The following is a 144,179-nucleotide window of genomic DNA, read 5'->3' on the forward strand; positions in this document are numbered from 1 at the left end:
AAATATGGTAGATTGAACAACATAGCATCTCCTTATGTGCTGGACAATGGTGTTAGTTGGCAGTGACTCAAAATAAAGCTGGCTCCCAATGAGCTACTATCATCATATAGTGAAGTATTTAATAGCAGTACTTTCAACAAATTACAGTTTTCATCACATATGATCTAACTGCTTCTGGACTACATTCAAGATAGTGCTTCTCACCTATTCTCTTACATTGCTTTTGATAACGTCCAGCGCTCTACCTAGAATTGCTTCCTATTTCATGAGTTTGGTTTTCTAATATACATAAAACCTTCTAAAAGAAAAACATTCGACACTTTTCAACCCCCAGTGGCTTTTCTGACCTAATTAAATAAACCATCACTTAGATATGAACAGAGAGGTCAAAGTGCCAGGCAAAAATATGATGTTTTCAAATCATTATTAAAAATCTCTGACTGGATGTTAATTTGGTGCTACCATTTGGAAAATAAAATAAGCTGTTCTTTTTTTTTTTAATGGAGCCAGGAGGAGAGAAGTCAGACGACACCTAACAAGCTGCAAGACAAGCGCTTATAGGAGAACAAACAGACTATACTACCAAAGGAATATATGGCAAAAGAAGAGGCGTAGGATGATGATAAAAGTCAATTTAATTTACATGCTTAATACTCAGTAGAAATAAAATAGGAAATAGACGTGTGTTTGATTAACAAAGTACGTGGGTGATGAATCAAGTTGGTTGCACTGGGGGATATTATTGTCTTGATACAAACAATTTAAACAACAACAATCTTTCATCTTGAACTTGGGAACCTGGGACTACTGGTAGAGATATTCTTACAACACTTGTGTCATAGATATTTGCTCCCTCTGAGACATGGTCTAAATTCTTCTATTCTGAAGATCTACCTAGTACAACACAGTATATGAAGTCTAGTAAGTAGTGTATGCTACCTGGCATATCAGCAATAACTCTACTTCTCTAGCCATAAGGAGAACCTAAAGTTCTATTTCCTTTTAGTGTCATCATATTATATAAAAGCCAGATTCCAAGATGTGGACACTTCCCTACCAGACCTACCAGCCTGTCTGCTAAATCTGGCAGAAAGATTAGTTTGGGAGCATAATGAAGTCGAAGAAAGTTATTTTAGACAAATTCTTTAGTCTAAACACCCAGTTCAAGTCTCATCCCATCGCAAATTAAAGAGCTCTCCAACACCTGGGAGGTCTCTGAACCAGCAACATTCATCCTGTACAATTTGGGATCTGAATGGAATTATCTACAAATAGAGCAGATTAATAAATACCATAGCTAACGGATAAGTGAAGTTTTACTTTACTATTATAACTATGGCCTTGCATATAGGAAAGCCAGCATACTGGCTTTCAGGACAACACTGGATATGCCAGGTTTCTGAAAATCTGAAGATCTGCAAGATCGAAAATCCTGCTTATAGATTTTAATGTGCTTTTTCTAACATATCAACTAATCAGGGATTTGGTCAATAAAAATGCAACTTCAGAATCAGAATTTGAATTAGAAAACATAGACTTGCATTAAAAGCAGGAAAAGCTGAGATAATTCTTCAATGTGTATTTAAGTGATACAACCTGTACCTTGCAGCCCACAGGGACATGGGTTGTATAGATACTCTCAGATTGCCTTTCTTGCTTCTGGTCTTCACTATGGCCCTCTGCATAATTTAGGCTGTTCTGAAAACTTAATTGCAGCAGAACCAAAAGTCTTTACAGCACTCTGTGTTGTGATGCTGCCTATGAGGCACATCCAGCCCATTCTTCACACATCCAGCCTTATTGCTAATGTGACCTTTATGCAAGTGTCTTTGCAAGACACTGGAATAGCCTGCTGCCCTTCCCACTTCTCGTGTTGGGAGAATCCTTCCACAGGTGTGGGCCTTTATAATCTTTTTTACTGCTTTAGCATTCTTATTTCACATGAACAGGAGATAGTAGGGCAGAGAACAACTTTCTAAATGAAATGTAATAGTTTTTTTCACATTTTATACATACACACCCACATGTACATGCATATGTGAACAAATGCTATATGTATATATGTGTGTGCACATGTGTGTGTATACACATATGTGTATATGAATCTCCAGATAACAGAATCTGTTTGCATTGCAGATGAAAACATACAGCTGATACATACAACAGGACAGACACTACCAGCAAGGGGCTTCAGTCAATAAAGGGCTCCATCCTGATTTCCTTCAATTTATGAACAGAGGTACATATGTCCCCAAATAAGATTGTTTATTTAGAGTCAGACTCAGTGTCACTTCTCTTTTTGTTCTAATTTGCATCCTGTGCTATTAAAGGTGCAGCTTAAAATATCTAATTTCTCTGACCAATAACTGTGGGCCCCAGGGCTCTTAATTCAAACTCTCGTACTGCATGTGCCACCTGTATAACGTAGGCTGTCTCTGACAGCATCCAGTACAGGATGGCTTGGGAGGCACAGGTAAACAGGCTCTATCTGCAGTGATCTTCCTTTGTAATACTTTCCTAACTTCCAGAAGTCAGTAAACTAGGGCCTTCCTAAGCACAGAAAGCTGCTTTGAGACTGTTGGATTTAAGACACACATGGATCTATCTTCCATTAATTTCCAAATCCCTTTATATGTCCTCTATATTATGCACTGGCAGTTAGTCCACAATATAATTATATCCTGTGAAAAAAAGAACTTCATTTTTTCTAATGTAAACTTAGAAATTCTACTGTTTTTTAATATAAACAAAATTGTTCCCTATTCTTCTCTGCATCATTCATGATTTTTAACCTCTGTCATACCTCTGCCTCCCTCAGTTTTCTCCTTTATGAACAGAAGGGTCTCATTCCAAGGAACTAACTCATTATAAGAGAAGCAGCAGGATGAGAGGCTTCAGAAATAAGTTGGAACATGGGAAATTCTGACTTACTATAAGAAAAAAAAATCACTATGAGGAAGGCCAAACATTAAAACAGGGACCCAGAAGACTGTTGGATCTTCATCCTTCGAGGTATTCAAAACTGTCTGGGCATAAGAACCTGCTGTAACTGGACCTGCTTAGAGCAGGAGGTGGGCCCAGATGTCCGCTATGTCATGAATGTTTTTACTGATTTATTCATCGCTTATACAACAACATTTTCTGTTCGGGTCCTAATATGTGGTAGGTTTCTCTTTTCTTTTCAGATCCTAAGCATTATACAGGCATTTTGACAAATAAGCTGACTTTTCTTACAGACAGCAGTCATTTTTGAGCCCAACACTCTAAGTGCTGAGTTTATTTCTTCCTATTGGCTCCATCTTAGCCAAATCCAAACCCCATATCAGTAGTAAGTTTTGTCATCTCTTTATTTGCCCCTAAATTCTAGATTATTTAATTTAAACAGCACAAGTGTCAGCGTAGAGCTGTTCACTGGAGGAACAACGAACATCCTCTTCCCCTTTATGAAGAAAACTACCTCATAGGTTTTTTAAAGAAAACATACCGTTGCCCTTTGAGAGCTCTATCTTTAATGATCTATTTTCTCATGAGAGCTTTCTTTTGTTACAAGCATGCAGTGCAGAATCTTATCAAAAGCACTTTTTAAATTCAAGCATTGCCTGAACTGCTCTTATGTACCTGAATGCACAGGTGAGCAGCAGATAAATATTATAACATGCACATGGAGTAAACAGAGTCCGCTAGTTCTGACTTGAGAGAATTTGAAACAGTGCTGGCTCTTAGCCTGTGTTGCCAGCACACTGATGAGAGGGGTAATTTGTACTAGCTGAGAAACCGTGTTTACCAGTGATAGACTAGACTGGACAAGGAAAAAAAAAATCTGTCAGAGGGAAGTGTGACATTCTTAGAAGACCTGATTCAGACATTTTAAACCTGACAAATTACCAGATGAAACCAGGAGAGGGCAATGAGCACATATAATATCACTGATAGCTAGGAAGACCCAGGTTCCCGAATGGTATGAAACCGCTTTGGATCAGTACTTATTTGCTGCAATATCAGGCCTGAAAAAGCTGCATTTCTGAGACTAAGCATCATTATACTACATACGGTAAGTCTAAGGCTCTCTCAAAACGAAACAAAGGTTTCCACATGGATCTTGCTTAAATAAAAAACAAATTGGAACTGCTGCCGAGAGTTTCCTCTTGGGCTGAATGGAAGAATGTGTTTAACTGGACAAATTCCCAGAATTAATGCCACAGAAATTTGCATTAACAAAACCAACAATCATCATTTTGAAGTGGAAAAACCATTGCAAAGATCTGTTCTAAGAAACTGCTTTCACAACAACCCTGACACAAATGCACTCTGAGTTGCTTCTTTCCCAAAGCATATTATTTTTAAGAAGCCTATTTAGTGCATTTTGGTCTTGTACAGAATGTTTAACTTTTGGTGAACTCAATCTGTCCATTAACAAAATGAGGGCAGCATTTTTTACTTCCAAAAGGGAAACTGGCTACTATGTGCATTGCTGTTAGGTCCACTGTAGACATAAACAACAACAAACTGTCCTACTAGATTCAGGCATATAATTTTCTTTGTTTTCTTTAACAGGAAGCTCCCTTTAAAAAGACTGGGTAACTTTTAATTTCAAAGATGCTAAAATACAAAGAAAAAAAGAGCTGCTTTGGTTGAAACAAAAATAACCTTTTCCAAAAGCAAATGAATAAGGTACATCTTTAGTCTCAGGTGTAAACAAGTGCAGGAGTTTAAACTGGAGCTTTTTATAGCTGAAGTGGAAATATGTTCCATTAAAAAATTCTTCAGAAGCTTGAGTCTTGATTTTTTTATTTTTCAACCTTCTTTAATAATCTAGGTGGCATGTGTTGGATTCTGTTTTTGTCCTAAAGGTATTGGTTTAACATTTTATAACATAATATTTAAAGTCCTTCTGAGGAATTCAGAATACTTTTAGTATCCACAAGAGCAAACAGACACATATTGCCTGCATACCTAATAGTCTAGCGGTTTACTGTAATGAGAAACCGCCCACCACATTTTATGATTTAACCTCAGTGCTTAGTTTTTTTTTATGGGTCCAAATGAGTTAGTTTGTTTTTCTCAAGGATATTACTATATTACTATAATACATAATATAATATAATATATAATATAGATAACATAATATAACATAATATGCATGCTACAAACATATATAGTTTGTTCACTGTTTGGAACATCTTTATGAAATAATACATTTAAAATATTTGTATAGCATATGCAAACATGATTTAATGTAGCACAAATAATAATACATCCATTTTATGCCACAGAAAATTACTGAATTGTATCCTATATTTTGAAACAAAAGAAATTTTATTATTTATGAAAATATTATTTTTCTGGTAAGGGTGTTTCCACAGTGATTAAGATAAAAATGAAGGTAAATCTACATGAGAGGCATTTAAAAACCTGAAGAGATAAAAGGTGCTCTCTGGAAGCTACAAGGTCATCAAAGGCTCAAAAAGAAGAGGAATGGATGTTTCAATAGTTCCATTCTGGTTTGTAGGCTTCTTGGATGAAATGTATCTTAGGACAAAGTTTGAGGAAATGGGAGTGTGGAGGCACATAGGACAATCCAGAGTGCACAGGACTGAATGGGACAGCACGTGAAGCTGAGAATGAGAGAAGACTGACTGGGTTAGATGAATCAAAATGGAAATTTGTCCTTTGTTTCGTTTTCTGATTGCTATCTCTCTTTAACCTCTAAGAAAGGAGTCTTGTTAGTTTTTTTCATATATAAGATACAGTTTATCCAACATATTTTAAGCTTGGGTGAAATTTGTGAACTATGAAGTAGAACTACATCATATTTGAAGTCCTTCTGTAGAAGGACTTCTCTCCTTGGAACTTTGCATTCAGCCAATTCTCCTCTGTGCAACTCTGTATTCAACCAATTTTTGAGCTGTCCTTCTATCTAGTATGCCTTTCCATTAGAATGTGGATTCTGAATGAATAACATAAGACAGAAATTTTTAGAAACAGTAACTATGATCATGTGTTGTGAACATAAATTGCGAGTGGTTAAGAAAATTGAACCTTTTCAAGCTCTGCAGGATTCACTCTGCTGCCAGTATTTAGAAAGCATAAAACATGTAACAAAATGGAAGATTTAGTAATTTCTCTTACCAAACTAAACTGCTTGATGACTTCATGAGAAGAAGGGGTCAGACTGTATCTAAGTGCTTAGACAACCAAACTTCCTGGTCTAGAAAATGATGCTGGAGAATAGGTGGCTCTCTGCTGTTAGTTGACACTCATTAGTGTTTTTATCAGTCCAGTAGCACTGTATTGCTTGGAATGAAGAAAGCAAAGTTAAATAAATATGTTTTCTGCTCACCAGATGTCCCACCCCAAACTGTTCCTTTACAGCAACGTGCTCCTTTCTCACAGGCAGAAAACCCATGAAGGGTAGCCAGTCGAGAGCCCGAGATTATATAAGGTTCATTATAAAAGGTGCTTCAGAACAGCACTGGCAGTCTCTCATCAAGCAAGCAGCTAGAAGGAAAAGGTAAAGGATCTTTCAAGGAAAATGAACAAAATTCAATTTGATTTTTTTTGACTTTTCCAATCATCACATGTTTAAGACACCACCATGGTGTTAGAAGGGGCCTTCTTACTGCAGGTACTGTCTTTAAGATAATCACCTTGGTAGAGGTGTTCAATTTAGATCAATAGGGCACAGTTTTGTTTTGTTTTTAAGTGAGGGGAAGAAACTATTGCATCTGCTGACTTTGGGATGTGGTGCATTCTCTATCATTTGAAATCTTTAATCCAAGATTCACTTTCTAAAAATGATATCTTAGCTCAGCTACTAATTACAAGCTTTATGCAGAAATTACTGGGTGAAATTCTATGGCCTGTGTTATGCAGAAGATCAGACTATATGGTTATATTGGTCCTTTTTGGCTTTAAAGTCCTGTAAATCCAAATTCTCATCTAAATTCTAACACATGTAATCTTACTTATAACTTTCCCCAGAGGTTTCTAAAAAAGACTATTTCATACACTTCCTATCCAACACTGCTCAGCAACATCATTTTAATATAGATGACATGTTCTTCCTTAATGGTAGGCAAAGAACAGATGGGGGAGTTGGATCTTCATGATGAACAATGTAATAAAAATTAAAGTTACTACTCATCATTGTTTAGTCTCTGTGGAATACTAACCTGTGAGGATAGTTACAGTAATGATGGAAAGACAAATGGTACTTTGAGAGAGTATCTTGCCATTATTAATTAGATCAGATATTTTAAATTGTGCTCTGTTCCTACTTCCCACCATAGCAAAATATAAACTTTAATTAGCTAAAGTTTTACAGCAGAATAGTGTAGGAAATCATTCTACTTGTAATGTAAACTAAAATGCAAAGCCAGAGCTACAATAAAAAATGTGAAAAATACAGCATATTAAGGAATTTGTGTTCTTTAAAAAATCCATTAAATGCTCTACTGACTGCTGTGAATTCCCACCCTAGTATAACTCAACTGCTTTCCATGGGAGTTGTTCACCGGAAATAAAAGTTGCCCACAAAACTTTAAATATGATTCTGCTCCAGACACACTGGATTGATCGATCATCTCCTGTGTGCCTGTGGGGAAAACACTTGCTCCTGAAACCACACATTCAGTGTCATCCTCCTCAAGCAGCATCTTTGTTCCTGACACTTGCCAAAGCTTATTCAGGTTCTCTATTCTACAAGGTCTCTTTTGTTGATACAGTCCATATAGGAGCTAACGGCTCTGCTCCTTACTCACACTCCTTGAGAGGTCCAAGCAAGACACTGAGCAAAATAATGCCATCAAGTCAAGACTATCTTATTCCTTACTGATTTCTCATGGCTCTTCAGGGAAACTCTTACTCACAGCACTCATCTTACTTCTTCTATGAAGCTTGATTCCAGTGGAGCAGTTGCAAAGACCTTTCACTGGGAAAAGCAGAACACGTAGGAGCTGGAACACCTCTCTACTGTCCTTTCTGATCATAATACTAGAAGCTGTAATCTGGTATACAATGACTGGCAAGAGACACACATGCAATGCAGTTTAAACCAGTTACTGTTTTAGACTTCCAATCAAATGGAATAAAAACAATAAAATCAACTTGGCATACCATGACAGTTTCTGTGCTTACTCTCAAAGACTGGTCTTCAGTTAGTAGCTGCTTGATTCTGTTGACTGTGAAAAGAAAACAGTCTTAACTACCGATTTTTATCTTGGCTCATCAAAACCAAACAAGGACTGTCTAAGTGTACTGTTTTGCTACTATTCTTAGTTGGTAAAGTAAGTATTACAGGCACTGCCCAGTCTTCAACATCTTTTTGCAAACACTCCTGCCAATCTAACTGCACTACTTAATGTTTTATTTCAAATAATTTCTTGAATTATCTGAGCAAAGACAAGAGCTAAAATGAAATCCAATAATTACCTGGAAGCAGTGATTTGGTTGGAAATGCATTTCAAATAGATCTGTTACAGAGCTACAGAGCAGAACAGTAAAAAAAAAAGTTCATAATATTGGTATGTAAGACAAAATACTAAGATGAAAATTAGACCAAAGAAAAAACTGCTGTGGGTGTTTTACTTGAGTCAGAATTGCAGAGTGACAACTTCGTTCAATAATACACACAGCTGCATGAAGGCTTTCACATGTTCTAAATGTTGCATCTGTTCAAGACAACAGCCTGTATTCAATGCTATTCATATTGCAGTAGTGGCCAAAAGTAACAGTCAGACTCAGTATCCTACTGTGAGTATCACTGAACCTGTACCTTGGAAGTCGTGGTCCCTGCCCTGGAGAGCTTGCAATCTGGCTTGAGAAAGATGCAATAGCTGGGAAAAGCAGGAGAGGAGTAGGGAGGAATGATAACGGTACCAAGATCATGCAGTTAGATTGGGTAGGAATAGGAACAACAAACAATTTCTCAATAGGTTTAGTACTCTCCTTGCCTTATAAGGAAGGTAAATAAATAAAGCTAGCTTTTCCCAAGACTCACTGAATTAGACATTACTTTTTTCAAACTTCCCAGAATAGTTACACTTGGATATGCCTTGAGATAAGGCATATCCTGCAACCAAGAAATGCTTACCAGTACAGATCATCAGTTTAGGCAAACTGACATGTTGTATGTATGTTGATTTGTTCCAGGAGTAGAAATGTATATGTTTTGCAACTCATCTGTTTACTTAATCCTCACAGAAACTTCACTTTTTCAGGATGTATAGATGAAACCTCCTACACATAATTCTGTCTGATAAGCAAAAGAAGGCTAACATGTCTCTTGACAATATCAAACATTTGCTTGTTAATGTCAAGCTAGGAATCCAGACTGAGTTGAAAATGTAAGGCTATATCTTTACATTTTGTTCTCTGAGAAGACACATTTACCTTGGGACAATACTAGATATAACAATACTAAGATATCTAGGAGGGATTAATGGCATAAAAATGCCTAAATCACATTGTTTATCTATGGGAATTTGACCTCTTTAAGACACCTTCTAAGTCAGAACTCAAATCTCGCTCCATCTGAAAAAGACCTTTTTATCAGGTAAGTTTCTGTGTTCTGCCAGAAGTAGATTTCACTGTAGAGAAGCTGGCTTGTATCACTTGTTTCTGCTCTCCCCTCATTTCTTTTTGAAGGCAAATTGCAAACTGTGTTTCTAATGTCCTTGATGCTCAGCTAGAAGAACAGTGTTGCTAATGCAACGATATTATGCTTTTGTTGTGTACTGACTATATATTCTTCAGGGAAATCCAAAGCAGCGGATGATCCAAATCCTACCTATAAGGATACTGGAATTACTCTGCAAGTTCTTAACTATCTCTATCACCATCCCACCATTGTGCATTTGTCATGTACGCGTATTTTATGAATGGCATTATTGATAGCTATTTTGATTGTAGCTCTGTATGCACCTCATCAGGGTTCTTTCCTACAACAATTCTGAAAATTCACCGTGGAATTTGAAAGTGAGTTCTCCTCATATTCTCAACCATTGAGGTTCAACAGAGAAAATTACCTATCTCTGTGATAACCAGGCAAACAACTCAGGAATGATTAAGAAGATGAAGACGTTGTATACAAGATAGGAAAGAACTATAGGACTCCAGGTATAGAGGACAGTTAGAAATTATTTCTAGTTGTAACTTGTAACCTAAGTTCATAATATTGGTATGTAAGACAAAATACTATGATGAAAATTAGACCAAAGGAAAAACTGCTGTGGGTGTTTTATTTGAGTCAGAATTACTGAGTGTCAACTTTGTTCAACTTCAAAGACTTTGTTCAAGTCAAAGACTTACATATGAAAATGAGTGAGACTGTATGAATCTAAAACTCCTTTATGCCATTTTTACAAAGTTAGTTTTGTTTTAGCGATATCGCTGCTGCACAGTGTAAATATCTTTGATGAGATGCATAGTGAAATCATGTTCCAAAATTTCTGCAAACATGTTCTGTTTTGAGGTTTGCTGAACAGTGTTCCATCTTGTAAAAGATTTACAAGGACTTCTCCCCTGCTGAAAAGGAAAGGAAAATGACTGATCTGACAGGGCATCCAGTCCTCTCCTTCCATAACTAATGTTCTTATTCTCAGAACAGTTCGGTGAGTGTCTCAATACACAATTAATTGTTTTTTTCACTTCTTCCTCAGCTTAGACTTACTAGCTGTGTTTTTGGTCTTTTGTGCAAAATGTCTATATGTAGAAGGGAAGACTCTCACTTCTGGAACCCTGCCATGACATGGACATATGTGTGTACAGAACTGTTCAAGCAGGATTTTTTTCTGAACTTACTTAGGCATTTCTGGTTTATCATGATGTCCCCTTTTCAATATTCAAAAACTTCAATGAAATTAGTAGGCATTTTGAGATGGTAGGTAGTTCCAGAGTGCATGTGCTCTGCTTATATAGACAATTGAGGACTGAACTCCCGAAAACCAAAAAAGTACTGTTGATACACATGTTGTACAAATCTAATTTCATTAATCTTGCTAAATGAAACTCATCACCACCCACCAGGGACATCAATGTATAGACAGTGGGCTCTTAACTCTAAGTGCCTTGAACTTCTATTCTTTTGTATGCGTTACCACATAATTTATTAAATTCAAAGTAGACAAAGTCACAGAATCACAGAATAGTTGAGATTGGAAGGGACCTCTGGAGATCATCCAGTCCAATCCCCCTACTCAAGCAGGGTCACCTTGAGCACGTTAGACAGGATCGCGCCCAGACTGGTCTTGAATATCTCCAGAGAAGGAGACACAACAATCTCTCTGGACAACCTGGTACAGTGCTCTGTCACCTTCACAGGAAAGTTCTTCTTATATTCACATGGAATTGCCTGTATTTCAGTTTGTGCCCATTGCCTCTTGTCCTCTTGCATGGGACAACTGAAAAGAGTCCAGCCCCATCCTCTTGACATCCTCCCTTAAGTCATGTGTAAGCACTGGTAAGATCCCCCCTCAGTCTTCTCTTCCCCAGGCTAAACAGGCCCAGCTCTCGCAGCCGTTCCTCATAGGAGAGATGTTCCAGTCCCCTAATCATCTTCAGAGCCCTACGCTGGACTCTCTCCAGTAGCTCCATGTCTCTCTTTACTGGGGAGCCCAGAACTGGACGCAGTACTCCAGATGTGGCCTCACCAGGGCTGAGGAAAGCAGCAGGATCACCTCCCTTGATGTGCTGGCAATACTCTTCCTAATGCACCCAAGATACAATTGGCTTTCTTGTCTACAAGAGCACACTGCTGGCTCATGGTTAACTTGTCCACCAAAACTCCCAGGTCCTTCTCTGCAAAGCTGCTCTCCAGCAGGTCAGTCCCCAGCCTGTACTGGTGCATCAGGTTACTCCTCTCTAGGGTGCAGGACTCTGCACTTGCTGTTGTTGAACCTCATGAGGTTCCTCTCCACCCAGCTCTCCAGCCTGTCCAGGTCTCTCTGAACTGCAGCACATCCCTCTGGTGTGTCAGCCACTCCTCACAGCTTGGGAGCATCGGCAAACTTGCTGAGGAGGCACTCTGTCTCCTCATCCAGGTCACTGATGAAGAAGTTGAACAAGACTAGACCCAGTACTGACCCCTGGGGGAAACCACTAGCTACAGGCCTCCAACTAGACCGTGCTGCTGATGACAACCCTCTGAGCTTTGCCTTTCAGCCAGTTCCCAACCCACCACTGTCCACTCATCTAGCCCACACTTCCTGAGCTTGCCTAGGAGGATGTTATGGGAGACAGTGTCAAAAGCCTTGCTGAAGTCAAGACAGACAGCATCCACTGCTCTCCCCTCATCTACTCAGCCAGTCATGCCATCATAGAAGGCTCTCGGATTGGTTAAGCAGGATTTCCCCTTGGTGAATCCATGCTGGCTACTCCTGACCACCTTCTTTTCCTTCATGTGCTTAGAGATGTCATCCAGGATGAGCTGTTCCATCACCTTTCCAGGGATGGAGATGAGGTCGACTGGCCTGTAGTTTTCTGGGTCCTCCTTCTTGCCCTTTTTGAAGACTGGAGTGACACTGGTTTTCTTCCAGTACTCAGGCAGCTCTCCAGTTCTCCATGATCTTTCAAAGATGATGGAGAGTGGCCTAGCAACAACATCCACCAGCTCCCTCAGTACTCGTGGGTGCAACCCATCAGGGCCCATGGAACTGTGGGTGTCAAGTTTGCTTAAATGATTTCTAACCAGATCCTCCTCGACTTCTTCCTTTCTCCAGACTTTCTTTCCTGTCTCCAGGCTCTGGGATTCCTGAGGGCTAGTCTGAGTAATAAAGACTGAAGCAAAGAAGGTACTCAGTAACTTTGCCTTCTCTGGATCCTTTGTCACCAGGGATCCCACTCTGTTCAGCAGCGAGCCCACTTTTCCCTAATCTTCTTTTTGCTACAGATGTATTCAAAGAAGCCCTTCTTGTTGTCCTTGATATTCTGTGTTGGATTTACTTCCAAATGGGCCTTAGCCTTCCTCATCACATCCCTGCATACTCTGACAACATTCCTGTATTCCTCCCAAGTGGCCTTCTTCCACATTCTGTGTACTTTCTTCTTCTGAGTTTTGGCAGAAGCTGCTTGCTCATCCATGCAGGCCTCCTGCCCGTTTTGCTGCACTTCTTACTCATAGAGATGCACCCCTCTTGAGCTTGGAGGAAGTGATGCTTGAATACTAGTCAGCTCTCTTGGATCCCTCTTCCTTCTAGGACCCTGACCAATGGGATTCCTCCAAGTAGTCACCTGAAGAGGCCAAAGTCTACTCTCCTTCAAGTCCAGGGCTAAAATCCTACTTATTGCCTTGCTTCCTCCACTATGATCTTGAACTCCACCCACTCCACTCTCATGGTCACCGCAGCCAATGCTGCCCCCAATGATAATTATCATCAATGATAATAATCATTGATGGTAAGTTTTGCACATTACAACGAATACTTCAAGGACAATAGTCAGGGAAGCTTTCATTACAGGTGCTGATACATAAGAAGACGGAACCCCAATGGATTTTCAGATCTCTAATTGAAACTGCAGCAGCTGTCTTATTTTTTATGCACTTTTTAAGAAACGTCACCTGTTATAGGAACTTTTGTGAGACCAACACGGAGTTAGAAAACATTATTCAAAGATGAAGCACACTATAAATTCAGAAGAGAGAAGTTTTCTGTTTAATTTTCACTATGATCTTTGTATATCTAGGTTCAGGTAAGAAACCAAGCAATTACATGTTGTGAAATCATTCTTATTCAGCTTTACCAACACACCAACACTCTAAACCTTAAAAATCCTGCTATTAAAACCTCAGTGCAAAACCCTAGCTTGATAAAAACTCCACCGGCTTCAAAGAGCTTTTATCCTCAGGCATTGCACAAGACCAGACCAACACCTACCTCAGATTATTCAACCTTTTTTTTTTTTTTTTTTTTTTTGACTATGCTCTGAGAGCACTGCAGAGATGCATAGAACCACATAGAACTGCTGAGGTTGGAAGAGACCTTTAGGGATCATCTAGCCCAAGTCCCCTGCTCAAGTAGGGTCACCCCCAGGGTACACAGCAAAGTAACTACAGAATAATTTTGTAATGCAGGTAGATAAACCAAAAATATTAGACAGGCACCAAGGAGGTGACATTTTGACTGATGATCTTGATGTGAAGAGATAACCCACTAATTAAAAATTCTGATCATTTTTGTTGTTTGATTGATTGATGAGAAGTCCATTACAGAAACAAAAATCTTTGCATTCCCTTGTAAGTTCACAGCAGAAACAAAGAAGTTTGAAAGTTTACTTCTGATCTATATTTATGATTATAGAAGGCTGCATGATTAAAGATTTTAAATCAGACCTAAAAATTGCCACTAAATTTAACTGGAAGATTAGCTTTGGTTAAAGTAAATTATTACAGAGTCTGCTTCAAAGCCTACTGATGTCAGAGAGAGTCTGTGACTTCAGTCCGCAATTAGGTTGGTTTGTTAAAAAAAATCTCATTAAAGACCTGAGCCTGTAAATACTCAGAATCTTTAGTTTCTAGTGACATTCACATACCAGAATGACTATCTTAATATTTTAATTCAAATATTAAGGGGGAATTCATTACAATTAGGATTCTTTTCATGCAATGTACCTATAAGTGAGTTTTTATATAAGGATACATGGATCTGTTGTTAAATACACTTCAGAAAAATATGCAATATTCTGGTATGTGACAAAATTACCTGATTTGAATATTTGAATGTAAAAAGAACAAGTACAAAAAGTAAGATCAGTAAGATCTACAAAAGAAGGTAAGTTTGAATAATCTAGTTACAACTCAATGTTTATGCAAGCAGAAACATCAGAGGACATATTTTGCCTACTTATGCATAACTAATGGATGAGTAAACTAAGTTTTTCTCAAATGCAGAAAGCCCTCAAAACTCTTCAAGCTAAAACCACCCACTACACATGAAGACTTTTCTCAAAGCAACTCCTCAGCAAACAACAAAATGGCTTTACTTTTGATCCCAAATGAGTAAATACCAGCTTCAAGGAACTGCACAAATATAAAATTTGTCCAGTTTCATGTAAGGATTTTATACAACTATTTATATTTCTTTCTTCATGTATCTGCCTCTAGCTAAGCATCTCAATTTAACACTAAGCAAAAACAAACTAGTCATCCTTATACAATTCAGTTTTATCAAAAATGCATCTATAACAATACAGTTGATAGCTTTTTTAAAAAACAACATTAAACATAGTGTATGTTTTGATTGATATAAAAATACAAAATCTCCCTATGCTACACCATCAGAGTTTTTTCATCAACAAAACAAACAGTAGTAAGCTTAAAGGTCCTTAAGATGTCCTTCTTAAGACATGCCTATTTAGACATAGCAAACTCAAATGGCTTTGGTTCCATTTTTTTTTTTTAATTCAGGTTAATCTTCCATTTTTTAGATTCAAAATTGCTATTTTATAGTGGTATACTCATAAGGTGAACACCAAGTGCTCCACATGCCATTGAAGACATTTTTCCATTTCTTACCTTTGAATGAGTCCTGCAACAATTTACCAGTTAGACTTAAATATAAAATACCTCCTAATCTCAGGTTTTGAGAAATGACTGGCTATACTTATAAAGTATTGACATCTATTTAAGTTGGGACCACAGCCAGTGCTGGATTTTCTAATGGCCTAAATAGACCAAGTCATGAAAGACAGGTGTGATTAGCAACCTTTGAGGAGAGAACAGTAGTTGAATGGACATAAGCATCTAACAATAAAGGACTTGACTTTCTAGGGATGCTGCTAGTGTTTTTTATGATTTATGAAGCCTAAATTAAAAAAAAAAAAGTTGTGCTATGGAAAAAATTATAAACAATGTAAATGGCTGATAAATGGGCAGGGGTATCCACAACTATATTTTCTCCAGTTTTATGAAAAATAGTTGCTTAATCAGGCAAGGCATAAAGAATTATGGCTAGAATCCCAGGGTGTGGAAACATTTTCTAATATCACACACTGGGAAACAACCTGCTGTTTGTAACAGTAGTAAGAATTAGAAAAAGATTAGAAACACAGAAACCTCATTTCTTCAGCATTGTATTTTCCTCATTTTTAAGCATTTCATCTTCTTCAGTCTTAGTCACTGTTCCAGACAAAACCTAAAATGAAAAATAACATTTGTAAAGCCACAATGAAAAATATCTGCAAATATGATGAGTAAGAAAACCCCAACCCCAAAACCTCTGCAGTGGTGGGCTATCCAGAAGGGTGCTAACTGGAATGTCTGGCTCCTCCATGTCAAAAGTGACTGGTTACTTATTCCATTTGAAGGCTCAGTTCAGCAGATGCCCCCTACTAGCCCAGTGCTCACTAGCAGTGATAATGAACATGCATTCAGCCAACTGGAGTATTCCAAGAAGGAAGGCTATGCTTTCTCGGATGCATACCTTCTTCACGCTTTCCAGAGTGTTCTCCAGCTTGGGAATGTTTAGGGAAACTATTGATTTCCCAGTGATTTTAACCCTTAGATTATCTAGATGACTGCAGAGACATGAACAGTGCTCAAGTAAGTCCACTAGGCTGCACACTTGTCTGCAGCACAGCTCTCCTGAGATGAACAACGGAGTAAGCAGAGAGCGTGCCTCTGGGAACAGTCTACACCAGCCACCAGGCTTAGATTCTAACCCACTTGTCCACACGGTAACTTTAACACCTCAGATAGCACCATTGATTTCAGAGGCTATGCAGAGCAACTTTAAAATGAAGTACTACTTATACTGCTAATCAGATAGCAGATTAAATCAGCACTCACAATCCTCTGCCGCAGGATCGTGTTTTGCAAGATTTGGTTATTAAGTGGAATCCATTTCAAGTAACGCGTAATTAAACTGCAGTATTTTTTTTTTCAAGAGAACTATACGAAGATTACTAGAATGCAATTGTAGGTATCTGCAGAGCCAGTATCACCTGGACTGTTAACCTGTGAAACCTGGCTGCATCAGGAAGGTGCTTTCAATTTGGTAAGATAAAAACTTCCAGCCTACAACAGCAAGGTTTCACAGGGTGAAAAGTCCTCACCATCATCAAACTTGTGGTGAAGGAGTACTTTTGTATTCTCCTCCATTCCTTTGCAAGGATTCATAAGCAAACAGCCCTTGGAAAAATACACCCATAAGGATTTCTGGCTGAAATCCATGGATCTTAATTTGTTCGCCTCACTGGGTGATCAGACTTATCAAAACAGAGCATTTATGAGCTCTTGTAATAGCAGGAAGGAAGAAAGCCACATTTCAGATCACAACCTACCACTCTTCTCCAAGCACACTTTCGGGGAGATGCGCTCTGAGCCAAGTTTATTTGTTCTAGTGAAGGCTAAGTCTCTCCCATGCGAAACTTCATTTTTCATTGAAAACTTACTCTGGGAGGAGCACTGGTAGTATATTTCTCGTGTGACTCATACGAAGAAAACCAAAAGTCAATAGTCAAGAGTTTATTTGATGAAGGTTTTCTCCTAATTAAAAGGTCATTAAGGGAATCTGACTGTTGCTCAACGTTAAATGAAGGTCCCCGGCAGGCGCTCCAGTCTGAGAGATGTGCTGGCCAGCACATTTTTCCAGAAACATGTTTCCTTTCTTACTAACGCCCCCCTCCCCACTGCCCCGCTTCTGGTCTCTGCAGTGCTGATGAGCTAATAGCATTTTTCCTTTTGCATATTTTGGCGTTGCCCCACGGCATACTTTGGCGCTGCCCCGCGGCCTGGCAGGCTCCGCGCGTCTGAGCGCGCCCAACGGCCTGCGCGCGCGCGCGGCGGCGCGCGGGGGGAGCCCAACCGCCGCCCAACGGCCCGCGCGGCCGTTATTGCCCCCTCTGCCTCAGGCCGCCCCCGCGCGGGCCGGGCCGGGCCCGAGGGCTGCGGGCAGCCGTGGGGGAACTGTCAGGCTCGCACGTTTCCAGTCGCATTACGTGAACAAATAGCAGGGGAGCAGCCAGCCAGAAGGGCTTGTGTAACTTTGCAAATGTGCCAGAAAGTTTAAAGTCCCTCATCTCTCCTCCTCCTCCTTCCCTCACTCCAGACACCAGCACGAGCCGGAGGAAGATGAGAGGCTGATTGTTTGCTCCGGCTCCTATTCGCATCCCCTCGCCTATAAATACCGGGGAGAAGAAAAGCCGCTCTCGCCTCCCTGCCCCTCGCCGGGTTTTCTTTTCCCTCGCGAAGGGCCCGCGGAGCCCCTCATGGCATCGCCCGGGGGCAGCCCAGCCTGAGCCCCGTTTCCCGCCTTTTCCTTCTGAACGCGCGGCCGAGACCCCCTCCCCCCCGGGCAGGAAGACGCCCCCCGCCCTCCTCCTTTCCCCCCCTTTTCGTCCTTTTTTTTTTTTTTTTTTTGCCCCTCGCGGATACCTAGGAAGAAGAAGAAGATGCATTTCGCGCCCGCGGGGCTCCTGCTCGCCCAGCTCCACGCGTGCATCTACTGGAGCTGCCTGTGGCCCGCCGGCTGCCAGCCGCCGCCGCCGCCGCGCCGCGACCCCCCGCCGCTGCCCCCCGCCGTCTGGAAGCAGCGGATTCAGTGGGAGAACAACGGGCAGGTGTACAGCCTGCTCAGCCTCGGCTCCGAGTACCAGCCGCCGCGGCGCAGGCAGGCGGCCGAGCCCGTGAGCGGCCCCATCCTGCTGCTCCGAAACAACGGCACCTTGCCGCGGCGGGCCGCCGCCCGACCCGGGGCCGCCGCCGCCGCCGCGCAGCCTCAGGCCGCCGCCGCCACCCCCGCCGCCGCCGCCGCGGGCGGCAGCCGCGGCTCCGGCGCTCGCCACTGGTTCCAGGCCGGCTACCAGGCTCCGAGCGGGGGCCGCGCCTCGGGGCCGCGGAGCCAAGGGGCCGCCACCCCCGCGGCCAGGAGCCCCTCCTCGGGGGCGTCGCGGCCCAGCGCTCCCACCGGCGGCCCCGGCGACAACCGGAGCAGCGCCGGCGGCGGCAGCCCGCCTCCCCTCAGCAACTTCAGACCCGGCCGGGAGGATGTCATGGTAGGAGACGACCCCTACAACCCCTACAAGTACACGGACGACAACCCCTATTACAACTACTACGACACCTACGAGAGGCCGCGCCAGGGCAGCAGGTACAGACCCGGCTACGGCACCGGCTACTTCCAGTATGGTAAGAGTCCCCCTTCCCCGCGCACCCCTCCCGCGGCCCCCTCCGCGCGCCCCGGTGCCCCGCGGCGAGGCGGAGCCGGCGCCGGCGCCCCCGCCGCGGAGGAGCGCGCGGCCCCGGCGCTGCCCTCACGCGGGGCGAGCTGCGGGCAGCGCCGCAAGAACCCGGGGCCCGCGGGCCCCGCCGGAGGCGGTGTGCTTGCAGTGCGGCTTTTGAGTGAAAGCCAAGGTGTCTGGGCCTGACCACAAGGGAGAGAGCTTAATGGGGGCAGGAGCCCATAGCAGAACGACGGCTCCTAAAGATTGGGAGTGAAACCAAGTATTTGCAGACGTGTCCTGGGTTGATCTTGCTGTTATGTGGTTGGTTTGATGAACTGCAGGTCTCCCTGACTTAGTCCCGGATCCCTATTACATCCAGGCGTCCACATACGTCCAGAGGATGTCTATGTATAACTTGAGATGTGCAGCTGAGGAGAATTGCCTGGCAAGGTAGGCAGCGCCTTGGCTCTTCCCTTTTCTCTGTGGGCTCTTGTGTCTGCGCTCACCCCGAAGTACCTGAAGCCACAGAGAAAGAACAGTATAGAAAAGTGAGGCTAGAGGGCCTGACCAAACACCCCAGCTTGGAACACTTTCCTAACTGTTTTCCTACATGCGTGTTTTGCCATCTATTTCGACAAAGTGCGCATACAGGAAAAGATACAGCCATATTAGAAAAACTAAAGATGCTTTGAAGAAACTACACTTTTAAAGAAATTATACTGCACATTTCTATCATCAGGCTCATTTGAACACATCTGAATTATGCAAAATGGCGGTCCTCCAAACCTCACTCAAATCTGGTCATTTTCATCTTCCTCTTCTAATCCTATCAAATCACATTCTACCCTGTTTTTTTAAAAAACATTAGCAACCAGCACAAGCTACTATTAAAATTGTTTCTGGACACATACACTAATTGTTTTTGGGCATATACATTGTAATGTCTCTTAAAGACTAAAATCTATCTGAAAAGTATTTTCAAAGCCTTTTAAGAGCTTGAAATAACAGCTTTGCTATCAAGTTAGGTCCTATCCACTTGGCAAAGAAGGAATTTTCCTGTTTTGTTTGGAATGAAATCAGGCATGTCTGTTTTAACCATTTTTACTTGTATGATACCTTATCACACAAAACAGATTTGTTTATTTACCAGTATCATAAATTGATGTCAGACTGTTTCCAGGGTCATGCTCTTGTTGTTTCGTGCTTGCTCCAGCACGAAAAAAGGGCATAAGAAACAACATGCTTTATGTTAACTTTAAAGACTATTTGAAATGTTCTTGTTGACTGAGATACCAATTGATTAAAATATTCAATATTTATAGGACTGTAGTTTAGAGCTATGTAAAATAGGATAAGCCTGAGACAAGTTATTTTTTACAACAACAGAAACAAACGGTTTGTGAGTATGAGATCACACAGTAAATTATTTTGTTTTATAACAACTAGTGAAATTGCTTTTTGGGTACCAGAGCAATTTTACAGCTAAGCAGCACCTCTGCATAAGAGCTAGAACGAAAGGGTCAATGATCAAACTCTGTTTACATTATTAGAAGCAGATCTGAATCTTACTCAATTCTTGGTCTGATACCAGGCACTTCCGAACACATCATGTGGAATTCTTGTGCATCTTTAACACTTGAGATTTAGGGGTCTCATTGGGGGCTACTTAAGAGATCTATGCTATTAATGTCTTCTGAAACAATATAATTTTGTAAATGTTTTTTGCATATACTTATGCCTTTTTTTTGCATTATTATAGTTCAGCTTATCGAGCAGATGTTAGAGACTACGATAATCGAGTGCTCCTGAGATTCCCCCAAAGAGTGAAAAATCAAGGCACATCAGATTTCCTACCAAGCAGACCCCGATATTCATGGGAGTGGCACAGCTGTCACCAGTGAGTGAAGTGCCCAGTATGGTATCTTCTGATTATCTTTTTCACTAGCAAATTATCAAGTATAGTGTGACATGTTCTAGAACTGCAGTGAATTGAGGGAGGAAGTATGGAAATCTTAGGATTTTATTGGCTCATCCATTTTTATGGTAGTGGTAATTACTCTTTACATAGCTACATGCATCAAGTCAAGATGGATGATAGGAAGTTTATCTATAAATATAAAATTTTAACAATTATAAATTTTGTAAAAATACAAATCTCAAATTAGTTTTGACGATGGAACCATCTCTAATTATATTTTATATAGATTACTATTCAGTTACATTTAAGTGGAACTACTAAATACAAATCCCACTGTGTTAAAATTACTATGTAGGCCCCAAAAATGTACATTTACTAATGTGTTCCCTATAATAAGTCATCTTAAACATGGAACTATATTTCTTGACGTAACTTTCATAGGTTAGTTGCTGACAAGCAACATTCTGATCAATATAGAAAAGAGAAGGTATTGAGTTGATTGACCTCATCAATATCCACATCATATGATATTTCCACATAGCAGTATTGCTCTGGAAAGGCAAAATTTCTGGAATCAAGGCAAGAAAAACATAGGAGAACATTTGTAACGTTTTGAGAGCAGGTAACACTGCAAACTTGCACTGTTTGTGAAAATTTGCATGTAACGGTTTGCAGTTTAGCTCTAAGTTTACCTATTTCATAGCAGGAGCAATTCTAAAAGACTAGAAAGCCTACCTTATTTCCAGCTTACTTAAAATATTATTCTAATGTCACAGATGCATTATTGATCATTTAGTATTACTTTACTGGAGAAATGAATATGTAATGTGGGCTTGATCTAAAGCCTGCTGGAGTCAATGGAGTATTTCTCCCTTAAAGCATCAGGGATATTAAGTTTATAGTGTTGTAATCAAACTCAGATGAAAAATCTCCACCATTCAAACAAATTCTTTCAAAGAAAGGATGATATTACTAGCTTACAAATTTTAAAGAACAGAGAGCTAAAACCAAATGAAACAAAAAAGTCTCTATAAATGCTCTAGTTATAGTATAATGCTCTGCCTCCCTGCAAATTCCACCTGGTGCTTACAAAGATTAGAGAGAACAGAGAAAAACTGAAATTTTCTGTATGTAAAACAAGCACGTTCTTACTCTGCCACTATAGTCCAGCTATAACTATACAGATGTAAAAAAGCATCTCTGATGCTAATTCAGTTCTTGGACAGAAAACACATTGCCAACAACAACAAAAAATAATCCATTTCTCATGCTCATTTCCATGACACTGAAACAAGTTCATTTGGAAATGAACTGTAACTATCAATTATTTTGGCCAGTCATCAAATTTCAGTGTTAGTCATCATCTTCTGTGGACCATTCTTAGTGATCTTGTCTTGTAAACTTGTGAGACTTGTATGCGTCTCTTCATTTAAAAGAACATGATTGAATTCTATTTAATTACATCTTTTTCATATGCTTACTGGGCTCATAGTTTTCATTATCAACAGAAGTCAAACACTGCACAGACAAGATGCTGAGGTGTAGTGCAAATTTACTTTTCCACTTATTGGGAAAGGTAAAATTTTAAGATTAGCAGCTGTTCAGGTTCACAGTAAGAGCTAGAACTTACTGTCTATGAGAACTAGAAAAATACATCTCTCAGCCCACGCTGAAAGTATACATGCTTTTGAAGTAATGATACCACTTTAAGTACAGATTACAAAAAAATAACATCACTATTCAGTTTCCATTAGTTCTTAACAGTTAACAACAAACTAAAGAGATCTGTAAAGTCAGTACACAGAGGCTGATTTCTTTATGCAGAATCTGTTTTCACAAGTACTATGAATGTGTTACATCTATCGAGGATCATGGAAATGGGAAAATAACTAACAGCAGCAAACTTTCCTGGAATTTATAGCATGTAAGGTAAGCATTCCTAGTCAAACTCTCCCTAAAGGCAAAGTTTAAGATATACAATTCAAATATGAATTATTTAACGCTATTGTTATTGTAAAAGAGAAGAGGAAGTTTTGAAAAAGTGTATTAAAACCTACTACTTTTTTTTTAATAGTGGATAGCATTTTTATAGTCCCTGAAAATTAGGATAATGAAAATAAAACTTAACTGAATGGCCTGTAAAAGGAAAATATACTAACACATCAGTTGTGTGCACTAAAGAAAGTTTGGCCAGATCTGTTGGAAGGTCAATCAGGTGTATATATATATGTGTGTGTGTGTGTGTGTATATATACATATATATAAACAGAATGATATTGGCAACATCTGATCCATCTTTAATAATGTATCCATCGTCTTACAGACATTATCACAGCATGGATGAATTCAGCCACTATGACTTGCTTGATGCAAGTTCACATAGAAAAGTTGCTGAAGGACACAAAGCAAGTTTCTGTCTGGAAGATACCTCCTGTGATTATGGCTACTACAGGCGATATGCATGTACTGCACATACGCAGGTAGGAGGTGGTTCAGGGATAACCAAGTTTCTTTTTCCCTTTATCTTCATGTATCTTTCTATACCAATTCAGGCTAAATCATCTGTTGCCCTAAATGGCTCTGAAATTCTCCATCACAAAGGCCAGGGTAACAACTTGGAAAATTATGATCAGCGCAGGGACTGCTGAATGTGGGTGTCTGGGGACTTTCAATCTCGAGTCACTGGTAGCTGACCTAAACACACTACAAGTTCTTGCTGTTTGTAGGACTAGAAAAGAAAGCTAAAGGGAGCTCCAGACCGAGTCAGTAAAGAAATGATTTTGGTAGTCTTCAGACTGCTTGGCAATGTCCTTGGCTGTTCCAAGAGTTAGTATTCTAGTTAATATTCCCTCCTTCTCAGAGCCTGAGGCTGCAAGGTGCTGATTTCCCTTAAAACCTAGAGCTACTGAGTAGCAGTCCGATACAGGAAATCTATAGCATTGTTGCATGCATGTATAGAAGGCCATTAAAGAAAATGGGGGCCATGTGAACATTATGATCAGATACAAATCAACAGCAAGATGTTAGGGCTTATTGAAGAATAGATACAAAATGGAATATATCATTTTGATACCACACAAACTTGTGATAGATTTTCACCCTGAATATTACATACCATTCTGGTCACTACATCTCAAAAAGGTTTCAGTATCCCTCCCTACCCCCATCCTTGGGAGAACAAGGATGATCAGGAAGGTAGTATGGCTCCCTGGCCAGTGATAATTTCTTTTGGAAAAATAGGGGAATAATAGCAAATCTTGAATGGTCTTGGATGGCAAAAGTATCTGTTGAAAATTTACTATTTCTGACAGTTCAGGAATTTAAGGATATCCAAGAGAACTATCACATAACAGCTTTAAAACAGAAGAGTGCTTTTGTCACACACAACTAAATTGTTAAACTTGCCACAGGATGTTGCAGAGACCAAAAATATATACGTGGGTTCCAATTTAGAGTAGTAGAAGCCATTAAACAACATTAAACACAAGAATCTGAAGGCATTCTGTCTCAAAAACTATTAAATGCCTGATGGAAGGAATTTGCCTGGGCAAAAGACATTACATATCCCATTTCTTATGTTCTTTTTCTTCAAGCATTTGCTGCTGACCACTCTCAGGGACATGACATTGAGTTGATGAACCTGTGGTCTAACTCAGTGTGGCCATACTTATACATAAATTTGTATCCCATACTCCGCAGTTTTTAATCTAGTAGGTAGTTATTTTATTGCAGAGAAATGCCTGCTACGCTCCATCGGCTGACGTGTCCACACTTGAATTTTAAATATAATGAATGATCTACAGTGCTTTGAAGAGGTTTTAAAAATATCTTTTCTGCCTTGTGTAGACTATGACATCTAACTAAACAACATACATATTTTACAGCTGGAGTATTTATGTCACTAGAATCATGGCTGTGTCAGCATTTCCACTGGAAGCCCATATTTCAGGGGTTTGTAATTGGACTGTAAAACTTTCCTCCAGCCTCAGACTTGGCACACATAAGCGAGTCTGAGCTGACCACCAGCTCAGGTGGGTCAGGAGGGAATTCCTGCAGGACTTCGTTCTGTGCACTCTGCGTGCTGTCAGAACGTACCAGCTCTGTCTAAAGCCGGCTATATTGGACATGATTTAAAGACATCAGATTTGAACCACTGGTACATTTGTGTATGGAATTTGTTGTAACGTTCCTAATAGCAAAGAGGTTTTCTGAAAAGACATCTGGAAGAAAGGCTACTTTTTAAATTCTCACAGAATTCTTGTGTCATTTCTTAAAGCTTTTCAAAGTCTGTGTTTGCCTGAACAGAACCCCACTAGGCCATTTCCCTACAAAACTATACGTAAAAATAGCCCTCAAATTCCATGATTTTCCTATTCAAAGAAGGCACTTCAGCAGAGTACATCTAGGGTGAAGAGTAGCATTACTCCTAAAGGGTAATGAGAGGTTCCAACACTGGTGATCAAGTTCATACTAAAGAACTTCCAAAGCTATTCACTTGAGAGTTGCAGACACTTAGGTGCTGTCTTTGGTCAGATTTGATTTTATTATCTTTGGTCTGGATTTATTTTATTATTTTTATTTTGGTCAGATTTTATTTTATTATGTACCTTTTGTACATAAGAGCAGGTTATACCATCAACAATATTTACATAATAAGGGTACTGTACCATAAATGATAATAAAATACAGATAACTGAGTTTTATAGGAGCTGAGCAGTAAACAGATTTTTAAATATCCAATTCTTTTTGTGTTGGAAAATGTTTTTTTTTATTTTCCATGAAGAAGCATCTTTTGACCTTGGATCACTTTGACTTTTTTTTTTTTTTTCATTTAAGTAAGTGGGATAGTGTCAGAACTCAATCTTAGAAAACCACAGAATACTTTCACCATAAAGCGCAGTGTCTTCTGCTCTTACTCCTACTGCTTATGATACTCTGCCAAATAACCATTCCTGCACTACACTAGTCATGCAGCTAGACTGACTGGATAGTCTCCCACTCACCAGAAGTCTAGTTCAGAGGAGAGCAGAAACGAGACACACCTAAACAACACTTCTCAGTGTTGCAAGAACTTTTCGATATTTTAATATTTGTCTCTAAACAGCAGATGAATACAGGTAGCTCACAGATACACAGCTAACAACAGTATAGCTGTGTATCTATTTTCTATATAACAGTAATAAAATGGTGGCTTTAAAATTGCTGTGTCAGAGTTAAGTATTCCAGTTCAGATATCCAAATAGAATGCCAAGAAAAACTAAGCCTTATTCCCTCAGGTAATTTTCCTTAGTGAAATGCTGTGATGGTTAAGTGTATTTGAGTCTGTTAATAATTTCTGGAATGTTACTATCCCTAAAAATTCTTTGATATCTATCTAACTTCGTTTTTAAGGGACTGAGCCCTGGCTGCTATGACACTTACAATGCTGATATAGATTGCCAGTGGATTGATATTACAGATGTAAAACCTGGAAATTACATTCTGAAGGTAATGTTTTTGGGCTTATTTGGGGAAGAAGGGTTGCTTTTTGTTTTTTAAAAAGCAATCATGTATGTTTACCTTTTTGAACTGCTTTGGTATGTTATCAACTCAAACAGAAATAAACAACACTGCCTTCTTCTCTCAAGGTTAGCGTAAACCCCAGCTATTTGGTACCTGAGTCTGATTACTCCAACAATATAGTACGCTGCGATATACGCTATACTGGCCACCATGCATATGCCTCTGGCTGTACAATTTCACCGTAAGTACATTCCTTTTTCTTTGCTACTGTTATTTTTATATTATGAAGATTGACAAACAGATTTATAAAGCTTAGAGATTAATTTTATATTGAAAAATAACTTGCACTATGAATTTCAGTGATAGCAGTTTCTTTATTATGTCATTTCATGAGTTTTGGGATCTAGTATATTAATTAGAAATACAGATGGTACTTTTCAAAGGTCTGTTTATGACAGGAAAGATGGGAACAGTTACTTTGCTGATAATTGCATAGCTTTCAAATCCTTACCTCTGGTAATTAAAATTATTTCTGTAAGTCTAGCACTGAATTTTTAATATTATTTAGGCTTGAAAAAAGATCATAGGTTTCCAGAATTTACCCTTCAGTCAGTGCAGGACTCTTACCAGAAGTCTTTGTTGGAGAATTTTGTTCTTGCAATCTTGCTATCAGAATATATAGCACTTACAAAACTGCTGCTGCTGCCTGAGCTCCCAGACATTACTGTATTTGTCCTGAAACTTTTCCATGCTCATTCAATATCCGTTTATAGCATTTACACAGAACTGTTGAACAGATAGCGACAGGGCTCTTAAAACATTTTGTAAGAACCCACATACACGTTATTTGCTGCTTCTGCCACAGCAGCCATCCTTCCTGGAGCAGTTCTTCCAGTCACACTCCATTTACAGTTTCCCATTAGCTCTTCAGATGTTTAAACAATGACACAACTGTGCCTGTCTCTCTCTTTTTTCTCCCCAAAAAGGGCAAATATACATTTAATAAATGTTCATACGCTAGACCTACTGTAGTTCAGTGAAGCACACATACAAAAAAAAGGCAATCAGTCTTTTGTAACACAGAGGTAAGCAGTTCCTGGGATAAGACGTAATTACTTGTACAAAATATTTATTGAGTTGTTTCATCTGAATGGCACAACAAATGTAAGACGTATTATAGAGCCATGAATGAAGAGTAAAAAGAAAAAAAAAAAAAAAAAAAGAATTGTAGAGTCTGCTATAACAGCATTAAACAATTATACTGCATTAATGAGAATACTGCTTACTTAGCCTTTAAACTGTTCATTCTTCACTTTGTATCAGGATACCAGTAATGAAATGAGGATAAAATGAGAAACATTTTTTCACCCCTGTGTTGAGAGCTGTATTTATAATCACACTTAGGTCATAAATGCAACAAGTTAAATGGCTTCAGCATAATCCTTTACTTGTTCTCAAGGTATGTTGTAGGAAACAAAGACAGCAACAGTGTTCTGCAGGTCATGAGCGCTCATTTTTGGCAGACGTGAGAAGGAGCTTTTAAAGCATTTCTCTTAACAGCATAGGACTGACTTAATTGTTACTTCCATAAACACCTACTCATTCACATTCAAGCTGAGGAGAAATTTATGCTTCATTCCTTTAACTTACAGCCTCCCCACCTTATCTCTATAAATGTAACCAAATACATTTATGCAGATGAAAAGACAAAAAATTCTTTTTATCCTTTGTTAAGCTGCATCTTCAAGTTGAAAAAGGGATAGTTAACTGGCTATCATATTGTATTCATATTGTATTTATTTAGTCACGTGCATAACGTTTATTTTGTTTTTTTAACAGATACTAAGAAAGAAGCAAGAAAATGGATGAGCAATGCCAAGTGTTTTGAACTGAAGTATCATTATATAAACTTCAACAGGATGTAAACACTATAGAAACAAAACTACAGAACATACATGCATACACCCACACACCTTATGTGATTTTTGAAGCACTTCAGATGCTTCTCAACAAAATCTGTAACTGGAGTTTAAGCATTTAAATTGGGATTCCTTTTTAAACTATTGAAATGTGTGGAACTGGTGATTCATGCACAATTTTTTGTTTTTTATATTTTGAAAATCTAACTCATTCATAGAAACGTGAGCATTTCTTAACTCCTGAAAATTTGGAGGTCAACTGATAATAGACTTCAGTCAGACTATTACTGGTGAATGAGTTGAACATATTCTAAAAAGGTAGCAAAACTTTATGTAAAATACATTAAATAAAATGTGATAGAATGTAAAATGCCAGCTATCTCAGAAAATAACAGAATGAAAATCTGAGAGTAATGCTACAATGCCATTAAAGTAAAACTCACTAGGATACATTGATATGAATGAGAAAAGTATGTTCAGTTTTCAAGGGATATTAAAATATAGCAGAGAAATACATATCCATTAGTTATTCCCCTGTGAGAAAAGTTGTGTTTACATTTTTAATACATTAGAAGTTCTACTTTTTTTTAATCGAACACAGATGGGTTTTTGAAAGAAGCCTTTTTATCTTTGACAATCGAATTAAAAAATAACTGATCCACCTTTTTATGTTGAAATTTTCAGATTTTCAAGGTGGGGCTTTTAAAAAGATTTCTGCACACATACTGGCAATCAAAATAAATACCTGTCAAGAAGAAATGGGGCTCTTGGAAGAGATGAAGAAGAGTCCTTGATGTAGTCATCTCTGGAAAAGTAACCAACTTGAACAGGTTAACCATTAAAATAATGCAGGCAATTAACTCAGGTGGCACCACAACAGAAGTAGGTCAGTCTCTAACATGGAATTATTCTTGTGAAAAAGCCTACTACCTGCTTTCCCCTTAAGTACTGTACTTGACTTAAAATGTGTATCTCAGCATTCAAACAATGAAGTGGAAAATATAGTATATATAGAGGGAGAAAAAAAGTGAATATATTTAACATATCCTACTTCAGGCAGTTCAGGAATCGAATACAACATTGTTCAGGGGAAAAACTTCAGCCCAAATTACCTACTGGTGCTGGATATACCACCCCACCCTCCTCCCCCAAATTATTTTGCTTTTGTAGTGCACCCTGCTGTAAGCTAAAGTAGCTGTGATTTTGTTCTTAAACTGTGAAATAACTTATCACAAGAAGATCTGGTGTTTTTTTCAGATGATCACAGATCATGTAAAATTAAGAATTTACTTTTGAAACAAAGTGGCTTAAAAGTAATTGATACTTGTTGTTTAATTGGTAGTTCAAAACAGCAAATTAAACATCAAAGCTCAATTTTTTTTTTTGAAAAATGTGCATTGATTATAGTTAAAAATCTGAGAAATATGGAGAGGCTTTGTTATCACTTCTGAGAATACTTTGTCTAAAGTATTTCATGCGATACAAATTTAATTTGGAAGTTTTATGAATTACAATGTCTTTGAAGGATCAACTTGTTCTTTACAATGTATATTTAAGTTTATTTCATGATTATTAAGTATTTCCATCTCAGTTATAACTATGCTACAAACTTGCACAACTAGAAAGTGTACCTAAAGAAACAGAATGTAAGAATCAGCAACTCAGTGCTTACTGCCCAAGATTAGATGTGGGTTCAGAATGGATACAGCTTACACCTGCAAAGCCCCTCTTGTTCATTCAGAGATCCAGTTTAGTAATCGAACATCAGTATGGGCACTTAACAGAAGTGAAATTTGAAAACTGGATGAGAAACCCATTTGTTATATGCAGCTGCAAAATGAGGGTTTGTTAGGAGTTTAAACTTCTGAAATCTCAGCCCAAAGGCTTTTTAATAAGATAAAAAGGTTTGCGGGATGAAAGTGCATTTTCATCCGTCACCTTTGTAGAAACTTAGGTCAAAGATAGTGTGGAAGCTGGGCCACAGATCCAGAAATTACTGTAGTGCAAACCAGGCTGAGAGCAGAGACTGCTTCCTAATAAGAGGTCACACATGTTCACCTTGTGCCTGATGGCAAGCATGGGATAAGAGAACACCGAGTGGCCAGAGAACAGCTAGCAGAAATTGAGTTTACACCAGAGCTTACAAGGCAGTAACCTGTTCATGTGCCTGTAATCCAACTGCCTGCAGAATGCCGCTGAAGTCGGTACAGACCAGAGGAGCACAAGCAGCTGCACAGGTGGAGCAAGTTCTTAGTGCTTTCAGTAGGAACAGCCTGATGTGGGAAAGTGTTGGACACCAGTAGCTTTAGAAAATTGTTGAGGCACAATACATGGGAGTAAGGTAAACCGCATTACTGGGGGAGCTCTGTTCCAGGTGAATGGCATCTACTGCCTGTTCATGGACTAGCATTTGTGGGCTGTTGTAGCTACAAAGATGTTCTTTTCCTTAGCAAGCTATTGTACAGATTTTTGAACGGTGTGCTAAGCAGCCTGGCACTGCTGTACAAACTAGCACAAAAATTGCTTAAGGTAACAGGGACCACCTATTCAAAAGGTAAGAACCAGGAGTTTTAACATTTTAAATGCAGAAATGTGTCTTTAACTTCCCCTATTGAGCTATAATAAATGCAGAAAAAGTTGAGCTAATTATATAGCACAGGAGGAAGCATTTCTAAATAGGGGACTGCCAACCAGTATTTCCAATAATTTGGCTCTGCAGTTTTGACCCAGACACCTTAACCTACTTTTTTCATACTGGAATCATATTTAAGAGATTACTTGCATTTTTGCTGAAAAACATTTATAAAAATGGTTTTGATCAAAGTGTGTTTTATAAATACTACTTTGAAATCCTTTTTAGCAGGCATAGGGCTTGTTCCTATTGTCTATGAAACGGGTCTTGCCATTAGTCTAAGTGGGAGCAATAACAGACTTAAATTTTGTGAAAATTCTAGTTCAAAATTGATGTTACAGTCTCTGATTTCCTTGAAAGGCCAAACTGTTAACAATGTGCGTGAAGCCGTTACCTCCCACATTTCAGATCTTTAGATTAAAAAAAAAATGCACATAAGGAATACTCTGAACACCAGACTCATTACAGAAGGGCTTTTTAATATTTTTTTAAATCCTGAGATACACTTGATATTTGCATATTTCTAGACAAAAGTGTAACAAAAATGACAGATTGGTCACTAATTGAACCAACATATTGTGTAGATGATGTTTTTATGTTAGTAAAAGCCTATTCATTTTCTCTCTGCTCCAGAGTTTACTATGCAGCATTGAAAGGGTGCAAAGACCAAGGGTACCCTCTTAGTCATTCATACATGGTTTATATTGTACTTACTCAGACCAGCAGCGCAAATTTCATAAATGAGACATTGAAAGATGGTTTATCCTGTGTCTCATATTTTTGCCAATATGGCATTTTCATATTCTCCAAATTCTAGAAGGTGCTGAAATATTTTAACTTGAATTAAAACTGAAGAGTATGCTATTGGGAGGTTTTTATTATGCGACTAAATGCTACAGATACAGTGAAATGCCACTTGTTTTTTGCAACTTTTTGAAGGGTTTTCATTATTTCCTTCACTTCTCTTCCAAGAGTCTTAATTTCAAAACCTTTTCATCTCTATCTGAAGAGCTCTTATTTATAATACTCAGACACTAGCTTTGTATTCTTCATTGCACTTTCATATTCTTGTGTTACATGCCCGTATTATGGTTGCAAGTTTATGTGAAAATGACTTGAATAAAATGTTTCAAGCGTTCAACTTGTCAAAGTATTTATTGTAGGACTTTATAAGAAGCCAGATCCATCTCTCAATGGAAAAGCCTCCAAGTGGTGTGCATCTGTATAGAACTGGAAAGGATGGCCATTTGACAAGTGTTAATTGAAAGGTGGGTCTCAGTAAGAAATGTTCTGAAGTTGGCCTCTGTCAAAGCCTCTGCTGACTGGAGGTAGACTGTATTAGAAATCAGCACAAATGCAGGATGTTTGTTTAATGATTGTGTTTAAGTGCTAAAAGGGCAGAAATTCAGTTTTAAGCCTCTGTTTTTCTTAGTCATTCCATTTTTCTGCTAAACCTTTGCCTCAAAGGTCTTTGTCTGTAAAAGAAAACACCTGCTGACATATGCAAGAAAAAGAATAGTGCTTGCACGTAAATGATTGTAAACATCACATTCTTGGAAAATAAATAATAGAACAACATTACAGAGCAGGTTCAGTTTAGGTAATTGGGCAAAAGACTTTTCAGCATTTCTGTGAAAATATCAGCCATTTCATGCAAAATAGTAGTAAAAACTGCTCTTCAATACGATGTTACTAAAATCCAGCCTTGGTAGTGATTTCATAGTTTCCATGATGGCAAATACCAAGAAAAACAAAGTCTCTCTCTCTCTTTCTCTCTCTCTTTTTAATACATGAAGCATTTCCATTTCTCTTCCTTTAACAACAGCTTTTGGGGAAACATCTTCTAACAGGAACACTGTGGTTTAAAGCAGTCTTTGTTCAGAAACAAGCATGAACAAAATGGCTTTCTCTTGGCTTTTTCGTTTTTAGACATGAGATATTTCATTAATTACATTTTTGATGTCTTACCTGTCTTCACAATTACTATCAAGCACACAGCGCTACAGACACGGGTCACTCTTCTAGCACACCAAAAGCCCCAACAAAACACAGACTCGAAGACAAGTTTGTCTCCTAGCTGAACTGCCCCTACCGCATTTGTGGGGCCACACGACTAATACGGTTCACGGTACTTACTATTCTGTAATTCTGACTTGGTCTCAGAAAAAAATTCATACCAAGTTAGAAACAAAAGAAAGTAAAAAGTTGCAGTGGATGACAAATTACCTCTCAAACTATACTGAGGCTTAACAGTGAAGGCATAATAGAATGACTTGTGGTTCATCTGGATACATATCATATTGTTAGAGATTACCTTACCAAATTAGCTGTCTCTATAGACACAGGCACTTTGTAACCAACTTCAGAATTTTTGCTCCAAAAATGTTACCCTCATGGAAATAAAGTTTAAGCTATGTTAGAAAGTCTGTTTAATTTAGACAACTGCTTAACACATTTAACATGAACAGTTTATCCTTCGTGATCTACATTTTCTGAATACAAAGCAACGTTCTGCTGCCTTCTCCAATCTGTATGCTCCATTGACTAAATAGGCTGAAGTGTGAAGCATTTCTCCTCCCTTTACTGAGGAATTAATACAGAAGGACATGATTTAAGAACACTGAAATGTTCCTTTACGTAACAGGTTTTCAAATATTTAAGAAATATGGATTATAGCACTCCTACCTTCAGATAAATAGCACACTGACAGAAAAAAGGTGTTATCTTTTGAAGTTAATAAAACAAATGTAGAATTATTTCATATTTAATGATTCTGTAATTTAACAAAATTATTCCAATATATTCTAGACTAGGAGCTTCAAACTGATTAGAAAATTAAGTGCTAGTCCTAGAGCTCAAAGCTCACTGTGAATGGGAATCCACATAAATAGAAAAATGCAATCAGAACAGTTAATATGTATTTATATAATTAATGCAGAAACTAGATTCAAATTGATTGAAAAGTAACTAACCCCTCTAGTTTCCAAATATCCGCTACCTGTGTCTCATTCTGGACGTTGTGTTCACATTAAATCACTTGCCTCGTATCACAAAATCAGGTAGCATCATTCTACAATTAGGAAGTAGCCACCACTTTCACTTAAGAAAGAATGACTGCAACTGAATTTGAATTCAATTACTTCTCCTTATTTAACCCATCCATAAACCTAACTGATGAAAGAAAGAAATCTGCCTGTTTGGAAATCTTTAACTCAGGATAACAATAGTCTAATCGTCTTCTAAAACATATTTACAACATTTAAACTAATGCTGGCTCTTCTGAAAGCTACTGAAAAATTTACTGAGATTATTTTATCAATAAGGTTAAAGTGAAAATATATCCGAAAGCATCTGATAGCAGAATCTCACAATATGTATGCAGACTGAGAACCTATCCCCCATGGTATGCTACTGAACAGGAAAGTATAGTAGAATTTGCAAAGAGTTCTTAATCTAACAATCACAGAAAGAAATAACTTTCCATATCGCTATAAAAATAAACCGATAGTACTTTGAGAGGTCTCTGTCAAAGCAATGTCACAGATAAGTTGCATTAAAGTGAGGTATATACTGAAAATGTTATGTTATCATAAGGAAGAGAAAGATTTCTGAACTTTATCAGGAAACCCCAGATAAATTAATTAGGTTTATCAGTTCACAAAGATTGCTCAGTTGCACATGTATAATATTATCAAGTCCAAACCATTACTACTCGTTTGTATAGTGCTTAGCACATTAAGGCTGTGATCCAGGTGAGTCACTAAAAATCAGCTAAAAAGCAGTAATAACTGATTAAAATATGAAGCAAAGTTAGTAACCTAATCTCTCTCTCTCTCGTTCATATCTGAAATATTTTATCAATTCTTTTTAGCAGAAGTGCTTTTGAAGAGGAGGAAAAGGATGCTTTGGTAAGTCAGGCTTCCTCCAGGAAGAATTCTATGGCTAGAAACTTACTCAAATGCCAAGATAAACTAATAGCCCTAGACACTAAGTACATGCAAAAACGCAATTTAGAATATAAATGCCTTAATTTTTACTGATACAGTTGTAAATAGTCCTTTTTCCCCCCCTCCCCCCCAAAAGTGCAATCTTTAACTTCTTGGTCTTTAATATGAGTCAGTTCCTAAAATATGGAACTCATCTACTCAGGGAAAGATTAGCTGTCCATGAAGAAATGTTTTATAACCGATGACAGTTAACAAAAGAAATGTTTCTTGCTTTTATTGAAACCAGAGAAATTGCATATCAAACATTTGTTTGGACTCTCATTCGGCTAGTTTTATTTTTTTTTTTATTATTTTTTTTTAAATGTTAGGTACTAGTGTTGGGGTCTGGAAAACTCAAAGAGTATTTTGCATACCTCTAGTAAATTGATGGCTTTTCCTACAAAATGTGATCCTTTCCAATGGAAAATCACGACAAACATTTCTATGTTTCACTTTGATGCTTCTGCTCTTCAAGTCTTCCTTTAGATCTGGCCTAGAATTTAAGGTTGTTCTCTATAGCACAGTAAGAACAACAACAATAAAAAAGGACAGAAAAATGAAAGGTTATTTGAAATTCAGATTCCTCTGAGTAGCTATACAATTCAGGGAGATACTACTACATTTTATCCATATACTCACATTTGCTTCAGATACAGAAGAGAAAATGAAAAGGAGGGGTGAAGACATGCCCACATTATAACAAATAAAATGAGCAACAGACAATTTAGCCTTTAGGAACTCAACAGAAGGATGGATGGATATCCATGGGATGCATACACTAAGACACAGACCACACATGAGAGAGAAGAGGCCAAGGCTGCTTCGACTCATCTCCCCAACCAGTTCTTCCTTGTTCATCAACATAAGGCCCGGCAGAGCATCTCCCCTCGTTGGCTCCTCAATCACCTTCATCAGAAAGTTAGCATCAATGCTCTCCAGAAAGCTCCTGGATTGCTTGCATCCTGCTTTGTTGCCCTGGTTCAAACACAGCAGTTCAAGGGCGCATCTGCAATAATAAACCTAATCACTCAGACTGAACATTTGTGGAAGCAACCAGAGAAACACAAACTGCAAAGCTGTGCTCTATTTCCAAATGGAGAGTCACGCTGAACAGAACAATCTCCTCAAAACAAGGTGACAATTCTTGTAGATGGCACGGAGGTATTTCAGGGTGCTGTACTAGAGAGCACGCGCACCGAATAATCCTGTTTTAACAATACAGATTTGAGAAAAAGCAAAAGAAAGCTGGCATGACTAAACAGTAAGATTAGGGAGATTAGAGAGAGCATCTGTGAAAAAGCTGCAGATGTATCAGAAGAAGGAAAATGAGAACAAACCATAGCAAAGTAAAAATACCGTAAGACAGGCCAGAAGGAGCAAGCCTATCAAAACCATTAATATATCTTTTTCAAAGCACATCAACAATGACACTTGCCAGTGTCTGTAGGACAATGGCACTGGAGGAAAACTCAGCGCAGAAAGTCATAGTAAAAAACCCCTTATAATTTGCTGTGTAGTAGCTATGGAAAAACACGTGGGTTCCCACAGCAGCAATCGAAGTTACAGAGGTTACAGAACAACAAAAAAAATGGACAGAAGCAAGTCACCAAGGTCAGATGGTACTGATTCAATTCTAAAGAAAGGTGAAGTTGAAAGAGCAGTTACTGAGTGTGCTGCAGTTCATCTTAAAAGAAAAAAAAAATCACACCAGCACTCATGGTTGGAAGGCAGTAGATTTTTTGAAATTGCCAATTTTTACTAGAGTCTTGAAGAGGCGATTCAGGCAACTACACCCTTACAAGTCTAAGTCTTGTATGTCTGAGGCAAATTAGTAAAAAGGAGAGGAGAATTAGAAACATAAATATAAGATTAGCAAAGAGTCAACATAGCTTTTACAAAGGGAAATCATGCCTTAAAAGCCTGCTGGAATTTACTGAAGGGATTCATAAGCATGGAAATCTAGACGACACCATGCAGCTGGATTTTCGAGAGTATCCTGACAAGTTCCTTTGGCATAGGCTCTTAAGGAAGCTCAATAACCACAAAATCAATGAGAAGGTTCCTGCATGGATGAATAATTAGCTCTGAAGTAGAAAATGAAAGATGGGACTAATCGCTCAACTTTCAAAGTGGAAGGTGGTTACCAGTGAGTCCACCATGACCTACCCTGTTCGGTATATTTACAAATGACTTAAAGGAGCAACAAACTTCCAATCAAAATTTTGCAAATGATACAAACTTATTCAAGGTAGTGACCGAGACCAAGTGATGAGGCATTGCAATAATAGTTAAATGTTATGTAGATAAATTTAAAGTGCTACAATAACAACAATTCTGTCTTCGCATATATTTTGCAGACTGCAAAAACACCTTCAGTTATCAGAACAAAACATGCAGATTATAATTGCATAAGAATGTTAGTCCAAATGCTCAGACACAGTAAAATAAAGCAATTTCAATATTAGGAATTACTGAGAAAGGAATAAAGAACACACCAGAAAACAGTACTACGATGCTGTATATACTGCACGACGTATCTGCACCTTGGGCAGTGTGTGCAAGTGCCTCCTCTGGCCTCCCATTTCAACAGGGGCTCATAAGAACAGACATTTTTTCAGGCAAGATCTGCAAGGACAATCTCCTGCGAAACTGTTTCTGTAAGAGGAACAGTTAAGAAAATAGGGGTCTTCAGTCAGTACAAGAACTGACACGATGGTGATATAACAAGACATCCATAAAACCTAAGCGGCGCACAGGCTGAGTTAAGAATCTGTCGTTCGTTGTTTCTTCAAATACAGAAGCCAGCGGCACTGAGTAAACCTAGGTCTCTACAACGTGCTATGTGAATTGCACAGTACATCATCTTACACCCACAGCAATCACTTACCAAGTTTCTGGATTTGTTTAGCATAAGATTCTGAAAGACAATTATATTTAAACAAACCACGCAGTAGAAGATTAATTATCAGCTCAGAACTTACGTTGCTATTAACCACTAGCAAAGGCCTCTGAAGGAAAACTACAGTGAAGGTTCTCATATCTCAAACTCCAAAACAGAAATGCCACTTAAACCAGCCAAATGCTCCTGAGCGTGCAAGAGAACTTCATTTTCAACATTGTCTGAGAAATAACCAAATCCTTCTGACTACCAAAGGCAGAATGTTTATGAGAAGGTAAGGTTACGACTATTTTCTTAATTACCAACATGAAGAATAATAAAGATGACTTTGAATTATGCAACAAGCGCAAGACATACATATTGGAGCACTCTGACATTTTCCGGAACAGGAATGTTCAAAATATTTTCAGTTCTTTAAACTGGCAGCATAACCAAAGAAAGATAGAGATCACAATTTATACAGGCCAGTATTTTATTGATACCTAGAATTTTTCATAATATGAATATTACTGATCTACTTCTCTAACAGAAGCATGGATTTATGATGTCTGTTCAAGTTTAAGAGGTATCTTACCTTTTCTCAGTTGAGATGCATATAATAATGTATTCTTAGGATTATTTCTTCAGTAGTTAATGTTTTACCTTATCCCCTCTCTCTTTACATCCAAGGCCTCAAACAGTCTTCAGTATATTTTTACTTAAACAAAACTCCAAATAATTCAGACTAAGAGCATAAATGATGTTCCTCAAAGCATTCACTCACGTTAGGGTGCATTTCATTAATGGCAAAACTACGCAACAGAGCTTGCAAACCAACACCACGTGACCTCCTGTTAATCAAGACAGCACACCGCATTATTTAGATAATCTTCATTAGAAACAGATGATTACTTCTAGGAACAAAGCTTTTAAAATATCATTTTACAGGCTTCAAAGGATAAGGACAGTTTAATGAAAATAATTTAGACATCTAAATATGGCTAAGACATGAATTCTTAAAACTTGTAAAAATATTATCTCAGTGAAGACTTTAGTCCGTCTTCCATTTTTATCACAGAGGGGAGGAAAAAAAAAAAAAAAAAAAAGGTGTTCCAACACCAGTTGTTACTCCATAAGAAAATACCACCAGATGTGAATCTATAACAATCATCTTTTAAAACCTGAATTTACATAAAGTCTAGTCATCAAATTTAATCCTTTTTCCTTGGAATGCTGTAATTTGAGACATTTGTTCCCGACGTTTCTTGCTTGCTTCCCACGAAGGATGAAGAGGTTGTTCTAAAACTGCTTTTTTGTTTTTGCATTTAATACCTGCAACTTCAGCAAATTGCTGCTTCTTGAGCTGTGGTTCCTTTTTAGGAAAAGCTGTATAGAAAATACAATATCAAACATTAACTACATCATGAATGTTCATAAAAATGTGCTAAAATTACCTTACCAAGGTAGACATCTACAAGAATATTCTAATGAGACACAGCTAATGTTTATCTGAGTGTTTAAAGGAGACTAGTAAGATAGGTTTCCTCATCTTGCAGCTGAGTAATTGTCACTTGGTAGACCGCAGACACTTAAGATCTGTTATTACTGACCACATGCAAAACCTGTGTAGACTAATATTCATCACAATCTCTACTTGTTTTTCTGTGCACTAATGTAACTCAATATGACGGAAACACTCTTTTTGATTTAAACTCTCTTGATTTAATGAGTTCAAAAATTGAACTATACGCTGTAAGTAGAATAAAATATTGAAAGAATTAAGTAATCACTTTTAGGCTAAACTACATGTTAGAGATAAATATCAGACAACCTTGTTTGTGCCCAGGTGGCACTAACTGCTCAACATAAAGACAGATAGAAAAGCAGTGTGCCTTGTGGACCCTTCTTTAAATATTTCTAATATTCCAAAATAGGAAACAAGAGCATACAATATCCACAGGTAAAGTTCGATAATTTTACCATTTTAAGAACAAGTGTTAGAATACATACTACAACACTGAAACAAAACAAGAAATAACCTATTGTGATTAGACTACAGAAGTAACAAAATCTCAGCACGTTTTTGCACTCCTAATTTTATCAGATTAAGTAATACATACCTGTTCTTCTGTTTTTGAGAGGCTGGTCTTCAGTATTTCTAAAAATAAAAATATTATTTAGGATTTTTCATGAAATTAGTAATAAGAAGCATTTGCGAATAGAGAGTGGTCATCAAAATACTTGTGTAATGACTTTAAGTCTTATAACATGCAAAAAACATTTCTTCCTGTTTGTTAAAATAAGTAAAAAAGAAATAGAAGTATTCAGATGTGATTTAATTGAGATGCGTGTTTACTAAGGAATGCTAAATGTATGTCAGGACTAATGCAAATGTGAAAAAAATGCAAGTGTCAACAAAGCAGTGAAAGAGTGGGTTAAGTGAAAACATTGTAAGCTGTAAGTTTGTCTGAAGTTCTGCTTATTTGCTGACAGGTACCAACATAAAAAAAAAAAAAGAAAAAATAAATCACAACAATTTCCCTTACTAGCGGAAAGCAGGGAACAGAGAACCCCACAAAAGAAAAGGGTTACCTTCTATTTTGGGATTTCTGATTAGGGGCAGACAGCAGACTGCAGAACACCGATTCCAGTTTCTCTGCTTTTGCATGTAGCTTTCCTTCTTCTCTGACCAAATCTCGCGCTGTCCTAGGCACTGCGTTCTTTTCCTTCTTCAGTGGTTTTCCCTGTGGTCTGTTCTTTTCATTTATTGAAGAAAAGTCACTAACTGCTGCTATCTTTTTCTTTCTTTTTACTTTGCCAATGAAGAAATCATCGTTGCTATCACTGTCAGAGTCCGACGTCTGGTTATAAAACCTTTCTTCGGTACTATCATCAAAGTACTCTTCCTCATTAAGCTGTTCCAGGTCGCTAACATCACCGACAGACTCTTTCGTTGCAGTGAATTTGTTCATGCTTATGGGTTTTTTCCTCTTTAGATAGTCAAATTTCTTTCCCCCATTATTCTGAGTGACTGCTCGCCCTTCTACTGCCTGTAACGAAGCTTCTTTCGGAGAGCACGCTTTCTCGCTTCCCACAATTTTCTGCTCGTAATCACTCTCACAAAGTTCTTTCTCTGTGTTGGCTCCTATTTTCGTACTCGTTTTTGTTTTGTCTTCACATGCTTGCTGGTTTTGAACGACTTTAACAACTTGGTCATCCAGATTGCTATTGGGAGGTTGTGCCGACTTAGGGTATTCTTCTGATTTATCTTTTATTGAAAGATGGGTGTTGGCTGGTTTCTTTCTTGCATCCTTAAAAGCTTTTACAGCAGCTACAAACATGGCAGAAAAACATCTTGTTCGCATTTACACGTGACAGTATATGCCTTATCCTAACAAAACATTTTTACGAGTTAAATTTATTGTATTAAGTATATTTTGAATGTCTATCAATCAGTTACTGAACATATGGGGCAAAGAATGCCTTAGAGTATAATGGCAATGAAAGTAGGGAAAAAAAACAGCTTGAAATTATTACTGAGTCAATACACTGTTTTTGAACTTAGGTTTAACTGTGAGCTCATCTTTCAACAAGTTATCTGCAGTTCATAGTCATGCTCGTTTAGGGCAATACCTTGCGTGTAAAATCTGCAAAAAATAGTAAATTGCTTAAATATAATTAAATGGGTATTTGACACAGTTTCTTATTAATGAAACAACTTCATGGCATTATCACGAGGATTTTACCCTTTTTAACATCAATTTTCATTGGAATATTTGAGTTTACAGAGAAATGCAGATATCTTAAAGAACCAGGAACAATTCCCCCAGGACCTTGGGAATAGTTTCTAAAGAAGCTCAGTGGAGCTATTTGTGAAATCTTTTTGATGTCTGAAAATCCAGCTGTAATGCTCCTTTTACCACTGTATCTACTTGTTAGTATTCTCATTGCCAGTTCAGTCTTACCTATTTTAGAGATATTCCATCACAACCATTGGCCTTTTAGAATTCCCATTACAAGCACTGCTTGTCCTACAGTCCAGACCTTAAAATGCTATGGCATACTGTCATATATGGACCTGTTTCAACCAATATACATGACTACAAACTTGTCATACTCGGTTCACTGCAGCTAGTTAAGGTGGTAGCAGAAGCTGATAATACCTACTGCGTGTTCATGTCAGGAATATACAGGAACACAGTAACATCTCTGTAAGCTACACAGTAATAAACAAGTTAGCATACTATTTCATACCTTTAAGGTCAGCAATTTTGGATTTCAAGATGGGGTGTGTTGCAAGTCTTGCAATGGCTCGCTCCGTTGCGGTAGAATTTGGCTTTACAAAAAAGATTAAAAGGAATGAACTCAACAAAGACAACTTGCATAGGTATGAGTTACACTACCATGCTTCCTCAACCCATTCTGGACCAGTGACTGAGGAGGACAAACTTGTTACACAGTCATGCCTCAGTATACCTTAGCCCTCCCATACTGTCGTAACTTTGAATAAGGAACAAATCTAACTGCACAAATATTGGCAGAAGCATAACAGGTATGCTCTTCTGCAATTTCTCAGTTATTGAATAGGCAAAATATGATTTCTATATTTAACGTAGACTACACCATATGTTTCAGGCCTAAAACACATTCACTGATTCTTACACACGTAAAGCAAATTTATGAACCTCCCGAAAAGAACGTTGTATTGATAGAAGGCATTCTGTATCAAGGAATAAGGCAGCTTATGAGTAGAGCAGTCCAAATGCCATTAAAGTCAGCAACATGATATAGCAGATACTGAAGGACTATACAATAAGTGTGGGTAAGTAAGGGGGAAAATCAAATCTGATCTTAAATAATCTTGAATGTGATGTGGTATGGGAACTCTGTAGACTGATTCAAAGATCAAACGTTATCTTAACACGGGTAACTACATACTGGAAAAGCTAGTTCAGTTTCAAGTTCTTGTTATCACTCTGTTAAAGTGCGAGAGTGGTATATGAGGTGACTTCAAATATATTTTTGGCTTTTGTTTGAGGGGAGGGGAAGTGGGCGTACAGGCTTGTAAAACAAATTCAGCAGGAGACTTTCTTAAAGCCTGCAACAGAACTCTTTGGCGGGGGGGGGGGAGGAAGACACCTTCCCCTGCTCCTCCAAATGGTACAAGCACGACCTAGCACATCAGCAATGCATGCTCAAGTATCTCTCTGTGGGACACAAGAGTGCTTAAGGGGGAATCTTACCAGGCTATATGGACCTTTCCCTCAAGGGCAGTTTTCCCCTTAATATAAACAGTTACATAATCACTGGCAGAGACTGATGGGCACTCGATGCTGAGCACTGATGTCGAGGACTGTTTCAGTGCTTGGGTCTGAAGGATCACAAAACTTGGGCTCTTACAAATTCTTGCTAGATTTCCCAATAATGAAGACACTATACCAGATGTCTAAGTCTTTCTAAATGCAGAGGTGTTAAATTTGGGGCACAAATGCTTCTCAACCAATGCACAAAGCACATTTAACATTTTTTCAACTTAGCTCTAGAGCTTATGGAATACTGTTCTGGATATGTTCCTTTCTCCTCAAGTCCTGTTATTACCAGATTATTTCTTCAGGTCAAGGAAAACTGGAAACCATTTCCTCTGTAGCCTGCCTACAGTGCTACAGACTGGTTTACTCTCAGGCTAATCTAGCTTTGCAAACTTGGAGACTGAACTTTGATTCCCATGAGACAGTGCTGCATGCTGCAACCAGATTCCTGGGACAGCAAGCTCATATTACTGAAGATCAAATGGTATTTTCTTTGGAGATTTTTCTATAACTGGAAAATGTATTTCTGAACTTAATTAATATACTTTTCCCCTCAGCTACTTCCTGTGGGTTTTGAAAGAATATACCATGAAGTTCAGTAAGCAGCAGCAGCAGCTTCTGTGCAACATCTGGTGTCCTTTAATTCAAGTATTTATAGAAAGGGCTTAAGCATATACATGCCAATTTATATGGAATAAACACATTTTTTCCTTACAGCAAAATACTTCACAAGCACTATTTACACCGATAGACTGCAGCCAACAAACATACAATGTGACATACACATTCTTAAAAACTTTTTATTCTTTGGCAAATCCAACGTTAAATTCATTTCCCCTTAAGTATTTTCCAGTACGTAAAATATTGTCAGAAAATAAAATATAGTAGAAAAATGTCAACTTTATCTACAGCAAGAGCAACATCCTTCCCCCTCCCCCATGTCTGCTTACGCAAATACTAGATTTGTAATTACTTATTCTCACAAGTCCGTGCTACTGCTTGCATTACTTTGCACTAATACTTGTTTCTTTCATGCAAGAATGTCCTAATATTTTCCATAGGAACTTCTCCTCATTCAGTACCCAAGCGAGAAGCTGCAAAATGAACAAAGCAACTGAGCAACTTCCCAGTGAAAGGTTTTAAGCTACCTGCAGAGGAACCTCAAAGTCAAAGTTTCCTCAAACTTTTAATGTTGGAAAGTGATGCATTATTTCAGCATATACTATTAAAGATGCTTATGTGTCATCACTGCTACACTTCGTTAAAACTCCATCCAGACATTCAACAGAATTGACTGCAATCTTCCAATTTCGAGAGGTCTGAAAATACAAAAGCTTGCATCAACAAGCACTTCTCATCCTGAATGCTAAATGTTGACAGAAACAGAAACCTCAAAACATAACCTGCCAGCTATAGCATGATAAGATAGCACAGTACATACTTTTATTTTCATCTTTGATTTTTGCACAAGAAGCAGTTGCCTGGCTATAAGTCTCACCTGATAAAACCACCTAGACTACTACTAGAATATCAGCTAGATCACAGGACAGTGCTGCCAAATGGGTAATGTTTGGTGGCCCTGCATCTGTCATGTTAAATAATCTGTTATTTAAAATAACAATATTGAAATGAAGCCAGCTAGAAACCCCACAGATAAGTATATGGTACGTAGAACGCAACAAAACATATCACATGAAGCCTCGAAGCATGTTATGCTCAAGTTCTTAAATTAACGGTAAAGGCAGTCTAACATAAAGCGCCTAACAGCAATCCCAAATTCCCAGCCAAAACAAGATGTCATTGCAATAGTAGCAGCTTAGGGGAGGAGCTATTTCTCTACTAACCATACAGAATACGTACTAATCCCTATGCTCTCCCCAGAGCTGTAACTTGTTACAGCTGTCTTTCGTAAGAGCAGGAAAACTGTGGATACCGTTAGCTCCATCCTGCTGTGGAATACGACCCTTGGGAAGCAGTTATTTTCTCACCATGAAACGCTGCTAGATCTCTGCCTTATGCCTGTAAGATACGCGGTATACAACTTGGGCTATCAGCCCAAATGAGACTTCGGAGTGAGAGGCACGTGGTTATTGATACCAGCTGTAGTAGCAGATTTTCTCCCAGCTCCTGGCAGGGAGACACAGTTTGTTGAGTGGGTGCCCCTCGTAGTAGAAGGACGGAGCAATTAGGGAACACGTGAAACTGATCTTGACTGGATGTGGAAGGAGTTTAAAAGAGAGCGGATCTCCCAAATATAGCACTAGCAGAGAGGAATCCAGGAGTATGTATAGGAAAGAACTAAATGCTTCAGATTCTGCACTGGAAATGCAGGTATTGTCAGTCTTATTCAGCTGAGTCAGTCTTCCCAGCTTTCCATGTAACTTCAGAGGCATGACTAGGGATGATGGTAAAGGGGTTATGAAGGATTAGTTACACTAGCATAATAGCTGCACAGGTGGGACACTCTCTTACAGCAATTAAATCAGTATGAATCTCAAGGCAACTTTTTTTTTTTTTTTTTTTTTTTTAATAGACTAAGTAAAAGTTTTCAATTGAAGCTAGAACACACATCCCAGAAGATCTATTACCTTTGCAAAAACTTGTCAGGAAAATGTCTTTTTATAAAAAGCTTTACTGACCAATTTCACAAAAAGCATCAGGATAACCCTTACACCTTCCCCTTGAGTTGTTTCTTGTTCTTTTCACATCTAGGAAAAGCTTGCATCAGTTCACACCATCAAGGTAATTGTATCAGGAAAGTATCTGGATTTGTACTTTTACCTTGCAAGTTCTACAGGACTTGAAGATCCAAAGCAACACGGGGTACTCTAGGCTATTTTTTAGTTCACCTGCAGAACTACACCTACCCCTGCAGCAGGCAGGGCTTTAGAGAACTGCCTGGCTGACCTTGAACTGAGGACAGTATAACATTGATCGGCATCTCATCACTGACTTTGGAGGAGGTTTCAGGAGGAAGCATCAAATTCTTCTAAATAACATGGAGGTGCTTACACTGTTCTAATTCCATTTGCGTATTTGGATCAAAGCTATCCTTGGCCCCATAATTTGTTCATTTAGATTTACCTCCACACCTACAACCAGTTTGGCTCATCTTAGTTCTCCTATTAAAAAGGAGAACATTTCTATTATTTCTGTTGTCATCTCTTCTTCTTTCAAAATGAAGAATTTCAACATATGAAAGAAATTCAAACACAAATTATCAGATTTCCTTTTGTTCTCCCCTCCATGCACGATGAAAAATACATTCTGTCCAAGCAATTTAAATAGTCTAAAAGCCCTTTAAGCAGCCCAATACAGCACTTCAGTGTTACAAATTTTGTTACAAAACACAATTTATTAGGTGTATAGAAGAGTCAATAGGTTTTCTCTGGATTAGCCTGCCACAACTAATTTAGCTAACCATACATTTCTGAGAGGTAAATGCTTATTTTTCAGATTGGGAAATGGTCAAAAAGAAATGGAGCGTTTCATCCCAAACTGCCATAGTGGTCTACAGCAGAGCTTGGCATGAAACCCAGAGCTGCCAAAGTACTAATTACGTACTTAGCCTAGTACTAATTCTTTCCTTCTTTTTATCCCTAAAATCACTGCCATGCTTGTTTCGATAAAAAGATCCAGAATAAGTTAGACATGGATTCTTAATCATCTTATCACGGTGAGCAGGATAAACCAGGTGCAAGCTGAAACTGCAAGACTGTGGGAGAAACGCAGTTGCTGCTGACTCTTCCTCGCTTCTTCCAGGGCTAGTAAGACATCGTCTCTACAAGCCTATCAGTTTGGCATCTCATACAAAGACGAGATCCATTTTTGAAGAAAAAAGTGCCCATTTCTCAAGGTGATGAAAGCAGACATAGAGCAAGCACTGTGCCAAATCCCCCACGCAGTGATCCCCAACACTGAAACCTCTGTTGGCTGTTAAGAAAACCTAAAGTCACACTGAAGGGCATTTTAAGCCACTGTATAACATGGACAAATTCCCGCTCCAGAGCGGCTGCAAACAAAATATTCTTCATATGGGACTTCAGAGATTCCTTATATTGTTTTAAATTTAAAGAAGTTATCTAGTTGTACAGATATATCTAGTTAAATTCTAAACACTATAAAAAATTGCAGTTTTTCTTACTTATAAGAATTCAAATAAATAAAACAAGCAACAGTACAAATACTACATGCTTTTACATTTTATGTATACCTGTGTATATAATATGTGCCCATTCTTTTGATATTTGAAGCACTGTAAATATCTGAGCTTTGCCAAATTGTGTAAAATAATTGGGCAAATAGCACAATAAAATAGATGCCAGTTTTTTTTTTTTTTTTTTTTCTTAAAGGCAAAAAAACAATGATAATGAGAAAGAAAACAGGCAAGTCTAAATATGATGAAACAGAAATACCAAAGCAAAAAACATAATTTTGTAGGGGATGAGGATCAAAATGAAACTCAGATCACGCACAGTAGCTATGAACAATACATAAAGAAAAGGTCTTTGCTACAAAATTCACATAGACTTCCTCAGAGGAACGTCATGAAATTTGGAGGAAAGCTTAAGGTTTATATATAGATTAATTTGACAACCACTATATATTACATCAGAAACCACACTGACTGTTTCCCAAAAAATAAGCATATTGAAAAGCTCACAGACCATTTGCTAGTAACTGGCCACCTAGATTGAGGGCCTGGAGGACCAAAATAAGCAGTCTTTTCCAAAAGAGGTGTTAAACTGGCCAATATTAATAAAAAAAGACATTTGAAAAATACAGTTTCTACCGTTTGAAAAAATGAACAAACAAAATCAACTATCTATACCTGCTTATTTTTAAAAGAGAGAACAGAAGCAGAAAGTAGACCACTAATACTCAGCAGTGTTGCAAGGCAACAAGGAAACAATTTTACGCGTTAGCCACAACCTGAGCGCCTCTGTGTCTCCCAAGATCCGAGTGTGCATCACAGACATACCCAAACACACTGAGTGGAAGCTGATGGTAGAAAACAAATTGGTGAGACAGAGGGATGATCTCTAACATATTAAAACAGCTTAACGGGTTAAGAAGTTCGTAACACTCAGCCTTTGACGAAGCCGAGGAGTTCCAGATTTGAGTCCTCCTCCAATCTCCTTATGAAGTCAAACTGGTGACAAAATTCTGTGCGTGACTTCTAGGGATTGTAACCTTGAGATATCACTGCAGTATTTCACTGCAAGACAGGTGTTCAAACCATGAAGTATAACTTGCCAGCTGCAGCCCAATAAAGTAACATACGTGTATGAACAAATGCAAGAAAGTTTGTAACTTTTCTTAAGTGGTATTAATGGAAAAAGTTGGCATACTTCAGATCTTCAGATTTTAAAAGAAAGGCAAAGCTCTAGAACTAAGTAATAACTGAAAATAATTGCTTAGCATTTAACCAGATATGTACCACATGACTTCTAATGGAAAAGGTATCAAATTTATCCCTAATAACAAACCTTGTATTGCTTAGACCTTCACATGTACAAGTATTCCAAGCAACACTTCACTCATACATAAATGATGTATTGTCAGGTCAATGTCTTCTAATAAAACTCTAGAGAGAGATGTATTTATGTTCAAAGTACTACTGAAAAAACTAAATACAAGAGCCAGGGATTGAGGGGCACAGAAGACTTGCAGACTTCATGGATACTGCACACACTAACCAGGGATAGGCCATCTTAGAATATGCTATTCAAAACAAGACAAGATTTCTTGGCATGCTACAAAGCAATTTTTGTGCACAATTGAAAACAGATTTCTTTTAATCTATATGTTTTTCAAGCACTTTCTGAAAAAGACAATGGAAATACAAATTCAGCTCACTGAAAAACTATTAAACATCCGAGATAAACATGCTGATTCCTTGGCACCAAAACACAGATTTTCCATCATTAAGTCTATTGAAGGAGTAAATGTATCGTTAGAACTTACTCTAACGATAAACACATGTCAGATACATATGGAAGCCCTGATATTGCTTGAGCAAATTAGCAACAGATGAATACAAAACAAATGGAAATCCTGTATGACCACATTTTACAGCAGGTATTTTACCATATGGCACACAGAACAATCAACTTTACATGTAGAGACTCCCAGGCATCTTCTTACAATATTATTAGTTAAGTCCAGAATGCGGAGGTTTTCCAGCATGCAATCACTCAGCTGTGTCAATCATCACGCAATTACTTGTATTCCAAAAGAAGGAAAACGAGATCATTACCCTTTAAATTTGGTGCTGTTATACTTTTGCTAAGTGGTTAGTTACTTCACATTTCCCATATAATCTCTTATCTAGTGGTCTCGCCACCAACTACTAATACATTATAAATCTGTGCTCTCAGTATACCTCACCATAGCTTTCTATGTAGCCAGGCTTAACAGCTATATTCAATGCCAACACATCACATCATTTTTTTTTTTAATTCTTGTAATTCAAGAATGTATCATTTATATCTTCTACAGTTAATTTTTAAAAGTTTCAAGCACTAGTGCCTCCACCACTTATTGTATAGTATTCCAGTGTTAACAGACTGATAGGCCTCATATTGAGCTGAAAGAGCCCTCTTGATTCCATAACGTCTTTTCTTTTTCCTTTTTTTTTTTTTTTTTTGTCTTTATAGCTCTTAATTTCTTAACTGTGAGCTACAGCACTTTAAAAACTAATCTGAATAGGAAAGGTGGGGAGGGAGAAATCAGAATGGTTTTGTACTTTATTTCTATATGATTTATAACAAAAAGCTGAAAGACTTTCACATAAAAGTAAAAAGAGCAAAAGACAGCAGCAGCTGTTTTTCATTTTAGAAATATCAGGAATGTCAGAGATTTGTTTTTTGTGATCTGTAATGCAATTCTGAGTCACAGTACAAAGTATATATACACACACAAAGAGTTTTCTGTCTGTAATATGTGAGCAGCTGATAATCAGTTTTCAACATAAGTAATTACAATTGTTTATACAATATCAGAATTAAACATAACTTAACACAGTACGTTCTATAAGCAACAGAATAATGAAACACTTAACAGATGTATATTCCATTTTATATCCTCTTTCCTTGCAGAGATCATCTGTGCCAACTTCATGGTGTCTCTCAAAATAAGATGAACTACAGTTACCTTTCCCTCACTGGCAACACTGAGGTGTTTCTCAACCTTTTCAGATGGGAACTGTCGCACACAAATAACCTGCTGGAACTTATCACCCTTAAAACCAACCTTACTAACCTTATTAACCCTTAAAACCAACCTTATTAGCCTTGGCTGACACTCATCAATGGGTACCATTATTTAGAGCATTAGTAGATACACGGACAACACATATGTGTGCCCCCTTTCCTTAGAAAATCCAGCTAAGGATGGTATTTTCAATGAATTAAGACCTTTCATCATCAGATGTACTTCAGCTGCTCGATACGCGGCACGACAATCCTGCGAGTTCTTCAGTTGTCTACACAGCACAAACAGACTGCCAAAGAAATGACCGGCAAGACACGGAAAGCGTTTTCCTTTCTCGTTTGGTTGAAACGGGGATTCTCTTGTCCTAAGGGCATATTCCTGACCGCTCCTCCCAGTCTCCCTTTGGATCAACTTTACCATTTGACTGCTTTCCCTACAGCTACATAAAGGATACAATTTTAGGATTTCTTAATAAATGAATGAATGAAGGGTAGCTGAAATCTCGTGTTACTATTTGTCCTAAATTTGTAGCTTCTCTCATCTCACTTAATGTTTTCTGCTTGCTATCATCATTCTGACTGTGGGTTGTAGTAGAATACTAGTATCACACTTTTATTATTACAGTTGGAACTTCCATTTGTAGTGCTTCTCTCTTCTCGTGATAGTTTTATGGTGTAACACACTTAATTTATTCTTTCACAACACAGCACCACTCTCATTCGCATACATCCTAACTTATTATCCCTGTAAAAATGGTACTTGGCAACACTATTTAATTAATTATCCTCCTGCCAGCTCTTCAGAATATCTATTGTATCAGGGATGTTGCTTGATGTCAGGTAGTCTCATTTCCCCCATTTATTTTAGGTTTAGCAGGTTGTCTAATTTGCCTTCATTATTTATTAGATCAGGCCATTTATTTTCCTCCTTGGCCTTTAAGGGAAGCTGAAGATTAGCCACATGCCCCTTGTTAGTTAAATCATTGAGAATCAAGTGCTCTTCTGTGCATGCAGTCTTTCATCATTTCTTTAGTTTAAATACTCCCCTATAATCGTTTTTGTCTGTAATGACAGCCTGGTTCAGCTTTGATCAAGAGGCGGCTCATCTTTGCGACACAGCTTTCACTTATCCCTGAAGTTTCACTATTTCCTAAAACATCTAAATCTCTCCTTTCTATAGCATGCATTCATCCATGCATTGCAATTCTGGATCTCCACCTGTCTCTTGGGTATTGCATAGAAGTCTGAACAGTGTTTCAGAGAATGCTATCACAGAGATCCCGGACTTAAGTATTTTGGCTTTATTCAGTCAAAAGAACCCAAAACACACACACAGAACCTTAGACATCTCCTGTGCATTTTCTTCAAGGAAAGCATAAGAATATGAATATTTAACATTTTCTTGTTTTGTTCCCCTGACAGCTCATTTACAGTAAAATATTTATATGTATCACAAATACTTATTGAAAACAGGAATGAAAGTTGACTGCTTTCATGGGTGCTGTGATAATAGTCTTTCTGGGCTGGAAATAGTACAGCCATGTACTTGAAACATGATGCTTTAAGTCCTCACCAGCAAGAGAATATCCATGCTTGGAGCATTACTCTTCCCCACCTACCTTTTCATCCATTTATACTCTTATAGGAATATTTATCGTGTCTGAATTATCTACATGATCCCAGCCACACACTGTTTGGAAAAATGAGTACTGATGGCTCTCTGAGCTCTACTGGGAGCAGTCTGCCTCCCCACGTTCCGCCTGGATGCGCCAAATACCCCAAATGAGCAGCAAATCAAATCACTTTTGAGACTGGTCCCTGTCCAAGGGTAGGAATATCCTTAAATAATTTTGACCAATCAGTTTGGATGGGCAAACTTAAGTGATACAGCTTCTTCACGTGGATGCAAGTGAATGACAGAAAGATCCTCGGATTAGTAACTTAAATTTGACAGGAAACAGGCTTTGTGTGTCAGAAATGCACATACCATCTCCAGGAAAAATTGACAAAGGTATTAAAGTTTATTTCAAAACTGAAAGGATTCGAAGACTTTAAAAAGATTCTTTCAGTAATGGGCAAATCCTAACCTGAATTCATTGCAATTGTTACTGTGATGTTGAAGATGACTGTAACTTTAGGTCTAGTCATCAGACTGAGACCATCTCCTTGCTCTGAAATGGTGACTCTGCTGAGCTTAGGGATGTAGGAAGCAATCTGATTTGAATGCAAGAGGACTAATAAGGAAGAAATAGGCGAATTAGCCCAAAGAAAGAAAAATAGAAAGATTGGGTGGGGGAAAAAAAACAGTGAACCAAAAATGAGAGGGCAGTGGACAGAATGTGGGATAAACAGAAGGAGACTGATCTCTCCCATAGGAAGTGTAGGAAGAGACTGACACTGGTTAGACCAGCAGACAGAGAAGGAGATAGGAGAAGAGTGGAGAAAGATTTGTCTAAGACTGACAGACTGTTAATTTTATACTGACATAAAAATAGAGGTGCAACCACAGCAGTAGGTTATGGCCTCGTCTACACTATGGCTGTACCAGACTAGGCTCTAAAGTATAAAGAGGGACTGTATAAAAGTATGCATAAAAGGCATGCTAAACATCTCACAGTTCAAGTGATACTAGGAGCTCTTGGGTAAAAACAGCTACACAGAGAAAAGTATTTACACCTGAATGTGACATTCATCATGGAATGCAAAATTCTTCACTTCATCAGTAGTCTTCAGAAGACCGCAGTCATTCTTGTTTAAAGTTAACATCTGGTGTTTGACATGGAAAATTCTCAGGAAACAGTGGTTTCATACATCAAGAGCAACTTCCATTCAAACAGATTCAAAATACTCAGGGGAGATCAACTCTGCAACACTGATTCCCAGCATCAGTCAAATTATTTTAGTTTGTGTTACAGGAAACTGTGCTATTAAATCAATGCAATACACCTTCAAAAACAAATGTTGGTGACATATGCAACTACTGCATACAGAAAGCATATCTAGTATCTGATATGCAAACGGCTACCTTTACTTCCATCATGATGCAAGAAAGGAACTGCAACATAATATCATATCTGCAGGAACAGGAATGGGTAAGTGTTATTTTAGTACCTACAATATAAACACATTGTTGGAGAATGGACACATCTTTGTGCATAACAAGAAATATATATTCATTCTGAACTAAAAGTGAAAAATGCCAATTCATAAATTTGGACATTTAGAAACTCTTAAGTTGATAATGTTTGTAATAGTTGTTGCTTAATAAGCAGGAAATAAAAAAAAAAAAAGAGAGAGATGGTTCTCATGACTGAAATCCAGGTTGGTGAGCATTAAGTTATTAAATGTTTAGAAACACATTCTCACACTAGTTACACACTGAATACCCACACAGGATTTCTAATTTAAGGAAAGTGTTAACAACAAGAATTTAGATAATGAAAAACAGAATAAAAAATATTCATGAGTCCCTCAAAAAGAACAGCTGCTTTCCTCTACCACAGCCAAAGTCAATTCACAGAAGAGCTACGTGCAAAGAATTAGTGATGAGCATACAACACAAAACAGACGGTCACATCACTATTACACAAAGACTGATTCATGCAGTAGCCCTTTTGCAACAGCTTATTGATTGCAAACAAAATATTTTCATAAGCAAAGAATGTTAAAAATCCACAAAAGTAATTATCTAGTTATGCTGCTATTAAAGGCACTAACAACAGAAATAATTTTGATATCAATTAGAAGCTCTAGCATAATTATAATTTTTTTTTTTTTGTAGTTAGTATAATTCTTGGATGGGAGGAGGGCAGGGAATGGAGGGAACTGTGGGAAGATCCCCAAAAGGGCCAAGTGAAAGGTAGCAACTACTCTGTCCTCGATCCAAAGCCTTTGAAGTTAAAGTCTTAAATTAAACTGCAAGGGACTGAGTCAGGCCCCTTCTATGGTTTATTATCTTTTCAAAAGTTAAATGCATGGAAAATACAGGTTTTGATTTTACATATTTTCCATTACAAAACATGTATTTTTAATAAATTAAAGCCAGGTTCTCAAGTATATGTTTAGGAACATCAACTAAAATAAAACCTTTATTTTTTTGAAAATTAGGAAATACAGATACAATTGTCCTCCTTGGATGCAGCTGGGTTGTTTTTTTTTTCCCCCCTTTCCTTCAGTGAGTGATGAGAGATATTGTGGACCGACATACAGCTCAGTCTCAGGCCATCCCTTGTACAGTTTAACAAGCCAGTGAGACAAATCTGAGAACTGTTACTTTGATGCTAGGATTTAAATACTCGTTTAAAAAGAGATAAAGGTAATATGTAATCAGATCTGTAACTTCAGCTTCCTGGGGAAACTGCCATTTGAAGTTATGTTGTTAGAAACTGGCTTTTGTTTGTTTTCTTTCGTTTCTTTTTTTTTCTTTTTTTGAATATTTGTAATATGATGTGATGTAGAGAAAGCTTTATCCTTTTGTTTCTGTCAGTCCATTTTGCCCATACATCTTCACCTTATTCTCCTGTCTTCCTTGCCCAGCGACTTCCTCAGTACCTCATCAGAGACCCAATGAATTCATGGAGGAGTTTGGTAGCTAGAGTAGCGTTTTCTCAAGTGTGAAGCAGTAGCACTCTCATCTGATAAACCATAGAAAAAAACTTCTTTTCTACCGTCGTTCTGCAAATCCCTGAGTTGCTCCCAAACTCTTATGAGCCATACAGGTAAACAGCCAGATATTAGATTCACTGAGAACACCCCTGAACTTTAACCACAGCAAAGGGAACTCTGAACATCCATGAAAAATACCCAGACCTGAAGCTAGACTCGTAGAGCTCATCATGGGTTACATTTCTGGTCTAGCACAAATTTCTCATCACATTTAGAAATTCTGGCAAGTTTTTCAGTAATCTTAAGACTTAGTGGGACGTTACATGGCCCTAAAACTTCAAGGATCACACAATATACTCAAATTTGCTGTGTAGAATCCTCTGCTCTACAGACAAACATCTACAAAGCTTCAAACCTGACAGAACTGGAGAAATAGATAAAAGCAGGTGTTCTAACTTCTTAAGGGTCACCGAGTAGAACTCAGAGCAAAAAGAGAACACTACGCTACTGAAATACATGAGGATATCTGGAAGCAAAAAACAAGAGAATGCATTTATCAACTGCAAATTGATTTGCAGAAATACTAAGCGTATACTAAATTTAAGCTCTGACATTAATGTTTACTTGTTCTGTTGTCATTCTTCTTTCCTTATGGAAAGGTGGTATTCTTGCTCTTTGTAGCTTCAGTATCATTTTTTTTTTTTTAACATATATGATGCGCAGAAATTTGAAGCATATAGATTTTATCATTTAGAAAATCTTTTGATTTAGGACAAGATGGCACTCCAGAGCTTTGGTTAGAGTAAAGAATGCCACTGTGCTGGAATAGGATTCCATAACTTTCACCTTTTAAAACAGATTTTTTTCCTAATGTCTTTTATACCAAAGACATATAGGAAAAAAATTAAACTAGATACTACAGTAAATTAACCACTTATTGCTATTACTATTGCAAAGGCAACAGAAGCAATTGCAGTAAAGACAGAGGAGTTCACAGATGGAAAAATGTCTCCTTTTTTGGAGAGAGTACAGATGATTCATACAGTGGCTTTTACAGGTTAATATCTGTTATATTTTTCTGGAATCTAACCTACCTTATACCTATGTTAACTACATAATAGTTAAGATCTTCGCCTGTTCCTAAGTCAACGCCCTACTTGTAATGAACTGCATTTTCAAGACTGGCTTCCGATTTACACCTTTGAGGAGCTACAGTAGGCATATTATTCGGCAACACAACACTCAAACCAAGCCACCCTTACCAGTTCAGGTATATCTTCTACAAGGAAAGCTTTAAAATGCAACCACAGTTAGAAATATTGGGAGCAGCAAAGCTCAGATAATGGATATACTATCCCCCTTTTCCTGTATCCACCCCCCTCCCTTTTTTTAAAAAAAATGGCTGTCAAATATATATTTCACAGAAAGCAAGTTTAACACAAAACCTTAAGTCAAAACTAGAAAATATAGGTTCTCTTTTTCAACAGCTGTACCTAAACACCAACAATATAAAGTCTAAAGATGCATGGCAACATTTTTATTATTTTTAGAGCAGATATCACCTGTTGATCAATGGCACCAGTTGCAGCACTATTAAAAACAGATAAAGCACGTTTCAGGAAAGGTAACACAAATAAATGCCCACCTACTGCTTTTTGCCTTTTATTAAGGTGATAAGCTCTATAGTGTTTCCATATATTAACAGAAAAAAGATAATGTCATGTGGCTGGTGACTCACTAGCTCACTCTTCAATTATCCTCATTTGATTACCTTATTAGAAACCATCAGTCACAAAATTTTGTGCAGCAATCTTGAGAACTAAATCAAAATCTTCAGTTAGAGTGCAACCTGCTAAACACTTAGCACAATTTTATTGTACTGACTGAAAACTATGCAAACTCTGAATACGAAAGTATGCTTATTTTACTCTGAAAAATACATGGGAAAACATGGTAATGGAACATAAAATCTCAGCGGGCAGAAGGAATTAAACAAATATCTTGACTACATGTCCACTATGCAAAACTAATATTCAGCATTCCACAGCGAATTAAAAGCAGATTGCCTTTTATCAATGAAAACAAACCTATTCCAAAAAGGAAAATAGCCACAGGATGTTTTGCTTCGAATATTCTGAAAGTCAAGTTAATGAAAAGGTAAACAGTGTGTTCTGAATTTCGTGTGACCTGTAGAACACTCCTGGGGACAGAAAACCACCTCGCAGTTAGTAATAACAATGACAATAATAATAAAGAGCTGTGGGAAAAACAGAAGTATTATACAGGAGAGTTTAAATTTTGTTAAAGCATAGCAGTGATACCTGCTTTACTTGAGGGTATGCTACAGTCAAACAAAAATAGCAAGTAATAAATTTAATGATAGCTTAACCACCGCTTGTCAACAGAACTGCAGTAATTCCTTATACATGTACTCATCCTGCAGTGAGGTAAAACCCCTCTGTAGGTTTAAACCAACCTCAGCACGCATCCAAACGATTGTTTTGAAACAAGAGAGACTCATTCATTACTAGGCACAAGATTAACATACTCTCCTCCCACTGAAACACAGGACCAGCAGATGAAAGTAACAGAAATAAGTACAATTCTAAAAACTAAAACAACAATTTCATGAAAATACCTGCACTATCTGCTTTCAAGGATTATGATCAAATAAAAGCCTACTTTATGTAAATACAAAAAGTATAAAGTCAATCAAGACAATGAAAATGTGAAGTCAATTATTCAAGAGAAACCTCTATATCCAAGACTAAGGAGATTTCACAGCATTGTCTTACATTTTTTTTCTTCTTCAATAATATCTGAGAAAGTTCTAGGAGAAGAAATGAATAGACAGAAGAAACTGGTAAAATTAATAATATTCCTTCTGTATCTTAGGCAATAAAATTGTTCTCTTAGGCAATAAAATTCCAATTGTAAACTCTTAATAGCATCAGCTACTTCATTCTGGGGCTTCTCTACCTTTCAAGAATGCAATCCACATAAACTTTTGAATCCCTAGCAGAAGGCATCTCCCACAGTAGTAGATGTCTTACTGCTTGAATGCGAGCATCTTTTTCTGGTGAACTTCTCCAAGTCTCCTCACACATCCAGAACCTTGTCACCTCAACATCATTTCTAACCTCTAGGCAACCAACTTCTGACTAGCTTACCTTCTGACTGGAAATTCTTGGTCAAGTAACTGAAAAGACAAATGCTGCTTCTTGCTCAGTGTCAGTATCTCTGTAACCCTTTCCTTATTCTCTCCTATCATTAAGAGGAGGAAAAGTAGGTAGGACAGTTCCCTCCAAACGTTCCTCCATGAATACTGAATTCCTCTTATACTGTATTACTTTTCTATTAACCTGATTTTGCTCCAGTGAAGCACAAATACAGTTGCACATTATGCTGATACCATTTCTACTATTCAGAGAAAGAAAAAAAAGATACATGAACTGCATCACACATCACTGTGCTTCATAATATGGAAGCTGCACTACAAACTAAGGATATGTTATTTGAGAAAACGCCAGTTTTGCATTAAAGTTTAGTCTGCTCTCAGCCTCAACTATTTCAGGGAACATCTTCCCACCTTTATGTCTCCATTTCATTTGTTATATGTTATCACTAGCTGAACAGTAAACGTTTAACAATGTAGCACCAACGGGCTTCTGAAGAGACATACCACTGAAGTTAATGAGCCTCAAGGGTGTTCGATTTCCACTGTATTTCATGCCATCTCCTATGTTTTATTCACATTTGGAAGCTTCTGCCTGCATGTTAAAGTATTAGAACATTTTCAACTGTTTTTCAACAGCTGTTGAAAGTTTAGATTATTTATATTAACTGAACCATAGAAGTGCATTATACAAACATAGCAAATACATTTCTAAGACAAAAACCACTGCTATGCTTCCTGATATTCTATTCCAGTCACTAGGGATTAACTCACCAAGCCCTGATGACAAGCCACTTGTGCTAAACATCTGTACAAATTTTTGTAGGCATGTCTTAGTGTATCCATTAAGAAAATAATCTACAATTGAGAAAAGTGTAATGTAACACATGTAAGGCACATACTCTCACCAACATATGCACTTTTACCTGTAAGGTTTCATGTGCGCTCTCACATTCACGGAAGCAAGAGAAAGAATCAGAAATCCAAACTTTACCTTTCTGCAGACACTTTCAAAATTAACTTCTTTCCTGAGAGCAAGTCTGGTAACTTGATCTGGCTTTATTTCCTGTGGATGAAAGATACATTTATTCTTCTTAAGATGAGATTCTACTAAATCTTTCTAAGATTCACCTTCCTCTAACATTACAGCTTCATGGCATTCTCTGCTGATTTCTTAAAAGAGGAAAAAACAATTTCTCATATATAGATGTTTTTAAAAAGTAAATACTACACTAGATCAATAGATTTTAATTTCAAAAATATTAACCTACACTTAACTATTAGTTGTATCCAATCTGATTGTATCATGTCTGAGGGCAATGGAGATTTTCAACAGCAAAGTATGCAAGATGGTGTTTTTATTTACAGAAACATTTAAAGTGCCGATATAGGTGTGCTAGAAAAAAAAAACTTCGGAAAGTTATGAGGCCTTGCTTATCTTAGGCCTTAAAGTTACATCAGAACTTATAAACATATGTAAACACAAATGGTTAAGACCATGAAACCAAAAGGAGGAAAAAACCCAATCAAACAAAAAACTTAACTCTTCCTTTCTGAGAATACTACACATGCAGAGTTTTCACTTCTGGACTTAAGCTTTTCCATTAGCAGCTGAAATAGAGGAATGGAAATCCTAGACAAGCAGAATTCTTTAGAAAACACATATTTCAAAGAAACATGCCCTCACAAACAGTTTGCCCCTTATTTTTAAACATATACTGTATTTATATTGTATGACTAAATGCCTTAGTAACCTTACAAATGAATATACTGAATTTCAGAAATCTAATATTGGCTTTTTCTTGCTGGGGCACTATGTCAAATAAATCATGTTGCATACCAGTTGTTTGCCAGATGGCCACTTTAAAAGCAGTTTAACTACAGTGTTATGCAAGACCCAAATAACTTCCACATATTCATAGTTCTGGAAAATGAAGATTGACTAAACTTCTTTGTACAAAAATGCGATAGCTGTCATCCAGACTATATCTCAATACTGCCAGTTTCAGTACCGGAAGAGAACAATCTATAGCTCAATTTCTGAAACTCCATGAAAGTGGACAACTTAAGTTTAGATGACAGAAAATAGCAAATTTGCAACATTTGCAGTCAATAAAGAAGAAAAACTAACTTGGGGCTGTATATGCAAATGTATTACAGTCTGAGAAAGTGAGACAACATGTCCACCTTTGGGCTGCTCCTCCAGCTGCAACACTGCTCAGATACAGTTGAGACACACTAAATGAAAATCCCTAAAACCAATTACCATGATTAATGGCTTAGAATAATCAATGTATTATCAAAGATTCAAATATAATTCAAATTATGCAAGATGTGGTATTTTAGAAGTATCTGCAAAAAGGTATTACATTAGGGACTATTCACCAACTAAAACTATTGTTCTTTTCTCTCGATATCCCTAATTAACCATCCTTGATAAGCATTCCAACAGTTTTATTTAACATTCTACTCCATTTTTCCCCCCAACACATAAGTTTCTATATTCTATCCTGTTTTTATCCTAAATCTAGGACAGTTTGTCTGTACATTTACATGGCTCCTCCTGAAATTCCATCCAAGTACTTTATTTTCTTATGAAGGGTCACAGCTCTCAATCAAAAACCTTAACGTCTATTTATCAGATTCTCTATAGAGATGATCCAAATATCTTACCTAGATTTTTAAGGTGTTACGGAAATTGCCTATGTCTCAAAACAGTGAGTAAGTATATACTGATAGCAATTACGTGACAGGATGAAATTAAGAAACTAAAATTCCCTTTATGTGTCAGAAGAGCTTCCCGACAGTGAAATTTAGCAGTCCGTAAAATTATCTCCCAAATGTACTGGTGGGAGCCCAATCACTTGGCGCACAGAAACCAGACTGGAAAAAAACACCAGTGAATATAGGAAACAATCTTACACTGGCAGATAGACAGACTGGATGACCTCATAGAATCTAGAGATGGAAAAGACCTATGATTCAGTTTTCCATGACTTCCCAAAGTATTTCACAGATGGCAAAATTAGGACAGGGTGGTTAGGTGACATGCTCGCAGTCACATAGCTGGCCAGAGGCTAAGACTGACATTTGGAACCCAACGGAGTTAAATCATACTGCTTCTTTATGTTAAATGGGATAATTTTTTTGAATTGTATCCCAAACAAAACTGTATCTATTTTCTGTCCCTTTAGAATTTAAACACAAAGCTGGAGGGATGGGGGAGGAGGAGGAGGGGGGGAAGAAAGAGAGGTGAAGAGGTAGACATACACAAAATCTGTACTAGAACTTCAAGGGTTTAATTTTTATATGGCATTACTGCGTTAACTATGTTAGAACTGCAGAATCATGCCTGCTAGTGGAGTTACAATCACAGTCTGGGACGCAGAGCCATGAATGCAGCTTCACTGAAATGCTTACTGTCCAGAATGAGACCATGAGTCTCCTCATTAGGGTGAAAGCTCCAAATTTAAAGTTATGTCCTTCACTCTCCTTAGATTTAAGGCAGAGCAAATATTTTTGATTTATACAGTCTTCAGCAATACTCTGTTCTTGTAAAAGCAGCCATGAGTCAAGTTACTGAGCTAAATAGACCTTACTTCTGTCTCTATTAATCGTCAGCAGTAGGCAAGAAAACAAAAAAAATGTGTAAAATGATACTTTTCCAGTACAGTCTTCTCAGCTTCCAGATGCATTCAGCCCAAGAATTCTTGTCTCCAAGATGGTACTTTTGTATGTAATAACTGCTACAACTTAGTCTTTCATCAGTTACAGTTGCTTTTTAAAATCATGTTAATATTTGGTATCACAACATCTGGTGCCAACAAGTTGCCAAGTTCAATGAAGTGTTATGTTCCAAGTGGAGAGGAAATATAAAGGCTAGGAAGAAGCTAGACACATATGCTATTTTATGAAGTATCTGATCCTCAATAATCCCAGATTAGGTAATAAAGCACAGGTAAGACCCCACTACCAACCAATACATCCAGTGTCCTTCTCTCCTTGAAAACTATCTCTGACCGATGTTTTAAACAGCTCCCTGAATACCTAAAAATACCTTAAAAACAGAGAAGATGAAGAAATGACTACTGGGATCAACAGGTCTGTCTACATGCTTGCTGATCACGTCTTCTCCTGTAGGAAAAAGATCTAATTCTAGAATCAAGGCAAAGGAGACTGACTCTCAGATACACAGCTGACACCAATGACATCAGTGTCTTAACTAACAAACATAGGGATCCAGATGGATAACAGTTAATAAGAGAGAAGGGAAATGGATTGTTTTCTTTTGATTACAGATTGCATCCCTATCTCAAATTCTAATATGAAAGCTTTTAAGAGAAAGGGAGATAAGGGAAGAATCTCTGCAGGCTGATGCATACAGTATAGCCACACAATTATACTTTTATTTTTTTCCTGGTACATGAGACAACAGCTGCCACGGAGGCAGTGAAGAAGAAACTGGAAAGGAGGTTGTGAAGGTGGCAAAGCAGCAGCTGCCCTTTGTATCCTTCATGGCAGCAGCAGGAACAGCCTGGCTCTCAAAGTCAGGCTGCGATCACTGTTCAAACAGCTGCTCTGCACTTCCTCCAAGGGAAAATAAATAAATAAAATAACAAAAAAAAAAAAAAAAAAAAAAAAAATCAGGCTAAATGGACCTGTCAGCCAGTTGGACCTTGTTAAGGTTACAAGCAGATTACTAGGCCTTGGCCTGAGGTTAAGCTAAATAAACAGGATATGAAAAACTACTGGACATGATATAAGAAAACTGCTGGATGTGACAGATGCGAGAAGCTGACAAAATGGCTAGGTTTTACAGATCATTAAGGATGAGTTACATTAGAAACAGGTAAGATGAAGTTACTTAAGTAAACCATAACTGTATTATGTAGGAATCTACACTGAAGAAAAAGTACATCAAGCATTAACGGCATCTGAAAAGAGACACCTGCCATCAATCATCATTGATCAGAGTTGCCCAGATTATGGTTTATCCAAGAGACAAACTGTAAACTACTTTCTCAGTAAAGATGCAGTTTAACTTAACAGGAATGGAAATATAACCTCCTGAACAGCCTTCAGAAGACAGGAAAGAGACAAAAAGGCTGTCGAATGAGGCTTTGACACATCTCAGAAATGCAAGATTATTCATATAAAATGTGTTCCCAGCTATCCCGTCTAAAGCTGTTTTAGATGACTCAGAAGAAAGGTTTGCCAGCAGCGGCCTGTGGAAACAATTTAGGAATCACAAGCCTCACACTTAAGTTCTACCTACACCTCAGCTCAAGTTTGTTTTGCCCAGTATTATTTGCTTTACCTCTACAATTCAATTCAATCATTTTCCTCATTATTTCTTCACATTTCTTAGCTATCCAAGTGTTAAGGCTTACATTTCTTAGCTATCCAAGTGTTAAGGCTTTCCTCATAATCACTCCATCTACGTCATCTTTGCAAGACAGCTTTTTTTTTTCCTTAGAAAGGAAGAATTTTATATATATATATATATATATATATATATATATATATATATATATATATACATACATATATATATAAAGTAACCTAATGAGAGCATTTAGAAAATAATAAAACAGCTCAAACTAACATCAAATATTTTAGGTGAAACTTCAGCTGCAGTTTGTCACCCAATAGTTCATGCAGATCTTCTAAAATATTACTTCCTTACCCTTGAATGGGTGCTCTAGACTGGCTTTCATAAAGTATCTTACATTCTATACCATTCTGCACTGGGTTTCATAAAGTATCTTACAATTTTTCCTCAGTATCCAGTTTCATTTTGCTCTTTCCAGTCATTTTTCTAGGTTGCTTAGTGAGGAGAAAAGGGTAGAAAAAACCACTCTTTTCAGAACAGCTCTTTGGCTTCTTTTTCTATAATTTAATGACTGCATGGTTTCCCGTCATGATCAATTTGTTCCCCTCTCCAAGTTTGTAAAAGTTAGGCATTTTAATCATTCCGAGCAAAAGTATTCTTTGACTTTTAATGTAAATACTACCACTATCAAAGTATATTTGTTCTTTTACATAAAAATGGATCGTGCACTTACAAATAGGATATTTTCCAGACAGTGAAATAAATGAACTCGGGTTCAACTAAAAGGTTTCATGCTTTTCAAAAAGAAACTATACCCATGACGAGAGTATAAGGTTGCTTCAGCTAGGAAGGCCTGTTTCCCAGAAATGCGGCACTCTAATCAGTTACAACCAGACTGATTATGAAGAAGTTATTAGGATATTTCTTCCTGACAGACTTTACAAGGTCTCATCCTTTGTCAGCAACTGTGACCTAAATATACATGAATTTCTACAGAGGTAAGTCTCATTAATGAGCCATCTTAACCAAATAAATGGCATTCTACCTATTTCATACAAAACAAAACACCCCACAACCTCCTCCCTCCAAATTCTGTTTTACCAGATGTGAAAACAAAATGAGTAATATTCAGGAGGAGAATCTGGACAAAATTTCTGAGCACTTTAGGACAGAAAAGTTGAATTAGTAACTAAAAAATACCAAATTTTCACTTAAGTATGGTTTAAGTTTACTAAAAAGCTATACATATTTCATGTGTGTGTATTTATATATAAATAAAAATGCTATACTGAGATATTTATAAAATCACTATGTAGTTTCCCCCAATATTCTAGTCAATAGAAAATGAAAGCACAGTTGAGTAGCTGGCTACCTTCTTGACAGTACTTAGAAACTATCATCATGCTCACTATACCTTTTAAGCATCCTTTCAAGTAATTAAGCATATTAGACTTTCTCTCCTAGATATACTATGAAATTATTTCTATACATAACCTCTGCAGTTCCTTTCTGCACTTGCTCTTATTTTTTTTACTATGATTTTAAAAATAGAAATATAATGGGATACAGTATGTGTCTTAGTAACAACATACAGAAGAGAATTCTCATTCTAGAAGAAAAGCCCACATCTTTTCTTCCTCCTGGAAATTTAATCTTTCATTTGGCCCCCCTCAATGGAATCGAGGCAATCTGGGTCACCCTCATCTTTATCCATCATCTCTAAATTACATAAAATCCTTCCAGACAAATCTACTGATTTGTCTCAAGTGTTCCCAACTGCAACCTGGTATTGGGTAAACTTGGAGCACTATATATGCTACTTCTTTTTGTGACTGCAACTTCTGCAGTAAAAGCCTTCTGACACCTCAAAACTCAGATTTCTTTTAATGATTTCTTGGTTTAGTGATCATGGTAAGTAATCCTGAAAACACAATTTATCCTCTCTGGCCTAGAAAGGACAGGAGAATGCTTGAAAGAGTCAACTGCTCCATTTACCTTACTTGGTGTTACAAAATAGACTGCATAGTCATTAAAATATTTCATTCCTAATTGACACAAAACACTAGCTAATACATTAAGTGAATATATATTAGGTAAAAGAAATGAAAGACAAGCCATGCTTAATCTACTCACGCTGAAGTTAAAGATCTCTCTGCCTTATTCAGGTTGACTTGTGCTCCTTCCTGACAAGGTGGCAGGCAAGACTTCACTCTTTGTGCATACCTTACACCCAAGGCTGCACCTTTCAGAGAGAGAGACTGAGAGAAAGAGTCTGTTTGGGAGCCATCCTCATGGTTTATTTGGTGGCTCACTGGCACATTTCAGCATAATTTTTTTTTTATTATTTATTTACAGACACACACAAAATGTGAGAGATATAAACCTTATAAATAACACCCAGTAGAGTTCTGTGTTTGGAGACTGTGAAAGTCAACATATAACTACTCTGGTACGAGAATGTGTTTGGGAAGATTAATCCTCAACCCTTTTCATCTAGCCTAATGTAATATATGGGCAAAAAAAGCCCAAGTATTGCAGGCACACTATGTACTCAATGTTAATACACCAGATAAACCAGTATATTACTAACATATTCCTTTTTCTAAATGAACGTGACAGTTGACATTTTGAAGTTAGGAACGGCTTTATGGTTAGCAGTGCTCTGCATATTGCATGGACTATTTACCACTATCAAATTGTTTTCATACCAGTCTTATGAATATTAACTAGTGTTGTTTGAATAAAAGCTACTATACAAGTTTGCACATTTTCAGGAATGACATCTGAGCAAATGCCTCCAACAACTGTTTCCTCTTGTAGCTTTTGCTTAACTTGCATCAGCTTTATTACGTGGCCTGTAAGTTGAAAACATATAGATATACAGATTTAGAGACAAACTTGATTTCTCTGGAAAGCTAAGTACCTGTGCCATGAAGAACAGACAACTGCAGGAAAACAAAACCACAACAGAAGAGAGGTCATGGATCTTTTTTTGTTCTACCAGTCTAGCCAAAGCTTTTCCCAGCAAACTGACTGGAAATGGTAAATTGTGCTGGAAATTCTATATCATCACACACTGAAACCAGGGGTTTTATCCCGTTAAAATGAATACATTTTCTCTCTAATTACAGACAAATTAAGTGAAATGAATTATAGTTTAAATATATTGCCCTGTGTCATTAGGGCTGAAGATTATTACTATGTCTTACAATAATTATAGTATTTTCACTTATCAGAAATTAGATTCTTGTATTACAAAGGACAGTATACAAAAGGATCCTAAAATTGCTAATTTTACTCAAGAAAATACATGCATTGTTTAATTTGACTTTGCATCTTTCAATCACCTTATGTTTTCAAAAGCATTCTATAATGTAATGCTGTTTTAATTTGGTTTTAAGAAATCACATTAAAATGAAAGGCTAGTCTTCCAACAAAAATGAAAATTAATGTTTTCAATGATTAATAATAAATTGGGCAGAAATACTACAGAGTAGATTATGGAAAAATTGTAAAACTTAACTTGCATTTTAAAATAAATTAAAAGAAGTCACTAGAAGAAGTGATAAGAACAGAGCTATAGAACAACCTCAGTTTGGATGAATATATGGCATTTGATGGAAAGTAATTGTTACTAACCCATTAAAAAAGCACTCCAAAATTACAGTTAATCACTGGGAGCTTAAGAAAGTATTTCAACTTGAGCTTGTCTAGCAATTGTTCTTTTCGTAAGCTACATTAGTGTCAGGTTTTTGCTGGCACCAATCTTAAACATTACTAAATGTCTACAGTACCGCTGTCTCAGTTTAGATCCAAGTGAAATTCAATGTCAACCTGAGAGTCTTCATATAGTCAAAGTTTCACATTAAACAACTGTAAAATTTTATCTGGTTTTAGTGTTTTTTAGAAAAATAAAATTATTAATGATTTCATCCCTTCGTTTCACAAAAAAGCCAAAACCCCCGAACTATACAGTATCACCATAAACATGATTTTATGCAAATGGATACTTTCATCTAGCTAAATATCATTAGCCTGCTATTGTCATACAAGATCTCTTAAGAGAAGAGCATGAAGCTGACAGCAAGCTTATCTATTTATAGAGTTTAACAACAAAATAAAACTAAAAAACAATTTCCCCAAAATAAGAGTTAACATGGCTAGTTTGTTTAAGCTGTTGTAAAATACCCAAACTTTATTTGGCAAGTCTAGGCTGCTCTTTTCTGCCACGTTTATAAACTAATTTAATATTTCAAGAGGTATGCAAGTCAAATGCCAGCAATTACATCAGTCTAAAGAGATGAACACTGTGAACTTGGCATTTTAGTCAATTAGATTAAATGAATTGTTAATTTTGGAGGTTCCCACCTGATTCAGTAGCCACATTTAGGGAGCGATGGTCACTGTTTTTACCATTATAAAGTTATCAAGTCTGTGATATTAGGACAATTTCAAAAGTAGCAGTTACTACGAAAGTAAACTATAGTTACACGCATTCAAAAAAAGTTACACAAAAAAGGAAAAACTAAGCTCACAGCATTATTCAGTACAGAAAGTATGATGATGCCAAAATTTCATATTTGAATATTTTTTTCCCCTCAAATAGCTTTTGGTTCTGAATGTCAGCCTTCACTTGGACTCGTATAATCTGTAATTTCACTCTGTATTGGCAATTTGTTCCATGCTGCTTTTCTAATATTAAAGTAACAACCACATGCAATTTCAGGGTTAACGTATTTCCAAGCAGTCCTGTGTTGGCTGGGTCTATCTTCAGTCTTGGATTACTATCCCTGGTATTCACAATACTTGCCAGTACCACTGGTTGCCAGATGAACTGTTTTTCTACAAATTAAAGAAAAAGGGCCTCTCTCGCCAGAAGGGGACGCTACGCACAACTAGCAGACAGCCACTTCTTTCTCAGTTTAGCCTCTTCTCCCCCAGCAGATGCTTGAGCCAGCAAGACTGCAACTAAAGTAGCCAGGAAAACGATGTACTATGTTCTTGCAAAGAAACTTCCTACTGAAGACAACCATGACCGATAACTGGGTGCAATCCAGTTAATAATCCCCACCTCCTGATTCTTGTTTTAAAGTGATATGGAAAGAAAAATGAATAATGAAGAAAGAAGAATCCAAAAAAATGCAGAAAGATATGGAAGAGCGTGACTACATGGAACCACATATTCAATTCCTCCTTCTTCGGGGGGGGGGGGGGCGTGGGGAAGAGTTCAAATATCAGACACAACGGAGAAGGAAAGAATTCTTTTTTCCCCCCCATTCCCTTTCCCAGTGTGTGCCATCTCCAGGAAGAGTACTCCTCCTCCAGTCTTTTCTTAAGGCACAGAAAAGGACCGTATAGAGAGAAAAAAAAAGTTACCTTTTCTCTACCTCTAGAGATCTTGGAAGCTGTGCGAGACAGTCTTGGTGTCTCATTCACCCAAGGTGAGGGAAAAAAAAAAAAAAAAAAAAAGAGCAGTATGATAGAACAAAGACATAAGAAATGACGGTAAGAAATCCAAGGTTTCTAAATCCTGGAATTTAGTACAAGAAGTTAAGCATATCCTAACTGCATCAACATATTACAAGTTGTTACAGGCCTGTTCACTTCATTGCAACATCTTTCAAGAACATTACAATTTTTAATCATTTTGCACATCTTTGAGGGGTAAATCTGGAAGGAAGATACCTGTCAAGAAAACAAAGAAAATTTTTTTCAGTACTTACAGACTTCCAAACTGGCTACTAAAGGCTCCTGACCAAATGATGGTACATAGAGTGCGAAAGAAGCATCCAGCACAAATGTGTCAGTAGTGTAAGTCTCCAGTATTAGTTGTTTGACTCGCATCTTGGGGAATTCTAATCTAATCTCATTATTCCTTTTAGCTGTATGCCTTATTTATGATTATCCTTGCTGCTTTTCTTTTGTACTTTTCTTTTTTTTTTAATGTAATAAGAAATATCTTGAACAACATATGGGAGAAAAATGGATTTAAACAAGAGCAGATTGTCTTCTGTCTGACATGCACTTCATATACACATCTCCAAAATCCGCCTCCTAACAAGTAATAGCCAATTTAGATTCAATGAATACACAGCATTGTGAAGGTAATTCCCCCCTCCATGTGTGTTACTTAACATTTATCAATACTGAATTTCTTTAGTCTTTTTTGTCTGGTTACTTAGTATTGAGGTATCATTCTGCAGTGGTTTAGAGTCAGTAATTTTACTACCCTGAAGATTTATCAAGCTCTGTCATATTCATTCCCTTTCTCAAATCATTTCCAGCACAGATCCCAGTAGAACTTCACTGTTAACTTTTCCATATTGTGAACGCTAGCCATTATTCTTTCCATTCGTTTAGTATGTTTAACTCTGTTACTAAACTAAGAAAAAACCCTCAAATCTCTGAACACCTTAATCTTTTTACAGAGGCTTTGGTAAAAGATCGTCAAAAGCTTTTTGGAAATTTATGCTGACTTTCAACCAGTAATATCCTACATGATGTATTCATTCCTTCAAAGAATTCCCATCCATTTGCAAGGCATGACTTCCAGTTCCCCAAATCACGCTTACTCTGCCCTACCATAATCATTTGCACACTCACCAAATCCTTTCTTTAATAAAAGTGCCAATGAGTCTGTCCAGCAGTGGTCGTATTTATATCAGTATTACATTCCCCGCAGAGACCTTATATACTTTCTGTAAGCAAGAGGCATCTGTGGAGGAAATACAATTCTATACACAAGAGCAATCAGCTAGAACTAAGGACAGCATTACAACAGCTGCAGTTACCATTCTGAATTAATTAGTTTCTCAGTGACTATAAAGAGATTTATAGTAGGTCTCCAATTCCCCCTCCCCCCAACTTGAGAGAACATAAGAATAAAATCTTTCCTATGTTATTTGCAAAGAATCTCTTTTACAGTTGTGAAGACCAAGAGAATTTCTGTTGGGAATTTTTCAGGAAAGAGTCCCAAAAAGGAGAGTTGATTAAGGGGACTGAGGCAGTTTAGTATCGAACCACCGTAACAACTAAGTAGAGTCAATGTTTTCTACAGATAAATATATTTAACTTCTCCAAAATAATTTAAACTGCAAAGACAGGTTAGTAAATAGTAAAAGAATGACCAACAATCTCTCAACAATTCTCAGTAGAACCATCATATTGGTGACTACTAGGCCACAACACAGGAAGACTAAAGCAAAAGGAAAAGGAAGCAGTGCTTACAGAAACATATGCCTTTAAGGTTCAGGTGGATTATGAAGACTGTTAATGAGGAGGTCCAATTTGGTGCACTAAAGTCAAATAGTTGCGGGGCCAATGGAATAAACCACCCCCACCAAAACCAGCACACATTCTGGAAACACAGAGGCTTTCAAGATGACCACAGGAACATGATGACACTTCTGTAATTATTTTGAATAATAAGTGTTTTGGTTTGCTGTCACTGCTCAATTTTCAAATAAATCTAGTCATATGGGTTGCATTAATTTGTTTTTCTGTACTACTGTAAAGGTTGCATCTTTATGAAAAGAAGCAATACAAACAGTTATGCAAGATTCAGAAAGAAGATGAAGTCTCATCTGCAAGCCATATTTTTTAAAAAGTGAAAATACCGTATTTTGCATCCTTACGAAAAAATAAGATAGTAAAATTCTTACACAAGGCTCAAGAGGAAAAAGCTTCATCTGTAGCCCATATTTTTTGAGTGAAGATAGTTGACAACCTTTATTATAGAACTTACTTTAATGCTTTCCTTAAGTTGTCTCAAATCCAGAGAGCTGCTTTTGTGATCTGTTTTCACTTTATTACTAAGAATCTGCTGTGCATAGAAAAAAAGCAAATGATGACTGCTTCTATTCAAGTATCTTGTCAATAGAGAAGGCTTGAAAATAGATAATTACTATACAATAATATATTAAAGAAATGCTTTCCATAGGCTTTTTATGCAATTTAAAGCAATATTTGGTGTTAAAAAAATCGTTACTTCTGTTTTATTTAAATAAATGTCTTTCAGTTACTTTCTTACCCTCAAATTGAAGCTGTACAATATTTTACTCTGTTTTCCTTACAACTTACTTCAAATCTTCTTTTATACTTGCTATCTAGATAAAATATATCACATTGCTTAGCTTTTCCCTGCTAAGATTGCTAAGCTTGCCAAATCAAGGTATTTTGACTCCATAAAAGGAGCAAACAGATGACTTAGGGAAGCAATTGCATTAAATCCAGGGTATCTCGTTTTTGCACAAACATGAATGAAAGCAATGTATTAGTGAAAGTAATATCAAACGTTAAAACCAGCAAGAACAAAACAGAAATCCTCAGTCTGGGAGTCCACCAACCTGCCTTCTCACTGTTCTAAAGACCACATCAGCAGGTGGTAGGGAAGAATATTTAGGGCAAGAGTGTGGCACAGAGGAGACAGGGTTAAGTAGTCCCTTTACAAGGTGTTCTTTCTTCATGTTCTTACTATTAATCATGAATATCAAGAACTAAGTGTCTGGCCTCATTAACATTGAGAAAGGACTCCTAACAGCCAGCTCATCCATACACTTTTACTCAGTTTGAGCTCTGCAACATCAAAACACTGGCGTTTTAGGAAAAAGCTGCTATCATTCACTTCTAAAGAGTAAGCTACATACGCGTTTGCCAGACAGGGATAAGTGAAATTTTCCTTAAGTAAATTCCATTACAAAGCAACAACCTTATTGCGTGACTTGAAAGCAATTACACATACCATCATTTGCACCAGAAGTACTTTCTTTTTGTTCAGACTCTGTTATCTCTTTTGGAAGTGTAACACTGTGCTCACTATTTCAATCGTAAAACAATTCATTTTTAATTTCAGAAGAGGAAGGAAAGGAGTTCTTTCAAGAAATAATTCTATCAAAAATTTGTTACTTCTGATACAAAATGCTCATGAATTACTAAGGAATGACTTCCTCCAAAAATATTGCAAAAAAGGAATTCCGGGGAATTCCACAAGGAAGAAAACACTGAGCATATACAACCCCATGCAGGTTATCAGGATGTTCCACATTTACTGTGTTTTGCTTGTGTTCTCAGAGAAAGGGGTACAGAGGCAACAATAAAGACAAACATCTGTTAAGAGAATAAGTTTATTCCCTTTCCTTGGCATCATGCAACAAAAGAGGAGACAGAAGCCAGACAAAGCCCAGAGCAAAAGTGGAAAAGAATCTGACCTTCAAAGTTAAAGCAAACAATTTTTTCCCTAATTCAATGTCCAAGATGCTTTAATATTCATGTGAGGAACGCGATAAGACACAATTCTGTAACCAAGCAAATACAGAAATAGATGATACTTTCCTCTCCAGCTGTAGTCATGAGGCACTGGTTGTCATACAAACATCCTTGCTATTTTTGCATGGAAAAAGTACTAAAGGCCATTTGTTTAAATCTTCTCTGAAATAGTCTATTTTCGAGTAATATCAATTCGACAGTATAAACTGGAATGGAATAGGAAGTTTGTACGTTTATCTATTAAAGCACCATTAAGCTCCACTGGTCAAATGTGCAGGTACAGTACTGCCCCAGACAATATATTCTTACTACACATACAATAGATGACTAATGCATATATGGATCTATCCATCACTCAAAGCACTCAGTCTCTTGCATCACTGCAGAGTGGCACATAAGACACTTACCCAAAGCATCAGACTTGTGGAAGTCTGTTATGGTTACGTCCAAATTTTTAGATGAATACACACACATCTGACCAGCAGTACTGAGGGTAGTTATTGCCTTACTAGGACTGCTAACACTTGGAGTTGCTGGACAAAAACAGAAAACCATCAAAATCTGCTAGGTACACAGCTTCTGATGGATAGCAAGCGAATGTGGACAAAGCTCTCCATTGCTCAGCAATGCTTCAGCACCGAGAATCGCCTGACAGACGTAGGAGGCTCCAGGCTGCACCTCCCAGACTGCTGGTAGCACCTCATCTTCAAAGACACGCATCCCTCCATTGCAGCAGGGCTGAGGGACTTCAACTCGTCTTACTTTCTCCCTCCCTGCAGTGGTCTGGCAGTGGCATTTGGCCCATACCGCTGACAAAAATGCAACCGCCATGTCTTTCCTCGAGAAGTAGCAAAGATCTTTCTTAAACTGATTATACACTACAGTTTAAGAGTTTCCTATTACTCTTTCTAAAAGCCTTTAAAGGTTAAGATTTCACAATGTTAGTATGAAAGCATGTTGTCTAACATGAAAGAAAATATTAGACACATTTTTGTTGGAAACACATGCTTGGAGGTAAAAGAAAAAGCAGCACAGCAAAAAGGTACATCAGTCTTTGCTCTTACTTAAGGCAAATATTTATGGTGAGATGTTAACTGAAACCTAGGCTACAGAAGATGAAAGCATCAACCAAAAAAGAAACCACTTCTGTAAACCACTACTGTTATTAAGAAATGATAAGGCTTTTCAAGAAGACTGGTACTTAAGAATATAAAAATTCCATGTCAAAAAGATGATACTACAAGCAAGATTTACACACTCCTTAGGCTGACCTACCCTAAAAGCCTCAGTTATTCAGTCCTGAACAAAAAGGCCTTTCTCACTTAAATCACCATTACTTTCATGTAATTGGATAATTTTTGTTCCAAGGCTAAAGATTGTAAAAATCACCCACAAGACTAAAACTCTACCCTTATGAAACAATTTGGCTTTTATAAGCCTGATGGTTTTAGAGTTCATACATACTTAACCCCATCTCTGTTCATATCTTGTTAAGATACATAAAGTTAAGGAAAAAATAATTTAGAGTAAAACATTCTTCTCCTCTCTCCTCCTGTAATAAACTCATTAAAACAGGATATTTATTGAAGAATATGTTAAGTGTATTAAAGGAAAAACATTGTCTTGTCTTGACATATCTGTTCCCATCAGTAACTTTAAAAGGTAGAGTATGCATCTTTGCAAGTCATTTAACAGTGCTTGTAACTAAATGTTATTCAACCCAAACAAATAAGAGATTTTCCTTTTAAGCATTACAAATATCCTTTCTTCATATCTCACTAGCAGACACTCTCCAAACAATATTGATGTAACATATGCTTTAATGCCATCATTTTCATCTTATGGTGTGTGTGTGTATATATATATATATATATATATATATATATATAAATTAGTTTTAAATCTCTAATCAAAGTAAAACTATGCTAAATTGTATTAAAGATCTAATTTAGCAGAGAAGCTTAAACAATTCAAGGTAAGTTAGCCACTGCTAGTAATTTGCTAGATAATCAGTTACTTCTGTGTAAACAATTTTTAAGTATTGCAGTTTCCTAAATAGGGCAAGAAGCTCTCTACAGTGGGTAATTAATCCATTTTGACAGTATCACATTTGATAAATAAAATTCCCGCAAGTGTACACCGTTGTCTATTTCAGAGAAGTAGAATCACAGCATAAAGCCTAGCAGGATCACCCTGTTCTTTTTTCTCATCTTTCATGAATTGTCAAATAAGTATTTTATACAGTTTTGGCAAAATGAACTCAGAAGAACTCAGAAAACAGTGCTCTATTCCAACAGCTTTCAGAACTCCTGCAAACAATTAACCCAGTTCCTGCATCCACGTAGCTGGAATTTTTAACTGCTCTCATTTCCCACAATGTTTATTTCCGACCGTTGTGCTCAAGACACTATTAGCTGTATTTGCTTATTATCAACTTTTTAGATCTCCAGCAATAACAACAAAAGCACACAAGAAATCAGAAATTAAATGTCATTCCAAACCAAATGGCACAATTTCCATGACACTATTTAACCAGAAAAATGAGCATTTAACATCCTACTTGTATGAAACAGTTATTGACAATATTGACAGTGAAACTGTTAGAAGCGTCTGTTTAGGATCCACTTCAAGATAGGAAAAAAGTATCCCCAAGACTTAAGTGATAAAACCACTATTATCAAATGATAGCAAGCATTTTCTCCTCATACTATATAGAACTAGTAGTGGTCCAAGCTAGAAATAACAGTTAATGAAGCAGAAGTAGAGAAGAGATGGAAAAGACCCTACCACAGAAAAATTCAGAACTGTTGTAATAGATAACCCTACAATATTCAAAAGGCAAAACAGTCAGCTCTGCTCACAGGTAAAATTTGAATTATCATTACTTTTGTATTCACTTTTACTTAATTTCAAAACTGTATTTAAAGAACAACATCATGGAAGTATATGTAATTATGAGAACTTGCAACTGAAAATTCACTTTTGTCTTATTTTTAAAGAGTAGTAGCTCTGAAAAGTCCTACCGAGTTGGAGGCAATCACTAACAACATCCATCAGGCAAACAAAGTTTTTTTTTGTTTTTGTTACAGTTAGGATGAAAGACAGAAGTTCCAAGAAGTAGCAGCAGGTAAATTGAAGATGCTTTGTGTTGACCAAGAAACAAATTCCCCCATATAGACATAAGCAAACTAGTTCAAAAGGTTTATTAGTTTAATGGCAGCTGAATGTGGAAATATAATTCTTAAAGGCAAGCAACTCTACCTCAACTCTTCATCCCCCCCCCAACCCCAAAACCTACAACAGAAAACTCTCAAAAATCACAGAATTCCAGTCTTTCTTCCCTAAGCTTGAGACAAATCCCTTGTGAAACAGAACCCTCCTCTTGTGTCTTCCAAGGGTATCAGTAGAAAGCACTTCCAAAAAGGCACTTGTCTGAGCTAGCAGTTCCTAAAAGGCTTTTTTCAAAGATGTGGTAGGGGAAAGATGGTCTGGGTCTGATCTCGACTGGTGGAAGAAAAAATCCTATTTAGAAAGTAGTGTGCTGTCTTTGCCAACTCTGAGGAAAACTTGGAAAAACTGTACTATTCTCTTTCTCCAGGATTTTCAAAGACTTATCAATCTATAACAGCCTTTTGCAGCTTTGTTCAACTAAAAACAAAAACAAACAAACAAAAAAACCCTGTGCTCCCAGATTCTGGCATAACCCTCACTTTTTGACTACAAGCCATGTTGGCCAGAGTAAGTATCGTTGTGGGTTCTTTTCTTTTCAACTTCTCTAGATTTACAGCTTGCTATACTCCTCAAGCCTAGTGACAGCGAAAGGACCAAAGTCAGTGGTTAATATACCCTGATTTTGCATGGGGAAAAGCACACCAAGACAGATTTGCAGCTTTATGCTTCAGCGGATGGAGAAAGCTATGAGGATGGTCTTAAAGGAAAAGTAAATTGACAAAGGGAAACGTAGGAAGAAACACAAAGTAAAGCAGCCGAGGAAAATGGAAAAGATTTAGGAGAGCATCTGCACAGTTTCAGGTGCATACTATTGTAAACACTGTATACACGTGAGTCATAGATTCCACATTGCTAGGAGCTACAAAACATTAAGAATCATTCCTCCAGCCTGCATTCACTTAACACTGAAAGTAAGCAAATTACTCAGTGATCTGGAGTCTGATTCAATCAATTATCAGGCTGTTCACAATGTAAAACTACACATCTTTAAAGGATGATAAAGGAATAGAGAATAAAAGAAAACAGAGTTAGGTTCACTTTTCCTCGGAACATTCTTGACTTCAGTGATTTCCACGCTTTATTAGTGTATGCTATTCTACCTCTAGTGTCACTCTTTTTTTTTTTTTTAATGTAAGTTTACACTTCCTTTCCCCACATATGGGAACTGAAATGGAGCAATCTTCTCCAAGTCAAGTATAATACCGAGAAAAGTTTATATGTAATATTTTGCCTAAAGCCAAGCAGAGAGGCTCTGCTGGGCAGTATCAAATAAATAGCTCAGAACCTTGTTTTTACTATTAAGTTACAGCACATGACTGTAATAAGCAGCCCAATACTTATTATCCCACATCCACAAATAAATTTATCTGCTCATCTCAAGCACTTGCCCTTCCCAAGTTCATGCAATCCTTTTCCATAACTACTAACACAAAGAGCCTGCTCAACCTTTCATCACTCTTGATCTTGAAGGATATAATTTGGCAACTGGCGCAACTGGTTCCTGTTTTCTATAAAGGAATTGTAACTTAAGTAGAACTTTCCTTTTCATTTTGTATCACTGCATGTTAACAGTTGTACTGAAAACTTCCAAGTTGAAAAGTATTATTAGAGGTTACGCATACAGGAATTTGCCAAAGACTCTATTCTTCACCTGCTCCTCTCTGTTTTTTCATATTAACAAAAACAAATTGCCAGCATCATCATCTTGCTAAGAATACTAGATGCATTTGACAGAGTAGACAGGCCATTATAAGCATGTCAGAATTAGAATAAAAATTAAAACATTGTAGATGCTATTAAGTAAGCATCTTCAATTGCCTTAAGTATTTGGATAAAGAGAATAGATCTTCAAATATTCTAATAGCTTTGTGAAAAAAATATTCACATAAATAAAAAACAATGATGAAAAAAATCAGCAACAAAAAAGGCAGACATTTTTCATTACATAAAGCATGTAAGGAGAAGTTGATGAACTATTTCTGTAAGTTCTATGGAAAATGATTGATTCCTATATTTTGGACAGGCACACACATGCAATCCATCAGAAAAGAATTTGCATCTCCACTGAAAAGTATCTAGGGTACACATTGGAACTGCTGGAATAATCCAGAAAATACAAGTTTGCTTTAAGTTGCACCTTTGCAGATCACTTAACATACCTCATTGACAAGTCCTATCCTGACCATTCTTTCCTAGAATTTCCAAAAAAAAAATCCAATCACATTATGTTGAACGTTCTTTATGAATTCCTCTGATCAATAACTTAAGAGAAATGCTATGGGTGTGAGACTTTCACCAGTATAAAACCTCCCACCACATCAAAGAGTTTCAGTGATTTGTGTGAAAGCTCTTCTCTTTGTTACTCCTCCATACTAAAACAGGAACATTTGCATGCCAACTCTAAAAAGCTCTGTTAGTCTAGAAAACATGCGGTGAAAAAAAAATATGTAAACAACTAGTGCCTTTCAGGCAATGATTCCTTAGAAAAAAAGAACATAAATTTTTCTTTTGAATAAGAAACAAACACTATAGGGCTGGTAAAGTGCCTATTTGTTCATTTTGAAAGACATAACAAAAAAAACAAACAAACCCCCCAACATTTTTGCTATAAAAATATGATTATTAATATATTAAAGGCATATTTTCACAATAAAGACCACTCATGGAATGGTTTCACAGGCAACTGAGATAATTTAAATTAACTATTTGCCTGAAAAGGCAGCTTTTGCTCTCAGTTGCTCACTTTTAATACTCCTCCCTTTCTATATTTCAAAGCAAAATTTGAGTTTGCCTCTAGCTTTCCAGATTACAAATCTATCCTCCTTCAACCGTGACTCTCAGAGTTAACGCTTACAAGTCCCACACTTGTTAAATTTATGTAGCAACCATGAGTCCCTACTGGCAACTGATGCTTTCCTTTTTTTCTGCATAGCTCATTCTCCACCTGACCAAATGACAACGTCACAGTAAAAGATTTTCTGCCAGTGCAGTCTGTCACACTGTTAATACCAGAATCAGCCTCCTACCTTTCAAAACCTCAGTTTAGGTGTCCTCTTACTCTAGACTCCAGTTCATGAAAACAGGCACTCCATGAAGGTGATTCAGCTCACTGAACATCTGCATTTCTCTCTGGAAAGACTTCTCCCCGTTAATTACAGATAATCAAAAGGCACTAAGACTTCTAAACTGACATTTTAAAATACCTAATATTAGGTGAGGTAAACAGACTATACCTCTCAGTTCTCCCACAGAAGTCCCATCTAACATAGGCTTTTGAATTTAGTGCTATTTTTTTTAATAGCCACAACAGACTATGTCACTCAACATACACTTTTACAATTGCAATGACATTTCTAGAGTTCTCATCATTTAGCCTTATATTTCAACAGGCACTTTAAGTGGGGTAACAGAATGACAGAGGAACATTTGAAGGACAAAGTTTAATACCAATAGCCAGCCAAAAAGGCAGACTGCCTCTACTTGACTATCATGTAGCTTGATCACTGTTTTGTGTTATGACACAGTACTGCCCCTTTTCTTTTGCCAATAGCTTATTTTGTTTAAGTACATTTGCATAATACTTACAAAACAAGTGTCTCAACAAAGCAAAAGAGGGGGAAAAAAAAGAAAAAAAAGAGCACCCCCAAACAAACAAATCCCAAATAAACCAACCAAACAAATCCCATGACACTGCCATACCACCTTACAAATCTGTTAAAAAGCAGTTCTTACTGGCCAATAAAGCCTTTCCAATTGCCAGCTTACTTGAAGACTAAGATCTGTACGATGATCATGAAAGAAAAAATATAGCTAAAGGTGATTTAACCGCTAAAGTCTCCAACGAAGAAAACAAGTCATTTAACACTCAAACAATTTTCTCTGCTTATACAGCAATCTTGTGCTCAAACCTTAAGACTGGACTTCGCACTTCATTTCAACATGCATAATTTTAAGAAGGAGCTGTTAAAACCGAGCTGATTAGTACAAAATGTTATGAAGTTAAAAACCATCTCCGAAGCATTGGCTGGTATGTAATAATATAGATGTGAAAACTGTGTGAATTAACAGTAAATTTAAACATTTAAAAAGTCCAATTCAATAAGCATGACCAGTCTCTTGCAGCTTAAGTCACAAGAGCGAAAGAATTTTAAAGGTAAAAGTAGGATACTAGTAGCATCACACAAATTTAGAGAATTATCAATAAAGATACTATTTTGTCAGACACCTAAAAAGCCACCCACATTCCTGAGCAACACGAGCATCTTCATTTCTGCACTTTCACTGTTACAGTAAAAATTTGAAGCATCAAGCATTTCCAACCAAATGAAAGTTTAGTCTGGCAAGCTTAAGATACAGATTATCCTAACACCTTGACAGGTGCAGCAAATGAATGTGTAAATATGCAAATATTCATAATTTTCCAGCTCTATTACAGCCAAGATGACCTTGGGAAGAGTTCACATAAATTTCAAAAATACAGTCCCAGAAAACAGACAAAACTTTTTGTTTCTAAAATAAACTACATTTATCATTTAGTTATCTATATATGATATTACCTTCATGGCACGGATTTCTTCTATCAGCCTCTCTGCTCTTTTTTGGTTCTTTAATATCAAGTCTTCTGAACCCCTGTAAAGGAAGTCTACCTTTATTAAAAAGTTTTTTTTTGTTGATTTAAACTTCCCATGCGGTAGTACTAAATAGAAAAAATAAATAAAAAAAAAATCACAACAGTATCAACAGATTGCCTTGTTGTTACACGTAACATTTTAAGAGCTGAATATAATCTTATGCTTATCCTGTTCTGAACAGAGAAAAAATAGTGACGATTGAGAAAAGCAAGACAGATGTTATTTCATTTAAAAACCTAAAAATCCTGTATGATACACACAAGACACTAATCTCAAATACTGTTAAATTTTTAGATCTGCAATTTTTAAATACAGAAGACAATTGGACTTGCTTCTTATTTCTCACAATTCACTAAAATCGTGGGAGGTAAGTATACTCCTTTACACTTTGAACACAGTAACAAGATTTTTCTGTTGTCTCCAGTGAAAAGCACCACAAATCACCTTGCATCAGTTATAGCTTTAAAAACAGGCTATAAAAGTCTTGATTTAAAAAACACTGGGAAAGAAAAGAAAAACATAAATTGTATCTATGCAAACTAAAGAATGTTTTTTTGCCACAGAACCTTGCAGACTACTAAACTGAGGAAAAATTTGCATGACTTACTTTCAACAGCATAATGACATAAAAGATCAATTTGGACATTTTTAAAGTGCTATAAAAAGATTGTGTAAGTGACTGGGATTAACTCCCAAGACATTAAATACTTGGGGAAAAAAATGTTATCCCACTTTTGCTTTACAAAACTCCTTTTTTGTTAGCAATTTTATTGCATCTGAAATACCATAAAAGTAAGACAGAATTTATGTATCATAGTACCTAAAACACAGGGAGAAGACCAAGTCTATTCCAAAATAATTCTTTATTCTTAACAAACATATTTTAGGTTTATGCAGAACTGTTGTTTTTAATCACATTTACAACAATACAACAATTTTATAAGGAGGCAGGTTAGAGCTTTGAAAATTCTTCACCTATTTCATACTTTGGATTTCAATGTAATATACATACATACAAATTTGTTCTTCACTGGAAAAGCAGTCAGTCTCTCCCATTTCTTTATTATTTTTAGAAGACAATTAACATACCGTCTCATTTATAAAAACAAACAAGAATATCAATATTAAAACTGACTTTTTCAGCTTTAATTTCCCAATGTGTCTGGTTAGCCTGCGAATAGTCAGGACCTTGGCCTTCTTCACATCTTTTCTCATCTTCACAACCTGTTAGAAAGAGGGAAAACATTATGAAGCTTATTTTCCTTGATTAGTTTCCACATACATTTGTTACACTGACTTAAATTTTGGAAATTAGCTCAACAAAAACCATCTTGAAAATGGAGTGCAGTCCCCTGCTAACACAAATCTCAGTTCAAGCGAATCCACATTTCATTTGAAAATCAAACTGCTTCCATAAACATCAGATGAAAAACAACCAACAGTCTAAAAATGTGTCTGAGGTCTAAACAGAAGACATTCCTAACTAGCCATACCTTAATATTATTCTTAGAGCTAGACTGAGCAAAAGATTTGAAGAGACTCAGCTTTTGCCTTCACTTTATTTTTGTACCAGTAAAACAGCACCAGTACTTTTCCATTAAAAAATATTACATACTGCATTGAGCATTTTCATTATGAAACATTTAATATGTATGGGAAGACCCCCAAACTAAACATTTACTTACACAAATAAATACTTGTTTTTCAGATTGTTTTATGTATCAGAATTTGTTTTTGTTGAAAACAAAAACAAAAAGTGGTTTCCTACTTGCTACATTCATTTTCACTGTCAGCTTCCAGTCCTCTGCTCCTTCCAAAATACATTTCAAAATACATAGTATTAAGGGAAACCTGACAATGATATTTTTGGTTTCTTTCTCTCTCCACAATAAAAGAAGCAGAATTCTAACGATCTGTAAACAAATGGTACAATCAGAAAAATCTCCAGAAGCTTTGGCCATGAAATTCCATCAGAGGCAACCTTAGGGCTAGACATTGGCTTCCCCACAAAGCTCAGTTTGGAGAGACAAGGACTCACGATCCACTTATGACCCCGGTTACTTACAATTTAGAAAAAATTAAAAGTATTTATTCAGATATAGCTGACTATCACTGTTAAAATTTCATATTTAGAAGTTCAACCTATAGAATAGGAAATGTTAGAACATCAGCAACAACAAAAAATCCTCACCAGAAAAGATCCTCCTCACAAAAGCTAAAATTTTCTTGATTTCATCTAGCGTGGATAAGACTCCAAAGAGCCTGTTGCATCCTTCTCGAGGAAGGACTCTACTGTATGTCAGATTTCTATCATATCTTCTAATTTCTCAGAGACAACATCAAAATGACCGTATGCTGTCCAAACACCTTCTACTGCTCACTAATGCAGCTCTAGAGGCAGGTGCCTGTCGATAAAGGCCTCAGCTCTGCCATGCCTCCTCGTATGGCCAAGCTCAAGAAAGCAGCACGCCTAGCGGTGCCTCTGCTCTAGGTAGGGAAGGGGAACCGTATGGGGCTGCAGTTACTGGCACCTGCGTAGAGAGAAAAGGAGAAAGGGACGGAAAGGTTTTGGGCTAGGAATGGCCAAGACTTAAACTAAACTCTTAACAGTACCTTCTTTTATTTGAGCACATGAACACTTCATTCCATATGACATCTGAGTGAAATTACTACAAGTTGTTCTCTAATCTGTTTTTAAGGAAAAATAGCTTCTTATTTTACATCATTTTTTAAATGGAGGGATGAACACAAAGCATCTTCCAGTCGAATACATCTCAGAAGAGACGCACATCCAAATAGTCTGGCACTTACAATGCGCAACAGGTATGCCTTTTCACAAGGAGTTTCAGTGTATTTTTTAAAAAAATTGCTATTAAAAGCTACAAGCTACAAACACATTTGAATTCCAATAACTCATGCATAACCAAACACAAAATATATTTAACTTCTCCTCCCAAATATTTTGTAATGTATTTTTTTTAGAAATATTCATGCAGACACAGCATGTTTCTGTGGCCTAAGTGAGCCAAAACCCAGCCTCTAGAGCCACCAGCCAATGAAAGCTCTGTAGACACATGACAGCAGGAATGAGGGAAGGTATTTGCTCTTTGGCAGACCATGCACATCAGTTTATGTAATCCACAGTCACTTCTTTCACACGGGACAATATGCATCAACCATGTTCTTGGAAGTACTCATAAAGTTCTCAAGAAAGCAGTCTGTTCTCTGGGGCAGAATCAAAAACAGAAAAAGAAAAAAGTTTTGCTCTGGATTTACAGCATCCCTGAAACAACGAGCATTAGACCACCAGTGCGGCTCTAGGACTGTTATGTCAAAAAGCAAGATATGCAACTTTTTGAGTTAATATATATATATATATATATATATATATATATCACAGAATCAGTAAGGCTGGAAGGGACCTCTGGAGATCATCTAGGCCAACCCCCCTACTCGAGCAGGGTCACCTAGAGCATGTGAGACAGGGTTGCATCCAGGCGGGCCTTGAAGATCTCCAGAGAAGGAGACTCCACAACCTCTCTGGGCAACCTGCGCCAGTGCTCTGCCACTCTCACAGGGAAGAAATTCCCCCTCACGTTCAGGCAGAACTTCCTGTGCTTCAATTCCTGCCCATTGCCTCTTGTCCTGTCACACAGGACAACTGAAAAGAGTTTGTCCCCGTCCCCTTGACACTCTCCCTTCAGGTACTTGTACACATTGATGAGATCCCCTCTCAGTCCTCTCAGTCTTCTTCAGGCTAAACAGGCCCAGCTCTCACAGCCGTTCCTCACAGGGCCCTACGCTGGACTCTCTCCAGCAGCTCCATGTCTCTCTTGGACTGGGGAGCCCAGAACTGGGCACCATACTCCAGATGAGGCCTCAGCAGGGCTGAGGAAAGCAGCAGGATCACCTCCCTCCACCTGCTGGCAACACTCTTCCCAATGCACCCCAGGAGACCATTGGCTTTCTTGGCCACAAAGGCACATTGCTGGCTCAGAGTCAACTTGTCATCCACCAGCACTCCCAGGTCCTTCTCTGCAGAGCTGCTCTCCACCAGGTCAGCCCCCAGCTTGTACTGGTGCCTAGGGTTATTCCTCCCTGGGTGCAGGACTCTGCACTTGCCCTTGTTGAACCTCATGAGGTTCCTCTCCGCCCAGCTCTCCAGCCTGTCCGGGTCTCTCTGAATGGCAGCACAGCCCTCTGGAGTGTCAGCCACTCCCCCCAGCTTGGGATCATCAGCAAACTTGGCACTTTGTCCCCTCATCCAGGTCATTGATGAAGAAGTTGAACAGGATGGGACCCAGTACTGAGCCCTGGAGAACTCCAGTAGCCACAGGCCTCCAACTGGACTCCCCGCCACTGATGACGACCCTCTGAGCTCTGCCTTTCAGCCAGTTCTCAATCCACCTCACTGTCCACTCATCCAGCCCACACTTCCAGAGCCTGCCTAGGAGGATGTTATGGGAGACAGTGTCAAAAGCCTTGCTGAAGTCAAGGTACACAACATCCACTGCTCTCTCCTCAACTACCCAGCCAGTCATGCCATCATAGAAGACTCTCAGGTTGGTTAAGCAGGATTTCCCCTTGGTGAATCCATGCTGGCTACTCCTGATCACCTTCTTTTCCTCCATATGCCTGGAGATGACATCCAGAATGAGCGGTTCCATCACCTTTCCAGGGATGGAGGTGAGGCTGACTGGCCTATAGTTGCCTGGGTCCCCCTTCTTGCCCTTTTTGAAGACTGGAGTGACATTGGCCTTGTTCCAGTCCTCAGGCACCTGTCCTGTTCTCCATGACTTTTCAAAGATGATGGAGAGCAGCCTGGCAACATCCACCAGTCAGTACCCGTTGGTGCATCCCATCTGGGCCCGTGGATTTGTGGATGTCTGGGCTGCCCAGAAGGTCTCTAATCCTTTCCTCCTCAACCAAAGGAAAGTCTTCCCTTCTCTGGACTTTCTCCCTCACGTCCAGGCTGCCGGATTCCTGAGGGCTGCCCTTAGCAGTGAAGACTGAAGCAAAGAAGGCATCCAGTAATTCTGCCTTCTCTCTCTATGTATATATGCAACTTATTTTAAAATAAGTAAATATTTACTGATAACATTTAGTAATATTTCTGCTATAAATACCTAAGAAAACAACAAAAAAGGAAGAGTTTTCATAGCAAATCTTAAAATGGTTGCAGTACAAGACAAGTTCAGATTTAACCCTGCCCTCTGACTTGGAGGCAAGGATTTTTATCTACCTATAGGTGGTAGTAAACTCAAAAGAATAATTACAGCTACAGGCAGCTCCCAAACCAAATGATTTCTGTCCCAACAGTATCTCATTCAAGAATTGCTGGAAATTCAGGAACTGCATGGTTCTAAGCAGAAAGAAGCACTTTAAGTGTTCTCTACAATAAAGACCATAGGACACATTCCTCTTTTGAAGGCATTGCTTTATTCTGTAGAATAAAGTTATCCCAGAAGCAATTGCAATAACGACTACTGAATAGTGAGAACTGGTCACAAGTATCAGGACAAATTAATTTTGCATGAGACTTTTATAGATTATATATAAATTAAATCTGAAGAAGTCTTAGTAAAAAGGAATCCTTCTTTCTAAAAGCAGCCCAGGTAATAACATATACCAGTCTAAAAACACATTAGCGTGTTTCAAATGTTATCCTTAGAAATTACACCAAAATCATCTATATTCTACCCATGCTTCCTGCTGATACTATAAATAAAATAGATATTCCTAATATTACATATCTCAAACAAACACAAAGTAGAAAAAAAGAAAATCATAGTTTTAAGTGTCTCACGAAGAGAGGCTTCCAATTGTCCCAATGGCTTACAAGCTGCAGTAAGTGCCCCCGAAAATATTATGGGCACCGGCCAACTGCTTACAAGCCATTTCCCAGGACACATGAACAACCGCTGCTGCTTTCTCCACAGAACAGATAAATAAGACACAGCAAATGAAGAAATCTTTGTCAATGGAGTGGAAAAATATTTTAAGATTTCATCTGCATTTGCAAAATTTAGAAACATACTCCTCCATCTGTTCCTTCATTAAATAGACAAAAGACTATTGATAATTTCAGTTCTATTTTGGGAAAATAGAATTTGTAGCATTTTATTCCATCTTTACTGGTTAACACAAATCTAGAAAGAAAAAGAAATGGATGATTTTTCCTCTTGCATGGTAGCCCAATGAAATCTCCACCAATATTCAGCAGTTTCATAATATTCAAGCAGGGGAAAAGGATGGTGGTGTTGGAAAGACACTGACACAGGATTGTTTAATCATACTTTTGATCTCCAAGTTTCTTTCTAGTATTTTTTGCAAGAAAATTGTTTTGTTTGAACATTGACATTTCAGCCAAAATCAAATTTTATTTGATTTTATCTATTAAAGAAAAAAAAAGAAAATAAAAGCCAGAATCAATGATGGACTTGCTGGAAAGGGTTTTTGATCACATAGTATTCCTTTTAAATTAATGGGACATGTTGTTTGTATATAATAGAAGTGTAATAGAACAGAAAGTTATTTTAAGAGTATCCAACTCAAACTGTTGCAAAAAACTTTTTATGAAAGTGTTCAGGTTTCTTGAAGAGAAGTCTATGGAATTTGTAGATGAAAGAACCAGAAAAACAAGAACAGAAAAGGAATAAAACCTGTTGTTGGGTCCAAAAAACTAAACACTTTGGAAGAGGCCTCGTATCTGTGATGGCAACAACTATACACCAAGCAATATGGATGAAAAAATGGCATAGGCACACATTACATAGAACTTTGCTGCTGTTGTCTTTAAAATAAGAAGGCAAATACCTTTTGACTGTTCATGTGAATTTCTCAAAGGAACATTACATTAGAATGAAATGTTATACTTGGCTACTTTTGAAACTTGTTTTGAGGTTTGTACAGGGAACATGTCTCCAAACTAAGCTAGCATTCAGCCAATTAGAAAAAATACAGGAAAGTGTGACTAAAAATTTGTAGATGTAGCAAGAAAGGTACGTGTCTACTCTGAACTATAGCATCAACTGCACTTCAAAAAAAACATTCTTCAAAAATTAATAATCCAATGGATTAAGAAAAAAATAAGCAGTAACATTTTTCCGCTCAGGACTGGTTTAATATCTTCTGTTCAAGACGCTGAAATATTAGATGATCTTTGTAAGTTTACAACAAGAAATCTAAAATATTTTTCTCATGTTACCATGTAAAATAGCTAGTATCATACATGAAATATCTGCAAGATGTAACATGTCTTAAATTCTCAAACTAAAATTTAATAAGAGTCTATTTATGCAGCTGGTCCCTGCTTCCAAAAGGCACAAAAGCCAATAAACTGACGGTCATGTCTTTTTCCTCTGAGCAGTCTGAAGCACATACAACTGTTCTCCCTGGGCTTCAGCCCACGAGGTCCTGAACATCTTGGTCCTGACCCAATAATGCACTTAAACAGAGAATTAAACCATTAAACAACCAGCACTGGGCAATGGACTGGAGTTCCTTCATCTGCTTCTGCTTTATGCCAGCTCAGTCTAGTCCTAGTTCCTGTACAAGTAACTAGGATAGATAAATCATTCTGCTCTTCTAACGAAGGATGCTGCATCTAACCTCATCAAGTAAAAATAGCTCACCAATTTAAGAGTGGAGAGTACTGAAATATCCATAATGTTATACTAACACACATATACATTGAACAGACGTCCCTCTGCTCTGCTCCCAAAACGAAGACATCCCCAAAAGGGTTGTCTTCAAGGTCAAGACATAATTGCAAGAATTTTTTCTACAATTTTTTACAGTTTGTAGATATCTTTCCTGAATAATGTTCTGTAATTTTACACAGAATAGTATTAATCTATTTTGGAATATTAATGTCTTCTACGTCTCCCCCAGCAACTGTTTCAGCAAGAGCAGATAAATTATTCTTATGTGAGCTGAAAATGCTCTCCTGGTAGCAACCAGGACTCCTGATATCACTTGATACATGAAAGGAAAGGATAGTTTTGAGTTTGCATCTCACTTGAGCTTTTTTCCTTTGCTTTCAAGGCTAACATGTCTTATCTGACATGAAGGTAAGAGATGACTCATGTCATCCCACTTGATATGAGTGGGATGACAAATGACAAAAAAAAATCAAGAATGCATCATGTAAATTTTGCTTCAGAAGAGAGCCCATTTTAATATACCTAATCATACCTCTGTCAACAGATTACCATGTACCTGCTCACACTGGGCCTAGCAAAAGAACTGTTAAAGGATGCGGGTAGCAGCTATACTCACTCCTACAGGAGACCTTCATGCCAAGAGAAGCTTAGCAGATTGTGAAATGAAATTCTGCTCCACTGACATCAGAATGGCGCAATGTGAAAGCAGCAAATTATTTAGATGTTCTTAAAGGCATGCAATAGCTCCTTAATTTTGATACAATAGGAAATTTGTTCAAGAACTCCCAGTTTAAGGAGCACTGCTGCAACAAAAAGGGAAAAGTTATTAAAACACTTCAAAAGCATTTCACAGGATCACCAGGTGGGTTTTGAATATCTCCACAGATATTCAAATGTATCTCCATATACATTTGTGTATGTTACTCAAGTTATGCATAAGCAAATGACACAGTAAGAAGTCCAACTCTAAAAGAAAGAAAGAAGTGAAATATATTTAAGTGAGTATTCAGTGTCTCTCTAACATCTAGAAGAAAAATGTGGAACTAAGTCTAACATCTTAGTTCTCACTAGGCCTCTTTCCTCTCCTAGTTTTAGGGCACACCAAAAACACTGGTTTCATTTTAGTTATCTGGAAGTCTTTTTCTAACCAAGAAGTTACCATGGCAACATAGTATTCTAAACGTTAATTTTCGGTGCTATTTGGCAAAAGACAGTTTTCAAATTCAAAACACCTGCAGTCAGATCAGATATTAGCCAGAACTAACAATAGTTCATAATCTTTGAGTGAATAATCCAAGTGAAAAAATGTTTCTGGAACTTCATTACAAATATTTCTCTTATCTGGAATGTCAGCCTGAAAGATCTAATGATTTTTAGATTCTTAGGAAAAGTTAGAAATTGCCAAGCTTACTTGTGTTAATATATCTGGAAGTAACCAGTCTTAGATTTATTGCAGCTATTTGCATTAAAAACATTTATATATATATTTATATATATATATATATATATATATACACACACACACACATATGCATATATATATTTATAAAAACAGAAGATATAAAAGTATTCATTTAAATATTTAAATGGTTTTATACAAATATAGAATTCCCCCTCCCCCCCCAAAAGAAAAAAAAGGAGGTTAGTTTTCAGCCAGATCAGTTTCCTGATCCACGAACAGTTCCAGGGCAGAAGAACAAGGTGAAAATGTACAGATGGAGAAGAGAGAGCGCTGAGCTACAATAAAACAAGACTAAGAGTAACCCCTAACTTACTATAAGGATCAAACCCCAATAAAATAAAGGCTAAGGAGTGCCATATTTCTTTTGCAAGTTTCAGTACAATAAGTAGCATTAATCATGCCTTTCCCACTGTCAGCTACAAGTAAACAGGTTCAAACCAAGTGGACTGGATTATACCATAACGCATCTAACACAATGAATCAAAACTTGTGAAACATGGGGGACGACTTTTTCCGGATTAAAATACAGCCAGCTGCAGACCTCCCAGTGCTGCGCAAAACACGCAGAGGCAACAGGGATAGATGTGAAGCACCCGCTGCTTCTCAGGCCCCCGGGCCCCCACTCTGCCAGGTTCTTGGCAGGGTGCTCAAGGGGAACAGAAAAAGCATGCTTGCTACCTAGGCACACTGTCACCATGCTCAGGGCAAAGTAACACACACACTCCTTGTGAATTAGAAAGCAACTCTCCCTCCTCAGTCCATCAGTGCTGCTTTCTTGGTACCTTCTCAACCAAAGCATGGAAATATGAACATTTCTTCAACATAGCACAGTGTTTCCTTAAGCATGGAGAACTTTTGTCATTTCTAACATAATTTCTCCAAGTGGAAACCGCAGTGAGTACTCAGACTGCTAGCAAAGATCATTTTCAGCTAAAGGCTTTGAGAAGTGATTCAAAATATCTCAGACAGTTGGGAGGGAATAAGGCTAGTTTAGAATTACTTGCTCATAGCCAACAACCAAAATTTAATGGATTTACTACTTCAAAGTCTGTGTCTCATTGTAAAGAATCAGGCTCCATGCAGTACTTCAGAGAACACTTGAGCCTCTCAAGTTCAAACCAGGATCTTGAGCTGGCTAGGCACTTACTTCTAAGCCCTAGATAAACAGCGGTAGTTGTAAACTTCCAGATAAGAAATAACTGTGATAAACTAGCCCAAAGATGCCAGATTACACAAATCAGCGCATAGGTCACCACACTGGTGGTGCTGGGGCAGGAGGTGGAACAAAAATACACAAGTCTTCCAAAATGAGAACAACCTGAAGCGGATTCTACCCCTACATTTAATTCATTATCTGATCTTGAGTTCGGAAACCCACATCTAACACTCTGCTGAAAGTATTTCCATGGAATGCTGCAGGGAGGTGAGATCAAGGCAGCCAACACAACCAAGCTCAAAGCAATAGATTTCTATATTTAGGATTTCTTAATTACACCAGAATTCCAGCTAGAAGCCACATGTGCAGTTCACGTCCCCTTATCCTTTGATTTCATACAAAGACAGTAACAGAAAAACCTACCATACTAACCTAAAAATTATCAGGATAAATATACATGAGCAAATCAGGAGTGTTTTTCCTTCAAACTGAACTTTTAAAAACCAAATGAGGGGGAAAAAAAGCATTCCACACATGATATTAACAATCTTTTTATTTGCATATTCAGGAGCATACTCTAATTATTTCACTCACTAGTTTGTATAACTTTTGCATTAATTATAGTAATTGTAAACATCTATCTAAGCCTGTAGAGTTGAACTGGTGCCATGAAAAGAAAGTTTTAGCAGAAGTAGGTATGGTACAACACACAAAGTCACAGATGCAACAACAGTGCAACAGAAATCAATGAAAAGCATTGATTTTAAGGAAGGATTTAGTGAATACTTAAAGAAAAAACACAAGACAATCATGTTCCTACTCCCTCTTCCACCACATCAAGAAGGATAGGTATCTTTCTGTGTAAACTGCACCAGTTGCTTAAGGAAAAAAAAAAGGCAGTCAAACTAGACTGACAAACTTGCATCTCTGTTCAGAGGATTTTTTTTTCACTGAACTGAGTTGCATTATGTTTTAAAAAACATTCGAATTATACTCCTTCTTAAAAGGTCAAAAGATTTCCCTCCTTTTATCTAAAAATAATCCTGAGTAATACTGTTGAACATTTTCTGCATTTTGGGAAGTCCCTTCTGCCCCTGTAGCAACCTTAAGAGGCAAGCTGTCCAGAGAAAGCCTGTCTTACCCTGCAAGCAGCAAAGTTTTGTGTACCAGTTCTCCTTTGTTAAGGCTCTGTCTCACAAGTTCTTTCTGTAGAGGAGAAAGGAATATATGCCATCCCCTCAGTTATCACAATTCACAGATCAAAGTATTAGCCTCATCCACCGTAAGAAGCTAGAACGCTCGCTTCCGATTGCCTGCTACACGGTCAGTAACAGCTTTAAATGCAAATCAAATTCAAAGTGTGTTTGTCAGAGCCCCAGGATATCAACAAAAGGGTTTTTCTGACAGAGCTAGAAGAGCCAGACTCATTACTGCGTAAGTCAATAACAGATCTAGTCAGTACCGGCTCTGAAATAGATATACAAACTATCTTGCAACAAAATCTAACATTAAAAAATTTGAACAGCATTTCATTCCATCTTGCAAGAAAAGCAGCAGCAGCACAAACACTAGTTCAGCTGAAAGGACAAACCAGTGCACCGGATCATTTCTCCTTATTCTGCATCAGTTCTCATCGTCTCAGTCTGGGGCTATCACTCATTTGCATTGCAGAGACATTTACAAGAGCAGAATGGTAGGAGAGCAAGTAACTGTTGGCCAACAGCACTGGCTGCACTGTTTCCCTCCATATTTTTCTTTACCTTCCCTTATTTAGGTGCTCCTTTGTTTACACATAGCAGCGGGATATTGAATATAGAATATATTCAACTGTTCAACTGTTGAATGTTTAAAATACCCGAATGTTTAAAATAACTGGCTAGCAAACTGCACTTGATTTAGTATGCTTTTCAGGAATCCTTGAAGCATTTTTCTGGCCGGTCAGTTGCTCTTTGCATGCTTCTGTTCATTTTACAGGAACTACACAGGCATTCACATATCATCCATCTCTCACGGCAGGCCTCCAGTATCTTACAGCCAAGTAAGTCAGCACGCCACAAGAGCTATTGCAGGTCACCTGTCATACCATCTTACTCAAAATAGCAGAGAATACTCAGAATGCGTTTTGTCATTAACAAAACATTGGGATTCATTTCTGAACCACAACAAGGCTGCTCAACTCCAGCTGGTAGAGGATCAGTCTGCTGCGCTCCAGGACTAATGGGGGGCAGATAAGGGAGGACCAGCAACAGTTGCATGTCAGTCAGTCCTAGCGGAGTGCACGCTGCCCCTTCCTTTGGCACTTGTAGAACTGACCTCAAGGTATTCATACAGCTGTTTATTTTGGGAGTATTTTGGACAACACCAACTGAAGGCAATTTTTCACATCCAGAAAGGTGGCATGGCTTATGGCAGGCTTATTAAGCAAGACCAGAATCAGCGGTGTCCTATACTAATCCTCAGATTATATCATGCAAAAGTGTATTTTGCTTCCCATAATATTGCATTCTTAATAGACCTGGACAGTCTATGGAGGTACAGCTATCCACTGAATATGTGCTACGAGAGTTTAAGCATTAAGCATACAGAAATCTTACCAAAAGCGATTTAGTACTTAATCAATAAAAACTGACCAAATATTTATGCTTAGCAAAGGTTTGTAGAGACTCACCTTTTCAAATCAACTTTAAAAGCTCTGAGAAACAGACAGATGCTATGTACACTTTTTTAAAAAATAAGATCCAAATTAAAATGGAGATTTCTTTATTTTCTTTACTGGATTAAGAGTTGAAATACCCATTGCTACTCACTGCTATCAGCAGATACTGGAAAGTATAGAGAAGATTCTGAAAATAAAGAAGCTATGAGAAAAGGGTGGCTAAGAGTAAAGAATCTAGCAAAGCCTAATGGTAAGGATGGAAGAGCATAAAAGTGCTTCACAGACACCATTACCTCTTAAAATGGCACTAGGATTCCTCTCCGAGTACTAGTGATTTCACATGCTTACATTGCAAATTCTGTATTTTTAGTGTACTTAGCACTTTTTTCCCCTAAAATAACTCTTAAAAGCTGCATAGTAGATGGACAGATTTGATCAACAGGACTAAAGACTCCACTCTGTAGTTGAAGTTTAACTTAATCTGAGGTCCTGAAGCATGGTGTTCTCCAACAAGAAAGTCAATGGAAAACAGAGCATAGCACTGACATGCTTTAGACAGTTTTGTACCTAATTTCAAAGACTAAAAGAGCACGGCCCTTTCCACCCTTCCACATCTCTTTTTTCATGCGTTATCCTGCCATTTATACTAATGTTTTTTCCACACAATCTGATTCTCCACAAATTATGGATTCAACATGAAATACAAGACAGATTATTCACACTACTCTTTTTTGCTTTACTTCCTCTGTTTCTCAATTTCTTTTCATAATTCATGTATTCCTTTACAATCTGTATCTGTTCAACATTTTCCATCAAGTTTGTTTAATTAATGGTAGTTTTTAGTTGCTAATACTGAAACTGCAAAGAATCCAACATAATTCTCAGATAATTCCCTAGACTATATGTTTGTTTATCAAAAAGAGGTCCAATAAACAGAATACTATCTTTAATAACGTCACTTACTTTTGTAGTAGCACTGACCCATCTGATCAGATTCCTAAACCAAAGTTTGCACAGACAGCTGATGTCTGTGTGTCTATTCCTCCGGTGCATCTATTCTGTTGACTACGCTAAGAAGAAAGGTAAAGTTTGCATTTATCTCTGAACTACAGCACACTGGAGTATCTTAGGTTAAATACTCCAAAGAAATTAAGTTGGAGCAGATTCACCATTCTGCTTCACTGGCTACAGCTACAGTTCCTGCTTGATGTTTAAAAAGAGCAACTCCAAGGATGATACAGTAGAAAGTTGTAGAGATAGAGGAAGACCTGAGGATACTAGCGTGAAAATCTAAGAAATAGTAGACACAAAGCTGCAAGATACCAGGTTTCATTGCTTCTGCAGCTTAAACATACAACATATTTCAGTCTTAGCCCATTCTTTTGATTGGTACTTTTTATCTGGTTATTTGGAGAAATTAGAACAATGATAGCTTGCTGAACAATACATAAGGGAGAGAGGTTCTTCTGTACAACACACCTCACGTAAAAAGAGACGTTAATAGTTACTTGAGTTACTTGAATCACTTTCAACTTCAGACTAGTCCATCTGCTGAGAAGCCAGGGAACAAGTGGGATGCACGTGAAACACTACAGTAGCAAAATATTTGGCAAATATCCATATTTTAACACTACTAGAAAAGGCAATAGCTATTTCTCTGAAGCCATCATTCAGCAGAAACTCTTATCTTGTAAGATTCATCTATTTTAAAAATATCTGTTTCAGGATCATTATACAGTTGTTTTGGAGATACAAGTAGTCATTGACAGAATTAAGAAATTAAACTATAAGAATAAAATCACACAGGAAAACAGTTTCAACTTCATAATGTGAATAAAAAAATTATTGTGTTGAATGCAAACTTCAGCTGAAGAGTTACTAAGTTTGATAAATTCCTGTTAAACCATTTCTCCATTTCATTGCTAAGTCTGAAAGACAGAAATGGTCTTGCTATTAATTTTTAAGCTTACCAATCTATAAAGTGCGTGCATAACCTGTTTTTTATGAAAACTGAAGATAACAATAACTGATCTTACTATTACCAAAACCCAAACTGATCTGAACATCAAAATTCCTGCTCAATGAAGTTCCTCCCTGTCCAAAGCTGGGAATCCAAAAAGCAGGAAGGTTTAAGTATGTGAAAACACTGGTCCAAAAAGGGAAAGTCTCAACTATTAAATACTGTAGGATAAAGTGAAATTCAGAATATTTACTAACTTATTGATAGAAGTCTCAAGGTAAACTTTGCAGCATGTAAACCTCATTTTCATAGTATGGGTAAATATTACCAGTACTGCTGCATTTTGGAGACAGTGTGGTGAGTGCCGTTCATTCCTACACAATTCTTGCAAGCTGAAGGAATTCCCTTCATGCAAGTATATTTTAAATTAACGACAGCATTTTCTCATTTTCTAATCAGTAACCATAAAAAGTGTCCATTTCTTGTCTGATGCTCAAATATAAGATTTCTAAAGTGTAGATTGGAGGGGGGTGCTATTTATCCAGCATCAGTCTCATAACAAGAAAACTATGCATCACACAGGACATCAGCATAGAGGTACGCATTGAACAATGCATGGAAAAGGAAAGCATGGATTGATGTCTTACCTGATAAAATATATCAAAGCACAAAGCTCTAGCAAAAAAAAAAAAAAAAAAAAAAAAAAAAAAAAAAAAAAGAAAGAAAGAAAAATTTTGATTCTCTATCTGGAAAAATATAGCTGGGCAAATAATGATTTAAAAATCATGTTTTCAAATGAAGAAAAAAAAATCTAAAAAAGACAAACAGGAAAGAGAAAGAACAGAGATAAGTCAGAGGCGCATGTTTGTTTTACACTTTTTAAATACTTGGTACTTCTGTATATCTTCTTTCAAAAAAAAAAATCTTTTATTTAAAAACAAAGACGTAGTTTTCAAACTTCTTTGACCAATGGACCACTGCCAGGCTACAAAATGCTACATGGACAATAATGGCTAGCATAAGGCTTGCTGGCACATGCCCCGTGCTGCTCCTAGCACTAGGCCAGCTTCCACACCATGCCAACGGGTGCCCCAATGCATCCAGCCAGCACAGCACCAGCTCAAGGTCCACAGAGCTCTAGCGAGCGCCATGGCCTGAGGGACCATGCACTGACAACTGCTGACATAACGGCAGTCCAGACTTGCATCAAGGATTTTTCTAATTTGTTCAGAGAGGATGAATACTCTGCCTTTGTCAAGGACTGCTGAAAAACACCAAAAGTTGAGGTAACCTTTGTCACTTTCAAATATACATCAATACTGTTGGCACGTCAGATTACGTGTATTATCTCCCTTCCGAAAAGGCTCTTCCATTAAGATCTACGCTATCATGTCTCTACTTAATTTCTCTTCTTGGCAGGGTACTCTAGCCTACAGATTAAGCCAAAAGAATTTTTAAAATAAAAAGTGAGGCCCCAGGTATTTTTATCAGGAGTTCCATAAAATTCTTCAGTATTTTTGGAAGGAAAAAAAATTCTCTGGGAACATAGGATTAACTTTCAATACTAATTATAGTGTTCTTCATTCCTTGGAGACCAGATATAATAAAATTGATTTTGTTATGGGATCTTTTCGTAAGCACACAGGTTTGCAGAAGTCAGGCCACTGAAATATTTAACTTTGTTTCAAAAAGTACAGAGAAATCCGATAATCAGCATTCTTTCTGGAAATTTTTCTATGAAGTAAAATAGAAATTGGGGAAAAGAATGATTATAAAAGGTAGAAGGAATAAATAAAGAGTTTTCAATATCCCTGACAGATATCTGGCTGACACTGTTCTTTTGTCTAACAACTATACTTTTGCGCAATTAATTCTCTCTCAGGCAGTTGTCAAGATCTTAAATCTGAAAGATATACTATAGCCATCCCCATATTAGTAATGACTTATAACTGTGCTGGAAGGTTTCTGCAAAATCTTCTTTGTTCTAACAGGACAGCTGCTCTCACATTACTAACCTAAGTATAGTATGCTTATTGTTAGCCTTTTAGACTCTCTCCCCCACATCCAGTGCTGGTTCTCTTGGGAGATTCCCTTTTCCTGAAGCTTGCTGCTTTCTTCTTCTCCAGCCTCCCCCTTTTCCATGTCAACCACATGCACCTCCTCTCTTTGAGAGCTCTATTCATCCGTCATTGTAATTCCTCTGCTCCAACACACCTCATTACCCGCCCCACAAGTTTGAAGCGTTACCAGCTATATCCCTCCTCCCTCCCTTCTATCATCCTTTCCTATTTCCAAACTGTTCCAACAGCAAGTAATCACCTTAACTGCCCCCTTTCCTTTAAATCCTCTGGAATTCCTATTTTATCATGCAACAAAGTGTGACTTATACTCTCCTGCTCCTATGCTACTCATTTCCTTTACAGCAGTCCCCCAGTGATTTTTGCCTCTGGATGAAATCCCTTATTCATTCCTTTGAACCAGTAGCTATCCAAAACTGTTTTTACCAGCCTCTCATGCAACTCTTCACTCGTATCTCTCTATGCTAGCATATCTGTGTCAGATTTCAGGCGTTTTCTAGAGTGTACTCATTAAACAGTGGAGAAGCATAACTGATTCTGAAAAAAAAAAAAAAATCACTGCGGCCTGCTGCCACCATAAAAACTGAGAAATTAGCTACTCGATATATCATAATGGGTGCAAATTTAATAGGAAGTGTTCTCCTATTTGCTTAGAGATTTGAATATCCATACTTGGCATTTACTGACAGCTCTATCCAACGACGCACAGCATGTACTGTTACATGAAATTTCATTTCTCCACCATTAGCTTCTAACAATTTATTTTTATGAAGGAGGTGGGTTTTCTTGGGAACACGTCAATTCAAGGAAAAATAAATGCTATTTCAATTATTTTTAGTTTGAAAAGTAACAAGAGTTACTCTCATGGAGTAAATTCCCATTGGCCAATTTCATTTTGCTGGCGAGCCTTCATTTTCCATTGAATACCTAGGCCAGAGTCTAGGGAAATGACCTAAGAACTCCTGAACTGTAGAAGAATATCAGAAATAATGAAGGTATAAATAAAATTTTAAAGCAAGTTTAGAGGGTTTTATTTGAAACTGGCTTATTCTCATTATTTTAGTGTTTGGAAACAGCGTAAGCCAGTTCAGAAGATGGTACTTTTTTATGGAATAGTTTCCAAAAATAAACAGCTGCTCCAGGCTCCCTGCTTGTATTGTGCTTTTAGATAAGGTGCAAACTTCTTTTAGGAAAGAGACAGAAGCTAAGTCATCAAAGGAAATTTTAACTCCCAAAACAAACCTCAGAAACAAGTGACAGACATTAAAAAAGGCAATCAAAAAGCCACTGTAGTCCTCAACCTCAGCTCCTGCACCTAGTCAGGACATTTTCGAGATTGTACTCTTTCACACTGTATCAATTTTGAAGACCTTTCAAACTAACCTGCTCTACTGAGCTGTTAAATGACAATATTTAAAATAATTGTCCAATTCAATTGCTGAGAGCTACCCCATATACAGTATTTGCTTGACCACCGATAGAAAGAATTCAAACAAGTCTACAAACACACAATAAAATAATTCCAATGTAGTTGGGTAAATTAGACTGATCTCTAGACATTATTCTGAAACTTAGATTTGTGAGTTACAGTCCCTAGATCATTTTTGATATCCTGGAGATCTTCATGTTAAACTTACTACTGATTTTTAATGGAAGTTCTCTAAGAACCATTACAGAAACTCTTTGTTTGATGCAATTTTAGCCCATTAACTCAATATAGGAATTACAGAATGGAAAGACATGACTGCTCCAAAAGCCAAGCAACTACAAAGGAGAAAATACACCAGAACAAAAGTGAACTGAAACCAAACATTTTCATTTCTAAAACATGACAACTGCTTCACATTTAAAGTACTCTATTATAAATACACACACAATTCTTTTGTTATTAATCCCAGAACGAAGAAACATGTCATTGCATGTTCCATCTTTGCAAAGGAAATACAGCAATGTAATCAAATACTTTCTTCAAATAAAATCAGAATCTTTTCCGCTAACATGATCTAAAACACAATCAAAAAGGTCAGAGTCTAGTAGCTAGCCACTTGTGTGTTGAAAGTAATGCTTTTCCCTTAATTGCGCTCCGCTACTGACGTTCCTAGCATAAGATGAACAAAGTAGAATCTTATCAATGTTGTATCATTTAGCAATTCACAATTAATTGCTATTCTTCCTTCAGAAAAAATAAAATCCCAAATCTGTTACAAAGGTAACACCATAATTTCTGCCTTCTCTCCCATTTCATCCTTGCTTCTTTCTTCGTTTGCAAGCTTCAAAGCCAGCAATGCAAACATTGCAGAAAGATATCTGCAATCATACTAGTAAGAAATTAAGCACTGCAATCATACTAGTAAGAAATTAAGCACATTTACTGTATCAGAAAGCTTTCTTTCTTTTTAAAAAGTCCTATACATACACACCAATAAATTACATTTGACAAAAAAAGCTATACTGTATGCTGCAAGTATCTTACCACTCCTTTCAAATAAGTTACTGAGTTTCCCATGACTGTGTTTGCATGCTTTTTTCATTATTGCACACTACCACACCAAGAAACCACAGATGTTTTGTTTTACGAGAGCATCTTACTAGTCTACGTGGCCTACCACACACACTTCATATAAACCACTTCAGCTAAAGAAAAGTTTTCTTTCCTCTCCTGAAATATAGTAGTTTGATAATGGCTGTATACAATATTGCCAGCAGCAAATAACTGAATAGTTTTCCATGTTTAATTGCTTCAGGAATCTCCTGAAAGTAAGCCTGCGTGAATGAATGATCAGAATTTGCTGTTAATATAGTATAACTGATGATGTGGCAACTCTAGAAACTTTAGAAACAGCTGCTGGAAGAGTTCCTAGGGAAAAAAAAAAAAGAAAAGAAAAAAAAAAAGAAAAGAAACAATTCCTCAGAATTCTATCTCACAGAGTATAAGTTTGGAAATTTCATAAGCTTTCAAGAGACCTTTTCCTTAGGACATTTACATGGTCTGTAAAAGAATGTCAGTAATTTAACACTTGAACAGTTTTAAGCAGAATTCAAGCCCAATCTAGCAAAATTTTTTTCCCTTTAAGAAACTGTTGTGCTCAAAATTATTTATTAGTAACACAAGTAATGCAAGAAGTTAAAACATGTATTTCCATAGAGCTTAAAACATGATTGTTGCCAAGTAATCCAGAGTTTAAAGTAATCCAAAGTTTTATTCCCATTTGCTCTCTAACTTTGTACATGCTTATAATGTACAGTAAGAAGCTGTCATTTGCCAATACTCTGAGGAAAAAAAGTGACAAACTAGTTATTCAGTTAGAAAGTTCTGAACTGTGTAGAAGTTTTTTTTAATAGTTCTTGTGCCTTGTTTATACATTAATGAAGATTAGATTGATTTTAGTTGCATGCAGGAGCTTCAGCAAAGTACTTAAGACCACATACAAACTGAGATTATGTCGATCTTCTCGGTGCCAGAATTCAGCCAAAGCGATCATTTCAACCACAGAATTTCTTAAATACTTCAAAAAAGTACAGGTGTCTAAGTGCTAACCACCTGGTCATACAGGAAATTGGAAACTATCACTGATAAATCTGAAGTTGGCTTAAGTCCCCTAAGACATATATTTTAATACAGCTTAACCATATTGGCTCAGAACAGTACCAGAGACATTTGAAAAAGTCTAGAAGTCTGGAGCACTTACCAGAAACAAAAAGCCTAAAGTTATAGACCTTCTTCAATGTGAGGAAGTCTAAAAGATCTGCTTCTACTTCCAAGAGAGTAGCCTGGCCAGCATGCTGGATGGGGGCTAGAGCAGGATAGTGCTACTTTCCAATTTTAATATGTAAGGAAAAAACCAAGAAGATAATAGATTCATAAGCCAGAGATAAAATAGTAAAAGGGAACTCAACTGTAGGCCAGCAAGAAGGAGAATTTCTTTAGTGGTGCAGAGTCCAGAGTTCTGTTATTTCCTCTGAGGCCATTCATACATTATGTTAATTGCTGGATAAGCAGGCTTTGGAGCACAGCCAAGGACTTTCCCTAAGGAAATGCATCCACAGGTGATCTACAGATCCAGGTTCCTCCTCACCCCATGAAGGCTACTCTCCTTCCTGGACAGTGGCCCAGAGCTAGTATTTGTTAGTATTTGTGATTAGTGCACTCTGCTGGTGATCAAGATCACAGGATGCAACCCATCTCGGACCAAGAAAACCTACAAACCACATTTCTCAACTGCTGGTCAGTTGTTTTCCAACAACTCAGCTGTTACACAGAAAAGCAGTGTTTCTTTCATCACATAAAGGCACATCTTAAAGAAGTGCATGACATTTTCAATTGTGAGAGATAACATCTCACAGTTCAATCCAATACCAGATAACTGGTCAGAAATCTCACCCCGCACCTCACTTTCCCTGTAGGCTTGCTTTCAGTAGCTATAAAGTCAGTGTAGAAGACTATTAAATTGCCCTGAAGGATCTTCTAGATTTCTACATAATCAATGGAGAGAGAACAGGCGATTAAGTCGATCTTTGGGGGCAGCTACTTTATTTTAAAGAGTATCCTGAATCACCATGGTGAGCTAGCTACCTACTGTTTCAGACTGCTTTAAACACCCTTAACACCCATAGACCTCAGCCATTGTTACTTTAGAAATTTCAGTCTAGGACTCTGTTTATTTTAAAACCTTGGTAAAGAAAGACTACAACTATACTTAAGAAAAGTTTCTTAGGTAACAGTAGTTACTTTGGTATAAAATACTAAAAAGGGGAAAAAAATCTAATAAGTTTCTCTTTTAAAATTCTACCTGATAACCCAATAAGACAAAGAGAGAGGATGTTTCTTTCACTATTATACAGAAACCCACACTGCCAAAAGTGATTTACTGTTAAAGGATGCATTTGGTCTTTCAGTTACAAGTTGACATAGAGCAACCTGGGAGCAGAGGCATGCATAAAAGGAAGTTTATCAGCAACAACTAATTTGCTGTTTACTTTTGTCATCTCAGCTGTGTCTAACCAGCTAACCGCAAACACAAAATTATCTATGTTACACCAGGCAAAGTGGCATTTCCAAATATGTATCTCCTTCAGTTTCACTGTGATCAAAAACCTGAGCTTCACAGAATAGCCGATGTAACACAGACTATAGTTTCAGACACCTTCAATCACTACTGGTGACTTCCTTCATAAATTAAGCTTTTCCCCCGTGGTACACCAGTGAAAAACCCTACCCGTACGTCCAGACTACTTCCTCAATATCTTGCTCATCTGAGTTGCAGCTTAGATAATGCAGAGGTCAGGATGTCACTCCTAAAACTAAAAAATAATAGGGCCTGAGTATTGCCATGTTGACATATCACAACATGCAATTTTGGGACCCAAACACTTATTGAAGGGAATCCATAGCCTTGAGCTGGCTTACTAGGTTCCCTATATGTAATGCTTTAAACCTGTACTTTGTTTAGATGGAGACTGAAAAAACATCCATATGCATATGCAATTACTCCAAAGATTTTTTTTAAATTTCAACTCTACCTATTACAAAAAAAGAACATAATAACAGATAATTAGCATTGTTTGCAAATCATTTTCATTACCTGAAAACATTGTTTTATAAAAAAGCTCAAATTTACTAAATCTGTAAATGTCCATAGTGCTTTTATAGAGAAAAATGATTTTACAGCACGCAATTGATTATAAAAAACAAAGTTGAGAGAAATTCACCTAATATCAAAGTTCCAAAAAACAAATACATTTGATAAATGCAAAACATTTGCAACAAAAACATTTGTCAGGCAGCTGTCTTCCTCAGCGACTGCTCGTTGCATAGCTCTGCCCCATGTGCTTCTTTCCAAGGGGAATCCATGGGGTAGCTGCACGTGCTTAGAGGGCAAGGGCTGCACCCCAAGCCTGCCTCCCCAGGCAAGCCCTGCCTGGCAGTGCAGGGTTGAGTCTGTGACTGCCACACCAAGAAATAATCCTAGACCCAGAGAGCTGTCACCTTGTGAGTACAGGGTTGGCAGCCACCACACCTCGAGGGTGTTATGGTTGCATGGTGCCCTGTAATAGTTTAGTTCTCTGGAGGGCGGACATCATCATGGGGGTCATCGACTCAAACTGTCTTGAAGAGGTGAAGGCGAAATCATTGCTGATGGGCCAGGAGACACACACCTGGTACTAATCAAAGGGGAAGCGTCCCAGTCTATGTCACCTGTAGGAGACTTGCCCAGAGAACTGTGACCCGACGAATATGCCGAGTGGAGCCACAGCACTGCCGCTCTACATCCCAGCCTCGGACACTGACAGCTGTCAGGACACCGATGGAACTGCAATGAGTGCATGAAACAACATCCGCAAGGTAAAGAGCTTCCTTCAAGCATTACATGATGTAAAGTCTGAAGAGCCAGCACGGGACAACCTTTAGTAGCGACTGTTGTAACGGGTTGTCAAATTTAGAACTATGGGGAAAACACATTATGGCCCTGCTTCTGGGCTGATTAGTTCAATTTTTATAAATATATATATTTATATATATATATATATATATATAAAAAAACGTATAAGTTTATATTACAAAATTGTATTATATATTATTGCATTATATATGTTAAATATATTGTGTTTTATACACATATACGCACACACACAATAATACATAAAAAATAAAATTGTAACACGTATGCATACAGAACTTCTATATAATACCTTACCGCCCATTAAGCTAATACCAGAAAGGCATGCATGAACCTTGCCCACACACTGGTGGCACCGATACCACATCTCCATCAGGAGGTGGAGTGCAGTGAGAACATCTGCGGCAGACCTGGCAAGGAGTCAGTGACTGGCAGGGTACATGGTGGCAGGCCCAGGGTGCGAAACTACACGCTGATCAAATTCCTATCAGGACCAGGCACGCAGCTTCCATTTTGCCAGCAATGTCTAGCTGATGCCCAGGCAGAAGCTGCTAAAGGTTAGTGGAGCTCAGATAAGGGGGCAGTTCTAGTAGAGTAAGGGGCCCTTACAAACAGCGAGTCTAGTCCTGCCTGGGCGTCCAACCCGCGCGTCCAGCAGCCTACCATCGGCAACCCCTCCTCGCGCTTCCTGGGGCTTCCTGTGCGGCTTGTATGCAAGTCCTTCATTAAAATGATCCTGTCTAACCACTTATGAACCTTGAGTATCCCTCCCTGCCCAATTATCTCTTGCACGCCTTGCAGTCACTCATAGATATTTAAAGACAAATGATATGTATATGCCTAGCATCTTTGATTCATCCTACAAAAGTCTTATCACATTGGTTTATAAAATTTCGTATGTTCTAGGGACAAAAAAAAAAGACACCTTACTAATATTCAACTTTGGCCATTACAGCACTTGTATAGATATACTTAAGAATATATTTGTACAACTACTCATAGAGAGTTTTTTTGCATTAGTTTCATGAGCTTTCTGCAGTTTAATTCATTTAACTAATTACACCCAGAATTCACTTCCAAAAAATGGTGGGGAAGGTGAAACAAACTCTTTATTGTCATACTCTGCTAGCGATTTACAATTAAAAATAGGACAACATCATTTAAGAAATATAAGTTCTGAATAAACGCAAGTCTGACTTGATTTTCATTCACGAGCTTTAGTTTCATTTTGTTGTGTATTGTGTTATGCATTGCTGATCAACAATCATTTTTTCATACTAAACATGTGAGGTATCTCCCTTTAAATATGCCGTTGTCAATGGCAGTGGGTGATTATGTGCTGCCATCTAGCAAATGTTTTCAGAAGAAGTTGATTTATATGCACTTTCTAATATTAAACTAGTGACAAGACACTTAAAAATTCTTAGAAAGGCTTTTAAAATAGAAAACGTATGTAGCACAAAAAATTAAGATTCCTTCATCCTGTATGCCTATAAAATTGTGAGATGAGACTGTAACTATGGCTTAATACAGACAAATCCTGCAAAAGCATAATCATATGCAGCTGATGCAAAAAAACAAAAAACCCTACAAACCTCTGAGCTTTGCCATTCCACAATTTTTCTCCCCATAAAACAAAACCCAGGGTTTTCCTCTTCTTCCTCAAGAATTCCTTTCTTCCTTTTTACTTTGTGCCCCAACTTTCTGAAGTTTATATTTCTTCCCCCTCCTCACTCGTGGGCACAGAAATCAAAGTGTGATAGGCATACAGCAATGAGATGTTTGAATTATGAAGCTCTCTGTTTCTTTAAATCTCCTCTAAGTTTTTGTTTCAGCAATGCAGTCACACTGAAATTGTACCATTTATCTGCCAGCAGCAAGCTGACAGCTTCTTAAAAATATCAGATCTTGCTAACTGTGGATTCTAACACTATTTTGTTATTTTCCATAATTATCCAGGTATATATGCAATTAGAAAACAGAACATTTATACACTTTTGATAGAATATTAATACCATGGAAATAATGTGATAGTTTTTCTGGAGCTATTACACCAATTTCTACAACTTTAGGTGAAAAGTAATGAAACACAATCAGAACATCTAAACTAATTAGTTTAAATAGCTAACTATGTCTGATTTCCTGTATCTTTCTATCTTGTTTCACTTCAGCACAATTCTCTCCACCTTCACCTGGGATCCTTGCAACTGTACAGAAACTTCAGATCCCATTCAGACAGTCACTTAACAGTAGCACGTTTTCATTCTGTGTTCACTGCTAGATTAGAACTGTTAAGAGGATGCTATTTCAGAGACAATATTCTTTATCCAAAGGATAATTCAAAACATTTTTTTGAAGGTTTTTTTTTTTTTTTTTTTTTTTTTTTTTATATGTCACTGAAATTAGCCAAAAATCTGTCAGGAGGAAAGAAGACACAGTCTCCATTTGTCTTGTTTACCTAAAGGACTGCATTTTCATAACAATAACCCACTTTCAAGTCTCACTAGTGGTAAAAACTAAAAGAATCACCTAATAAAGTGTCTACATTTCTTTCACCACAAAACACTTTTACACTTTACTTCAAGACACTACTGGCACCAGAGGCCTGATTTTTATCCTGCACTAATAAAATTTGTTAAGAACTTTTTTTCCCTTTCATCATGACAATAATATCAGAAAAACCTCGTCATACATTTACACTGGACTGAATCAACCTACACAAGCAATAACTTACTATCCTTCTTGTATGGGAATACCAGACAAATATATCTTATCCATATAAAACAAGTGCTGTATAGCTTTTACCCATACCAATACATTTCACAAGAATACACAGACAGCCTGGAACAGAGAACGGTGTCAGTTTATGTTATCAAGAAACATTTATTCTCACACTATTTGTTTTTTCTTTAAGCTCAAGATGAATGAGTGTTTTTGAAATCTATCATCTCAAATTTCTTAAGATTCCATCATTTAATAGCTGTTATAGGTTATTAATAACTACTTTAAACAGACTTCTGCCAGAAACTCAAATATGTAACAGTAACTAAATTTACTAGCAAATGTAAAGCTGTCTTACATGAAACTACTGCATATACAGCCAAGACAAATAACTAAGTTCATTAGCTATTTAAGTACTAAAAGTTCTTTCTGAAACAGCTTCCATCAAGATTGTTTCATATATTCATATACTCTAACTGAAGGGAAAAACAAAAACATGATTCCTAGCTTCCCCCCCCCCCCCAATTATGGTAGGCCAGAGGTGCATATTTTAGAGTTGCTTTTCAATTACAGTAAGTCTTTCCCTTACCAAATAGGAAGAAGAGATGAGAAAAACCCAACAGCTGGTTGAAATGATTAGGCTTTCTGAAATCATTGCTTTATTAAAGCTCAAATTCCATCTTTGGTAAAGAAGAATAAAGATTTCTTAGATGTAAGTCATTCTTATAAGAGCGTCTCAGTAAATGTAATAAATAGAGGGAGGATATCCAGGTGTTGGTAAATAAAAAAAAATAGTTTAGACATTTTGAATGATTACCACAGTTGTTAATACAGGACATTTTGAAAAAGCATAGGTGAAGAAATGAAAAACTGTTTAATCTATTTGCACGACGGTTCCATCAAGAGGCTGCATCTTACCATTAGCCACCTTGACCTGCTGTCCCTCCTGATGAGCTGGCAGTCAGGATTTCTGCTCTTATTGCTCAGGATGCACCTATTATTGGATAGTGCCTATTTGTTGTCTGTTAGGAGCTCTGTTGAAGGCTTCCACTTTCAGGGATCTTTCTTAAAACTAACTTGTATTTTCCTCGTAGGATAAGGTGATATTCAGGCTACAACAAGTAAGAGTGCCACCAGTATCCACACTGAAATCTTTCAGGGGTTTCAATCTTTCATACAGAAACTCATTCTATTCTATCTTTTCCTGAAGAACAGTTTGGCTGTTCTTCATTAAATGAATGCTTGATTTACATGTCTCTTCAATAACAGATGAGGAATCATTCCTCAAATTTGATCAACTAACAAACTCCTTGCTTTAACAGGGAGTGAAAAGTACTCTTTCTTTGGTGATCTACCAGCACATTTCAATATGATGTCAGCTACATTTAACCTTACATTTGTTAATAATAAGGACTAAAAGCATGTAGTAAGCTACTAAACAGATAGATATTTTATACAATATCAGATTACACATTTTTTTCCTAATAAACAGGCTACCTCTTGCTAAGTTTCTAACTTGCAACCCATCCTCTCTCAGGGCTAGCAAGAGCCTAAATCATGTGATCTATTTTAAATGCATTTTCATCTTGAGAACACTGATATAATTTACAGTTGCAGTTGTCCTGCAGACACAACTGTAACCAGACTGTGAGTTATCTAGGAATCCTGGAAACACCCATTTAATATCTGCAGAAACTAGTCCAACACATCTGCAGTAAGATTATCAACAGTTCTTCAGCTATAGCACCCATAGTCTAAACACACATAAAAGGCTTGTTCAGGTGGGTCACATTTACTGTACACGATGACTTGTAAGTATGCAATCAATCCAGCAAAGGATACCTGATATACACCAAATTGATTTCATTCATGCTGCAGAGTGTGAAGAAATCCGGACAGAAATACAAGACACCAAGCTTCTTAAAAGTACAGTAAAAACAGTTACTTCTAACACCTTAATTCCTCATTCTCAGCCCCTCCACTTCCAAGAAATAGGGTAACAGGAGATGAGGAAGCAGCTGAGGACTTAGGTAAGTCCACCAGAACAACCTGTGAAACGAGCACAAACACAGTAATACACAACACGACGGCTGCACGGTACACTAAGGTACCAGCTGAACCGAGACACACGTGCCAGCACTCACGCAGCACCCCTACATGCAGTCCGTCTCCTCAAAGAGGCTGGCAAGACTTTCGCAGAGGGAGAGCCACGGCGCGGCTCTTCTCCGTGGGACGCAGGGCCTCGCGAGGGCGGCGGGGCCGGCGGCTGCTCCGCTCCGCTCCGCTCCCCTCCCGGCCCGGCGGCGCCCCCTGCACCGCTCCCCGCCGGCGGCCGCGGCCTCCACCTGCCCCGCCGGCCCCGAGCCCCGGCTCAGCCGCCCGGGGAGGGGTCGCTCCCGCGCCGCGCAGGACGCGGGGGCTCACCTCGTTGTTGAGGTTCAGCACGGGCGCCATGGTGCCGCTGCCGGCCCCGCCGCGAGCAACCGCCGCCGCGCGCGCCCCGCTTCACCCACGCCGTTTCAAAGGCAGCGCGAAGCGAAAGTGCGCGCAGGCGCCGCCCGCCGCGTGGCAGCGCCGCTCTAGGCCGGACCTCTATGGTTAGAGCCGCTCTAGGCCGGACCTCGATGGCCGCAGTCCTCCGACGCTGCCCTGCTCTTCCGCAGGTGCGCGCGCGTGTGCGTTTGGCTCCACCGCGGGCCGTTAACGGTCGCGCTCGCGCCGCTCTTCTCTTCCCCCGACCCCAGGGCGCGCGCGGTCGCTGCCCCTCAGCGCCCGCGAGACGCTTCACGCGGTCCGGGCTGAGGTGACCGTTGGGGAGCTTGGGCAACTCCCACGCACGCGCCGCGGGAGTCTCGTTTCCTTAAGAAATCCGGTAAAGAGGGCTTTTTTCCTCATTCATAAGGGGTTAAAAAAAACACTCATAAGAAAATAATTCCAAATTTGACGTTCTTGAAGCTCACTGTGCACAGTTATTGGAAAACAGCTCGCCAAATCTGAGATTAAAAGTTAAGCTTTAAACTATTGTATTTATGCCCCTATGTTGTGTCTTCAACCTAAGACCTAAAAAGTTAAAGATGTACATTTCTAAATCCTTAAAGAGCCATCTTTCCCTCTGAATAATTTATAATTGTGGAGGTAATCCAACGCTATTTTTTGCACCTTGTTAGTCTCATGAAACTATCATAACAAAGGGTTAGGTGAATGGACGTTGGTATATTTCTAGGCATTGCTTTATTCTACCCCCTTTTTCCTGTGAAACAAAAACAGCTTCTGGCTTTAAACTAATTTTAAATCTTTAAGCATTTTTTTTCACTTGTGCAGAAGGCAAAGTATGGATTGTACAGAAATTAAGTAACTTGAAGACTTAGTTCTGTAAAATTTTTAGAGACAATATTATGTATTCTAAGTAGCTGTAGTGAAGTGAAGCTAAGCATCTTTTAGATTTTGCAAGATCTCAGTCGAAACAGTTTGGCAAAGCTTCACTGAACTTTTTTCAGATTAGCCAATTTATTGTGCTAGAAGGAATTGTTACTGAATTAGATTTTTATAGATTTTTTCTATTTTATTTAAATGGAACTTTTGCAGAGCTCATGCCTGAAAATTAAGCATGTCTTAGCATGTGTAAAAAATTACTCGGTTACTGTTCCACATTCTGTTTAGCTCTTGCAGTATTCAAAATATTTGAGATAATTTTTGAAAATATTTGAGGAAACTGCTTTAAATATAATGACTACAAACGTTTTTGCTCATACAAATAAAATCAGAGACTTCTTTGGACGTTCACCAACAGTTAGCTGGCCCCTGGGCGGCACTGTTGAGCCTAGAATTCTTTTGCTTTGAAGTCTGAGTGTTTAGAGAACAACATCGAAACAGGTACCAACTGTCTCGAATACATAGGCAGCAGGATCTAGCATTTAGATACGCTTATATATTTATGTTTGGTTTCTAACTGGTTGTCAGGCATCCCCTCTAAGAGAACTGCAGGTAGATCATCTTTGGCTGTAATTTACAGGCAAGTAGGTTCAGGCCTGGCTAGTCCTTTGAAGTAAAGCTTAAAAGTTACATTCAGGATGATTTAGGATGTGGTAGTGGTTGTTCAGGAGCAATCAATGTCTTGTTTACATAAGTAAAGAGCCAACAGAAATTGCTTTGAACCCATACCTTCAAATGTGGTAAAGATGCTTTTTTTTCCAACAGAAGCTGAATTTCATATTAAATATGTAACTGAGGCTGGTAAGAATACTTTGGCTCTTACTGCAGGTAAGAGGTATTTATCACAGTTGCTGTTTTGGATAAGTTCTGACTCAGGCAATTATATCCTGTCTACCTGAAGTCAGACAACTGTCTTATAACACTCCTTGCCTTTTAGTATCGTCTATGGCAAGCAGTGTATAGCACTCCACATCAGAAGTAGCTGCATTTAATTATGACTGCATATAAAGCATGTTTGGATGAGATGTACTCTGTACAACCCAAATCTATACCTTTAAGAATTAAAGAATATAATCTCATATCTGGATTGGATTTGTAGGCACTGAGTGTAAAATTGGAATCAGAAACTCAATAAGGAAAGATCTGCCAAGAAAAATAGAGAGGTGTTTCCCTTTGTCTTGATTTTTCATCCAAAATGAATTCTTAAATATACCAGTCTAAATTTTTTTCGCATACCTTAGCACAGAGGAAAACAAAAGGGTGCCAAGGAACCAACTACAATTCCCTGACTCCAGCCAGCACCAACCTGGTTTTACATGAATTAGAACTGTTCCCTGACTCTCCAGCCAGGAGAGTCCAGGATGATAACTTTAGTTTTGCTTTCCATTTCCTCTGGACAGTGAAATGATTTGATTTGGAGGTTTCGCACAAACCCTGAAGACATATTTCTGGACCTTCTTCCTCCAAAAAGTTTGTTTTCTTGTTACTCACTTAGTCTCTGATGAAAATACGTATTTTATTTGCTTTTGCTCTTCTCTTTTTAAACTTAAGCAGCCTTCCAGAGTTTGGAATCGGCATGCTTCACAGCTGGTACACTGGCTCCTTGCCGTACTATTTTTTGACTTTAAAATTCAGTCTAAGTCAAGATTTTCTTGTCAGCTTGTCACAATTAGGGTTCTTTGAGGCATTGCCCCATATAACTCTTCCATACTGTGATGCTTTTTTCTGACTTTTTTTTCTATCACATCAGTATTTCAGTTAGATATTTTGGTAGTGTTTGAACACCTTTCTCTGGACTATTGTCTTCTCTGCTTTGAGAAACACTGAATAAATGTGTGTGGTAAGGTAACATATAGGTATAGGACAACCTAGGGAAGTAGGAGTGGTAAGCTATTAAAGGAAGAGGTTGTTATGACTGGGTTATTTTTCCATTGCATTACCTTAGCGCTGTCCAATACATCACACGCTCCCCTGGTTTGTGTGATGTGGTAGCAGCTGTGCAGACCACCTTATGGATACATCTGGCCTTAATCCCAGGAGTCATGTGAATAAGTCATATTTTTGGGATACAGATTAAAATTTGCAATGAATACAGACAGTTGTGGTTGTATGCACAGTATAGACATAATGAAATAATGTAGTAAGTACATTTTATATCAAATGTGACAATAAATAAATTCTGTTTCAATCAGTTTTCTGTTCATTTTTTGTGAACCAAATTTGAGAAGTCAACATATTTCACAGAAAGAAAGAGCAAATAGCATTAGCTAAACACTGAGGACCACAAAAATGGAAGATTTTGCATAGCTGCAACTTGCAGCTTCCTGTATTGCAGCTTACATTCTGATTTTTCCCAGAGCAGTTTCTTTTTAGTGATAACAAAACATCTGATCTTACTTCTTTTGCTTTTATTAGAAATTATAATGAAACTTAAAGGATCTGTCTGAAAATGGAGATCACTTTTGTGCTCAGCTCTCTACCTTTGTGTAGTGTGAGACTATTTCTGTATCACACTAGCAACTGAATAAAGCCAGATAGGCTGGTGATATTGCTGCTTATAAAAGGGAAATGTAGCATATAGAAATGGTTAAGTGATATATCATAGGTTGGAGAAAAAAACTATGAGCATTAGGCATTCAAACTTAACGTCCCGGATCTGAGTTTACTACAAGATCATCATTCTGTTACATTAAGATATTCTTTATACTCAAAAATATTTTTGGAATTTAAGATCTCATTGGTACTGTGGCTGAATGTTCAATGGATTCTAAGTGAGAAAGAGTCTCAAAATCAGTTCTGTTCCTTTAATAATGGAGGGATATGAACGCTTTGAATAGTAATGCAGTGAAATGAAAAATAATTTTACTGAAGAGCACATAAGAGTGTATACATAATGGGTATTAACTGATAAACATTCAGTAGTTGACAGATCTGAGTATGATGACACAAAAATTTTTAGGAAGAAGGTAGTAAGAAAAACAAGGCTGCAATAACAAGTGCCAACACATGTTTTTGTATTCTGACCTAAAAAAGTCAAGAGAACTCATTCAGTAAATACTTTTGATTGAATATCATGGACATTTTTAAAATATATTTTTCAGTCTTTTTCTCGTGTAAGTGAGAATTCACATTTCAATACTATTATTAAATTATTAACCAACTTCACTATGTATTTGTTCTATGGCCTGTTAATGTGTCAAAACCAGAGAGAGTTGCATTTTTTAGCTGCCATCTTTCTAAGGAGTTCAGTGGATTTTTGGTGTCAGTTGATTAAATTAGCCATGTTATACCGATTACATGACACAACACACAGTTAGCTGGAAATAGTGACCCTAGGATTTTGCAGCATGTTAGCTGGACTAGAGTAGGATCCAGCTATAACTGGGCTCATATTTATACTTACAACGTACTGAATCCTATGTGCTGAGAACGTAATATAACAAACTTGAACTGAAAGCATTTTACCTGTTGAATATACTGTTATTTTTGATCTGGCAGGCCAAGACTTTGTAAAAACTTAAAATTAAAATATTAAATATGGAAAAAGCTAGAAAGACTCCAAGAAAAGAGTAACATTGTCTAGTATAGCATATTTGGCAGCAGTTTGTTCTGTCAATATGTTCAACTGAAATTTCTATTAAAAGATATTCCAAAAAAGTGGCAGTAACAGCAAAAGCACAGAGTAAAGCTTCTTCTTGAGAGGAAGGTGTCAGTATTTTAATAAAATTTCAAAGGCAGTAAAAAGCATGTTTGGAAATATATTAAATATGCTCTTTCAAATAATCCTAAGAAACTGAGATTCTTTAAAGTACAAAAGTTTTTTGGCAACTGTTAAGGGCACTGACAGAGAAGGAGCATGTAATCATCCTTCTTGTGCAAAGGTATCCTTGGGTGCATTAGGAAGAGTGTTGCTATTGAACACGTCAAGGGATGTTATTTTCTCCCTCTACTCAGCCCTGGTGAGGCCATGTCTGGAATACAGTGTCCAATTTTGGGCTCTCCAGTACAAGTGAGACATGGAGCTACTGGAGAGAGTCCAGCATAGGGCTACAAAGGTGATCAGAGGGCTGGAGCACCTGCCCGATGAGGAACGGCTGCGAGAGCTGGGCCTCTTCAGCCTGGGGAAGAGAAGACTGAGGGGGGACCTTATCAGTGTATACAAACATCTTAAGGGAGGATGTCAAGAGGATGGGGCCGGACTTTTTCCAGTGGTACCAATCAACAGGTCAAGAGGTAAGGGGCAGAAACTGAAACACAGCCTGTTCCACCTAAATATGAGAAAAAACTTCTTTCCTGTGAGGGTGACAGAGCACTGGAACAGGTTGCCCAGAGAGGTTGTGGAGTCTCTTTCTCTGGAGATACTCTCTGGAGAAACTGGTCTGAATGCGATCCTGTCGAACATGCTCTAGGTGACCCTGCTTGAGCAGGGGATTTGGACTAGATGCTCTTCAGAGGTCCCTTCCACCCTCAACCACTCTGTGATTCTGTTTTGTAATTCCTAATTTCCTTTTTTTGTGTTTCCAAATTTAATTCTATTTTAATATAGTTTTGTCCTTGTTTCCATACTACCTTGTGCTCTTATTAATAATGTTGAGCTAGCCTTTTTCTTTTGCCAGAATATGTTCTAATTGCAGTACTAACTTCTTTGCTAGATGCATGAATGCAATCTCATTTAAAAAATAAACCTGACATTAATTACTTCAGTGAGACAAGGATAACAAGTCATGCAGCAGGATCTGACAATGCTAAGTGTGCTAGAAACACAGAACAAAAAGGTGCTTCTTACATCAAAAATTTAAAATTTAAAGATGAAATGGGACAAGAAACAGAATACCACAAGTTAACAGTGAAACAGTCAGAGATGCTCTGGGCATTGGCAAATAAGGCAATTGCCCAGGGAGAACTAACAGTAGGAGTGCTACAACTGCTGTAACTACAATTTTGTTTGTTTGTTTGTTTGTTTGTTTGTTTGTTTTTACATATGCCAGAGTCCTGATGCTTTTGCCAGCAGAGGACTCGGGGTGTATCATTTAATATTTACTCACATGGGAAGCAGGTCTACTTTCAGCAGCGGCAATCACTGTCCTGTTTCCTGTTCTCTGTTGGTAATGACAGAAGAAGCAACCTAATGAGTCTCCCCCTTTTTCTTCATGCTAGGTCTATTGCTTCTGCTGACCTTTCTCAGGCAAAAACAGCTTAGTCTGAGCTTCTCATTCTCAGAGAGACAGATATCCCCCATGTTTCCGAGAAGCTTAGAGCAGCCCACGGAAACAGTACTAGTGAGCATAAGGAGCAGTGATCAGAGCACTGTGGCTGCCTAACTGTATGAAGTATACCTCTGCATGTTATATTGCAAACAGATGTGAGTGTGCCTTCTCCCATTTCAAATGATGTTTGCTTTTTGCTCTGAGCTAGCCAGAAGCCATGTGACTGTGGTCTTCATGGCAGTATTATTTGCATGAATTAATGAGCAATACTGAGAGACAGATCTCATGTTTGCCACTACTCACTCACCTTACCACAGTAACTGTATTCTCCCAGCTTTCTGTCAACACCAGTAATGACTGGGAAAGAATGTTATGATCTTTAAGGTGAAGATAAGAAGCTTGTATTTAATGCATGAGGAAGGTTGCAAAGAAAAGAGTAGCAGGGTGTGGATTACTGTCTAGGATAGTGATCTTAGCGTACAATGCCAAGGGGCAAAACTTATTTGTTGTGGCCAGGAATAAGGATATAGCAGTAAACTGTAATACAAAAATTTTAACAGAAACCTGTCTGACAATATTAGCTCCATGAATGGATGGGATAGATATATTTAGATAAAATCATAAAGATTTACACAACAAAGTCCTCTGACTATATTAAGAGAAGAGGAAGTCAAAGGTGAAGTCCACGGTATATTTATGAAAAGGATTGTGCTGCTTTTATCACTGACTCAGGAAGAATCTGGGAGAAATGGCCAGAGAGTAAAATTGGGATGGTACACTAGTTGATTGTTAGAGCTAACAGGAAGCAGAAAGACAGGCTGACACTGAATTTGATTGAGGGAGAAATGTGGACTAGAAAGCTGTATCTGTAAGTTTTCAGCCAAGAAATGACTGTTGAATTTGTGAGTGCAGAAAAGATTTCTCAGAGATAAGCTTCAGGTGGAGAAAAGGAGAAAGGAGAGTTCTGTCCAATCCCTTGCAGAGGATCATTTGAAAAATAAGCTGCAGAAATATTTAAAGAGAGAAGATGAGCAGAAGCTACATAAGAATACAATATCAAGATTAAAAAGTGTGTTGGCTTGTCACAGTGCACATAAAATTGACTGATTGAGAAAGATGAGAGTGGAGAAATGTGTTTGACTTCTGCTCAGAGAAAGATTGTTGCAATTAGGAGTAAAAGATGCAGCAGGGTAGTGTATGTATATGGCACCTTGGATGAAAGCTAGATAAAAGGAGTCCTACTCTGGCGTCCCTGGAAATGAATTCTGTGTTAAAGTGGGAGATGGTGCACTCAATAAGCTTCAAGATGGAGGGAAATGGAAAATGGATTATGAATCAATAGCTGGAGTGACTGGTGGGATTAATGTGGCTGTCTACAGAGTGTTTGTACCATAAAGAAAGAAAAAGATATGAAGAGAGAGAGTGGGCAAGCAAATGGATGGACAATGGGATGAAATTGGAAGTAAGCTTGGGGTCATTAAGGCAAATAGAGAGGTCAGAAGAGGTGAGTAGACAAGGAACTTCTTTGCCAAAACAGAACTTAACATGCAGAATGATGTTAGTTACTTATGAGAAAATACAAAATAAAGCATCATAATTTAATTGCACTATGACAATTCAGAAGTTATTTTATTGTACAATTTAAATTTTATAAACATAGATTTTATAAAGCGTAAAAAAGGCTGAAGGCCAAAGTTCATCCCATCTAATACTAGGGATTTAAACAAGACACTTAATTAGAAGTCAAATCAGCGTTAGCTGTCCCCTCTGAGACAGTAATTAAACTCGGCCAAGATTTCTCTTCTGAGAATAAAAGGAGTTTAACATGAGTAGATTCTTAACTTAAATGCCTCAATTAAAAGTTAGTTTGGTGAGATGAACCTTTACATAGATGTCTAGTTATAGTTGTAGGTGGGAAGAAAAGCTCAGAAATGTGAAGAGTGTAGTTGATATTGAGTGTCTACCTAAGGCTGAAATAAACAGATGTAGTTTATGTCAGATATCACAGTGATTCTTGAGTCATCCCAGTAGTATTAAAAATCAGTACTTGCAACAGTCTTCATCAAATTAATGCACAGAAACAGTTATGGGATTGGGATCTGAATGCTCTGTTCCAAAGGACATCTAACTAATGAGCCCCCTTGCCCCCCTTTCTCTCTTTTCTTTACCTTTTTAAACTGATCTAGGAGTTAAGTCTGTGGAACCAAGCAGAACTCAGCCAAGATTCGTCCTTAAGAGCAGCCAAGTCCAAGGAACTTGTCAAACTCCAAAGACCAGGAGCTGACTTAAAGTTGTTTACTGCAAGCTTTGTAAGTGAAGCCTTAGTTTGGTAATGCAAATGATCAGCTATTTCATAATGTGAGTACTGATTTGGAATAGGATATTTGCACAATGTTATTAAGTGATGATTAATGACTACCCCATTTGAGAGCTGATACTTATCATAATTTTGATATATCAAGAAAAATAATAGACACAAAGGAAAGAATTTGTAAAGGTATAAATTCCCTGAATTTCTTTCAGTCTACTAATTAACAGCTGGTTTTACCAGAATGTTCAAAGGATTGTAGTGTTTTAGCTTAAGCTTATTAAAGGGATTGTTTCATCATATCCTGTTCTCCATTTAAACTGAATTTGTAATAGGAAAAAAATCCAGTTATGTTTTTGGAGAAAATCAGTAAAGTGTAAACTAAGGTCTAGAATATGATATGTCTTCCTAAAGTAATTATTCACAGTATTTTCTTGGAATGATTACTTTTTCTGTTATTGAGCTTCTGACTTGAAAGAAACAGCTGCTGGAGCTTATATTATGCTATGACCATAACCACTTAAAAAAATTGAGATTGGATTTAAAAATGTTTGTATGGGTAACTAAAAGCATGAGTAAAAGTGGCAGTATTAGGTGCATACTGTGTTTTAAATTCTCATTACACGTATTTCATAAGCTGTTTTTATGTGCATTCACGTGGCCGTCTGTTACAGCCCTGAACAGAAAAATACATATCCGGACAATTTAAAAATAGGTATTATATAACAGATGGCTCATTGCAACTTGAGAGCAGCAAGCTCTGCTTTAAATATGGGGAGAATATCCCATATACTGGGATATATATGGAAGAATATCCCATGTGAAATCCATATGATGCTAAAATGGATGTACTCTCCCATTTTGAGTATTCTGTACTCTTTCCTGTACAAAAGAGTACTCTCTCATTTGTAGTAACCAATTTTTGAAGATGAATGCATCATATTTTAATGAAAAAGAATAAAAGATTAAAACTACATTTTGGATAACCTCTCTGCAAAATGTGAGTTATAAAAAAGCTTTTTTTTTTTTTTTTTATTTTATACAACTTACTTACAGGAAAACAAAAAGCAGGACACTATGTTTAAAAATATTTTACAAGGTATTGGTTTAAAAATAATTTACAACTAAATCTAAAAATACAATTTTAAGCTAATGCTCGTCCTCAAAAACAATCTTGTGTTGTAGCTTTGAGAGTGAGAGTCTGTAGTAGAAATTCTGACTGTAATTTCACCAGTGTTAGCAGAATTGTATTTTGCGCCTTATATAAATGGAGTTGAAAAATACAGATGAAAAATTAATGTCTTCTTACTTTAAAAAGTTGTATCTTCTGCACAACTAGCAAAAGAGTTTAATTTAGAAGCACTCTGCATCTTTTTTGAAGTGCACATTATGTGATATACCATAAGTTTATATAACACGTGATCCCTTGGCAAAGATTAGACTTGCACAGTTTCCAAGCCACAAAATGATGGAAAAAATCTAATGTCTTTCCAATGCCAAAGCAATTGCTAAATGTGAGTTGAGAAACCAGTAAAAACTGCACATAATTTTCTGAATTCTAAAAACTTAGAATGTATTATTTTTAACTTCAAATACATCTTTTTTTTTTCTGTATTACAGCACTGTTTGAAAGAAATATCGGCACTTACATGGTAGTTTGTGTATATTCAATCTGAAGAGAAGTGTTTATAGCCCAAAGTGCTTATAAAGGAATCACACCATAATATTTATACTACAGACACAGATACTCCTTATTTTTCAGCTTACAGCAAATTTATGTTACTGACTTTATTTTAAGTTTCAGGTTTTTTTTTTGTTTTCACTGAGAATCAAATTCTTTGTTGGTATTTATATATGAAATTTCCAGCAAGAAACAACTCCTATTTTTTTATCTGTTCGATTGATTACTTCTACCATGTGAGATAATTAGATCTTTTAATTATACATTGCTTTGGAGCCTGGCTGTTCTGGAAAATCTAGAAAACTCACATATTAACAAACAAACTTACTCAATCTTTAACTCACCTTCAGTATTACCATAAAAAACAAAGATTACAGAGCTTTCTTAAAAATGATCTTTCAGAAATTTCTAATTTAATTTCTAATTTAAATTAAAAGAGCTTGTTTTTTTCACTGTCACAAAGAGAGAACCAAAATGAGATTCATAAACAATGGAGCATGGATTTTGAATATCGCTGAGCAAACCCTGCAAAAATCAGTAGGTATTGCTTTCTTAGTTTGGAGCTCTAGTCTCTAGATATTTCCCAGTGTTTCAAAGGTTGCTCAGGTTTTCCCTGCTGCTTCCTCTTAGAAAACAGTCACTGGATGTTCTTGGCTCTGTTTCAGAGATTTTTCCAATCAGTTATGAATTTTCATATGTAATAGTTTACCGACTTGCAAAAAGTTCACAGTAAAAAATCATTTTTGAAAAAAAAGAAATAATTGGGTAAACATTACTTCATTCTTCATTTTCTAATGTTTACTCTACAGTACCTCTAGAACCCATACATGAATGTAAGATTATCCATCTTAATGATTGATTGTATAAGTGGAGTAGAAAGGCTCATCAAGATAAATTCAAATTTTAGAATTATAGAAAAAAGGAAGGGACATTCTGCTAATTCAAGATACCTTATGCTGGGACAAAGCTAGTTACTACAGTCAGTAGAAGTCTTATACCTTCTATCTTGGGATAGGAGAAACTAAATAAGCAGTAAGGAAAGTTCATGCAGGCAGGCACACAGACTGAGGTTTCTGACTTGTTAATCTGATAATAGTAACAAATTCTAGGGTGTCAGTAAGTTTTTGAAGTTTATTTTTCAATTTTTAGATAGAAAGGTAAGTAATGGAAAGGAGGATCTATGCTGTTCTTAGCTGATCAGTGTTTATGATGCAAGTCTCAGTTCTGGTTTTTTTGAGCAACTTAATGTCACGTTTTAGGGGAGTATCTGTAGTAGAATCTAGTGTTTTCAGCTTTCAGCTAGAACAGTAAAGAAAAAGTAGTCAATAGAGATGAATAATTTAGACAATAGAGGATTCATTCCTGCTTCTGTTTTTTATTTTTTCTGTCATGTAATTTCCTATGAAGATGAACTCTTATGTCTGTAGCAGGCGACTAGATGAATATGCTAGGACATAGAAGACTCATGGACTGCATTACTGTACAGTTTGGGTACCTGCCCCAGTTTGTTTCATATTCTCCAAATTAGGCCTGACTTTTCAATCCATTGAAGAGCAGACTGGGTAAAGGCGCCATCTGGTGATTGTCAGTGGTTTACTGATTTTTCATGTCTTTCTTCAAATCTCCTAAATGATGTCCATCTGGTCTTGGCTTTAACTTGGTCTAGCTTTCGTTTATGTAATATATAAGCCTGCCATTGATGCGAGTCTGTTTTTTTCATTTTGTCTTGCAAATACATTAAGTTTTCATTTGCAGTCCAGCAATTTTTTATGCTTATATCTTCATTTATAGTAATTGTAGGAAGAATATTCCAGCATTTCTAATTTGCTTTTTCGCTTTGTTTTGTTGTATTTGAAAATTTGATAAACTTGCTAATAAATAAGTTATGATACATTAGTGTTTCTCTTTTATCACTGGTTGATATGCGTGTGTGTGTGTGCGTGTGTGTGTGTATGTGTGCAGGCCAGGGATCTGTAGCTTTATTTCAATCCTACATGAGAGAATAAGTAGAAAAGTCTTGTGTACTGTTGAGAAAATCTTGCAGGAATTACCTCAAAAGGCCTTCATAAGTTTGATACAGCAGCATCTGCGCAGCTGAGGTGGTGCAGACCTATTTCTGTACAGTTTTTTTTTTTCTTTTGAAGCAGATAAAATAGGAAAGGTGCTAAGTGAATTCTTCGGCCTCTTCTGGTGCTTCTATTGCACTTCATTTAATCTTGAAATCTCCCCAAAGCTTTGACAGCAGTGGCAGGCAATTGTTCAGTCACAATATTTTGGGGCTAATTCCAGTCTCTAGAATCTTGGTTTTTTTATTAGTGTTGGAAGCTGATGACTGGCTTGATCTAGTAAGTAAATATGCGTATGATTTCTCCTGAAAATGATCACCATAAGATAGTCATAAATGGATAGCAGTATGCTGGTAGAATGTGTGGCTGACAGACTCTGAATGAATAACGTTTACTTTATAAAGGAAACCATGTATGTAGTGATTTTGTCCGGTTCTCTGCCAGTGAAGATACAATCCCTACCACCTGTATCTTGATCAATACATGGTTATAATTCTTCCATTCATGCTGGTCATAACTGGAAAATGAACATACGTGTTCAGTTTGCTCCACTCAGAAAGAATTATGTATCTAGAGCAATTTTCAAATGAATATGAATGAAAAAACTTCCTAAACGTTTTTGCGTCCTCTGATACCTTGTTACCCAGTGATGCATACCCACTTCTAGGATAATTTTAGTGAGAATGACAGCCTTAACAGATATGTTAAGATGATTTTTTCAGATATCGCTTTGGGTTTGAGAATTGAACATGTTAAGGCCTTATGTAGCTTGTTCAATGTTCTTGCCCAAATCTAAGCCAAGGAAATAAATTTAGTCCATATTTTTGTGTTTCATGGCCTATATATTGTATTTACAAAGTTTAATCTATGCAGAAACACTGTTTTCCATAGGAATGTCATGCCACTTCTTCCTCTGGTTCCTCATTAATTTGTTTACAGGCCAGAGGCTTGACTCTGCATGACTGCTGTGCAGTCCAATAGTTTTGGAAAGTAGATAGAAGTTTGATATCTCAGCCTCTGTGTGACTTGCCTGCTTAACTTCTGGAGGGGTAAAGAATGCTAATGAATTCCAATCCAACTCCTCATTTTGATATAGAAGGTCCTGGGGAAACGGAAACATGGTCAGGATAATCTGTAGCCACTGAATGTTCTCTGCAGTTACTGGCAGCAGGCTGTCAGGATGCTTTAATTTATGTGAGGGTCAAGTAAGCCAATTGCAGGGCTGTTAGAAGTGCAAAACTGGCAAAAGCTCATTGCTGAGTATAGCTCACCTGAGTATAGCTCACCTGAGGACTGTCAAATCTAGACTGAAATTGGTGTATCTAAAATCTGCAGTGCGTAAGCACCCCTGTGAGTAGACTTACATATAAAGGATTTGGCTTTAACTTCCGTAAGTGACTCATCCATTTAGCCATACATTTTTTATACAAGTTAATTTCAGGTCTTCTATAACTACAATGTTAACATTACTCTAAATACCTGAAAGTTTTTTGGGTTTTTTTTTAAGTCTAGTTTTAATGATCTAAATAATGGAGATCTTTCCGCTTTCTCTAGGAGGTATTTCTTTTATGGATGATGAGTCTGTTTATGATATCACTAATATTAGAAAATAGTGAAATGCACCAGAAGCCAATTTCCAAACTGCTCTTTGAATGATTATACAATCATTAAAATAATATCTGTGCCTCCATTGCATCTATGTAAATATAGCAAAAGGAAGGAGAAAGTTCTTGAAAAAGACTGTGTGAATAATGGATTTCTGTGATCTGGTCAGAAACCTGGAAACTTGAAGGAAAAAAAGTTCAAAATGACCAAATTTTTAATTTAAATTAGTGGCCAGTTTTCTACTTCGCATTTAAACCAAGTCATTTGTATTGTGGTATAGAGGAATGGCCTTTGGAAAAGCAAATTTTCGCTTTACAGCTTTTATTGTGTAATTGACTAACAAATTATTGAAAAGTTATAATTAAAGTTTTACCAATATTTTCAATGAAGCTGTTGTACAGTCTCTGTCTTGCCATCTTGTTTTCCCAATGGATGTCTGAATAGTTAGAAATCTGTTGCTGCCAAATATATTTGTTATGGATGATTCTATTATTGGCTTATGAAAATCCTGGTCCACCTGAGGTCCCTGATTTGGGTGATTTGTAGTAGATCACTCTTATGACATTATTTTTGCAGAGTGATAAATTATCATTTTCTGATTTTGTCACAGTTTAGATCATTTTGTCAGGTTTCCTTCTGCATTCTGAACATTAGAAAAAGTGTTTATCTTCTTGATATTCAGCCCAATAAGTATTTTCATGGAGCAGCTTCAGAAAGAAAAAGATCCATCCCAGAATATAAGTTAACATGTTCTTTAGGATACTGTCATGAGAAATTGTTGCACTGGTACCTGTGGCAGAGGATGAAATAAAAATAGGTCCAGCCATTGGACTTTGAGGAAAGGATCATCACAATTTCTTCCCCCTTGGTTTCTGAATCCTAGTTTCTAGTCCTCCACTTTTGTCTATCTTAGTGTACTCAGTAAATTTAGCCTGAATTTATTGATAATTTTGAGTTTTGAATACAGCTGGATTTTACAGCAAATAATTTATTAAAATTTGCCCAGTATATTATTTAGAATAGATGGTACTGAACCTCTTTAACCTTTATGGGGGGTCTGCTCAATGACAAGAAATGTTGAACTCATTTTAAATGTTTGGTAAATTGAGGATTGATTTTACAGGCAACAGAAGTTATTATTACCCCAAAGGTTTGAACACTTAAAAAATTCAAAGGTCTTGTAAACAATTGTTTTATGTTGATACTTAGAAAGCAGATTTGTGATTCGTATGATGTATCAAAATGCAGAACTCTTGTAGAGTTTGTTGTTGGCTGTCACCAGTAGGAGGTCCAGAAATGCCAAGATTCATTACAATGAATGTTGAAATGCATTTTTTTGGTGATATAATATGTTGATCAAATGGATATTCTGCTTTACTCAGTAGAAAGAAAATAGTTTGAAATAATTTTAAAGTTATACTTGCCAAATTTTATTTACTTTATGAATACAAATCCATGAAAAGGCTTATTGAGTATGGGAAGTAGGTTTCAGACCATATTTCTAGTATGCGGTAAATCTACATGATAGGAGCAGGAGCCTGTGATAATAATCATGTGATAATAATCACATGATACAGGCTCTCAGGAGGACACTGCTTGTATGAAGGCATTATATATGTTATTTCTCTTTGAAAAAATGTACTTCTTTTTACAAGAAGGAGTGAAAATTTAAAGCTGATCACTGCAACTTTATGTTATGCAACCACCAATTAAGGTGGATATGGATGGAGAAATTCTCCAGCTTTTAATATCACTGGGCAATCTCTTCAGACATCACTCAACAGTCAAATCTAATCACATATTACAACTGGTCTTAAAGATTTTGCCCTAGTTGTTGCCCAGTAACAAATAAATATCTTGTCTTGTGCTACCAAAACCTGGAAGCACAATTGGGAAGGAGGTAGTTGCTGATTTAAAGGGACTTTTAGGGGCTTTATAAGCATGTGTGTCCCATGTTTTGATGTGTTCAATACTGAAATCCATTTATTCTTTGTTTATAAGAAAGAAAATTAAGACTTTTCAGCATTGCTAGAAGGGACAGCTTTCTAAAAGCCCACACTATGTTTTTAAGAGCTAGTGTTGTTGAGGAAAATTATTTCTCTTTAAATCTTCAAGGGGAATTTTGAGAGTGAGGGGGAGATGCAAAGATGCTCAGGTCACAAGAGTTCCACTTTGAAGATAACAAAATTCTAACACTTGTGTATGATTGGCTGATTTTATTTCCCCATTTTTTTTTCTTTTAACCATGTTAAATGTCTGAGACCTGGAAAATATCTGATTATTTAAAAATCTATTAATAATTGCTTGAAAGCTGAATCAAATCACAGGATCTTTGTTGTTATCTGAAATTATGAGAAACTAGTCAGGAGTATTTTTACTTTGTTTTGAAAATTAACCTCTTAATGTTCTCTGGTATGACAAGTTTAACATCTGTTCTTCAAAATGTAAGCCCTGTTTAATTTAGAAAAACATCCAATATAAAATGTAATGCCTAGATGTGATCTTGACTTTAAGGATGCAATTCACAGTTGTTATGACTAGGTTTTCTTGTATCAAGTCCTTATAGCTTGGAATACTCGTAGCAATCAGTTCTGTGCCTACATCCTTAAGTCTTGGGCTTTGTTGAGGTTATAAACCTCTTTTTTTAATAAAGGTTTGTTTAAAAATTATTTTACTATTCAGCTGTTTTATAAGTAAAAATGTATCACAGTTAGAACTTTGGGATTTCCTGAAATGGATACATAAAATTGATCCTTTTATCTACAGAACACAGCATTCCTTTCAGCCACTGTTATTCATGTTTAGGTGTAAAGACCAGCAGTTACTAGTCCTCAACAGAACTAGAAATGTGAGGAACAGAATTATAGTAACAATGATACTACTGTGAATCAACCCAGATTGCTTGATGTAGGGATGATTATTGCAGCAGCTTTCTATAGGAGAATGGTCATTACAAATGGTTGTTGCCAATATGATTTGTGGCTAAGAATAAGATGGGCAGTAGCAGAAAGCAAAATTGCAACATCAAATCACAGCAGCTGAAGTTGATTAGCAGAGTTTCAGAATTTCTCAAATATTTGAACTCTTAAAAAAGTTCTCTTTGCTACTACAGGAAAGGTGGCAAAATTCAAGATAGGAAATCTATGAAGTGGTTACATACATAAGCAAATACAGAGGTCAACCAATAAAAATAAATATCCTTTTGCAGTTGTTTCTGGTGATTTCTTTAGAAAGTATGGTGGTTGTTGGTTATTTAATACTATGGCGTTTTGGTTTACTCTATAGTTACCAAAACTTGGGCAGCTGCAGAAGCTCCTGCTGGTGAAGCTGCACTGTTCTAATTGTAGTGTCCGACCACTTCCATTGTTAACTTTTTTTTCAGTTATGTTTTTTCTCATGAATTTAGTTATAAAATAATTTGCTATATAGTAACTTGCAAAATTATATTGCCAAGCCCTTTAACATGTTAGTTTCAAATTTAATTACAGAAATTATAAATAACTGCATTATAAGAATTAGTTAAATATGTAAAATTGTTTCCAAGACCTTTCATTCTATAAGGTTACTGTAGAAAGCTGATGTGTTCTATAATTTCCATCACTATGCTCATATATGCTTTGTTATTAGTTATATTTTTATGGCATTCTTTCAGTATGCAGAGTGCTGAAAATAGCTGAAGGGACATTGAGTATTGTGTCGACACTTTTTCCCAGCATCTGTTTCTTATTTCAGCCGTCTGTACTCCCCTGTTTCCTTGCCCAGTCTGGGCCTCACTGTGAAATGGAGCTTCCAAAAGAAAATGAAGTAAAAATAAGTTTTCGGCTCCCCTGAAACTTTAGTCAGAGTACATGTTAGTCCTGCGTTGTTTTCTTTTTACACAACCAGCCATGTGGTCTCACCTTGATTCTACATTTTTGCACTCAGGAAAAACCCTAGCTAATTGTGTGATTGAAGAAAAGCAGCAAAAAGGCTGATTGATGACTCTCAGCTTTGAAGAGATGTTTTAGAAATGGTGGTCTGTCTATAGATCTGTCAGCCTATAGACCTTAAGTTGTCATTCACAGGAGATTTACTGGGATTCTGTAGGCAGCAAGCTTCATTTTGAGGCTCTCTTACTCAGCTCAGAAGAGTTGTGAGGTAGCTAGGGCTATGGAGGAGTGGCCATCAGGATGTAGTGCTCTGCTAGAGTTGGTCCAACTTTCACTGAAAAGAGCTACTGATACTGCCCATCTCCCACTTCATCGAGTTTCCAGTGAAAGCGTTTTAGCAACATGTTGATCCTTAAGGAAATTTATTGCAAGTAACATATCTCTGAATTTTCTTTAAAAAAAAAAGAGAAGAACAGCAGACAAATATCATCAGAAAATTTCTCTATAGCACATTAGCATGTCTCTCATCAGCTACCAAGAAAAAACACCCTGACTCTAAGAATCGATAAACTTAGAAACTAATCGTGAATATATCTGATAGCAAATTTGGTGTATTTGCAATAGGAGTTCAGTGCAGGAAGTGGAATCTGTGCAAGAGATTAAAAGAGTGTACTACTCGTAAAATGTAATAAGGAAGATTAATGGAGGCTAGGGTCTCTTTTGTCTAGAGAGGAGTTCAGATAGACAGTACTTTGACAGACACCAGTTACTATCTGCTCAGCTTTTTTTTAGCTAGTATATAATGTCATTTCAGCATTTCAGGAATTTCAGCATTTCAGCAGTCAGTGAGGAAAGAAGAGATTAACTTGCATGTATTAAGTAGTATCTTTGCATCCTAGCTCCTTTACAGATCCCTAGTTCATTTGGTGATGAACTCAGATTTTTCTTTCCTATTGAACCTGCCAGTTTGACCACAGAGAAGTTCATGTTGTGGAAAATAATAATGGAAACCTAATCTACAATTTCTATAATGCAGTAGTGTGTCTGAGAAATGCTATTTAATACCTTGTTGAATTACTTCAAAACAAAAAAATGTTCTTTAAGACAGAAGAAAATATATAAGTCAAGGAGACCTACAATGAAATATTTGATTTTGACTTTACAATCAGAAATTCAATTTTTTAGGTAAAAGCATTCCTGTGAAAAATTCACAACCAGCTCTAGTATTAATGTTAATTGAACAGCTGTTTATTCACCAAACTTGTGGAGCTGTGATAGATCTGCTGAATTTTTTATCTCAACCCAACATCCTTCACGAAGACCTTCATTTCAATATTAATTGGTAATTTAACAACACGCGTGTTATTTCTAGTCAAAAGTAATAAAGAATTTCTTTCTAGAAGTACCATACAATTCCTATCTTAGGAAAGACACTTCTGTACTGTAATCTACTACTTTTATACTACAATTATGAATACTTGCACTGAATGGAAAAGAGTAGACATTTAAATTTGCCAACAGGAATCATGCAAAAAGAATAAATCTTAGCCTCACTTTTCCTCCCTTCTCTCAACCCTTAACCACTGAGTTCAGCTCTTCTGAACTTTGATCTTGGAATATTTATGGGTATCATTTGTTCTGCTAAGTCTGAAAGTATTTTGGAATAGAGACTAATATTTTCAGGCAACAATCTGATCCTGAGCATCTGCCAGAAATTTGTTTAGGTGGCTCCTGCCTAGTTTCTTGCTTATATGCAGAACAATGTATATATCTTCACACTTTGCAACTTTCTTTTCACAATACTGCCTTAAAATTGCATTTGCCTAGGGCTATGCTAACAACTCTATATTACAAGTCATCTGTGCAGTTTGGAAACAATAGCAGACAAGGTTAAATGATTTACCAGTAGTCAGCAATCCTACAATACAACTACAAAATACAGCAAATCCTGTGCAAAGCAAGTAATGTCTTCTCATTTTCTACTTAGATAAGCAGAGAACTGAAGTGATGCTACAGAAATAGTCAAAATTGGTGGAGACCCACGAGTCAGAGTTTTAAACTTATCTAGGCACCAAGCCAGAAGAAAATGTGGTCATTCTGCCAAATACCATGATTCTTACAATCCACTTCAAGTGAAAGTGCTAGCTCAATCAGAATATATTGTGCCCTCCTTCATTGCCTTCTGACAAACATTTCATCCCCTTTAACAGTACTGAAAAATAAAGCCTTACAAGTACTCTTGGAGGCTGTTAGGTAGGTGTGGTTGCCCTCATTTTCGGATGTGAAAAACATCCAAGGGTATCAAGAATCTTTGACAGAGCTAGGGAAAAGACTGAAGTGTGTTGACTTCCAGGTCTTTGCTTTAACCACGAAACTGTCTTTTCAAGACATTGGGAAAATAGAAGTGTATATCATATATACAGAAATAAACAGTATTTTGTAAAGAAGCTCCTACCCACAGTTAACCCAGTGGTATAGAAATACTGAGAGTAATAAAATAGAAAAGATGATACTCACTGTTACAAAAATATAAAAAGACAGGAAACTTGAATATCCTGTTGAGCCTGTGAGGCTAATTTATTTTAATATGTTGAAGTGCTAAAGTAGAGATGTGACACAAATTCTTCCCTGTCATAAGATGTCACAACGAGTACATCATCAGTTTTAGATAATTATCGTTGCCAGTAGCCCCTGTGAGACAGTACTTTAAAAGCAGCGGATGATCTCATGGTTACCAGAAAACTAAACTCCCCTGCTTGCCCTATCTCTTTATCTAAATGCAATTTTTAAGAAAAGTGGAAATTCCCGCAGTTTTTTTGAATATAACTGTATTATCTTAGTGATTACACATTTCAGTTCTTGCTGATGAATTTGAATATTAAACTATTCAGGCTCTTCTGAGTTACTAGACTCTGAACATGCTACAAAGGGAACAAACAAGCTTGGGGGGAAAGTAGTGCCTTTAGCTTTCTATTTTGAAATGCTCCATTCTTCCTAATAGTAGAAATTTCTTGACACTCTTTGCTGCAAAGTGAATTCAGCCCTTGTTTTAGTTTTACTGTTCTGTTACATAGGATATAATGAGTATGAAGCTTCTTCCAATATACATTTTTCTATAAAAGGTAAATCCACTAACAATTGTTCCCTGTATGTTTTATTCATTTAGACTCTTATTTATTTATTTATTTATTTATTTTAATACAAAGACTGTTGCAAAGGACATACATACTAATAAAAGCAAAAGCATTATTTTGCTTTTAAAATTAAGCTTTCTCTCTTTACTGGTAGATAATAAAAAAGGTGAAGGGTGTGGGGGAAAAACTGTTTACTAGCTTAGGGGGGAAAAAAAAGGCAGATTCTGGAAAATCAGCTTTCTGTGTTTGCATTGAACCTGAGTTAAGAATTCAATAACTAAATAAATAGAGCCTTGAAAAGTCATACTAAACAGTTTCAAAGTAAGAAAATAAATGAAATAGAATAAAGCTAAAGAACAGAAGTCAAGAAATGATATCAGATTATTAATTGACTTATAGCCTTTACCTAAGTTCAAATGAGTAAAAGAAAGAAATTAGTAACAATTCAAGGTGAAATCTGAAATTAAATTGAAGGGGATAGTAAAAAAATAAAATGATTGAAGTATTAAATATAATTTTTTTTCTGAGGGTAGATGTGACTGAACCATACTGACTTCAGGGATAATAAAGCATAGGTGATAAAGGAGGTATAATGAAACAGAGTAACATAAATGACAGTAAATGCATATACATTTTTAAATATTTGTATTTTTAAAAATGTATGTAAATATTTATGGGATAAAATATTAATATTTTAGTTTTTCTTAGTAGAATTTAATTGTAGAAGATAAGAAAGATAGAATCATGAGAAGAATATCAATTAGTAAAGAATAAGGCATGGTAAGTTGTCTAATGTTTCTAATAAGCATCCTGAATGAAAGATTCTGCAAAGTGTTAGGGGTCAAATTTGTTTTTTGTGTAACTTCACTGATTTATATCAGGAGTCAGGTTTTTTTAGTAGTGTTAAAGGAATTCAGATATAAAAAGGTAAGTTAAAAAACAATTTTATCCTCGGATATCTATAGCTTAGTCCAGAATAAAATACTGATTAAAGCCTGCGAAGGAACCTCCAGTGATTTTGAAATTTTGAGTTACAGCTCACTTTAAATAAAATAAGCTTGAGGATCTCACCTAAGACATTAATGTTAATGATAATCAACACATCTATATAGAACCACTAGTAAAAGATAATACATTTTATCAACATGAGTAAAGTGTGTGTTTTTGTTTCAACGAATTTGCGGTATAAGTAGGACATGGGAAACAAATACTTAACCCAGAAGAGCAGTGAAAAGCAAGAGGAAGTGGAGTCAGCTTCCAAGGTGCATGAGAACAGGCCAACTATAGTAGGTATTTAAGATACTGATTTGCTACCTGATAGATTTTAGACATTCAGAACGGCTTTGATTGCCTGTTGTCAGTTACTGACAATACAGGTTATCTATGTATTGTAGAATCTGTTTGTCTCAAGTGACATTTTTGGGTACATTAGGACCAGTATTGGAGCCATATGTTGGAAGGCATAAAAGTGTAAGCAGGAAAGGATGAAACACTGGGGAAGTGGTAAGATAGCGAGCTTACTGAGGAAGAAGAAACAAGAAAGGAGAAATTAAAGAAGATGATATAGGCTTCTGAGAAGTCTGAAACTGATATCACAAGAGATAAGAAGCCAGTAAACAGGTACAAAGAAAAATATTCTGTGATCTGTCAGAGTGAAAGATGATTCTGGTAGTGACTTTCTAAACTGAAAAGGGACAAGGGGACTGATAAACTAGATAAGTGGAGGTACAATTATAAGAGAAGATCAGTATGTAGTAGAGATTTAGTCATAGAGACAACAAAATACCCCTTGAGTTTTGAGGAACTTAAAAGCAGACTGGATTTGGGAGAAGAGATTGTATTTATGGAGTCCTACAGAAGAGCTCTTTTGAATACTGAAGCATGCTAAAACTTGCTATTTGAATTAGGTGTAACAATGCAAATTGTTACTATATACTAGTGATAGGTACTGTAATACACTGGATATTTTGTATAGGTGGGACCATAATAATTTGCATGGGGAGCTCAAGGAAACTGATTAAAGTAAAACTGGTAAAATGGTGTTTAAACAACAATGTAATCAGAACATCTAATCTTGTAAGCAAATGTTTGCTGGGGATAGCTGTCAAAACTGATAAAGTCGAACAGTCACTTCTCTACTTACATAGCTTATCACAATCCTTTAATACTTGATGACAGGAGATAAAAATGAACTGCTTTTCCAGTCGGTTACAGGAACTTTACTGGGTGACAGTTCAGTGACATTTCACGCTGCAATGGTCAGTTAAATCTTCTTTGTGAAGTTACGTTTGATATTCATCTCATCTGCATTATTTGACTGTTACTACTTGTGGGTGTGGAGGTGGGGATTTCCTACAAAGTTACTGGTTTTGATTTCTTCTTCCAAAATTCTGGACCGTGACATCATTGTGACACTACCTTTCTGAAGATAGTGACTTAACCACGTGGGGAATCTGAGAGCTATGGGGGAAAATGTGTACTAAATGAGAATTTATGAAGTATATGCATTAACTGTGCATTATGCACTGTCATTTGGCACTTTTGTGATTTTGGAGTTCTAGAATAGGTTATCTGAAAAAGAAAAAATAATTTATTGAATGAAAAGGACATTTGAGGGTACTCTAGAAGAGTACCACAGTTTGCTTAGGAAGGTCAAGTCCTTCTCTTGGGTTTGAAATGAAACTATTTTGAATTTTCAGAATTCATTTAGCAGAGGGCCAAAGTCAAGTCTGCTAGCTGAGAAGTGCAGGGAAAATTACCAAGTCTAGTCATCTTTCAAATGTTAACAGTGCTGTTGTGAACTGTGAACATGTGTACATGCTCCGTTCTTAAACTGAATATAGAAAGATGAACCTCCTGTAGCGATCTATACAAAACAGAATGGATGAGATTTGCACAAATCTCTTCATAATATTTTCGTCTCTATTTCCTGAATTCTTTGTTCTCCTTTCTTACTCTTTTCTATTATGAAAGTAGTACTGATGTAGTTTTATATGATAGGAAGTTTGTTTGCTTTACCAAGTTTTGTAGATTGTGCATAACAAGCTGTAAAGGTAAACAAAGAACTTTTAACAGCAAACTCCAGGAAAACTGGAAAGCTTGCATCTCACTTACCCTATTTGTACATAGGGTAACTAAGATGCAAGCTTTCCAGTTTGTACAACTCTTTACATAGGCATTTTGTTGGCAACACTTTTGACAGCAAAACACTTAGAGATTTTTTGACTTTGACAAAGACTGCAAAATTAGTAGTGATATTTTTTGCTTTCTTCTCAGATGGGGAAACTTTAGCATGATAGCCTTTACAAGGATTAGTAGACTCTTGGGGTCTAATTCTCTATTTCCTTGTGCTCTGAAAGGTTATTTGCATCAGAGTATACTTCTTCATTCAGAATGATTTTAGCACTCAATTTGCACTCGTCTAAGTAGTTGCACAAGATGCAGTGGAGCAAAGAACCTGAGCAACAATTTCTTACAAGTAAGCTTGTTTTTTTATTGACTGCAGGCCTGTTTTTAATGCCTACATATAGGAGGTTAAGGTAAACCTGCTGTACTTCCAGAATGTGATTTTGGACTTGAATCCTAATTCTTCATGTCTTTAACAGTCATAATCAAAAAAATCTACACCTACCTGCTTTTGAGCATATTAGCCCAGGTCTATATTTGAATCCAAATGTCAGGGATCAGGAGAGTGGGCTGCTCCAGAGAAGAAGGTGAGCCGGAAGCTGAGGGTAACAGAGGGACAGACAGGGCCTCTCCAATGAGGGTGCATCCTGAATGAGGAGAACAGAGTAGGGCTGGGGATGGTGACCATGAGCAGCTGAGGGATCTGTGGCTGCCACACCAGCCCTGGGGCTGAGGAGGGTCTGAGATCAGGCCAAGGAGTCAAGTCAGCAGGTCTGGGTCAGCAAAATATGTCGCTGGGAACAAGCATGCCTGTGGGGTCAAGCAGGGATGAGGGTCTGGGCTTAAACGCGTTTTCTTAGTGAAGATGAGGAGGCCCCAGGGAGGCTTCTCAAAGCTCTTCTGCCAGCTATTTCCCAACAAGCTACTCTGCATGGGGCTGTGCTGCAGCTGAACTGCCCCTGAACAAAGCCACTGGAAAGGGGTAGTGGCTGCAGAGACTCTGTACCTCACTTCAGTCTCTGTCACCATGAGTTTTTGAATGCAGATAAGGTTTTAGGTTTTTGTTCACTTTACTGCTCTGAAGTGTGAATTTAAACATATATACCAAAGTGAAGTGGAGATCATAAGCTGTTTCAACTAAAATAGGGACTGATTTGTTAAGTTTGCATCATTCCTGTTTTTGCTTGATGCTTCAGTTTCTGTTTATGAATCTCGAGTATTCACATGCTTTATGCTTTGCCACCAAGCCTTTTTTTTCCTCTAGCTATCATGGTTACCATTAGTCATTGCAGAGGACCTTGAACACTCTGTTGAGCAACCCTGGCTCAAATAACAAGTTGCATTTGTGCAACTGAATGAAGCTCCACCAGTGAAGTAATCATTAATAATTCCATTTTGAGCAGACTTAAGCATGGTTCTATTAAAAAGAATTTCTGTAAAACTGTTCTGTATTCTCTGCATACATCCTATGCCATGCCTCTTTAATGACAGAAATATATATATATTTTTTCTTGAAGTTTGCCAAAAATGTATAGTTAAATCTACGGAAAAGTAGTGTGGAGCTTTGTCGAACTGCAAATCAGTTTGTATCTAGAACCTCAGCGATTAACTATGTTTCAGGTCCAGAATGCTAACCTTCCAGCATCAACTCATTTGAACCTCTTTTACCTAAAATACATCTCAGATAAATTATAATTTTGCTGTTGATTAGAAAGAATAAAAGAATAGTTTGCAGTTAGAGAAATGCTATGAAACAATAGTGACATATTTCCTTTTGAGATCAGAACTGTTTTTTAACTTTACCTTGAGAAAATAACAATATTAAGTTACAATGAGAAACCAAAGAAATAACCAGGCCCAAGCTTCTTCTTTCTTTAACTACATTCAAATTCCTATAGAAATGGGTCCTTCTGGTCTCACTCATCTTACAGTTTGCAGTTTGCAACCAAATTTCATTTGCACTTGAAAATAGTGGAAAATTTTTCAGATCTTGAAATAATGCATAGCTTTTACATTAGTGTATTTAAGTTGTGGGTATAATATTTTACTCAAATGGTCATGACTGGAATCATTAGAAGGAAGGCCATGCTTTATCCTGGTTTATTCTGAAAATACACATCCCCTTAGAAAGCCTTTCATACCATAAAACTGCATTTACTTTTTGGCAGGTTGTCTTGTTTGAACTGTGATAGAACAGGTACCTTGGATGTTTTGCAAGTGGCATATGTGAATTACAATCGTGGCGACTGTTTTATGTAAACATTAAAAGTCCGAGTGGTAGATGAATTCTGCCTGTTGTGCTCACTGGGAAGGAATATGTCATCAGTTATTTTGGATGCACAATATCAGCTCGCTTAAACTACCAGGTCATCTACATGTGTCTGTTTATGAGGAGTAATGTGAGATGTTAGGAGAAAATATCTAAGATTGATAATGACAGCTCTGTAAAGCCTGAAGAGAGAAACCTTGTCATATTTTGTTCAAGTCCGTTGCTGTTTGACATACGAAAACCCTCCACGAAGGCAGCGTAAGTAATTTGTGTTATGTCCTCAGTTCATCTCTTGCTCATGGTGTAATTATCCTAGTTATCTGCTAAAGCCAATTTATACATCCTTGTAATAATCTCTTGTGCTCTTTAATTATGTATTTACACAAACAGTATTATGTCAAGCCACCTTAATCTACTATTTCTGATAGCTATTGAAGAATGTTAACAAATGTTTCTCGTCATAAGTCTCCATGACTGAATATTAAGTAATCCATAAATGTTGTATACAAATTTGTTAACTATATTTTTTTACAGTAGAGATTTCACTAGTAAAGTGCACATCAGCCTGTTTTTTTTTGTTCACACATGCATAAAGAAATCTTTCTCAAACTTGCGACAAGGCAAATTCCAATGTAATTTGTTTTTATGTATCAGTAACAAGGAAGCATAAACAGCCTCTTGCAGAAGGGTGCCCCAGGATATGTATTCCTGTGTGGGCCTTTCCGATTCTTGGCAAAGTATTGACTATTTTTTCCTCATGAAATATGTAAATGTAGTTGTGACTAAGGTCAGAGCAAAAGTCACATATACTTAACCCTCCATACTTCATGTATACCGCTCCCACAGCAGGCTTATCGGGTATACCAACAGAACTAGCAGGGATTTTGCCAGGTCTCAGCTGAAAAAGCCGAATGATTTTTGGATAACAGAAATGGCAGGTAACTCCCACGTTAAATCCATGAGATGCATCTAACAACCTGAGAGGGTATTCCTTTTTTATCCACTGTCATCTTCCTTCTGACACAATCTGTTTGTTCTCCTTCAGTAAGTAAGCAATAAAGTAATCTGACAGAAGAGTCAATATTCTTCTGCTGGATAACCTAGTTGAATGAGTTTACTATGTAGCCAGCTCAGCTCCAGAGCTGGTATAAGCAAATGGCAGGAACAAGACAGGAAGGAGATGGAAGGGGTGGAACTGCCAGCAGGTGTTAGAGCCCGTTGGGGCCTGACAGCTGGCTGCACATGGAGGCCTGGGAGAAGCAGGACCAGCATTACCTGCCCAGTGAGCTGGCACCAGGCTACATACAGGAGGACAACCCTCACTACATCACAGCTGAGCTGCTGCAGGGGAAGCACAGCCAATATGAGAATGACTGTCCTGAAAGCAGCCTTTAAGGTGAATTGTGGGGAAGACTGGCAGCCACTGTACAAGGCTGCTTGCCTGGAGAGTCCATCTCAGGCCTCTTTCATGAACTATGGGCCTTGCTGGATTGCGGTCCCCAGCTGTGGCCTCACTGTAAGCCCTGCTGTCTATCAGCATCTTGTGCAGACAAGCAGCTGGCAGTCACTCCTTATCCTGGCTGAGGATGACTGCAGAGAAGGGTTTCTAGATCCTCTAGGAACTCCTGACCTTTCTGCAAGGGTTGTGGGGTATGCTTCCTGCCCACTGATTTTGTTTTACTTAGATCAGGGTTTCTGTTTTTAGCAGTTTTGGGGGAAATCTTCATGTAATGGCTTCTTTTTAAGAATAAAAAGAATGGTTCTTGGTTAAGAATAGCGTCCATCTTTAGACTTGTAACTCACTCTTGATTCAGGTGTATCAGGTTTCAGTAGAGTGCAACTGGTAAGCAGGAATCCAGGAAACAGGAGCAGCTGATAGAGACTTTGGCACTTAAGGTACTGAAGTTGCAAAAGGGCTCTAGAAACTCTGCTCTAGATGGAGTGGGATTGCTTTAGGCTGCAATGATGCAGTGATGGTGTGCATTCTGTGTATTATGAATTAGTCTTTTTTCTTTCTTTTTTTCTGGAATTATAGCTTATTTGTAAATATAGATGCAGAGCTGAGAGTTGAAACACCAGTAAATTTCAACATATGTCTCAATAAGCAATATTTACTGTGATGTTTAGAACCTACCAGAATTCAGAGATAGCGTAGTCAGCAATTTTAATTTTTTTATTTTAGGATGAATTATTTGTCAAAGAAATTGTTAGAATGTAAAAACTTTGTATCTTATTTAGCAAAGCACTTATACGTGAGGCTTTAAACATGTGGCTAACTCCTACTGAAAATATGCTGAATGTTTGACTGCGTAAGAGTGAGGTTACTCATAAGCATAAAGTTAAGAATGTATTTTATTCTTTTGCTGAATCAGGGCGATACGACATGTGTCTTATCTAATCTTTTGATCTATAAATACATCACTTTTAAGGTCATTAAGTACATCTGCTTATAGAAATGATAGTAAGAATTTTAACAAACCACATATATTTAACATCAATTTTGTAAAAAACGTTAAAATAAAAACCTGTCTGTGTGCAGTTATATCCACTTGACTGGATTGCAGACTGCTGTCTGACTGGGCTCCATATCTCTTCATTACAATTTCTGTACTGTAGGATAGTTAAGGAGTAGAGGAGAACTAGCCGTTGTTTAAAGTAATGTTGCTTATATTGCTGCTTAGTCAAGGATTTAATAGCTGGCCTCTAGGGAATATGGTTGGTATCTGGTTCATGCCGTGATTGAGAATGCTACTACAGAACCTTGAATACTAGTTATCTTATGAATAAGGTGCTCTCATATGCATATTTATTACATACTGCTTCTTGTGTCAGAGCAATGATTCCTTTACAGAAGATTTATTTATGGTTCTAATTCCTTTTATATTATTTGTCTACAATGACCAAAGATGAACACTAGAAAGTAGATGTACTGTATCAAATAATGCCTGCCTGTCTGAGTTCATATTTATACTGTATACAGCACTCAAGGTCTCCTCAGGGCTTTCCTATAATTGTGAGAAGTGATGAAATACTGCCTTAAAGTGCCAAGGTAAATGCTAAATCCTGAATTTATTAGCCTGATCAGCATCAGCATCAGTACTCTCCAATGTTAAAAGAGCCGAAGCAAAAGAGCTTTTCACACATCATGCAGTTTAGAAGTAGCAACCAAAGATTTTTAACAGTCTGGTGGAAAGACAGCATGGAAAAGTTAGTTGTTTGGAGAGAAAATGGTAGTATTACTCCAGGTGTATTTGTGTTGGCAAGAGAAATGTTTTTATGGCTTCATTTTTATCACAACTGTCTCTCCCTGCCCATGCTGTCATGGCAAGTCATTGAATATTATTGTCACAGTGACAGCAAATGGGGAAAAAATCTGTGATTTTTCCAAAGTGAGACTATCATTGACAATAAGCATGTCAAACCCATTGGTTTAACTTGGATATAACTCCACCACTGTAAATCAAATCTAGTTTCACTTAAGCTAGTTTAAGCTTAGTCAAAGTAAGATCTCAGTCAGATCCAAAAATGGTTAAATTAGAAGAAATAGAAGTAGACCTGGAAAGTGCATTTGAAGTAGAATAAGTTTTATAATTGCAATGGATCCAAAATGACATCTTGAATTAGAAGTTTGGATCCAGATCCAAATTTTGCAGCTAGTCTCATTTTCTCTAATTTCTCTCAATTTCCTGATGGAAATTCTGGCTATGAACACCGACAATCCCAATTTCTTAGCTTCATCTGTAGAACAACTGCAGACCTGAGAGCTCACCCAAGGATCTGCATTGTTAACTCAAGTGCCAGCTTGTTTAGAGGAAAAGGACAGAAATAACCGAAAACAAAAAAACTGACAAGTTGTTCAGGGCTAAGATCTACCAGTAAAGCTTAAAACAGCCTACTCCAAAAGATATGTATGATTTAAAAAGTTATTTCGGTGGCTGGATGGCTGGGGAGGCCTTATATTATCGACAAATGATTTAGTTGGCACTCTACTGAGAACACTGTAACTGCAGATTTTTCAGTGTAGTTATCGCTTTTTTTTTTAACACAAAATTTAGTGTCTCCTTTACATTAAATTTTACTGTGCTTCCCCCCCATACACACATCTTGAGCCCATCAGATATTGAATTCATACTGTTTATTCTACCTTTTCATATGGCTTTGAATGATGCAATTCCACATTGCTTGATATTGGAGATGCATTAGCAGAAGTGTCTGAATGAAGTGAATTATCCAGAAATGGGAATGTGCTACAGGCTGGCTCTCAAAAACATTTTTTCTTTACATATACGTACAGTCCTTAAAATCTTGTAATGCTCAATATGGATAACTGCCAAGCTACATCTGACGTCCCCACTGGGGCTTATGTAGCCCGATGACATGGTACGCTTACATGACGAATAACTGGGTCTCTGATCAAACTGTCAAGCTGTATACACCCAATTCCAGTGAAGGAAGCAGTTAGCTCAAATAGAAATGGCTCAAATGTTGATGGCAAAGGTGATAAAATCAAGAATTTATTTTGAAAATTAATGAATTAAGACAATGGGCTGACATGAGCATTCCACACTGAATATATAAGCTATTTAGTGATCCTGACTGTGCTCTGGGATTGGACACTTTGCAAGAATTCTCACCCTAGTTACAGCTTAGTGGTGGGGGGTATATTTTGTTAGGTATTCTGTCCCAAACTTCATACCTTATTCTCAGGGAAGAATAGTATTTAATACTTCTCATTTTTCTTAAAAGCAGTAAACTCCACTGAACTGTTAGCTACTTCTGTTCATCAAATGACACCTAAAGGTGAATTTTAAGCTTCCATATAGTATGTTATGAAAAGTATCTTACTCTGGTGTGTGTTATGCTAATAAATAATGATATGTTCAAAAGGATATAAGCAGTAGATTGCCATGCAGATTTCTGTTGAATTCATTATAAACACATTAGAGAAAATCAAGGTTTTACCAATGATCTAAGAAAAAACCAACAATAGCAAAAAAATGTATTTCCAAACTTTTCTGAGAATATTATGGTCAATTACTTGTAAGAATGCAAAAAGATTAACATGGAAGACCTTCAAAGTATTGTTTTCTGCCATCACAACTTCAAGAAAGATCTTTTGGGACATACACACTAAAGCAGAGAAGAATGCTACCAGTGAGGAATAAGATTGACAGTGAAACTTCAAGTGTGTTCGTGCATGTTATATAATAAATGAATAATCGTTTGCTGATTATAGAAATGTCACTGTTATTGTACTTTCTTGGCCAGCAAATGACTAATAGAAACATTAGTTTACCGTGACAGTATTTCACATAACATCTGTAATTTCTTCAAAGGCCATTTTTATTTCTTAAAGAATTGTTTACAAACCTACATTAAATATGAATTATTTTAATATCCATTTCTCTTGCATAATTAAAAAAATGCCATAAAGACTTATTCCTACTTGAAGAATAGTAAAGACTTGCTTCTGTCGGAATAACTGGTATTTTTGCCATTTATTTCATTTTAACCAGGATCATGCCAGAATAAGTTTTAAACACAAGCCTGCGTATAAGCTGATCTATAGGATCAGCTGATGAAGGACGAATTTTCCTTGTTTTCCTGATCAATAGCCTCCACTTTGTTATTCACTTTGTGTTCACTGAGTTTTTAAAATCCAGGAATGAAACCAAAGAACATTCAAGTAATGTATAAGCAAATAATAATAGTAGTAAAAGATCTCACAACAAAATAAAATACTAGGTTATTCATGTTTACAGAAAAGAGAGAAAATAAAATCAGTATTTGTCATCTTCTATCCTCCATAGAAGATGGCCTTATTTTAAAAATCAGGATATATTTTTTGCTACTATGCTGCAGCTTCAGATTGTTTTCCCCATTATTGATTTATAGCACCAAAAAAAAGGAAAGTATACTGGTTTTCGGTTTTACTTTGCTTTAATGTTTTGTATTCATGTGCTGTTTTGACACATAAGGAATGCTTAAAAAAAGAGGAGAGAAAAGAAGACATAATTTTCAGAAGCGTAAAAGCTTTCTTAACTTCAGCTAAGCTTTCTTAACTTCAATTAATTTCTAAACTCTTTGATAAAGAGATTCCAGTACAGTTTATCTGACATAACATTTTGGTATTATTTGGAAAATATGTAAACTTGTATATTTCAGTGATGGATTTAATGTGAACATGCAGCTATTTTGTATTTTTAATTATAGAGCTTGAGCACTCTTTGAAAATCTTTCTTTATGTTGATGTGGATTTTCCTAATACTCCACTGAAGTCAGGTGGAATTTGGCTGTTAACTTCAGTGGGCAAAGGAATAGATGTAAAGAGTCAAGGGAACTGAAGTTTCTAAATGTTACATCTGAAAACTGTAATATAGTAAACTTCACCCATATATGAGACTTGAAAAGAAAATTAACTCAATAGCTTTTTTCTAGAGTTGCACTTAAGGGCTTAAAAGTATATAAAGGTTTAATTTTTTTCTTGCTCAACCCATAAAGACAAGTCTTCAAGATAAAGCCATGATTTTATTGGCTTTTAAAGTGAACAAATGAATGAGTAAAAAAGGCAAGTGAAATTCTAACGAATCACCTTCTTATGACCTTGTCCTTCAGGAGGAATGCCCTTATACTTAAATGGAAATGAATGCACATGCATTCTTGTTAAAGTGTATTTTTCTTTGATTTAAAATCTAATTGTCATTATTCACAATTATGGCTTAGTGTTTATTAATCTCCCTACCACATTAACCGGTAATAGTTTTTTCAAGAACAAATACGTAGTAAATATTATGAGGGAATATCAATAGCACAAAACTAAGTGTAGTGTATAAATATAGCTAGTTGCAGTGGAGATTTTGTCTGACCATACTGTCTTAGAACAGGCAGTTACTTTGTCTGAGTACTGATTTACTTGAAATTGCACCAAAAGTCCAAAGAGAAGCAGACCTTCTGAGAAATGAGTTAAATAACATCTGTCTTGAAATTTATATTACAACATGCAAGTTGTTCTGTCTTGAAATTTATATTACAATATGCAAGTGGCATATAGATTTTTTTCATGCAAAACTGCAAAAGAGAAGCTGAATATTATGTATAAAAATTCTGCATATAATTTTAAGGAAAATAAGTGAAAGAAAAATAGGTATAAGTTCAGATATAGAAAACTGTCATGGTACTCCTTTGATTAAAACATGCAGATATGTTTTTCCCTTCTTAGCACTCAGAACATATGCTCAGAATAAAGTGCATGTCAGCATCTTTTAAAATTTTAAACTCCTACTTTCAGAAAGATTTTCAAATAATTGCTATATATTCTTCATCCCATAATTATTATATGACAAAAATACTGTGGTACTATTGTTTGGCCATTTTGATGGCCATTTGGCACCATTTTGATGAATCTTGCCCTTGTCATGACTAAACATACTAAATTCAAAACAGAGGTTAATCCCAGTTCAGAACTTCATGGCCCTATTCACCATATATTATTTATATTCTGTAAGTAAATGTCAGAATTATGGAAAATCTTGGCTTGTATTAAGGTAGATTTCAGAAGATGTTGTGGTTAATTACTTTTTACCTATTTCCTGCTTGTCATGTCTGCATGGACCCATTTGGTATGTGAAAGAGAAGCATTTGTCAGGGCAATTCTTATTAATAACAATAGACAGAACTTTCCACATTAAAACTTAAACAGTTCATTGCCCCAAGGATCAGCTAATTCATGTTCCTGAATCACAGAATTATACAGAATAATTTAGCATCAATTGCTTTTAGTCTTGCCTATTTGACTCTAATTTTTGTCTTTTTAAATCAATGCAAAACTTTACATGAATGTCATTTTTGTCTTTAAATGACTTTGACCTTACTGTTTTATTAGCAGGTTTGCCGTAGTCTCATGGAATTCATTGCAAAGTATTCAACTCATATTTGTAGGGACAGCACCAAAGGGACATCTGAGCTGCCAGTTTACACAGTGGCATTTCTGTCTGACATATGAAGTGATAGAATTTGGAAAATCATTTGGCCATGTCCTCTGCTCTGTTAATTGGCTTAGTTCCATACAAAACTTTAAATTAGGCTGAATCAATGTTGGCAGAGGAGCTTTCTTAATAAAATGAACACAGTCTTTCTAAAGTGAAATGAAAAGCCCAAATAAAATGGCTCCCTTCTCACTTGTGTACATGCTCATTCTGTCTTTCTGTAAGTATCTAGATACCTGCTAATGAGAGGACGTCTGACCCTCTAGACTGTGGTGGGAAACAAGTGAAGAAACAGTGAATGTATGATTTTCCACATCATGGTGAAACAGAACTGCTGGTTGTCAGAGACAGAAAAAAAAATCTTATTTCAATATCCTGTTTTGTTTTTTGTCTCCCTTTACTGCTCCCTGTCCTCCCAGCAGCAGAGAATTCTAAAGCGGGAGAGTCCAGATTGCAGGTACTTTCATGTTTGTAGGTTAGTGTGAAAGGGATAGGCTAATCAACTTTGGACAGTAGAAGAAGACAGGAGAAAAAAAAAAAGCCAAATTCCTTTGTGCCCCATTGTCAATGAAAAAAAAGGTAGCAGTGTTATACCCTTTTTCCACGTACATGGATGTGGACTGATGTTGACTGATGTTTCCATGGGCATGC

General features: G+C 37.2%; 2 protein-coding genes and 1 long non-coding RNA gene across 4 annotated transcripts; 1 reads left to right on the forward strand and 2 right to left on the reverse strand.

The window, feature by feature from the left end:
• Window positions 1–6,135: 6,135 nt before the first annotated feature.
• LOC134153175 (uncharacterized) lies at window positions 6,136–18,672 on the reverse strand. The gene is made up of 4 exons (XR_009961121.1): window positions 18,368–18,672; window positions 16,049–16,127; window positions 8,116–8,180; window positions 6,136–6,294 (listed from the first exon to the last, which is right to left on the reverse strand). It is a non-coding gene; the product is annotated as an uncharacterized LOC134153175 (long non-coding RNA).
• Window positions 18,018–32,267, forward strand: LOX (lysyl oxidase). 2 transcript variants are annotated; one of them, XM_062599079.1, is made up of 7 exons: window positions 18,907–19,120; window positions 19,497–19,605; window positions 20,915–21,052; window positions 23,397–23,553; window positions 26,465–26,560; window positions 26,701–26,816; window positions 28,415–32,267. In XM_062599079.1, the coding sequence occupies exons 1-7, from the start codon at window positions 18,985–18,987 to the stop codon at window positions 28,419–28,421; spliced, it is 759 nt and encodes a 252-aa protein (XP_062455063.1). In that variant the 5' UTR covers window positions 18,907–18,984; the 3' UTR covers window positions 28,422–32,267. The 2 variants fall into 2 exon arrangements, with proteins under 2 accessions (XP_062455062.1, XP_062455063.1); XM_062599078.1 differs by lacking the exon at window positions 28,415–32,267 and having other exon boundaries at window positions 18,018–19,120; window positions 26,701–26,820.
• Window positions 32,268–38,465: 6,198 nt separating this feature from the next.
• Window positions 38,466–109,364, reverse strand: SRFBP1 (serum response factor binding protein 1). Its single transcript, XM_062599693.1, has 8 exons — window positions 109,271–109,364; window positions 81,887–81,975; window positions 80,677–80,749; window positions 59,288–59,359; window positions 42,245–42,326; window positions 40,583–41,321; window positions 40,111–40,148; window positions 38,466–39,376 (listed from the first exon to the last, which is right to left on the reverse strand). Exons 1-8 carry the CDS (start codon window positions 109,298–109,300, stop codon window positions 39,189–39,191), a joined length of 1,311 nt encoding a protein of 436 aa, XP_062455677.1. The 5' UTR covers window positions 109,301–109,364; the 3' UTR covers window positions 38,466–39,188.
• Window positions 109,365–144,179: the final 34,815 nt, after the last annotated feature.

Source organism: Rhea pennata, chromosome Z (genome assembly GCF_028389875.1).
Source record: "Rhea pennata isolate bPtePen1 chromosome Z, bPtePen1.pri, whole genome shotgun sequence".
Lineage (NCBI taxonomy): Eukaryota > Metazoa > Chordata > Aves > Rheiformes > Rheidae > Rhea > Rhea pennata.

Bases quoted from the DNA above. Each gene is read 5' to 3' on its own strand.
- LOX (XM_062599078.1), top strand. From the start codon at position 18,385: ATGCATTTCGCGCCCGCGGGGCTCCTGCTCGCCCAGCTCCACGCGTGC. The intron at 19,121-19,496 runs GTAAGAGTCCCC...GATGAACTGCAG, and splicing joins CACCGGCTACTTCCAGTATG to GTCTCCCTGACTTAGTCCCG. The intron at 21,053-23,396 runs GTGAGTGAAGTG...ATCGTCTTACAG, and splicing joins GAGTGGCACAGCTGTCACCA to ACATTATCACAGCATGGATG.
- SRFBP1 (XM_062599693.1), bottom strand. From the start codon at position 109,300: ATGGCGCCCGTGCTGAACCTCAACAACGAG. The intron at 41,322-42,244 runs GTATGAAATAGT...CCATGTTTGTAG, and splicing joins CAAAATTGCTGACCTTAAAG to CTGCTGTAAAAGCTTTTAAG. The intron at 40,149-40,582 runs GTAACCCTTTTC...TTTTATTTTTAG, and splicing joins CAGAAATCCCAAAATAGAAG to AAATACTGAAGACCAGCCTC.